This window comes from Triticum aestivum, chromosome 7D (genome assembly GCF_018294505.1).
Source record: "Triticum aestivum cultivar Chinese Spring chromosome 7D, IWGSC CS RefSeq v2.1, whole genome shotgun sequence".
Taxonomy (NCBI): domain Eukaryota; kingdom Viridiplantae; phylum Streptophyta; class Magnoliopsida; order Poales; family Poaceae; genus Triticum; species Triticum aestivum.
Window position 1 is genome coordinate 345,144,426 of NC_057814.1, and position 144,179 is coordinate 345,288,604.

Sequence of the window (144,179 nt, forward strand, 5' to 3'; positions counted from 1 at the left end):
ACTCAGTTCCTGAGGACGGTTTCAATGAGACAACCACCCTGTACTCCTAAATGGCCTCTCATCGCTACCTTTACCAAATCGTGTTCACACACTTAGCTCTCAACACTAGGACATGTTCACACCATTCTAATCCATCCCAGATGAATCAGACCCGATACAACTCTAAGCATAGCAAGCATAACAAGCAAGCATGAATGAGTAGGAACAATGTGGCTCAAACAACTCCTACTCATGCTAGTGGGTTTTTACTAATTACTGTGCCAAAGACAGGTCATGCAGAGGAATGGGTTCAACTACCACAACACATAACAGTTGAATCGTTGTTGTCCTAATGCAGTAAAAGAGAGCAGGAGCGAGAGAGTGGGATTGTATAGGAATGCTCAAAGGGGGTTTGCTTGCCTGGCAGGGTGGTGGAAGGGTATTGCCCTTCGGTTGGATACTCGCGGATATCCTCGGGTGCAGGACCTACCACGGAGATCACACCAGTAGCACAATCAATACATGGCAATATGCAACAATATGATGCATGCACATGACATGTAAAAATGAGTGTGTTGAGCTAATGCAACTAAAACCAGAAGGGTTCGAGTCAATTTGAACCAAGGGTTCAAATTCAAACTCAAGTTATGAATTTACAAAGTGCATTATCATGTTTTGTTCTAAACAGCAAGGCTAAGTTGCTTTTTCATGCATGAAACCTTTACCAATGGATAGATTGGATTTTTCTGATCATTTTTCATATATAAATCTTTTCATTTTGAGCTATAGATTATTTTCTATGATTTTTTGAAGTTTAAACATTTTTTTGGATTTTCTGATTAATTAGAATTAAACTAATTCCAGAAAAGGAATTACTGTGTCAGCACTACGTCAGGGTGACGTCAGCGAGTCAACGGGTCAGCCGAGGTCAAACACACCAGTGGGGCCCGCGTTTCATTGGCAAACTAAGCTAACCTAGTTTAATTTGCACTAACCTAGGTTATACTAATTAACGTTAACCTAAACTAGGTTAATTAGCCGGATAGGGCCCGCATGTCATAGACCCAGGGGAGGTCAAACCCCTGGTCAACATGGTCTAAACCACCGGCGTTTAGCCGCCCGCGGAAGCAGACGCGGCGGAGGGGCTCGGGCTCTCTCCTCCGGCGTCCAAATGGACGGCGAAGAGCGGCTATGGGGAGCTGGAGCTCGCCCGCATGCAGCGCAGTGATACGTCCATTTTGCATCATGTTTTCTTACTGTTATTTATAATTTTTTATCCATAATAATGCTTTTTTGAGTAATTCTAATGCCTTTTCTCTCATAATATGCAAGGTATACACAAAGAGGGAGAATTCCGGAAGCTGGAAATCTGGACCTGGAAAAGCTACGTCAGGTCACCTATTCTGCACAACTCCAAACAAGCTGAATCTTCAAGGAGATTTTTTATGGAATATTTGAAGAATATTGGAGCAAATAACTACCAGAGGGGGCCCACCAGGTGGGCACAACCCACCTGGGCGCACCAGGGAGCCCAAGCGCACCCTAGTGGGTTGTGCTCACCCATGCCCACCTTCGGTGCCCATCTTCTGGTATATATGTCGTTTTGACCTAGAAAAAAATAAGGAGAGAACTTTCGGGACGGAGCGACACCGTCTCGAGGCGGAACTTGGGCAGGAGCACTTTTTCCCTCCGGCGGAGCGATTCCGTGGGGGGAACTTCCCTCCCGGAGGGGGAAATCATCATCATCATTGTCGGTGTACAAAAGTAGGGGCCATCCTTTTGACCCCTTTACTTGTGCACGGGCAGTCAGAACCGCGCGCCAGGGCCACACTTAGCAGGGCAGAGGAGAGAAGCCGAAGCACAAGACAAACAAGACAACGCCAAGACCAGAAACACAAGAGAGCGAGAGGGCGAGGTGGACCCCCCCAGCAAGACCCTTGCCGGGGCAACTTGCCCGACGCCAACTGAGCGCACCTTCCTTGAGCCCAAGGCTTCCGACACCGTCAATCACATTGGGACCAGGGCTCGGGAGGCGCCTCCGTGGTGGCATGCAGATCTTTATGAAGATCATAAATACACAGAATCAGATGAGGACCAGAAGACGGCGACCCTCGGCTGGGTCCTAGCCGAGGAAACCCACAAGACCCCCGGCAAGCGCCTTGCCGGGGACGACTGCAACGCCACGGCAAGACCCTTGCCGAGGGCATCAGCGGGGCCACAGCCAGGCCCGCACCTGCCAAGACTCCACCGCCGTACCCAAGCAGCTGCTACCTCAACCAGCTGGGCAGGCACCTGCGTGCCGACGGGCGGCCTCTACATTGACTCAGCAAGCACCTACGTGGTGGCATGCGACCCTTCATGAAGGCTCCACCACCGCGCTAGCCCAGCAGCCAGCCAACGTGGCACGGCGATGCTTCATCAGCTCGGACGCGTGTCGAGGCCAGGCGAGGCGGCGATGGCTGGGACATGCTTCCCTGGCGTCCCCGATAAAGCAAGGGGCACGTCGGCAGCGCATTAAATGCATTTGTCCGGCGGTCCCAGAGGATAGGCTTATCGACTGTAAACCTTTCCACCTCCTGTGTGCCACTTTGGCAACCCCTTTTCATATAAAAGGAGGCCCGAGGCGACCAGGTGAGGGATTCAGCCTTTTTGGACAAGTTGCACCCCGTAGCTAGCTCAAGAACACAAGAACACTAAAATACATCCACCAAAGCAGGACTAGGGTATTACGCATCTTCGCGGCCCGAACCTGGGTAAACAATCCGTGTGCTTCCTGTCAGACCCGCTCTTTGCACAACCTCGCGCTCGCCGACCGTAGAAGGGATCCCAGTGACCCCATGGGTGTCGTTTCCACCGACATCTTTGGCGCACTAGGTAGGGGGCGCTGTTGTGAAAATGCGGTCTGGCAGTTAGCCTAGCAGTTCTTCATCGTCATGGCTCCCAAGAAGAAGGCCACGACGGTCGGTTCATCAGGAGCTGGACGGCCCGTACCGGTGCGGGCGAGCAGCAGGCCAGTCGCGGACAGGACCCGAGGCGCGGCCCACGAGCACCAACATCGCTCTGGCGGTCAGATCCTGGCGAGCGGCGTCGTTCGTGCGCAAGACGACGGGCCGCACGCCGCAAAATCCAGAGACGAAGCTGGGCCCCCCGCAGGCGGCGCGGGGCCCTCCGGGGGCATCGCCGTGCCACCCACGGGCGGCGCGGCGACCTCCCAGACGCCCACCCCAGCGCCCACAGCGCGCTCTTCCCAGGGTGTGCGCGACGAGCAGCATCACCACGCCGGTGACCCTGGACACCACCGTGGGAAGAGTCATGTGCGTCATTTGCGGGACGAAGGAGGCTACCATGCCCGCCGAAGTGCTGGCGAGAATGGCACACAGCCGCCGGGCCATGACAGAGCTCCTTCTAACGTGGTTAGAAGTCGAAGCGCGCCACGGTCCATGCAGCTTTCGCCGCCACCCACGCCAGCATAAGCTTTGGCGCGCGCGCAACTGCTCCTCGAGTTCCCTCCTGCTGCAGAGAAGCCCGACGAGTGGACAACCACTATCTGGAGCCTTGTCGGCGTCGCCAACAAAGACGAGCCACGGCTGGCGGGGCCATCAGGCTCGTGCTCCATCGAACCACGGTACGACAGCGATGGAGGGGCCGGAGGCGACGCGGCCACGGTGCACTCTCCTCCTCCACACCAGCCACCGCAGATGTCGGTCCGTCGTGATGACGCTTGTGATAACATTTCCATAGCATCGTCCGACCCACGGACACACCACGACCAACGCCAGGTTCTTCGGGAGCGAGCCCATGAAGACGCTCGAACCACCATCGAGCGCCGGCGAGATACACGCCACCAGTCAGATAGGCGGGCGGGGCCCGCTATGGACCACCCAGCGCCGGGAGGCTCCAGCGGCTTACCTTACAAGGTGGGATGCCCCGCCTGTACCCGTGAGCTGCGGCAGTTCCAGTGGTCGTCCCACCGCACGTTCAAGCCCGACGTCAGCGAGAAGTACAATGGCAAGACCCACATGTCGGAGTTCCTCAGCATCTACACCATCGCGATGCAAGCCGCTGGGACTCGCGACGATAAGGTGCTTGCCAATTACTTCCCGTTGGCCTTGAAACCCAATGTCATGTCTTGGTTGATGCACTTGCCGGCGCATTCCATTTCTTCTTGGTCGGACCTGTGTCATGAGTTCGTTGGTGCCTTCACTTGAGGCCACCAAGCTCATGGCCAGGCGATTGATTTGCATATCATTCCCCAGAAGGAAGGTGAAAACCTACGCAAGTACATACAGAGGTTCAGACGAGTGCAATACAACATCCCAGATGTTCACCCTGCTGCCGTGATCAGCACATTCCATTAGAATGTGCGCAACCGCAAGATGCGTGAAGAGCTGGCAATGAACAAGGTCAAGGATGTGGCCGAACTTTACGTTCTGGCCGATAGATGCGCTCGGGCAGAAGAGGGGAGGAAGTACCCCGGCGAAGACGCCGGCGTGGAAACCGACTCTACCAACGAAGACACCGACGCCCCGACGAAGAAGGCTCGGCGTCGCAACAGGAAGCGCAAGGGCAAGACCGTGCTTGCTGTCGAGGGATCCGACGACACCGACGCCGCCAAGAAGGCCAAGGCAGATGACCCTGGCAAGGAGATTGCCGGGTGCGCCGCTTGTCGGGACTTGGCGGCTGCCGACAAGCCAGGGGGCTCCAACAAGCAGTACTGCAAGATCCATCGCACCAAAGGCCATGACCTCCAGAACTGCCGACAAGTCGAGCTGCTTGCTGAAAAGCAAAAAGCCGAATATGAGAGGTGGGACAAGGAGAAGGGCCAAGATAAGCGTGGCGGCCAAGGAGGTCGCCGCGGCAAGGATAACCAGCAAGAGAGGCCCGCTCGGGGCCGCGACAAGAAGCAGGAAGACGATGATCATGACAAGGGCGACGAGTCCGGCGAGCATGAGTTCCAGAAGGCTACGGAGGCCATCTGCGTCGATGGTGGCGCCTCGCTGCATACTTCTCACCGCCAACCCAAATAGTGGGTGCGTGAGATCACAGCAGCAGAGCCCTCGTTCGATGCTCAGAAGCCACTGAAGTGGTCCAGCACGCCCCTCATCTTTGACGCCGAGGACCACCCTGACAGCACAACTGCGGTCGGGTGTTTGCCGTTGTTGGTCTCACCAACGATATGCAAGCTCAAGGTGAACAAGATGCTGGTTGACGGCGGGGCCGGTCTGAACTTGATCTCACCCGTCCTGATGGGGACCTCGAGGAAACGGGCACATTTCAAGGGGTCAACCCGGGAAGGAGCCAGCCGAAGGGGAAGGTCACATTGCCTGTGACATTCGGAGGCGAGTTCATGGCGGCGTCGCACTACACCTACAACACGCTGAAGATGCCTGGGCCGATGACCATCATCACCGTCCCCTCCGACAAGAAGGACGCGCTGATCTGCGCTGACCAACTCTACCGAGAAGCAGTTGCAGCAGCTGCCACCAAGGCACTTGCTCCTGCCGTTGAAGCCCCGGGAGGGAAGAAGAAGACCGGCAAGACCTCTCGCACCCGCTCCGGCAAGCGCACCTCTTCGGAGTGTTGTGCTCCCGTCGAGGACATGCCAAAGAGCTCCACCGGCAAGAGCAAGAAATCCAGAGCTGCACCACCAGAGACCAAGAGGGTGTCCGTCAAGGAGGATGGTACGGGAGGGGCTTTCACCATAAGCTCCACCCTCGACAGCAAATAGGAAAGCACGCTCGTCACTTTCCTGCGGGCGAATGTCGATGTGTTTGCATGGCAAGCATCCGACATCCCCGGCATTCCCAGGGAAGTGATTGAGCACCATCTTGTTGTCTATCCCCATGCGCGACCCATCAAGCAGAAGGTCAGGAAGCAAGCTTTGGAATGGCAGGAATTCATCACAGAGGAGATCATGAAGTTGGAAGCGGCAGGCTTGGTGAGAGGAGTGCTCCATCCAACGTGGTTGGCCAATCCGGTGGCGGCGCGCAAGGCGAACGGGAAGTGGAGGCTGTGTATCGATTACACAAATATCAATAAGGCTTGTCCTAAGGACCCCTTCCCGTTGCCGCGCATTGACCAGATTGTTGACTCCACGGCTGGGTGTGATCTTTTACCATTCCTCGACGCCTACTCGGGCTACCACCAGATCTTCATGGCAAAGGAAGACGAAGAGAAGACATCATTCATCACCCCATGTGGTACGTATTGCTTTTTACGGATGCCTTTCGGATTGAAGAGTGCTGGCTCAACATTCACAAGGGCGGTCCAAATTGGTTTTGAGGCCCAGCTACATAGAAATATGGAAGCTTATATGGATGACATAGTGTTCAAAACCAAGGACAAGGCAACCATTGTAGAAGACTTAGAAGAGACGTTTGCCAACCTACGCAAGATCAACCTCAAGTTGAACCCTGAGAAGTGTGTCTTCGGCGTTCCGTCCGGCAAACTTCTCGGGTTCTTTGTGTCACAGCGTGGGATCGAGGCAAACCCGGACAAGATCAAGGCTATTGAGCAGATTGAGGCACCCAAGCGGATCAAGGATGTGCGTCGGCTCACTGGCTGCATTGCTGCCATGAGCAGATTCATCTCCAAGTCCGCTGAGTGTGCCCTTCCCTTTTTCAAGATCTTGAAGAAGGCGGGCCCAATGGAGTGGACCCCAGAGGCCGAGCCAGCGTTGCAAGATGTGAAGAAATACCTTTCCTCTACACCAATACTGGTTGCGCCTAAACAAACAAGAGCCGTTGCTGCTGTATCTGGCGGCGACGAATCAAGTGGTCAGTGCCGCGCTAGTGGCGCAGAGGGAGGTCGGTGAAGAGGCAGTGGCGACGGCGGGACTGGTGGATGGCAAGCCAGAGATTCCCCCGGCAGGGCCCCCGGCGGAATCTGACGCCATCAGGACAGGGCCTATGCAATCAAATGAGGTGGTGCAGAAGAAGAAGATGATGCAGCACCCGGTTTACTTTGTCAGCTCCCTCCTGCAGGGGGCTAGGTCAAGGTACTCTGGTGTGCAAAAATTGCTCTTCGGCCTCCTTATGGCCTCGTGGAAGCTGCGTCACTACTTCTAAGCACACAAAATCACCGTCGTCAACCGCCTCCCGTTACAATGGATACTGCACAACCCAGACGCAACCGGAAGGATTGTGGAGTGGGCCTTGGAGCTTTCGAGCTTTGGTTTGAAGTTTGAAAGTACTTCGACAATCCAGAGCAGAGTCTTGGCAGAGTTCATTGCGGAATGGACCTCAACGCCTGACGAGGAAATCCAGGAGAACACCCTCCCCGGCAAGGAAGCAAGTCACAACTGGATCATGTACTTTGACGGGGCTTTCTCGCTGCAAGGCGCCGGTGCTGGTGTGCTGCTCGTCGCACCCACCGGAGAGCACCTCGAGTATGTAATTCATATGCACTTTACTAGGGAGATGTCCACCAACAACACTGCTAAGTATGAGGGGTTGCTCGCCGGCCTCAGGATCGCGGCAGACCTCGGGGTCAAGAAGCTCATCGTCAGGGGTGATTCACAGCTTGTCGTCAGACAAGTTAACAAAGATTATCAGAGCCCGTTGATGGAGGCCTACGTAGATGAGGTGAGGAAGCTGAAGAAGCGCTTTGACGGTATACAAGCGGAGCACGTTCCCCGAGCGGAGAACGACATCGGCGATTACCTGTCAAAGCGCGCTGCATTCAAGCTACCCATGGAACCAGGTACTTTTTTGCTTCGGTTAACTCAACCATCTGTCGAACCATCAACGGAGCAGAACAAACGGAGGAAATCAGGCCCCGGCAAGTACTTTCCCGCCGAGCCCCCAGGGGCCGCCGGCAAGGGTGTTGCCGCGGATTCTGAGCCTACCGAGGAGCGACTGATTCCGGCGGGCCGTCAAGCCCTGGCCGTAGAGACGGCCGCTCCCATGGCAGAAGAAATTCCTTTTGTCCTTGCCGTCAAACCCCAAGCTCCGGCATGGGCATAGCATACCGTCCGATTCCTCCAAACAGGGGAGCTTCCTGAGGAGCAGGAAGAAGCGCAGAAAGTAGCCCGTCTGACATGTATCAGTTCGTCGACGATGTCCTATACAGGAAGAGACCAAATGGTGTGAAATTGAAGTGCATTCCCTGGGAGGAAGGACTGGAGCTGTTGGCGGAGATACACGGAGGCATATGTGGCTCCCACATAGGGTCGATGGCCCTTGCCGGCAAGGCATTCCGGCAGGGTTTCTTCTGGCCCACTGCCCTCCAGGATGCAACGGCACTAGTAACCAAGTGTGAAGCGTGTCAGTTCCATTCAAAGAAGCTTCATCAACCAGCTCAAGCCCTTCAAACAATTCCTCTTTCCTGGCCATTCTCGGTCTCGGGGCTCGACATCCTGGGCCCTTTCCCCCGCGCTGTCGGGGGCTTTGAGTACTTGTACGTTGCGATCGACAAGTTCACAAAGTGGCCAGAGGTAGAAGCAGTGAGGAAGGTGACAGCACAGTCAGCCGTCAAGTTCTTAAGGGGCTAGTGTGCCGTTTTGGTGTGCCAAACAGAGTCATCACCGACAACGGCACGCAGTTCACAAGCCACACCTTCATGCAATATATCCAACACCTCGGCAGCAGGGTCTGTTTCGCTTCCGTGGCACACCCACGGAGCAACGGCCAGACGGAGAGGGCAAATGCTGTAGTGTTGCGAGGCCTGAGGACAAAGACTTTTGACAGGCTGCACAAGAGCGGAAAGCGCTGGATTGATAAGTTGCCGGCGGTTCTTTGGTCGATCAGAACGGCGCCAAATCGAGCCACCGGCCAGACACCCTTTGCCCTAGTATACGGGGCAGAAGCAGTTCTCCCCGCGGAACTCATATACGGGTCACCTTGAGTGCTCGCTTATGACGAGCTTGAGCAAGAGCAATTGCGGCAAGATGACGCAACGCTCCTTGAGGAAGATCATCTTCGGGCGGCTGTGAGAGCGGCACGCTACCTGCAAGCTTTGCGTCGCTACCATAGCCGCAAGGTTCATGCCCGAAGCTTTGAGGAAGGCGACCTTGTTCTTCGGCGCGTTCAGTCGTCCAAGAATTCCGACAAGTTGACGCCGAAGTGGGAAGGCCCTTATCGGGTAATACGAGTCACCAGGCCTGGCGCAGTCCGCCTGGAGACCGAAGATGCTATTCCACTGAGCAACTCCTGGAACATTGAACATCTTCACAAGTTTTACCCATAAGGCGCAGTTGCCGCCCCCCTGGCAACCCACCTTTTGTACAAGCCTTGCCGGCAAGGCATGTAACCCTCTGTACAAAGCCAGGCGCAGACCCTGAGCATAAATAAATGAAGCGCTGGTGCCGTAAGTTTTAGCATGCATGCTAGGTGAAGTCTCTCCCTCAGTTAGGGTTGATAGTGCATAGCGGCGACTAACCCCTAGCCTAGAGGTCGAGTATGCATCTTTCTGTCTTCTTTGGTTCGCAGGGCACGTGGACACTTCTGCTGAGCCGCTTGGGAGAAAGAGAACGAACCGGCGCTCCGGCCCCGGCAAGACAAGACTGTCGGGGGCTGAAGACACAAGGATCTAACCAGGGCAAGCCAAAGTTACCGGGGGCTGCGGATTAAGATAAGTCCTTCATCCCCTGTTGTCCATCTCCGTATGGAACTGGGACAAATGAAACCTTGTTTTGCTCCAAGACCACCGTGCTCCCTCTTCTTCTTGTACCCAAGTCCCTGGGATAGAACCGGGTCATAGACGCGGTGGAAAGGAAATAAACGAAGGGCCTAACTCTACTTCGTTCCTGCATCCACCAAAAGCGTGAGAATGGTCGACTGAAGTCAAGGGACGGCAAGGCCTGTTGCCAGGCGACAATGTTTATCTTAAAAATAACAATGATTCGTGCCTTGGCATGGGCCTCGCTCACGCACAAAGAACCGGGCAAGCACCCTTTTTCATTAAAAACATCCCATACAGGTACAGTCCATACAGAATTAAAAACATGAGCAAGGGGATTACAAGTCTTAAAATTAACAAGTGCCCACAGGCTTACAAACTAAAAAGAGATAAGATGCTCGTAATCCCTTTCTTGTCCCTCTCCTCAGAAAGCGGAACAAGGTGGCGGGAGGGCAAAAAGAGCGCCTAGGCAAGGTACAAGGAGCAGAAGGCACCAAGAGAACGTCTTGGTGCCAGGAAAGGAGCTGGAAGATGAGGCAGCGGGCCGGCAATACTCCGACTTGACGGCCGCCACCCACCTTCTTCGCCTTCTCCGGCCCTCCTACCCCAGCCGCCCAAGGAGACGACGGGGGGCGCCCTGATGGAGAGCTTGACGAGGAAGGCCCTCGGCAGGGCGCGTGGCCGAGGGAGGGGCAGCGCGGTCAGTCGGGGTCGGCATCCCGCCGCTCGACTCCCTCGTCATCACTGTCGCTGTCCTCCTCGTCACTCCCACTCGAGGAGGAATCTTCATCGTCGGAGGAGCTCTCCATGCAGCACTTTAGGCGAGTTCCAGGATCTCCAAAGACCTTGACGGAGAGCAGGCCGCCCTCCATTAACTTGAAGTAGAGGACGAGCCCCGCCGTCAGGCTGTGGATGCGAGAAAACGTCTTCCATCCGCGACAGAGGTACATGACGTGAGGAGTGGGGAAGTCGACGTCAGCCTGCATGCCGCCATTCCCGCAGCCCCTCATGTGCAGCCTGAGGGTCTGGGGCGGATCGAGATCCATCTCTCGAGCAAATGGGGTGGGGAGGCGGAGACGACGACGTGGTGGCCGGCGCAGCCTGATGAAGAACTCGCGAGGCTGGTCCCCGACATGGCCCTCCATCGCGGGAGGCATCGCTAGCGGAGGCACGGCCATTGCGCCGCCTCGTCCCCCTCTTCCCCGAGCGCCATAGCGACCTCGGCCTCGCCCCTCCCCCTTCCTCACGTAGCCGGCTCCGCCGCCACGGGCTCTTGGGAAGGGGGAACGCGCTGTCGAGCGGCGACCCTCGCCGCCACCGTCGAAGGGCCATCACCCCCTCTCGCCATGGCGGGTTGAAGAAAGGAGCGAAGGTGGAAGAGGATGGATGCTGAGAGAATGTGGGATGACATCCCCTCCCCCTCCTTATAAAGGGGCGGGGTCGAGGCTCGGCCGCCCCACTCAACCAATCCAGCCACCAGAGGCACAGGGAATCAGGACCGACCCGCTGCCCCAATCAGCGACGGCCCAGTTTCCCGCCTCCACCCCCTTCCACCAGCATGGGGAACGTGTGGCGACCGAGCATGATCGAGGGGATGGGTGAGGCGACCGTTCCCCACTCCGTGATCGTGGGGCATGGGCGCCTTGAAGACCGCGACCCAAGTCCACTCAATAAATGAGCCGCGCCTGTGCACCTCCCTCCTTTTTTATGGGGAAGGCGCGAGCCACCTCTTTACCATGATGTGACGCGTGCATGCGGGAATCGCCCCACGCACGACCCCCACGTCACGCACGACCCTCCACGTCGCGCGTTCAACGCGGGTTGTGGGGAAGCGCAGCGGACGAAAAGTTACTGCGGTAAAATCCGCCCTACCTGCCCGCGCACCGTTTTGGGCCTAGCCCAACAACGCGTCGCGCTTATGTGTGGCCTAGGCCCGGGGGCTCCTGTCGGTGTACAAAAGTAGGGGCCCTCCTTTTGACCCCTTTACTCGTGCACGGGCAGTCAGAGCCGCGCGCCACGGCCACACTTAGCAGGCCAGAGGAGGGAAGCCGGAGAGAAGCCGAAGCACAAGACAAACAAGACAATGCCAAGACCAGAAACACAAGAGAGCGAGAGGGCGAGGTGGACCCTCCCAGCAAGACCCTTGCCGGGGTGGCCTCCGCGGCCCCGGCAAGACCCTTGCCGGGGCAACTTGCCTAACGCCAACTGAGCGCACCTTCCTTGAGCCCAAGGCTTCCGACACCGTCAATCACATTGGGACCAGGGCTCGGGAGGCGCCTCCGTGGTGGCATGCAGATCTTTGTGAAGATCATAAATACACAGGAGCGGATGAGGACCAGAAGACAACGACCCTCGGCGGGGTCCTAGCCGAGGAAACCCACAATTGCCGGGGACGACTGCAATGCCACGGCAAGACCCTTGTCGGGCCCCCGGCAAGACCCTTGCCGAGGGCATCAGCAGGGCCACAGCCAGGCCTGCACCTACCAAGACTCCACCGCCGTCCCCAAGTAGCTGCTAGCTCAACTAGCTGGGCAGGCACCTGCGTGGCGACGGGCGGCCTCTACACTGACTCAGCAAGCACCTACGTGGCGGCATGCGACCCTTCATGAAGGCTCCACCACCGCGCCAGCCCAGCAGCCAGCCAACGTGGCACCGCGATGCTTCATCAGCTCGGACGTGTGTCGAGGCCAGGCGAGGCGGCGATGGCTGGGACATGCTTCCCTGGCGTCCCCGATAAAACAACGGGGGCACGTCGGCAACGCCTCAAATGCGTTTGTCCGGCGGTCCCAGAGGATAGGCTTATCGACTGTAAACCTTTCCACCTCCTGTGTGCCACTGTGGCAACCCCTTTTTCCTATAAAAGGAGGCCCGAGGTGACCAGGAGAGGGATTCAGCCTTTTTGGGCAAGTTGCACCCCGTAGCTAGCTCAACAACACAAGAACACACAAATACATCCATGAAAGCAGTACTGGGGTATTACGCATCTTCGCGGCGCGAACCTGGGTAATCTTCCGTGTGCTTCCTGTCAGACCCACTCTTTGCACAACCTCGCGCTCGCCGACGGTAGAAGGGATCCCAGTGACCCCATAGGTGTCGTTTCCAGCGACAATCATCATCACCAACAACTCTCCCATCTTAGGGAGGGCAATCTCCATCAACATATTGTAGTTGATTACTATATGGTTTATTTGGTGGAAGATTATATGTTCAGATCCAATATGATATTTAATACCCCTCTGATCTTGAGCATGATTATCATTTGTGAGTTGTTACTTTCATTCTTGAGGTCACGGGCGAAATCATGTTGCAAGTAATCACGTGAACTTGATATGTGTTCGATATTTTGATAGTATGTATGTTTTGATTCCCTTAGTGGTGTCATGTGAACGTTCACTACATGACACTTCACCATATTTGGGCCTAAGGGAATGCATTGTGGAGTAGCAATTAGATGATGGGTTGCGAGAGTGACAGAAGCTTAAACCACAGTTTATGCGCTATTCCGTAAGGGACCGATTGGATCCAAAAGTTTAATGCTATGGTTAGAATTTATTCTTAATACTTTTCTCGTAGTTGTGGATGCTTGCAGTAGGGTTAATCATAAGTAGGAGGTTTGTTCAAGTAAGAACAACACCTAAGCACCGGTCCACCCACATATCAAATTATCAAAGTACCGAACACAAATCAAACCAACATGGTGAAACTGACTAGATGAAATTCCCGCGTACCCTCAAGAACGCTTTGCTTATCATAAGAGACCATTTTGGCCTGTCGTTTGCCTCAAAAGGATTGGGCTATCATGCTGCACTTTTGTTACTATTATCATTACTTACTCGTTACAAATTATCTTGCTATCAAACTACTCTGCTACTTCCAATTTCAGCACTTGCAGACATTACTTTGCTGGAAACCACTTGTCGTTTCCTTCTGCTCCTCGTTGGGTTCGACACTCTTACTTATTGAAAAGAGCTACAATTGATCCCCTATACTTGTGGGTCATCAAGGCTATTTTCTGGCGCCGTTGTCGGGGAGTGAAGCGCCTTTGGTAAGTGGAATTTGGTGAGGAAACATTTATATAGTGTGCTGAAATTTGTTGTCACTTGTTACTATGGAAAACAATCCTTTGAGGGGTTTGTTTGGGGTATCGTCACCTCGACCAGAACCACAATTAGCTACCCCTCAACCTACTACACCTACTGAAAATATTGAATATGAAATCCCTTCGGGTATGATAGAACAACTGCTAGGTAATCCCTATGCAGGAGATGGAACCGAACATCCTGATATGCACTTGATATATGTAGAACAAATTTGTGGATTGTTCAAGCTTGCAGGTTTACCCATGGATGAAGTTATGAAAAAGGTTTTCCCTTTATCTTTGAAGGGAAAAGCATTGGCATGGTATAGGCTATGCGATGATATTGGATCTTGGAATTGGAATCGATTGAAATTGGAGTTCCATCAAAAAAATTATCCTATGCATCTAGTTCATCGTGATCGGAATTATATATATAATTTTTGGCCTCGTGAAGGAGAAAGTATCCTCTATCTTGGGGGAGGCTTAAGTCAATGTTATATTCATGCCCAAATCATGAGCTCTCAAGAGAAATTATTATCCAGAACTTTTATGCTTGGCTTTCTCGTAATGATCAAACTATGCTTGATACTTCTTGTGCTGGTTCTTTTATGAAGACTATTGAATTCCGGTGGGAATCTTTTGGAAAGAATTAAACGCAACTCTGAAGATTGGGAAATCGATGAAGGTAAAGATTCAGGTATTGAGCTTAAGTATGATTGTGTTAAATCTTTTATGAATACCGATGCTTTTCAAAAGTTTAGCACTAAATATGGACTTGACTATAAGATAGTAGCTTCCTTCTGTGAATCATTTGCTACTCATGTTGATCTCCCTAAAGAGAAGTGGTTTAAATATCACTCACCTATTAAAGAAGAAATTAAAGAACCGGTACCAGTTAAAGAAGAAACTATACTTTACAATGTTGATCCAGTTGTTCCTTCTGCTTATATTGAGAAACCACCATTCTGTGTTAGGATAAAGGAACATGCTAAAGTTTCAACTGTGGTTAACAAAAGCTATATTAGAACACCTAAACCTGATGAACAAATAAATTAGAACCTAGTATTGCTATGGTTAAAGATCTCTTGGAAGAAGATATGGATGGGCATGTTATTTACTTTTGTGAAGAAGCTGCTAGAATTGCCAAACCTGCTAAAAAAGTGATGAGGACATCAATAAAATTATTACACCCACAACCCCTACTACTACATATACTAGACCAATTACTAGAGCTCGCGCACGCCAATTAAATTATCAAGTACTTCCGTTTCTTGGTAATGATTCTAATGTTCATGAGAATATGATGCCGCCTAAATTGGATACATTCGTTTTGCTTACAAATGAAGGGCCTGTCATGGATAAGAGGGATGAACACTGGAGCAAGACAAAGCATGGAGATGATGGCATGCGCAAGGGGAACAAGAACGGAGTTACAAGTGATGATTTCAGGACTTTGAAGCCACCATAATGAGTACATGAAGCCTTGGACGAAATATACAAGATGCCACTTCATAAATTTCGTCCCGAGGCTATTCTAGGTGCTGCGTCACCTTATTATTGGGCCAGGCCAATGTAATTTCGAAATACATAAGTATAGGCTGTTTATAGAGTCCGTATGTGTGGGGAAATGTGGGATATGGTTGGTTTCGGACCCCTCCCCCAAGGGCCACGAAATTCCCCCCTCTTCCTCCATATATATAGCCCTTAGGTCACTGTTTAGACTTTGGGTTTTGTTTAGATTAAAGTTCGCCATAGCTGCAACTTCGCGTACTTCGTTTGTGTTCAACGACCAGACAAAGGCATCACAGAACCCCACCTTGATCAATAAAGCTTTCCTCTTATATTTGCAATAGTCAGATTGCAATCTTAGTTTCTTGCTTGTTCTTCGTTTGCCTGTAGGAAACAGACCTTCGTGGTCAGGTTGATCATTCTTCGGCGTGGTCAATAACCTCTCGGAGTTGGTTTAGCGATTGCTAAGGCACGACGTCCTTGCACGTTCGTAGTCGGATCGTCAAAGTCGACTTCCTCCAAAACGACAGCCACCATCTCATCGAAAGACGGGACACCTTTGCCTCTATCAAGTGGTATCAGATTTCCAGGTTGCTCGGTGAGATTTTACAGTTTTTCGTAGTTTAGATCGAGTCTGTTCTTCATACCTACAGTCCACGAAAAAGCCATAAAAAATTAGGGTTAGTTCATCATATCCGAACCAATCTGAGCCTTTGCATAATCTTTTTAGGGTTTTTGCTTTGTTGAATTTTCGGTTGCATCGTCTTGTCTACTTGCTGGTCTTAGAGTCTAGTCTTTTAGAGTTTTGAGTTCTAGTCATAAGTTTTCATGCCGCCGCCGCACCATCATCATCACCCCTGCCATCTACCACCACCGCTTATCCGCCACCGCTCTGAATCCGTATCCATATACCACCACCGCTGCCATATCCTACCACCATATATCCACCACCAATCCGAGTTCTTTTCATATTAGGTTTGTTTTGGATATCCATCTACTTTCTGATTTCGTGTTTCCTTGCCTGAGTAGGTTTCGAAAAAAAAGAGTCTGGAGACCCCCGGGCAGTTTTTAGGCCAAAATTTTGGCGACCGAAAATATTTTTTCCCTATCCTATTTTTAGGTGTTTCTGAGTCTTTTGAGCCACGTGCCATCATAGTGATTTTTGTCATCGCTGCCCTGATTTCCGAAAAAAGTCAGAAAAATATATTTCATGCCCATCCTATCATTTTGACCTGGGAAGAGTTTTGAGACAGTCGCCATTATAGTGATTTTTCGCAAAAAAAGAGGAGCGCAAAAAAAAGAGTGCAAAAAAAACAGAGCGAAATTTTTTCCAAAGTGTGCTTTTGCCTTGTTTACATGCAGCGCCGTGATTTTGTTAATGTTCTAGGCTCGCGTCTCTAGCACGGTCTAGCCTAGGACCAGCACAGTACCGTCGTTGAGCGTTTATTCAACTTTGCATCTCTGAATTGATTATTGTTGACCATTTTTGCTACCATATTATAAGCCTTCCTAGCCCCACATAAATCAATGTCGTGCGTTTGACTCTCCCTGGTAATCGTTCTATCCAAGCTTTGAGAGTTTTGACTACAACGGTTGCCGTTCACCACCTGCTGTTGGGTAAGAACTGGTAAGAATTTGAGATTTGCTTGACGGATTTGTGACACGCCACCACCGCCATTTTCTAGTAGTCTGTAGGATCATATTCTTGTGTGTTTCTATTGCTGCTAACCATGGCAGGATCACGAGCCGACGAGACTGACTGGGAGAACATGACGAACAAAGAGTTACATGATAAGTTTCAGCAAATGATGAGTGGACAGGTGGAAGATGTGCTAAACAGATTTGAAGAGGCCATGGAGAAGATAGATGGCATTGAGAAGGCGTTCGAAACAAAGCTCGATAACAAGTTTAATGAATTGCTCGCGCGTCTTCCACAACCACCGGCCACTGCACCTCTCGCACCTCTACAACAAAAACAACAACAACAACAACAACAACAACAACATCGCCTTCCAAATCGAGTGGGACGAGCACAGCGCGTTCCCCTTGAGCCTGGTCAAACTTCTGGTGCCGCTGTTGATGCTTCTGTAGCTCCTGCTGCTACTGCAGAGGTGGATGACCATTACGATGATGAGGTTGACCAAAATCAGAACTACGTGCAATCACCAGCACCACCACCACCAAGTCGTCCTGATGCATATCATCGCAAGGTAGGGCTGCACCACCACCTCAGGTACATGACCATCTTCCTAAACTAAAATTGAATATTCCACCATTTGAGGGTAGATATGTTCCTGATATATATCTTACTTGGGAGTTAGAAACTGAACAACGATTTACATGTTTACAATATCCTGAGGAAAGACGTGTTCCTGCTGTTGTTTGTGCTTTCACTAGCTTTGCATGTGTTTGGTGGTCTGAACATTGTAGATTATATCCTATTCCAGCCACCTGGCCTGCTCTGAAAACTGCTATGCGTACTCGTTGGGTTCCACCATATTATCAACGTGAATTACTTCAGAAATTTTGTAGAAGAATATTACCAGGAATTACAAACTGGCATGATTAGATGTGGTATTGTTGAGGAGAATGAAGCTATCCTTGCACGTTTTATGGGTGGATTAAATAGAGAGATTCAGACCATTCTAGAGTATAAGGAGTGTAACAATATCACTTGTTTATTCCATCTTGCTTGTAAAGCTGAACATGAAGTGCAGGATCGACAGGCATTGGCGCGAATAACTTTTCTGCAGGTCGACCTTCATCATGGACACCACGTGCATCCTCTACTTCCACTGCACCAGCACCTCCATCAGCTGCCACCTCCAGCCGTGATACAAGAAAGCAGGCACAACCACCACTATCTGCCAAGAGCACACCTGCCGGGCCTGCACAGAGCTCTTCTTCTTCGATGGCATCAACAGGGCACACAAGTGATATTATTTGTCGTCGTTGTAAGGGAAGAGGTCATTATGCAAGAGAATGCAAATCTCAGCGTGTGATGATTACTGCTGGGATGGTGGTTATGAGTCTGCTAGTGACTATGATGAGGATACTTTGGCTCTTATTACACGTTAAGAACGCGGTAGAGATGGTTCTGAAAATGAGACGCAATACATGGCTCCTGAAGACGCTGACAGGTATGAATAGTTTCTCAATGTGTTTTGAGTGTGCAGGTCACACAAGCAAAGCAAAATCAGAGGCATAATTTGTTCCCTAAAAGGGAGTTGTGAAGGAACATTCTGTTCGTGTCATCATAGATGGAGGGAGCTGCAACAACTTGGCTAGCATGGAGATGGTGGAGAAGCTATCTCTCACCACAAGACCACATCCACATCCTTACTATATTCAATGGTTCAATAACAGCGACAAGGTTAAGGTAACACATACTGTTCGTGTGCATTTTAGTATCTCTACATATGTTGATTATGTTTATTGTGATGTGGTACCCATGCAAGCATGTTCCTTATTACTTGGTAGAACATGGCAATTTGATAAAAATTCTGTACACCATGGTAGAAACAATCAGTATACTCTTGTTCATAAAAATAAACATATTACTTTGCTTCCTATGACTCCTGATTCCATTTTGAAAGATGATATTAATAGAGCTAATAAAGCAAAACAGGAGCACAACAAGAGTGAAAATCAGATTGTGGCAAAAGAATCTGAGCAACAAATGACGCCTAATAATAATCCATCTAGTGTTTCTTATGAAATTAAATTGAAAAGTGCATGTTTACTTGCCACCAAATCTGACATTGATGATCTAGACTTCAGCAAATCTGTTTGCTACGCTTTTGTGTGCAAAGAGGCATTATTTTCATTCGAGGACGTGCCTTCCTCTTTGCCTCCTTCCGCTTTTGTGGGCGGTCGCGAGTGCCTTGGAAGTTGGCAACGAAGCGCTCGCGCATCTCTCCCCAGGAGGAGATCGATCCCGCGGGCAGGTTCAAGAGCCACGAGCGCGCGCCGTCTTTGAGAGCCATGGGAAACCAATTCGCCATAAATTTCTCGTCGCCGTTGGGTTCCTCGATGCTCAGCTCGTAGAGCTGCACGAACTCAGCGGGGTCGGGGGTGCCGTCGTAGCGTGGAGATAGGTCGGGCTTGAACTTCCTGGGCCAGACGACGCTGCGCAGCTCGGGAGTGAAGGCACGACAGCCTGCTGTAGTCAATGGAGCCCGTCATGGGGGTGGAGCCTAGTCTTGGTACCCACGCGCCGCCACCACGGGCGTCGCACGGTCTTGACGTGGTGGTGCTGGGAGTGCGGGAGCGTCTTCTTGCGGCAGCGGGATTACATGGCAACTTCCTTCTTCACGCGCGGGCGCCCTGCGTGCTAGGTCGCGTTGTGGGGCCGCGCGTCTTGGTGCGAGGGCGACGTCTTGATGCGGAGGTGGTGGAGGAACTCCATGGGAGACGTCGCCCGCAGCGGGAGGTGGATGAGGCAGCGAGAGAGACAGTGCGAGAGAGCCCCCAGCGGCGCTGACGAGCTTGGCGATGCGGTCAAGCCAGTCCTCGTAGAGGTCGTCGACTGGGCAGTAGCATAGGAGCTCACGCGCCATGAGCACCGCAGCCTGCGCGTCCATGGGCCCGCGCCGAGCGTGGGATGACAAACTGGCCGGAGTCAGCGTCGGGGTGGCGGTGCGTCCGTCCCGCCGCACAGAGGGGTGTAGCGACGAAGCCTGCTGCTTGTTCCGTGCCAGGCCGGTGGCGGCGTTGGCAGCAGATGATGAAGAGCGACGGGGAGGTCCGCCGATGGGCGCGGTCTGGGCGATGCGGGTGTTTAGAGCGGCCCGACGCTCAGCGCGGGCTAGGCGATCATCAGCCATGGAACTGGTGGAGCGGTGGAGCATGGATCGACGGAGGAAAAGCTTCGGCGCACCCCTACCTGGCGCGCCAAATGTCGGATTACGGGTTCCGGCAATCCCTTGTGAGGTTCAAAGTCTGGGGTGCGCACGAAGGACTCTCTCTCCCTAGCTCGCTTGCTCAACGATTCCACGGCCTAGATCGATGAACCAAAAGAACACGAGACACAGAGGTTTATACTGGATCGGGCCACCGCGTGGTGTAATACCCTACTCCGGTGTGGTGCTGGATTGCCTCGAGGGCTGAGGATGAACTAGTACAGTGGTTGAACAGCCTCAGGAGGTGAGGTGTCCTTGAGCTCGACGAGCTGGTGGGTGTGAGGATGTAATGGATCCGATCCAAGATGTGTTGGTTCCTATGGTGGTGGCTAGTCCTATTTATAGAGGCCCTGGTCCTCTTCCCAAATGTTAGGCCGGAAGGGATCCCACAACGGCCAATTTTGAAGGGAGACAACTAGTACAAGCTATCTTGACAAAAGTTGGTCTTCGCCTGCCAAAGGCTCTGGTGGTGATGCTGCTGTGGGCTCCGCCATGACCTCCGTCCTGCCGTCCTGGCGGTCTTGGTCTTGTTGCACCGATATGGAAACCTTTGCCTGATGCCTCGGGACCGTGCGCCTACGCTTGGCTCCTTAGCACCAAAGAGGAAAATGGTACACTGTGCCCGCTGGCGCCCGCCTCGCCTTGGTCGTCATGGCTCACATCACGTGAACCTCGCGAGGTGCCCCTTGCATAGATATCTTCGGTCCTCGGGAGCCGGCCTAGCGAGGCCGCCCCTAGGGAGGTCTTGGTGTCGTCCGCCTCGCGAGGCTTGGCCCCTCATGAGGGTCTTGGTGGTTGCTGCTGAAGCTGGGCCGTACCAGGCTGTTGGTGGAGCCACACCGTGGGCCGCAGGCAGGCAAGTCTGGGCACCCCCAGTCCCAGAACGCCGACAGCGGCCGGGCATGGTGTGCCAACTAGCCGGTCCATCTCCCGTGTTCTACTCTTCCTCGCCGGAGACCGCACCTTCACTTCACGGGTCTTGAACCCCGCCCCCGTACATGGAGATCGCAGATGGAGGACGTCGGTCGCCGCCGTTGAATAGGTTTAGGGTCGGGTTTTTATTTTTTTGTCCTATAAAAGTTCGAAATGTAATGAAAATCTGGCATGTTTGCATTAATCTCGGCCGGTGTATATGAAGTTTCACAATAATATAGTATATTGTAGGAGTACTAGCAAGATGCCCGTGCGTTGCACGGAATATCAACATCTTGTGGGAGAAAAGGATGAACGAGGGAAGGCCTTATCTGCAAATGTGGAGAGGAGTGCGGGTAAATTATCATAGTTTCCTTCCTATCCGTCAGATATAGATCGGACGGCCTATATTGCAGGATGGCAGACACACCATCATCACCAACTATTCTTTTTATTGAACCGAGACAAAGCTAACATGCAAAGTAAATAAACACATAGGGTCTACATACACAATTTATCTTAGGCACTCCCATAGTACGTCCACTACACATTCACGCATTTCACATCTTTCTACATCTACGAGAACTTACGAAAGGGTTAACGTAAATTGCCTCTCTCTCTCCTCCCTGATTTTCATGGTGGTGGGCCCCTCTGTCCGTGTCAAAACCGGCGGATCTCGGGTAGGGGGTCCCGAACTGTGCGTCCAAGGTTGATGGTAACGGGAGACAGGGGACACGATGTTTACTCAGGTTTAGGCCCTCTCTGTGGAGGTAATACCCTACTTCCTGCTTGATTGACCTTGATGAATATGAGTATTCCAAGAGTTGATCTACCTCGAGATCATGATGGCTAGAACCCTAAAAGTCTAGCCTGTATGACTATGATTCTTCATGTCTCTACGGAATAACCCCTCCGGCTTATATAGACACCAGAGGGGACTAGGGTTATACAAAGTCGGTTACAGAGAAAGGAATCTTCATATCTGGACGCCAAGCTTGCCTTCCACGCCAAGGAGAGTCCCATCCGGACATGGTTGAGAGTCTTCGGTCTTGTATCTTCACAGCCCATCAGTCCGGCCCACGTCCAACAGGCCAGACGCCGAAGGACCCCTTAGTCCAGGATTCCCTCAGTAGCCCCCGAACCAGGCTTTCAATGACGATGTGTCCGGCGCGTAGATTGTCTTCGGCATTGCAAGGCGGGTTCCTGCTCTGACGACTTCAAAGTACCTGATTTAAAGAGCAGTATTCGGCTTTCCATTTAATATCATGCCCATCGGCTTCCACGCCTTCATTACATCAGCTTCCACGTGCCGAGCGAATACGAGAGGTCGGGGCTTTTTTGCACATATCAACCTGATCACATAAGAAAGGCGTCTATTTAAAGAGATCGGCATCTTCAGATCCATTCCACACCACGCGGAAAATCCTCAGAGCTCGCTAGGAGGAACCACTCTAACATGGCTAGCGCTCCCAGTTCTTCCTCCCGTCCCCCCCGGCTCCGAAAAAGGCGATTGGGAGAGATGTTCTGTATCCCATGGTCAGCTAGTGAAGCTGCAAACACAGGGATTTCTTCCCGCCGCGGATCTGCTCCCCGTTCGAGCAGGATTGAGTTCCTTCAACGGTGAGACCCAGGCGGAGAATTTCCCAATCCATCCAGGGAGAACGAGTGTGCTTCATTCCCTACTTGTTGAGAGGTGTTGGATTTCCAATCCACCCGTTCCTCCGAGGACTTCTGGAGTATTATGGCCTCCAACTGCACAATTTCACTCCTGCCTCCATCCTGCAGGTCGCGGGTTACGTCGCTCTTTGTGAGCTATTCCTGGGTTGTGAGGCCCATTTTGAATTGTGGAGGAAGCTATTCTGCCTCGTCCCTAGTAACCAAGAGGGATCAAGGGCGGAGCCGAGGTATGGCGCATCGCCGGGACCGGATATCTGTCTGGCACGCCGAAGAAGGCGTCCGAAGAGTGGCCTTCCGAGTGGTTCTACATTGAGGACGTTTGATGAGGACATCCATACCATTGTTACACCCACAGCCCCTACTGATACATATACTGGACCAATTTACTAGAGCTCGTGCACGCCAATTAAATTTTCAGGTACTTTCGTTTCTTGGTAATGATTCTAATGTTCATGAGAATATGATGCTGCCTAAATTGGATACATTTGTTTTGCTTACAAATGAAGGGCCTGGCATGGATAAGAGGGATGAACACTGGAGCAAGACCAAGCATGGAGAGGTTGGCATGCGCAAGGGGAACAAGAACGGAGTTACAAGTGATGATTTCAGGACTTTGAAGCCACCATAATGAGTGCATGAAGCCTTGGACGAAATATACAAGATGCTACTTCATAAAAAATTTCCAAAGGCCATTCTAGGTGCTAGGTCACCTTATTATTGGGCCAGGCCCATGTAATTTCGAAATACATAAGTATAGGCTGTTTTTAGAGTCCGTATGTGTGGGGAAACAAGAGATAGGGTTGGTTTCGGACCCCTTCCCCAAGGGCCAGAAAATTCCCCCCTCTACCTCCATATATACAGCCCTTAGGGCACCGTTTAGACTTTGGGTTTTGTCTAGATTAAAAGTTCACCATAGCTGCAACTTCGCGTACTTCGTTTGTGTTCAACGACCAGACCAAGGCGTCACAGAACCCCACCTTCATTAATAAAGCTTTCCTCTTATATTCGCAATATCCACATTGCAATCTTAGCTTCTTGCTTGTTCTTCGTTTGCTCGCAGGAAACAGGCCCTCGTGGTCAGGTTGATCGAGCTCCGGCGTGGTCAATAACCCTCGGAAGTTGGTTTAGCGATTGCTAAGGTGCGACGTCTCGCACGTTCGTCATCGGATCATCAAGGTCGACTCCCACAGAAAACGATAGCCACCATCTCATCGAAACATCGGGACACCTTCGCCTCTATCAAGTGGTATCAGATTTCCAGGTTGCTCGGTGAGATTTTACAGTTTTTCGTAAGTTAGATCGAGTATGTTCTTCATACCTACAGTCCACAAAAAAAGCCACAAAAAATTAGGGTTAGTTCATCATATCCGAACCAGTCTGTGCCTTTGCATAGTCTTTTCAGTATTTTGCTTTGTTGAATTTGTGGTTGCATCATCGTGTCAAGTTGCTGGTCTTAGCGTCTAGTTTCCCTTAGAATTTCGAGTTCTGTTCAGAAGTTGTCACGCCGCCGCCGCACCATCGTCATCGCTCCTGCCATCTACCACCACCGCTTATCCGCCACCGATCTGTATCCATATACCACCACCACCACCACCGCTACCATATACCACCACCGCTGCCATATCTTACCATCATATATCCACCACCAATATGAGTTCTTCTCATATTAGGTTTGTTTTTGAGATTCATCTTTTTTCCGATTCGTGTTTCCTTGCATGAGTAGGTTCGAAAAAAAAGAGTCCGGAGACCCCCGGGCAGTTTTTAGGCCAAAATTTTAGCCGGATTTTTTCCCTATCCTGTTTTTAGGCTTTTCTGAGTCTTTTGAGACACTCGCCATCATAGTGATTTTTTGTCGCACTTTTTCGTCGTCGCTACCCTGATTTCAGAAAAAAAATAGTCAATTTTTTTTGTGTCCATCCTGTCATTGTGACCTGGGAAGAGTTTTGAGACACTCGCCATTATAGTGTTTTTTTGCAAAAAAAAGAGGAGCGCAAAAAAACAGAGCGAGAAAAAAACTTCCAGAGTGTGCTTTTCCCTTGTTTACGTGCAGCGCCCTGATTTTGTTAGTGTTCTAGGCTCGCGTCTCTAGCACGGTCTAGCTAGGACCAGCACAGTACCATCGTTGAGCGTTTATTCAACTTTGCATCTCTGAATTGATTATTGCTGACCCATTTTGCTACCATATTATAAGCCTTCCCAGCTCCACATACATCTACATCGTGCGTTTGACTCTCCCTGGTAATCGCTCTATCCAAGCTTTGAGAGTTTTGACTACATCGGTTGCCGATCACCGCCTGCTGTTGGGTAAGAACTGGTACGAATTTGCGATTTGCTTGACGGATTTGTGACACCCACCACCACCACCACTTGTTAGTAGTCTATAGGATCATATTCTTTTCTGTTTCTATTGGTGCTAACCATGCCAGGATCACAAGCCGACGAGATTGACTGGGAGAACATGACGAATAAGGAGTTGCATGATAAATTTGAGCAAATGATGATTGAACAGGTGCAAGATGTGCTGAACAATTTTGAAGAGGCCATGGATACGATAACTGGCTTTGAGAAGACGTTCGAAACAAAGCTCGATAACAAATTTAATGAAGTGCTTCCGCGTCTTCCACAACCACCACCGGCTGCACCTGTCGCACTCTGCCACAACAACAACAACAATAACAACAACAACAACAACAACAACAACAACAACAACAACAACAACAACAACAACAACAACGACGACGACGACTACCTCCACGTCGCGAAACAGCCCTCCGCCGAGCGAGCCGTGCCCCTCTTGAGCCTGGCGAACCTATTGGTGTTGCTGTTGATACTTCTGTGGCTCCTGCTGCTGATGAGGAGGAGGATGATTATGCGGGAGATTACGAGGATGAAGTTGATCAAAATCAGAACTACGTGCAACCACCAGCACCCGATCGTCCACATGCAAATAATCGCAATGGTACGGCTGCATTACCAGCTCAGGTATGAGATCATGACCATCTTCCTAAACTAAAACTGAATATTCCACCATTTGAGGGTAGATATGTTCCTGATATATATGTTACTTGGGAGTTAGAAACCGAACAACATTTTACATGTTTAAAATATCCCGAGGAGAGACGTGTTGCTGCTGCACTTTGTGCTTTCACTAGTTTTTCTTGTGTGTGGTGGTCTGAACATCGTAGATTATATCCGAATAATATTCCAACTACTTGGGTTGCTTTGAAAACTGCTATGCTTGCTCGTTTGGTTCGACCATATTATCAACGTGAATTACTTCAAAAATTACAGCGTTTAAGACAAGGAAAAAATTCTGTAGAGGAATATTATGAGGAATTACAAACTAACATGATTAGATGTGGTATTGTTGAGGATAATGAAGCTATGCTTGCATGTTTTATGGGTGGATTAAATAGAGAGATTCAGACCATTCTAGAGTATAAGGAGTATAATAATATCACTCGTTTATTCCATCTTGCTTGTAAAGCTGAACGTGAAGTGCAGGATCGACAGGCATTGGCGCGAACTAACTTTTCTGTAGGTCGACGTTCATCATGGACACCACATGCATCCTCTACTTCCACTGCACCATCACCTCCATCAGGTGCCACCTCCAACCGTGATACAAGAAAGCAGGCACAACCACCACTATCTGCCAAGAGCACACCTGCCGGGCCTGCACAGAGCTCTTCTTCTTCCATGGCATCAACATGGCACACAAGTGATATTATTTGTCGTCGTTGTAAGGGAAAAGGTCATTATGCGAGAGAATGCAAATCTCAGCGTGTGATGATTGCTACTGAGGATGGTGGGTATGAGTCCGCTAGTGACTATGATGAGGAGACTTTGGCTCTTATTACACGTGAAGAACACGGTGGAGATGATTCTGATCATGAGACGCAATACATGGCTCCTGAAGATGCTGACAGGTATGAATGTCGGCAAGGTTAAGGTAACACGTATTGTTCGTGTGCATTTTAGTATCCCTACATATGCTGATTATGTTGATTGTGATGTGGTACCTATGCAAGCATGTTCCTTATTACTTGGTAGACCATGGCAATTTGATAAAAATTCTGTACACCATGGTAGAAACAATCAGTATACTCTTGTTCATAAGGATAAAAATATTACTTTGCTTCCTATGACTCCTGATTCCATTTTGAAAGATGGTATTAATAGAGCTAATAAATCAAAACAGGAGAAAAATAAGAGTGAAAATCAGATTGTGGCAAAAGAATTTGAGCAACAAATGAAGCCTAATAATAAACCATCTAGTGTTGCTTCTGAAATTAAATTGAAAAGTGCATGTTTACTTGCCACCAAATCTGATATTGATGGGCTAGATTTTAGAAAATCTGTTTGCTATGCTTTTGTGTGCAAAGAGGCATTATTTTCACTCGAGGACGTGCCTTCCTCTTTGCCCCCTGCTGTCACTAACATTTTTCAAGAGTTCGCTGATGTCTTCCCACAAGACGTGCCACCGGGATTACCACCTATTCGAGGGATTGAGCATCAAATTGACTTAATTCCTGGTGCATCGCTACCCAACCGTGCACCATACCGTACCAATCCACAGAAGACGAAGGAGATTATGCGTCAAGTACAGGAGCTGCTTGACAAAGGTTATATACGCGAATCTCTTAGTCCTTATGCTATTCCTATTATACTAGTTCCTAAAAAGGATGGTACGTCGCGTATGTGTGTTGATTGTAGAGGCATTAATAATATTACTATTCATTATCGTCATCCTATTCCTAGGCTAGATGATATGCTTGATGAATTTGAGTGGCTCTACAATATTCTCCAAAGTTGATTTGCGTAGTGGATACCATCAAATTCGTATAAATTGGGAGATGAATGGAAAACAACATTTAAAACTAAGTTTGGTTTATATGAGTGGTTAGTCATGCCTTTTGGGTTAACTTATGCACCTAGTACTTTCATGAGACTAATGAACGAAGTTTTACGTGCTTTCATTGGACGATTTGTGGTAGTCTATTTTGATGATATACTGATTTATAGCAAATCTTTGGAAGAACATTTGGAACATTTACGTGCTATTTTGATTGCTCTACGTGATGCAAGTTCGTTTGGTAACCCTGGGAAGTGCACCTTTTGCACCGACCGAGTATCTTTTCTTGGCTATGTTGTTACTCAACAGGGAATCGAAGTTGATAAAGCCAAGATTGAAGCTATTGATAGTTGGCCGCAGCCCAAAACGGTCACACAAGTGAGGAGTTTTCTTGGACTCGCTGGTTTCTATAGGCGTTTTGTGAGAGATTTTAGCACCATTGCTGCACCTCTCAATGAGCTTACAAAGAATGATGTGCCTTTTGTTTGGGGTACCGCACAGGAAGAAGCCTTGACGGTATTGAAAGATAAGTTGACGCATGCTCCTTTACTCCAACTTCCTGATTTTAATAAGACTTTTGAGCTTGAATGTGATGCTAGTGGAATTGGATTAGGAGGTGTGTTATTACATGATGGCAAACCTGTTGCATACTTTTCTGAAAAATTGAGTGGGCCTAGACTGAATTATTCTACTTATGATAAGGAATTATATGCTCTTGTTCGGACTTTAGAGACATGGCAACATTATTTATGGCCCAAAGAATTTGTTATACATTCTGGTCATGAATCTTTGAAACATATTAAAAGTCAAGCTAAACTGAATCGTAGACATGCTAAATGGGTTGAATTCATTGAGACTTTCCCTTATGTCATTAAACACAAGAAGGGTAAAGAAAATGTTATTGCCGATGCATTGTCTCGTCGTTATACTATGCTTTCACAACTTGACTTCAAAATATTTCGTTTGGAGACCATGAAAGATCTGTATGTGCATGATGCTGATTTTAAAGATGTATTGCAGAATTGTAAAGAAGGATGAACATGGAACAAGTTCATTTTTAATGATGGCTTTGTGTCCCGTGCTAACAATCTATGCATTCCAGCTAGCTCTGTTCGTCTTTTGTTGTTGCAGGAGGCGCATGAAGGAGGATTAATGGGACACTTTGGCGTGAAGAAGACGGAGGACGTACTTGCTACACATTTCTTTTTGCCAAAGATGAGACATGATGTTGAGCGTTTTGTTGCTCGCTGCACTACATGTCAAATAGCTAAGTCACGACTCAATCCTCATGGGTTATATATGGCTTTGCCTGTACCTAGTGTTCCTTGGGAGGATATATCTATGGTCTTTGTTTTAGGTTTACCTCGAACAAAGAAAGGGAGGGATAGCATATTTGTTTTCGTGGATAGATTCTCGAAAATGGCACACTTTATACCATGTCATAAAAGCGATGATGCTGTTAATGTTGCTGATTTGTTCTTTCGTGAAATTATTCGCTTACATGGTGTGCCAAATACTATTGTTTCAGATCGTGATACTAAATTTCTTAGCCACTTTTGGAGATGTTTATGGGCTAAGTTGGGGACTAAACTGCTTTTTAGTACTACTTGTCACCCCCAAACTGATGGTCAAACTAAAGTAGTCAATAGAACATTGTCTACTATGCTTAGGGCTGTTTTGAAGAATAACAAGAAAATGTGGAAAGAATGCTTGCCTCGTATTGAATTTGCTTATAATCGTGCGTTGCATTCTACTACTAAGGTGTGCCATTTTGAAATTGTGTATGGTTTCCTACCTCATGCACCCATTGATTTGTTGCCTCTTCCATCTTCAGAGAAGGTTAATTTTGATGCTAAACAACGTGCTGAATTGATCTTAAATATGCATGAGTTAACTAAGGAAAACATTGAGCGTATGAATGCTAAATATAAACTTGCTGGAGATAAGGGTAGAAAACGTGTTGTCTTTGCACCTTGAGATCTTGTTTGGTTACATTTGCGTAAGGATAGATTTCCAGATTTGCGCAAATCAAAGCTAATGCCACGTGCTGATGGTCCATTTAAGGTGTTAGAGAAAATAAATGATAATGCATATAAACTTGAGCTGTCTGCATATTTTGGGGTTAGTCCCACTTTTAACATTGCAGATTTGAAGCGCTATTTGGGTGAGCAAGATGAGCTTCCGTCGAGGACGACTTCATTTCAACAAGAGGAGGATTATGAGGACATCAATACTATTGTTACACCCACAGCCCCTACTGATACATATACTAGACCAATTACTAGAGCTCGTGCACGCCAATTAAATTTTCTGGTACTTTCATTTCTTGGTAATGATTCTAATGTTCATGAGAATATGATGCTGCCTAGATTGGATACATTTGTTTTGCTTACAAATGAAGGGCCTGGCATGGATAAGAGGGATGAACACTGGAGCAAGACCAAGCATGGAGAGGTTGGCATGCGCAAGGGGAACAAGAACGAAGTTACAACTGATGATTTCAGGACTTTGAAGCCACCATAATGAGTGCATGAAGCCTTGGACGAAATATGCAAGATGCCACTTCATAAATTTCGTCCAAAGGCTATTCTAGGTGCTGCGTCGCCTTATTATTGGGCCAGGTCCATGTAATTTCGAAATACATAAGTATAGGGTGTTTTTAGAGTCCATATCTGTGGGGAAACAAGAGATAGGGTTGGTTTCCGACCCCTTCCCCAAGGGCCATGAAATCCCCCCCTCTTCCTCCATATATATAGCCCTTAGGGCACCGTTTAGACTTTGGGTTTTGTTTAGATTAAAAGTTCGCCATAGCTGCAACTTCGCGTACTTCGTTTGTGTTCAACGACCAGACCAAGGCATCACAGAACCCCACCTTCATTAATAAAACTTTCCTCTTATATTCGCAATATCCAGATTGCAATCTTAGCTTCTTGCTTGTTCTTCGTTTGCTCGCAGGAAACAGGCCCTCGTGGTTACATTGATCGAGCTCCGGCGTGGTCAATAACCCCCGGAAGTTGTTTTAGCGATTGCTAAGGCGCGACGTCTCGCACGTTCGTAGTTGGATCGGCAAGGTCGACTCCCACAGAAAATGATAGCCACCATCTCATCGAAACATCGGGACACCTTCGCCTCTATCAACGTTGCCCCTCCTGACCCAGTCCGAATAGGTCTGCCCGAATTTTCAAGCACTCCATTGAAGAAATGCCACAGCTGGCGCCCTCGAAGCCTCGAGGAGGAAGACAGCGCGGAATTACGTCAATTGATGGGCAAGATAAATACGCTCACCCAGTCTGGATTATCAATAGTCGAGGTAATGGCTACTTCCATAGCATGGGGGGTTCAGCCACTCCATTACAGAGGGCTTCCCATGTGGCACTATAATGGGGAACATGACGCCTCCCGCTGCGGTCGGAAGGGTCCGGACACCCCTGCCGCTTTGGCCAAGATATTGGCCGAACTATTCAAAGGAGAGAAAGAGAAATTCACTCGTATCAAGCGCCGAGACAGATTTTCCATGTACAATCCTCCTAGCTGGGTGAGTTGCAATCCCGCTACTCTACTCAATCTACTCCCTCAGTTACTTTTAATGAACATTAATCCATCCATTTGTAACAGGAATGGCGGAAGGTTACCGAGGGGATCCATAGCCCCGCCCCTTAGCTAGAGGATCACAATCGGGACCTTGACCCCGGATTCGAAGAGGATCCGGACATATTTGTGGAGCTCGAGAAGGGATTATTTTACCAGGCGAGCTATGATGGCACATAAGTGGCCATTATAGCCGACTATCCCGGCCTCCTTCCTGCTTCACATGTAAGTAATCAGGAGACATCTCCTCCGAAAGAGCTTCCTCATTCTGCCTAGCCCACCGCACTGTCTCGTGCTCCAAAGGGGAGACGCTCGGCGCGCCGAGCTGCACCGGAGGCGACTCCACAGAGAGCGGCGGCCACACCGAGCAATCCTTCAAAGAGGAAGGTATACGAAGACATGACCGAGCCCTCATCAAAGAGTTATGGCTTTGTAAACATGCTCGGTGGCAGTCACATCCAACTGTGACATTGTCCGTTGTGTCTTATCAGGAAGAGCGTTCGCCGGACTATGTCCGGGGATCCTGCCGGTCACGTTCCCAATAATCAGGGTCCAGACCATGCCGTAAAGACAAGGACAAATACGGGAGTGACGCCGGATTGTCCTGTGACCGAGGATTCGAATGATGTATCCATCACAAACTCGGAAGTGGAGAGCGCCATGGATCATCGGCGCCGGAGGGCCGCTCTTTGCGACCCCGGCTGTACAAAAGAAGCATTCAATGCCTTCAGCTCGGCGGATCCAAGCCGCTCGAGACGGGTATCCAGAGCCGCAGACCAGCATTTGCAAGATATGCGGGTAAGTTCATATTATACAAATCTGATAATTATATACCAGTAGCCCCCGAGACTTGAAGCAGTTGATACAACTGATTTAATGATCATTGTATAATCAGGTGCTTGCGGAGAAGAACAACCTATTGTCTCAAGAATTATAAAAGTGTTGGACCCAGCTAACTGCTGCTGCCGCCGAACTGGAGAAATCCAAGAAGGCGTCCCCTAGTAATGTTCCCTCCATGGAGAAAATATAATTATAACCCAGCAATGCTAATAGGGATGTATACCTCATGGCATGAGCGTCAGATAAGCTGGAGGAGGCATTGGGAGTCGCGCAAGTGGGTGAACAAGAAGCCAAAAGGCAACGGGCCGTGGGCGAACGTATACTGACACGGATTAGGGCGAAAAACAAACTCCAGCATACCAATACCCAGCTGGGCGAAGAACTGAAAGATGTGCGGGCCCAGCTGGCTGACTCCATGAAGGAAAATAAGAAGCTACGAGGCGGCATATTTAGCATGTGTTCAAACTTTCTTTCGTGTAATTAAACGAGGAAAGGAACTGACAGAGTTATGTCTGTAGGTATGCTGACTGGCCGTCCCGAGGAGGAGATGTCTGGATCACCGGGCGATCTGCTACAAGAGCTGTCGCAAATGCGCGAGCGAGCTCGGCAGGTGATGCGAAGTGTTGCCAAGGCCTTATGGCCATCTGCCTCCCCTCCAGGAAGTATGGAGGAGCTTGTACATCTATTCAAGGGAGCGCGGCGGCGTTTCCGATTACGAAAGATATCGGCCTGCCGGGAAGGTGCGCGAGAGGCCTGGGCCATGGTGAAAACACGGTACCAAGCTTGATCCAAATCATATGGCCCGGGTCGGACCTCGAGGGTTAGATGGGAAAGAAATTCCCGTTAATTTGGTATATGACCAAGTAGAAGTAGCCGCGAAGTATTCCCAACAGGATTGTAAGTTATACAGCATGTTGGATGGTATAGAGGAGGGAATTTTTGAGTCCAAGTGACTATGTACTTTCCTTGACATATTTGTCCCTAGCCGGATTGTAAAACGATTGTCATGGCAGACCTTTTTGCTTCAACCTCTGGACTCGAAGGCGCGGAGTGTTTCCGAATACCTGAACGGCAAAATAGACCGGTGTATGCGTAGAAACCAGGCGTAGGGGTCATAGTTGCTTGAATAGACAAGTTGTATCTGGCTAGCTATGTTATATTACATTGTGATTGTAAGAAACATCTTCCAGGGAGAATAGCTCCGTTAAGGGTTCCTTTCCCTGGGTGTACATGTGTTAATGTGCATGTCCGGACTGTGATTGAAAAAATCGCAGCATACGCAACATCTGGGGGTTCATATTGTAATAAGTGAAAAAACATCTTTAGTTCGCCGACCGAATATTCCCTTAAGAACGCTAGCTTTCGGCTTCACACAGTCTGACGTACACATCCCGATGACCCGGCGGTAACAATCACAGAGGTGCTCCCTTTATGCTCTAGCCAAACTAACAGGAATGTAGGGCATAAGCACAGGAGCCAGGCAACCCAGCTTGGCCAAAACTTAAGTCATATTGATGCATATAATGGCGAAGAAAAGGTACACGTGAGGAAAAGACACATATGTGATGAGCTTGATGCTTGGAAAATAATAATAGCAAGCTTCTGTACGAGAAGCCCCCAGGTATAATGGACGTACATATTTAAGGATGTGTACGTCATGGGTGCGTTTAACCGCACAAGAGCTTAAAGCTAAAAATAAATAATAAAAAACAAAAGAGAGGAGAAAGTAATGGAAGCAAAAGGGACAAGGAGACGAACGAAGAGTTCGGCGCTAGGCATAGAATCTTCGGAGTCTGGTCGCGTTCCATGGGTTCGGCTCTAGGCGATTGTCTGATGCATCACGCAGGCAGTACGCTCCTCTAGTGAGAACTTCATCAATGATGAAGGGACCCTCCCATTTAGGCTTGAGTTTGTTCTTCTTCTTCTCCGGCAAGCGTAGAACGAGTTCGCCAACATTATAAGTCTTGGCCCGCACTTCTCTGCTTTGATATCTGCGAACCTGCTGTTGATAAAATGCAGAACGGGCTCTTGCGACATCGCGCTCCTCCTCGAGGGCATCTAAGCTGTCTTGCCGATAAAGCTCGGCCTCTCTCTCTTCATACATGCGCACTCGAGGTGAGTCGTGTATAATGTCGCAGGGTAACATAGCCTCTGCGCCGTACACCATGAAAAAGGGTGTATATCCAGTAGTGCGATTGGGCGTGGTCCGCAGCCCCATGAGTACGGAGTCCAGCTCCTCAACCCAGTGCTTGTCTGATTCTTTCAAAGACCGCACTAGTCTGGGCTTGATGCCGCTCATGATAAGACCATTGGCTCGTTCGACTTGACCGTTTGTTTGCGGGTGATAGATGGAGGCGTAATCGAGCTTAATGCCTAGATTAGCGTACCAGTTTTTCACCTCATCGGCTGTGAAATTGGAGTCGTTATTGGTGATGATGCTGTGTGGGAGACCATAACGGTGCACAACACCGGATATGAAGTCTATCACTGGTCCAGCTTCGGCCGTTTTAACTGGTTTGGCCTCAATCCACTTAGTGAATTTATCCACCATGACCAGTAGATATTTTTTCTTATGGCTTCCTCCTTTAAGGGGTCCAACCATATCAAGCCCCCAGACCGCAAAAGGCCAAGTGATGGCGATTGTTTGTAGAGCGATGGGTGGCATATGGCTCTGGTTGGCGAAAAGCTGGCATCCGACGCAACATTGGACAAGGTCCTGTGCATCTGCTTGGGCCGTCGGCCAATAGAAACCTGTACGGAAGGCCTTACTTACAAGGGCCCAAGCCGTGGCGTGGTGACCGCTGAGACCGGCATGAATTTCAGCCAAGAGCTGCCATCCCTCCTCTTCGGAGATACATCTTTGGAGTACTCCGGTGGCGCCTTTCTTGTAGAGCTCTCCGTCATGAACCTTGTAGGCTTTCGAGCGCCGAACAATGCGGCGAGCCTCATTCTGATCCTCAAGGAGTTCTCGCCTATTAAGGTAGGCCAAGAAGGGTTCGGTCCATGGGGCAATGACTGCCATGATAAGATGGGCCGACGGTGTTATTTCAGTGGCTGAGCCCCCGATGATATCGGTGTGTTCGAAATCTGGGGTTATGGTCGGATCCGGACTGGTGTTGCCGCTCTCCCCTTGCCACACCACGGATGGCTTAAAAAGCCTTTCCAGGAAGATGTTAGGTGGGACGGGGTCGCGCTTAGCGCCGATGCGAGCAAGGACATCCGCCGCTTCATTACTTTCTAGAGCCACATGATGAAACTCGAGCCCCTCGAACCGAGCCGACATTTCGAGAACGGCGTTACGATAAGCCGCCATCTTTGGATCTTTCGCATCGAAATCTCCATTTATTTGAGATATTGCGAGATTTGGATCCCCGCGCACTTCCAGGCGTTGTATGCCCATGGAGACAGCCATCCGAAGACCATGCAACAAGGCCTCGTATTCGGCTGCATTGTTGGAGTCTGTGTATAATATTTGGAGTACGTACTGAACTGCATCTCCAGTGGGGGATGTTAACACAACGCCGGCTCCTAGGCCCGCCAGCATTTTGGAGCCATCGTAGTACGTGATCCAGTTGGAATATGTGTCGTACTCTTTAGGGAGTTTGGCCTCTGTCCATTCGACGACGAAGTCGGCCAGTACTTGGGATTTGATGGCCCGGTGCGGTTTGTATGTTATGTCAAATAGAAGGAGCTCAATGGCCCACTTAGCAATCCGGCTTGTCACATCACGGTTGTTTATTCTTTCATTGAGTGGTACTTCGGAGGCCACCGTGATTGAGCACTCTTGAAAGTAGTGTCGTAGCTTCCGGGATGCCATGAAGACCGCATATGGTATTTTTTAGTAATGAGGGTACCGGGATTTGCATGGTGTGAGGACGGTGGATACATAGTATACCGGTTTCTGGAGTGGGAACTTGTGTCCGTCCTGCTCTCGCTCGACGACGAGCACGGCACTTTCCACCTGGTGTGTTGCCAATATGTATAATAACATGGGTACTCCGACGTTCGGCGCGGCCAGGATTGGGTTGCTCGCTAAAAGGGCCTTTATTTCTTCTAGTCCGGCCGTTGCCGCGTCCGTCCACTCAAAGTGGTCGGTGCGTCGGAGAAGTCGATAAAGTGGCAATGCCTTTTCTACTAATCTGGAGATAAAGCGGCTTAAAGCTGCCACACATCCGGCTAGGTTTTGGACCTGTTTAAGGTCAGTTGGTATAGCCAATTGTGACAAAGCCCGGATTTTTGCTGGATTGGCCTCAATTCCTCTGTTGGAAACGATGAAGCCCAGCAGTTTTCCAGCGGGAACGCCGCAAACACACTTTTCCGGATTGAGCTTGATGTCATATGTACGGAGGTTGTCGAATGTGAGACGTAAGTCGTCTATTAGCGACTCGAGGTGCCTACTCTTGATGACTACGTCATCCACATATGCTTCAACTGTCTTGCCAATTTGTTTCTCCACACATGTTTGGATCATGCGTTAGTAGGTGGCGCCAGCATTTTTGAGCCCGAAAGGCATAGTGTTGAAGCAGAAAGGCCCGTATGGGGTAATGAATGCTGTTGCGGCTTGATCGGACTCCTTCATCTTCATTTGATGGTATCAGGAGTATGCATCGAGGAAACACAGTGAGTCGTGTCCTGCGGCTGCATCAATAATCTGATCGATGCGAGGGAGGGGGAAGGGATCCTTAGGGCAGGCCTTGTTGAGGTCTTTGAAATCGACGCATAGGCGCCAGGATTTATCCTTCTTTGGTGCCATCACCAGGTTTGCTAACCAGTTCGGGTGTTTTATTTCCCATAGCTTGTTGTTTGGGTTCAGAAAAACGCCGCAGTGTTTTCTTGACCGTTTATATCCCTTTAATATATTGAGGCTGTGTTCAGCCAAACTGCGTGGGATTCCTGGCATATCAGAAGGGTGCCAGGCGAATATATCCCAGTTCTCACGCATGAACTCTCGTAGCGCGGCGTCGACCGTTGGGTCGAGTTGTGCCCCAATAGATGTTGTCTTCTTGGGGTCCGTCGAGTGGACTTGAAGTTTGACTATTTCATCTGCTGGTTTAAAGGAGGTGGATTTGGCTCGCTTGCCCAGGATTACGTCATCCCTATCCACAGTGGAGTGCAGCGTGGTTAGCTTGTCGGCCGCGAGGGCTTCAGACAATGCCTCAAGGGCCAGGGATGCGGCTTTATTTTCGGCGCGCAGTGCTATGTTCGGATCACTAGCAAGAGTGATGATGCCGTTGGGCCCGGGCATCTTGAGCTTCATGTACCCATAATGGGGTATAGCTTGGAAGCGTGTGAATGCGCCTCGCCCCAATAGGGCGTGATATCGGCTGTTGAAAGAGGCCACTTGGAAGGTTATCTCTTCGGACCGATAATTCCCCGGCGTGCCGAATACCACGTCGAGCGTGATTTTTCCCGCGCATCACGCCTCCCGACTGGGAATGATTCCCCGGAAGGTCGTGCTACTTGCTCAATCCGGCTCCTATCTATTTCCATTTTGATGAGTGTGTCCTCGTAGATGAGGTTTAGTCCGCTACCGCCGTCCATAAGAACTTTGGTGAGTCGAAAGCCGTCCACAATTGGACTGAGGACCAAGGCGGCTGGTGCCCGGACTGTCCTGAATTTTGGTTCGTCACCGGCATTGAAAGTTATGGCCGTGTCGTTCCAGGGGTTTATTGCTGCGACTTGGCAGACTTCGGCGAGATCGCGGAGTGCCCTTTTGCGCTGATTTTTTGAAGCGAAGGTCGAAGACCATCAATACTCTGAGGTCGTCGTCTTCCGGGGGGTGTTATTTTGGGGTATTTTTGGTGAGGAGATCCTCGCCGCTCTTGGCCACTTGCCGGAGTATCCAACATGCTCTAAGGCTATGGGTTGGTGTGGTATCCGGTGTTGTATGTATTTTGCATGGCCTATCGAGCCATCCCTCCAGAACAGTTCCGCGTCCCATAATGGGCTTAGATTTCTTTATTATTGGGTCGGGCGCCCCACGAGGGTGCGTCCTTTTTGCTCAGACGAGGGGCTGAGTTGAAACCGGTGGTTCCTAGCGAGCTGCCTGAGTTTTCCAGGCGCTTTCCATTGTGCAGTACTTCTATACTATGGTTGCCAAGTCAGCGAAGTGTGATACGCGATAGCGGTTGATGGCGTTGAGGATTCCTTCGTCCTGCAATTGTTGCAGAATATTGAGATCGCATCTTCATCGTGGAAATCTTTAATCTTGTCTTTGACAAGGAGGAAACTGGATCAAAAGTGATGGACCGTTTCCTGAGACTGCTGTCGTATGTACATAAGATTGCGTATAGCTGGGTGGGTGGGTGGCTTTAAATCTGAACCCTGACCTAATTTGGGATCCGGAGTTTGATGGTTCGGACTCCGGGATATCAACTGATGTTCTAGGCCCGTCGTCCGATTCTAGGTTCGGAGGGCAGGGTACGTCGTTCCACGGACAGGTATCCGGCTCTACGAGCTCGGAAATCCGAACATAGTTCGTCCTCAATATAGAGGAAGAGTTATTGTTTTGCTCCTCTACTACCGCAATCTGATGGGTGATCGGCGGAGATTTGATTTCTCTCTTGTCGGGTCTAAGCCCAATCCGATCGTAGTCTGTGGCGACCCCCAAGGCGGCGATGCGATCTGGGAGTTCGTTTAAAGACGACAACTCCGTCGGATCCATCCATTTGGAGTATTCGGAGTCAACGCGGAGGCGATTTTCGATGACTCGACAGGTCATCGTCGGCTTAACGGCCGAACGGGCGGTCATGGTAAAGCCGCCAAGCCGGAGGGTTTGGCCTGGGGCCAGGGCTCCTCCGGAGGTGATATTATTTTTGACAACAAGGCGAGCCATCAATCCTGTTTTTGACGTCACAGCGGAACTCTCAATGAAAGCACCAATGTCGGTGTCAAAACTGGCGGATCTCGGGTAGGGGGTCCTGAACTGTGCGTCTAAGGTTGATGGTAACAGGAGACAGGGGACACGATGTTTACCCAGGTTCGGGCCCTCCTTGTGGAGGTAATACCCTACTTCCTGCTTGATTGATCTTGATGAATATGAGTATTACAAGAGTTGATCTACCTCGAGATCGTGATGGCTAAAACCCTAAAAGGCTAGCCTGTATGACTATGATTCTTCATGTCTCTATGGACTAACCCCTCCGGCTTATATAGACACCAGAGGGGACTAGGGTTATACAAAGTCGGTTACAGAGAAAGAAATCTTCATATCTGGACGCCAACCTTGCCTTCCACGCCAAGGAGAGTCCCATTAGGACACGGGTGAGAGTCTTCGGTGTATCTTCACAGCCCATCAGTCCGGCCCACGTCCAACAGACCGGACGCCCAAGGACCCCTTAGTCCAGGATTCCCTCACCCTCCCTCCCCCCAATCTACAATCAACAGCTCACACGTTTCACATTACGTTAATTACGTAACTGGGATTACGTAGGTGTAGCATTACTCGTCCTAACTAAGCCAACCTCCCAGCATATCGTGCGGGAAAAGACCCGGCCGCGCCATTTTAGTCAGGATTACCAGATTACTAGTAGTAGTATTGATGGATCGAAGCACCAAGTGTTTTTTAGGGGGCGAAGCACCTAGTTTAAAAGGAAAAAAGGCGGTACACTCACAACACCCCTGTCGCTGTCGCATTGCACCCCACACACGTTCGGTCCTGCACATGGCTCACGCAAACGGAACGCGCTTCGGCTTGCCTCTTCACTGACACGTGGGACTACACTTGGAGAAACCGACTATGCGCCAAACTCCCCCCGCCCACCGCGCGAAATCCCCCCCCCCCCCAAAAAAATTCCCCCCAAATCCCAAATTCAACCGCCCTTCGGCCAACTAGCCAATAATATTCCCAAACCCCCTCCCCCCGTCCCCCTCCACTCCATTCGCTCCGCCAAAGCCGCCCTCCCCGCCGCTCCGATACGTCGGCGCCGCGGTTCGTCGAGGGGATGCACGGCGATCCGCACAGTACGCTCTCATAGACTGTCGTCCTCAAGCCGCGCCGCCACCTCTGGCGACTTCTTGTGGAGGCGCACGACGGTCAGCGCCGCCACCGCTGGCGACGTTCGTGTGGAGACGCACGGCAGTCAGCTTCTCCCACGGTACGCGCATTCTAGACTGAGGCCCAGTGCATGTCGGTGTAGCGCTGAATGTTAGTTGATAGACGATGTTATTCTCACTGTTTGCCGAAGTAGTTTACAGTCAATATGCTCTTCTTAAGAAGCTTCCTTGCCCTGTTCTGCACTCAATCTGCTTAGTTGAGATGGCATGCCAAGCCCGATTAGTTGCTAAAATATCCTGCCATATATTTATTGTGACGTAGATTGCCATGGTCTAGTAGCCAATCTGTTAGGTGAAATAGCTCTACACCATCTTATACTCGATCTTTGTTGCTGCGATGGCCTTCGATAGTTGGATGGCTGTGTGCTCGGCCTCATTGACTGCTGAAATAGCCTGCCATAATTTAGCACTCAAATTTGTTTGCTTAATTAGCTTTACATATATTTTGTTACTTAGATCTGCTCGTCCAAATATCTTGCCATAGCTTTAGACATCGACCTAGGTATTTTTTTCTGGACTTCATAAAAAAGCATATATGTTTTTCCTGTAATATCTAGTAGAAGGCCTAATTTGCATGTCTATCAGATGGACAAGACTTGGATAACTTCTGCTCGAAGATTCTCCGCTGCATATGTCGAGGGGGTTGAAAACTTCATGAACTTTATCAGAGCTGAGTACGGTGGTCCGAAATCAGATGTGCTCTGCCCGTGTAGCAGTTGTATGAATTTAGTTACAAGACCCCAGTCAACTATGCAAAATCATCTACACTTGTATGGGATGTTGGTCACATATACTAGGTGGATTCATCATGGTGAAGCTGTGAACATCAATGTTACTGACTACGTGGAAGCAGCAGATCACCATCTTGATCTGCCTGATGCTCAGGTGGAAGACGAGGAGGAGGTGGTGGTGGCGGAGCCAGTGAGTTTGACCAACATTGAAACAATGCTACGAAATGCTCGTGCATTTCATGAACTTTCACCTGCAGAAGAAAAACGGTGGGCCCGCATGTTGGAACAATGCAACGTGGCTGTCACCCCAAGAAATAAGCTGCTAGTATTCTCAGCTATGGTCACCTTTCTTCAGGTGAAGACATCTGAGCGGATGACCAACAAATCATTCGATGCGATGTTGGCTGCTTTCCGCAAATCTTTGCCATATGCGTCTGAGCTGCCACACACGTACAGTAAAACAAAGAATTTCCTTCGTGCAGTTGGAATTGGATATGATATGATCCATGTTTGTAAGAATAATTGTGCTCTGTTCCAAAAAGATTATGCCAACTTAAGTGAATGCCCGAAATGCAAATCATCAAGATGGAAAGATGGCGATGATGTGAAGAGGATTCCTCATAATGTTCTGAGAAATTTTCCATTTATACCAAGATTGCAGAGGTTGTTTCATGATGCTGAAACAAGAGAGGATGTACTGTGGCATTCTAGGAACCAGGTGTACAGAGATCAGAATGTAATGAGCCATCCATCTCATGGTAGTGAGTGGAAAAGCTTCAGGAAACACAAAAAGTTTGCTGCTGACCCGAGAAACATTAGACTTGGCTTAGCTTCAATGGATTAAACCCATTTGGCCACCAGATCGCCGCATATATCATGTGGCCAGTGCTTGTTATCCCTTACAACATGCCTCCAAATGTCTGCACCAAAGAATCAAACTACATGATGGCCTTGCTCATCCCAGGTCCAAAAAGTCTTGGAAAGGATTTTGATTTATTCATGGAGCCTCTTGTGGAGGAACTTCAACAGCTATGGAGGGGTGTTCTCACTTGAGACCTATATAGCAGCCCACCAGCTGATTTCTTTCTGCATGCTATTATAATTTGGTGCATCCATGATTATCCGGCTTGGGGCACTATGTCAGTGCGATCGACACATGGTTACAAAGCATGTGTTCGCTGTGTCAGGAATCCGCTGTCATACGCAATATTTAGCAAGATCTGTTACCTTGGATACCGCTGTCTCCTTGCCAAGGACAAGTCGGGACCTACAAAATACTGAAGACATGTGTTCAATGCGAAGCATGAAAACCGTGATGCGCCAAAGAGGCTCACCGCCGATGAGTTGCAAGTGGAATTAGAGAAGGTCAGGCATATTACACCAGGAAACCATCCTGGTAATGGTAGCGGGAAAAGTAAGCGTGGCAGGGCAGAAGAGAGATTATTGTTTACCCGTAGGTCCACTTTGTGGGACTTGGAGTATTGGAAAGATTTGGATCTGCGGCATAATCTTGATGTGATGCACATCGAGAAAAATATATGTCACAGCATTATCGGCACACTTCTTAATATTTATGGCAAGACGAAAGATACCTTAAAATCTAGGATTGATTTGACACACCTGGGTATCAGAATGGATTTGCAGGTGGAAGATGAAGGTAAACCACGGGATATGGCACCAGCTGTGTACGTCTTGGACAAGGTAAAAAGAAAAGAATTCTGTGAGGTCCTGTAACGTGTGAGATTCCCACATGGATTTGCTTCCAACCCTGAAAGGAGAGTCAGTGTAGATGGAAACAAGGTACAAGGGTTGAAAACTCATGACTGCCACGTCCTACTTCAAAGGGTTTTACCTGTTATCCTTAGAGGATTGGGCCTCCCTGACTTATACAGTGCAGTTGCAGAGTTGGGACAATTCTTCAGGGAACTCTGCAGTAGAAATATCAGGATAGATGCTTTGGAGCGTCTTAGAGACAAGATACCAACTATCCTATGCAACCTTGAGAAGATATATCCTCCAGCCTTCTTTGATGTGATGGTGCATTTGGCTATTCATCTACCTGATGAGGCACTACTTTGAGGTCCAGTACAGTATGGCTGGATGTACCCTATTGAAAGGCGGCTAGGCACTTTCAAGGGCTATGTTAAGAACAGAGCTAGACCCGAGGGTTCCATTGCAGAGGCCTACATTGCTACAGAAGCGTCTACATTCTGCTCAAAATACATTGAAACAGCTGATCAGCTTAGCAAAGAGGAGGGTGAAGACAATCCCGGGCTCAAAGTTTTCGATTATTCTGTTCAAGTTATAGGGAAGAGTCGACAAGAGGACAACCTAAAGATTTGGACAAAATGGTTTGGTAAGTGTTGAATAACTGTCCTGAGATACTACCTGATGAGGACATGACTACCTTGGATACGACCAAAAATATTGCATACATGCATATTTGTCAGGTGATTTCTAGTGCAAACTATTCAATAATCTATTTATGTTATCCAGAACAAAAATACTTCACACACTTTTGTGTTTTGTCTAATTGCAGGTGTATGGGACATTTGTACAATCCACATATGAAGATAAGGCAAAAGGAGAAGTTTAGGTTCTGTTCAAAAAGTCCTCTCACGTCACTTTTGGGCCAAGAGAAGATAGAGTCCAAGTCTCTCACGTTCTGGATTCAGATTCGGACTGCACATACATACCTGACTCAAAACGCCAACAACTTTTTCATACGGACTCCGAATTGGGTGATTCTTTTTTTGTTGGAAACTAGATTTCGTGCTCTTTCCAACCCAATTGGATTCACCTTTAAATTCGTCCGGAGCATTGAGTTATGGTCGAAACAATCTGACGTTGCACCAGAATCCGAGTCAAACTACAAGTCCAAAGGTGTTGCATCACCTCCACTTGGGCCCATGAGCCTTGTACGACCTAGGGTTGGTTTTAGGCTGCCTTGGGACGTCCTCCCACCTCCTTGGCCGCCACCCCTTGCTCCTATATAAGTAGATCCATCTAGTAGCTTTTTCCTTGGGATTTGTTTAGTTAAAAGTTAGCCATTGCAACTTCGTGTACTTCGTTCGTGTCCAACGACCAGACCAAGACCGCTTACGGATCCCCACCATTATCAATACTTCATATATATTCGCAATATTCAGATTGCTTTATCATATTCTTGCTTGTTCTTCGATTGCTTGCAGGAATAGACCTTCGTGGTCAGGCTGATCGTGCTTCCGGCATCGTCAGTAACCTCAGGAGATTGGTTTAGCGATTGCTAAGGCGCAACGTCGTGCACGTTTGTAGTCGGATCGTCAAAGTCGACTCCACCAAATCGATAGTTATCATCTCATCGAAAGATCGGGACACCTTTGCCTCTATCAAGTGGTATCAGTTTTCAGGTTGCTCGGTGAGAATTTCCAGTTTCCCCTAGATTAGATTTATTTTCTTACCTATTATCCAAGAAAAAGCCACAAAAAAGTTAGATCTATTCATCCTTTTGTCCAAGCCAGTATGAGCCTTTGCAATTTTCTATTCATTGTTTGCATTATTGAATTATCGGTTGCATCGTCGTGTCGAGTTGCTGGTCTTAGGGTCTAGTTCGTTTAGAGTTTCGAGTTCTGTTCACATTAGTCACGTCGCCGCTGCATCGTTATCCCTTCTGCTGTCCACCACACCATCCATCAAATTCCACCACGTGCTACCCATAGTTCATTGTCACAATCATAGTTGAGGTCGTTCACATCTTCGCTTGATCCAATCTGCATCTTATCTAGTTTGTCTTGGAAAGAGGGAGAGAAAAAAAAAGATAGAGAAAAAAAAGAAAAAGAAGTCAGAAAAAAAGAGAAAGAAAAAAAGTGTGAGAAAAAAAAAGAGAGAAGAAAAAAAACAAAATTCGGATCTATCTAGACTCAATCTCGTAGTTGAATTCGGATTGGAATCTGTTTTGTGCACTGTTTAGTAAAACAGGCATACCTTCCTCATACGAAGTCCGTTTTGACTCCGAGAGTACTCAAATGAAAGCTAGCGACGAGCCGCATCTAAATAGTTGCAGAGACTAGTTCAATATTTGACACCTCAAAATCGTCTTCTAAATAGGTCTTTTTGCCCTCCGAAATTCGCGGACACAGCTTATTCCAGTTTTTCAAGCCAGTTTCAGAATTCTTTCACTCCTCATATCAACTCGGAATTGAGTGATTCTTTTTGCATTGGAAAGCTTGAGTTAGTAGCATTCTTTGAAAAAATTATCAGAAAATTGGCACAAACTTTTCAAGAGGAAAGTTGGAGAGAGTTGTTGTATATCCTGCTTGGCAGTTGTTTTTCATCATTATCTTTACTGCCGTTGTGATCTTCACTTATATCTTGCTATCCAGAGCTACTTAGTATCCTTCATTGATGCTAGTTGTGCTACGCCGTGACCTCATTAGTGTTCTAGGCTCGCGTCTCTAGTCCGGTCTAGCCTAGGACCAGCACAGTACCGTCGTTGAGCGTTTATTCAACATTGCATCTCTGAATTGATTATTGCTAATATTTTGCTACCATATATAGCCAACCCAGCTCCACATATTTCTACACCGTGTATACGTACGTTCCCCTGGCAATCGCTTTACTCAATCTTTGGAGTTATTTGACACCGCTGGTTGCCTGTCACCACCTGCTGCTTGGTAAGAACTTGTAAGATATTGATATTTGCTTTACTGTGAGCGCTTTACCACCACATCCTAGTAGTTCATAGGAACATTATTCTTGAATTTTGTTTCTTGTTTCTACTAATCATGACAGGATCTAGAGTCAATTCATGGGGTTTGTCGATCGTGGGAGATGTGCCATCACCTATGCAAATACCACAACCGTCACGAGAGGTGCACAAACATCCAAATGCACATGATCAGGTTAATGTTTCTATACCACCATTTAATGGCCGTTTTAGACCTGCTTTATATATTGAATGGGAGTTTGACCTAAATAATATATTTGCTTCCAATAATTTTGATGTACGTAAAAAAGTTAAGGTTGCGGTTGGTTCTTTCACTGGTTATGCTGTAGTTTGGTGGAGTGAATATTGTCGGTTACACCCTAATGATATACCTACTACTTGGGATGATTTGAAACTTGCCATGCGACATACATTCGTTCCCGCTTATTATACTCGTGACATGATTACAAAGTTGCAACATTTAAAACAAGGTAGTGACACCGTAACGAAATATTATGATACTTTACAAACTACCTTGCTGCATTCCTCTTTAGAAGAAAGTGAAGAAGATTTTATGGATAGATTTTGGGGAGGATTAAATCGTGACATTCAGGAGATACTAATACATGAAGAGTGTTATCCTATGGACCATTTGTTTCATCTTGCTTGCAAAGCTGAACAGGAAATAAAACGACGTGTTGCGCACAAGGAGAACAAGCGCGAGATGCACATTCCAAGAGTTGATACGGTTGTCCCTTCAACTACTAAGCATACTATGACAACCACATCCGTTGTTGTGAGGACTACATCACCTCCACCATGTGACACATCATCACCGAGAGTGCCTACCTCATCTGAGTTGATCATAAGAGGTAATGACAAAGGTACTAATCTTCCACTTCCACATGAGTATGATGAATGTCTTGTCAATTTAAGTGCACCATGCGGTGAGCTACCCACTACTTTGATCAAACCAGCTACCTTAGAGGACTATGTTAATGATTTGACTTTGCCATGTGATCAAACAATTTTGAGTGAGCCCATTGAATTAACTATCGATGCAAAAGAATCAAGTGAATCAGGGAATAAATCAGATTTGGATCAAATATGTTTGAAAATAATTGTGCCAATGTTTAATCATTTTGATATGACCTCTAATCTTGGTGATGGTTCATCAATGTTGGGATGGTTTAATGATGAATATTGTCAATCTTTTCATATGAATAAGAGCTTCACTTATATGTGCAAACTGAGTTGCAATACTTTCATGCCTTCTACTTCTTGTGATAATATTTTGGCTTTATATTTTATTAACTATGAAAGTTACTCATGTATACATGTGTCATATGTGCAAAATCCACGGGAAGTAAAAATGGATGACATATACATATACAACATGTACACCTTGTCTCTTTTGTTAGCCACATTTCAGATTAAGCAACGCCGAGGACGGCTTTGTTTTCAAGAAGGGGAGGATGATGAGGACATGACTACCTTGGATACGACCAAAAATATTGCATACATGCATATTTGTCAGGTGATTTCTAGTGCAAACTATTCAATAATCTATTTATGTTATCCAGAACAAAAATACTTCACACACTTTTGTGTTTTGTCTAATTGCAGGTGTATGGGACATTTGTACAATCCACATATGAAGATAAGGCAAAAGGAGAAGTTTAGGTTCTGTTCAAAAAGTCCTCTCACGTCACTTTTGGGCCAAGAGAAGATAGAGTCCAAGTCTCTCACGTTCTGGATTCAGATTCGGACTGCACATACATACCTGACTCAAAACGCCAACAACTTTTTCATACGGACTCCGAATTGGGTGATTCTTTTTTTGTTGGAAACTAGATTTCGTGCTCTTTCCAACCCAATTGGATTCACCTTTAAATTCGTCCGGAGCATTGAGTTATGGTCGAAACAATCTGACGTTGCACCAGAATCCGAGTCAAACTACAAGTCCAAAGGTGTTGCATCACCTCCACTTGGGCCCATGAGCCTTGTACGACCTAGGGTTGGTTTTAGGCTGCCTTGGGACGTCCTCCCACCTCCTTGGCCGCCACCCCTTGCTCCTATATAAGTAGATCCATCTAGTAGCTTTTTCCTTGGGATTTGTTTAGTTAAAAGTTAGCCATTGCAACTTCGTGTACTTCGTTCGTGTCCAACGACCAGACCAAGACCGCTTACGGATCCCCACCATTATCAATACTTCATATATATTCGCAATATTCAGATTGCTTTATCATATTCTTGCTCGTTCTTCGATTGCTTGCAGGAATAGACCTTCGTGGTCAGGCTGATCGTGCTTCCGGCATCGTCAGTAACCTCAGGAGATTGGTTTAGCGATTGCTAAGGCGCAACGTCGTGCACGTTTGTAGTCGGATCGTCAAAGTCGACTCCACCAAATCGATAGTTATCATCTCATCGAAAGATCGGGACACCTTTGCCTCTATCACTACCTTATATCAAGTAAGTGCTAAGTACTGCAACTTATACATCGTAATCTACTAAACTTGCAGCACATTCTTCTATATTTAGATGTTTGACGCGGTCACTATGTTGTGCAGCATCTACAAAAAGGAGTTACTGCCGCAAAATCCAAGAAACATTGACAAACTGGTTATGGCAGGATTTACGAAATGGTTCAAGAGCCATGTAAGCTTTTGAATTGCACTGTTAATTTTTTTAATATATTGAGTACATAAGATGATCAGCTTGTCTATTTTCTAACCATAGGTTAAGAAGATGCGGGAGGATGGGCAGGCAGTTGTTGATGCCCTTTACGCACTAGCAATGGGTCCTAATACTCGGGTAGGACATTATGAATCTTGCGTTGTTGGAGATGTGCGCTACAACACCCTTGCACGCGACGAAGGCGGGAAGACTCAAAACAGTGCCATCATGAGCACGGATATGTACGATAGAGAGACAACTGAAATGTATGCTAACATAAACGACATTGTTCAGTTGCAGTATATCTCCAGTTTCGAGGATCATCGGTGTGTGGTTCTGTTGTGCTGTCGTTGGTATAACCTGTTTTCCAGGATCGCAAAACCCAAAGCTAATGATTATTTCAAATCCATCAATGTCAAGGCGGCGTACCAGACCAACGAGCCTTTTATTTTGGCAAATCAAGAAACACATTTATTTTTCTTTGAAGACACATTTGCACGTAGTGATGATTGGAAAGTATTGCAAAGGTTTGAGTAGAGGAATTCGTTTAATGAAGTTGCACAACAAGATGATGCTTACACTGCTCCTGATGTACAAGATTCCATAGATGTTCCTGATATCTTTGAGAACCATCACGTCAATAACGCTGGCGAAAAGATTGCCTGTCATGCTGTGGACATACAAGAGTTGATCAAGAAGAAGCCAACGTTCGAGCACATTGAGGGTGAAGAAGAAGATGACACTCTGGGGAATTACGATTCAGACTGATACACATGGCGAAGATGTTGATGCTGCTGCTGCGGATGATGATTAGATTGCTTTTGTCGTATTTTCCTGTCAGAAGACGTTTTTTTTATCTACTATGTGAAATTATGTTTGCTATGACAACTGAAACCTGATGAACGTGTTGTTTAGTATTTTGCTATGAGAACATCAGTTGTCATGTATGTTGATTTGCGTTTGGTGATTGTATGACGACTAAAACATGATGACATTGTTGTTTAGTTGTACTCATATTTTGCTGTGAAACATGAATTTGATGACATAGTTTGTTGTTGGACTGCAATTTGCTCGACGTCTTCGAATGGGAACAAAGCTAACCCGACAGGGCCTTTTCTCATTTATTTATTTATTACCAAAAGGGCCTCTGGTATTTATTTATTTATGAGCAAAAGGGGATACCCCCCCGATTTCCGTTAATAGAAATCATTAGATGTTCACAACACTACGCCCAACCTGCTACACAGGTTTCATTCATTACTAGTTTTAGCAAAGTGCTCATGTCATAGCCACTGAATACATCACGAGTGCTACATACACTGCAAATAAAGAGACAATCATCCTACAGAGCACATCAATTTTGCCCATTATCTTCACAAGCTCTGTCATCTCCTCATTGCTGTCAAGGACGTTCAGCAGCTGTTGCTTGGCCATGATCAAAGGAACTGCATCTTTAACCTTCTGCTCTGCATCTTCCTCTTCTGCCGTTCCTTCAGTTACTTGTCCAACACCCCAACCTGTTGGTATCGGGATTCCTTGGCTAACCAAATAATCAGCATAGTTGCATTCCCCCACATCAGCAACTTCCCAGAAATACAAAGCACACGAATCTTCCCTTTTCTGCACGAATCAAATTGCAAGATCATCAACCAAACTATTAAAAACATTAGCAACTGAAAGCAGCAGAACAACACTTAAACATATTATTACCCTATGAATCGGGCATTCGTAGAAGACTCGGCCAGGGTTGAGGATTGTGGTTGACACACGACGGATGACTCTGCGTGATTTGCAGCAATGGCACCACACCAACGGCAGCGGGTTGCGATGAGCAACAGGCTGCGGTGCGTGTGCCGGCGGGGGGGTGATGAGACCCACAGGCGATGGTATGGGTGGCGACTTGGCGCATATCTGGTTGTTGCCTGCTGAAGAGCAGGTGGACGAGCAGCCAGCGGACATGGTTGCCGTGGCCAGAGCTTCTGATGCTAGGCAGAGTAAGTAGAGAAGAGGAGAAGCGAACGTTGGATATGTCAGTTTCATTACTTGCAGAGTAGCATAGCACCATATATAGTCATAGTCTAGGTTTGGATTCGAACCAGCTACAGGAGCACATCTCTCTTTTTTCTAAAACTCAGCAACGTCTCTTTACTAGTACACTAGCTTGTTCTGTACGCCTTCTCAAGTCTTTAATTACTTGTTTTGCAAGGAAGGAAGGAGGACAAAATTGAGAGTTCCTAGGACTCCAACCCAAGACCTCTCGGCTGAAAACCAAGGGTGCTAGTCACTTATGTGGCGAACGTTCCCTGGGACGAGGACGGCAGACGAACACATTTTCCTCGCGGTTTTAGTTGCGACGCAAGATCGAACAGTCGTAGTTTCGGGAATGTTATCAGGCGAACGAGCCCAGTTTTTCTTTTCTTCCTATATATAAAAAAGTTCCATTATCCATTCGGTACACCCGGAGACATAGTCCTGCAGAAGAATTAGGCTTTCTTAACCACACACATCTTTGCACGTGGCTTCAAAACAGTGGAGCGAGCAGGATATGATTTCTTTCGGTAAGCATATTTGTTACTCGGGGCAGAACGAGCATAATCGAAAGAATAAGCATTGAAATTACTTCCAGACGAGTGAGCATAGTGATTGTATAAGTATGCATATACTCATTCCGTCGAACCTTTTCAAGTAAGTATAGAGCATTTTGAGCCTGCATGGTTAGTAATGTGGTAACATGTAATGCATCGATAGTTTTCATAGGCACCCAAATAGCTTTGTTTGGGGGCCATTTTCTGTTGTTTGGTCCAACATAGCGAGCAACAGCCTCACCATGTTGATTTTTAAACAACTTATTGTTGTCCAGAGAATCATCAGCAGGATATTCAAGTATGGGAGAGTTATATCCTGAAAGTAGTGATGGATCGAGTGTTTTGCTCTTTGCAGGTTGATACGTCCATTTTGCATCATGTTTTCCTACTATTATTTATGATGTTTTTATGCATAATAATGCTTTTTGGAGTAATTCTAATGCCTTTTCTCTCATCATATGCAAGGTACACACAAAGAGGGAAAATTCCGGCAGCTGGAAATCTGGACTTGGAAAAGCTACGATAGGCTACCTATTCTACACAACTCCAAATAGGCTGAAACTTTACGGAGAATTTTTATGGAATATATGAAGAATATTGGAGCAAATAAGTACCAGAGGAGGCCCACCAGGTGGGCACAACCCACCTGGCCGCGCCAGGGAGCCCAGGCGTGCCCTGGTGGGTTGTGCTCACCTAGGCCCACCTCCGGTGCCCATCTTCTGGTATAGAAGTCATTTTGACATAGAAAGAATATGGCGAGGACTTTAGAGACGGAGCATCGCCGTTTCGAGGCGGAACTTGGGCAGGAGCACTTTTGCCCTCCGGCGGAGCGATTCCGTCGGGGAACTTTCCTCCCAGAGGGGGAAATCATGGTCATCATTGTCAGTGTCAGAATCGGCTGATCTCGGGTAGGGGGTCCCGAATTGTGCGTCTGAGGATCGAAAGTAACATGAGGCGGGGGACATGATGTGTACCCAGGTTTGGGCCCTCTTAATGGAGGTAACACCCTACTTCCTGCTTGATTGGCTTTAATGAGTATAGGGTAATAAGATTTTATCTACCTCGAGATCGTAATGGCTAAACCCTAGATGTCTAGCCTGTATGATTTGTCTTAGCCTCTACGAACGAAACCCTCCGGTTTATATAGACACGGGAGGGACTAGGTTTGTATAGAGTCAGTTTACAGAGAAAGGAAACTATACATCCGAACGCCAAACTTGCCATCCACGCAAAGGAGAGTCCATCTGGACACGGGGAAAGGCCTTCTATCTTGTATCTTCATGGCCCACCAGTCCGGCCCATTTTACATAGCCCGGACGCCCGGGGACCCCCTAATCCAGGACTCCCTCATTAGCCCCTGAACCAGGCTTCAATGACGATGTTTCTGGCACGCAGATTGTCTTCGGCATTGCAAGGCGGGTTCCTCCTCCGAATACTCCAAAGCAGCTAAACAAGAGAACTATATTCGGCTCTGTATAACACTTACAACCCTGAACCACAAGGGCAAAATACTTAAACAAAATAAGTCATGTCTACTGATAGCTTTTTCGGCAAGACGTTATGTCTGGCCTTATTGTTAATATTTCAAACCGTTTTTTAGCCTCCCGCTTCACATTCCGAGGCGCTGTCTTCATTGACACATCTTGTCAAAGCAGAGATCGTGTCCCCTTATTGCGGGATTCTCAGCAATACGGGTGTGGGTAATCCAACCGTAACGTTTGCACGACCCCTTGGGAATAGGAGAGTTTTAAGGCTCGTGAGGGGGCCACCTGATATTCACTGCCTTTATAAGAGGATAAGGATCCATCTTTTTACCCCACGCCTTCTTCTTCCTCAGCCCATCCACCCTCGAGCTCCAGCGCCCAAGTTTCGATCTTTTCCGTCCCCCCCAAACACTCCAGCCATGTCCGGATCTTGGCGCAGGGCAAGTGGATGGCTTCCTCCGTCACGGACGGGAACGTCAATGAACTCCGGGAAGCGGGGTACTTGGCCGCGGACATCGCCCACCGGCTCCCTGCCAAAAAGCAGATCATCCCCACTCTAGAGCCTAATGAGAGGGTAGTGTTTATCCCCCACTTTCTCCGCGGGCTAGGGTTCCCCCTCCACCCTTTCGTATGTGGCCTCATGTTCTATTATGGGCTAGATTTCCACGATCTAGCCCCAAATTCCTTCCTCAACATTTCGGCATTCATCGTGGTGTGTGAGGCATTCCTCCGCATTTCCCCCCACTTTGGCCTATGGCTCAAGGTCTTCAACGTAAAGCCGAAAGTGGTCGATGGTCAACATGCGGAGTGTGGCAGCACCATGGTGAGCAAGCTCACCAACGTCACCTGGCCCAAGGGGGCCTTCGTGGAGACCGTGAAGGGATGGCAACAGGAGTGGTTCTACATCACGGAACCTCGCGACGCTAAATGGGCCGCCACTCCTGAGTTCGAATCTGGGCCTCCAATGTGGCTTACGTCGTGGATTAACAATGTCCTGGATTGGGAATCGTCCGACGAGGTGATGACACTGCAGAAGCGTGTCAAGAGTATGATAGAGAAGAACACCAGTCTTGCTGATGTGATCCAGGTGATGCTTTTTCGCCGGATTCTCCCCTGCCAGTGCCGAACTCTCCATCTGTGGCAGTTCAATGCGGCCGACCCTCGGACCCTGCAGCGATTCTTCGGCACGACGCACGAAGAGATCTGGAAGCTGCTTTTTAAGGCAGAAGTCATGGCCAGAAACGACCGAAGACCTCAGCCTCGATTGCGCTCATCCGACCACTCTAGTAAGTTTTCTGATTTCCAAACATAACCTCAACTAGTAAATCCAAGGAGTATGTTGAGCCTCCATTCTTTCCTCAAGGCTGGACAAAGAAGGCGGAGCGGATCCAATGTCCGGCTCCGTTACCCGAAGACCCAGCCATTCCTCTACTAACGAGGATGATGGTCCCGGCGCCATACTAGGCGCCGGAGAAGAAGGCCAAGAAGAAGGGCAAGGAGGCCAGAAGCGGCCTCCGCCATAAAGGTACTTCGGACGCTGTGTCCAGAAATACCGAAGCTTTTTCCTCCCACGAGGGAGACGAAGGCGAAGAAGAGGAGGAGCAAGAGAGCAATTCTCCCCTCAAGGAGAAGAAGAAGAGGGCGGCCTCCGCTGATCCAGAAGGGGAGGCGTCCATAAGGGGGAAGATATCCCTTTCGGATGGCTCGAACTCGTATGCCGAAGCCATCCCCCAGTGGCGTCCCAGGGCGAAGCCCCTGGCCGAATCGTAAGTATTCGAAGATACTATACATATGTCTGGCTTTTTACAAATTGTAGGATAACATATCATTTATGTATTTTAGTCCGGCCCATGATCTCCCCCAACAATCATCATCTTCGCGGAACTCTTTGGCGCCGGAGATGATGGAGAGCGAGATGCCTCCGCGAGCCTCTCTGCCACATGCCGCAGATGACACTGAGGTGTTGTCCCAAAGGACCTCTCTGGGCCAGGGAGAGGTGCGGAAGGCCGCTGAAACAGCGCTAGAGCGTAATGCCTCGGCTGCCGAAAACATGGGGGGCACAACCCTCATGGAAACTGATGTCGGGGGCCCGGACCAGTCCGACCCCCAGCCGAATACAACTCCGGAGACCCACATGGCTCCGGAATCGAGCGAGTGGCCCCTTGTAAGGGAGGGGGAGCGCCGAATCCACCGGCGACCTCCATCAATCCGGAGGCGCCGGACGCATTGAGGGAAGCACTTCAACGTGCTTCCATCGTGGAAGAGCACCGTACCCTGATGGGTATGGTGGTTGAGAAAGTTCAGTCCGCAAAAAGTCGGCTGAACGAAGCTTTCACCAGCCTGCTAAATGGCTTTGAACTATGTGATGTAATATTCTTAGCCGCCTTTGCATGAGTAAAAAATATGCCTGTGTATAGATAGTAGCCCCTGAGTGTTGTAGGGTGAAACCCTAGAGGGGATCTATTCATACTTGGAGGGGGAAAAGAGGAAGAACACTCAAGAACACAAGGAACAAATCACTCAAACAAACCCAAATATCACATCCACTAGAGTAGCATACATGAGATCCACAAGATTACAAGAACAATTCAAGGAAAATAGCACTAGGTAAGTTCTTCCCACTAGGTGAGGTCTTCATGTTGATATTCTCCAAGAGGAGGACTTGATAATCCAAAGGATTCTTCCCTAGATGGGGGCTTGATCTCCAAGAGGAGGGGATACAAGGAGCAAAGCTCTCTCTCTTTGTGTTCTAAATACTTTGCTATCCTTCCAAAAGACCTAGGGGATGAGTACTTAAAGGCTAGGGACAAGGGTCAAGGGACCAAGGGTCAAGGGACCAAGGCTAGCAACAAGAGGGAGAGAGGGGTACAAGGGTCAAGGGACAAAAAACACGCGGGCTGTTCCGGAGGGGTCCGGGCACCCGGGGCCGGTTGGCCGGGCACCCGGGGTTGGCTGGGCGAGGCCCATGTGGGGGCGGGCGCATGGGGCCGGCTGGGGCGCAGCCCAGGCAGTGGCCGGGCACCCGGGGCCGAGATGGCCGGGCACCCGGGGTATCCAGGGGGTTTGGTCCTCCCCTCGTCTTCGAGTCCGGGCACCCGGGGTCCTTCCGTTCAGGTACCCGGGTTGTCCAGGGGGTTTGGTCCTCCCCTCGTCTTCGAGTCCGGGCACCAGGGGTCCTTCCGTTCAGGTACCCAGGGTGTCTAGGAGCTTCTCTCCTTCGTTCTCCTCGACCTCTCCTTCCTTCTCTTGCTCTGTGGATGCTTGGGTGTCCCTCCTTGCTTCCTCATGATGATCTCCGATGTACCTAAGAATGCATAGCCTATCTCTTTGAGGTAGAATCTCATTCTCATGTGAAACCGAACGAAATTCGAAGAGGAAAGAAGTGACCTCGTTCTCGATGTTGCTTGCATGTGCTCTTGTCATTGGTCCTCTCGGTGCTTGTGGTGGTGATGGAGTGTCGTTGTGGATGAGCTCGGGATGCTCCGCATCATCTCCCCCCTTGGGAGAGATCCGTCCACGGATCGTGCTCTTCATCACCATGGTACTTGGCCTACTCTTGGACGTTGAAGATGTCGCTTACGTTGTACTTGTCATGTCGGATGTCGACCTTGTAGGCGTTGTCGTTGTAGCGTGCGAGCACCTTGAATGGTCCATCGGCTCTCGGGAGTAGGTTGGACTTGCGTTCCTTGGGGAAGTGGTCCTTGCGGAGATGTATCCATACTTGATCACCCGGTTGGAACACCATCGGTGACTTGTGGATGTTGAGCTTGGAGGCGAGTCATTGTACTTGGTGCTCGATCGTGGAACGTGTTTCTTCATGCATCTTCTTGAGGTAGGCGGCTCTTGCACTAGCGTCCATGTTTGCTCGTTCTTGAAGCGGTAGAGGAAGGATGTCCAACGGCGACAATGGGTTGAAACCGTAGACAACCTCGAAGGGGGACTTGCCGGTGGTAGAGTGTCTTGCACAGTTGTAGGCGTACTCGGCGATGCGTAGGCACTCCTCCCACTCCTTGATGTTCTTATTTATCAACATGCGGAGGAGAGTGGCAAGCGCCCGGTTGGTGACTTCCGTTTGGCCATCGGTTTGCGGATGATACATCATGGTGAAGAGTAGCTTGATTCCGAGCTTGGCGCATAGCGTCTTCGAAAAGTAGCTTAAGAACTTGACGTGCAAGCTCAAGATTTCCCTACAAAAGAGATTTGCAACATGTGAAGCATCATCTATCTTATTGCATGGGATAAAATGAGCCATTTTAGAGAAGCGGTCCACTACAACAAATACGGAGTCCTTGCCATTTTGAGTCCTAGGTAATCCAAGCACAAAATCCATGCTAATAACTTCCCAAGGTTGATGTGGAATAGGTAGTCGCATATGTAAACCGGTTGGTGAAGCGGGCGACATCGCGAAACATCTTGGGCCAAAAATAGTTCTTGGAGATCGTGGCAAATGTCTTGTCGGGTCCAAAGTGTCCCATGAGTCCACCTCCATGAGCCTCTTGCAAAATTAACAAACGAAGAGAAGACTCGGGAATGCATAATTTGTTAGTTCTCATTAGATAACCATCTTTGATATAGTATCGTTCCCAAGAAGTATGCATCACACACTTAGAGTAAGGAGTAGCGAAAGTCACGTCATGCTCATACAAATCTTTTATATGATCAAATCCAACAACATTCAATTCAAGTTGAGTAAGTAACATGCATTTGCGGGAAAGGGCATCCACCACAACATTCTCTTTGCCCTTAATGTACTTGATCACATAGGGGAAAGATTCAATAAATTCACTCCATTTAGCATGTCGTTTATTCAACTTGGTTTGACCTTTAAGGTACTTAAGCGTCTCATGATCGGTATGTATGACAAACTCATCCGGTCTAAGATAATGCTCCCAAATGTGCAATACACGCACTAAAGCATACAATTCTTTGTCATAGATGGGATAGTTAAGTTGAGCAGTGGAGAGTTTTGCACTGAAATAACAATAGCTCACTTTTCTTGCATCCAAACTCCACCAATTCCATTACCACTAGCATTGCAATGAACCTCAAAAGTTTTGTCAAAGTTGGGCAAAGCAAGAATTGGAGCATGAGTAAGCAAAGATTTCAGCTCATCAAAAGCGGTAGATTGCAAAGGTCCCCCCAAAAAGGAGCATTTTACTTACTCAAGGCATGCAACGGTGCGACAATAGTGCTAAAATCTTCCACAAAGCAACGATAGAAACCCGCAAGGCCAAGAAAACTACGCATTTGTTGCAAATTAGTGGGTTGTGGCCAAGTTTTAATTGCTTCAATTTTAGACTCATCAACATGGACACCCTTTGAGGAAACAACGAAACCCAAGAAAACAAGCTTGTCAACTCCAAAAGTGCACTTTGGCATAAAGACGTTCCTTGCGAAGAGTTTGCAAAACGGTGCTAACATGATTTACATGATCTTTGATGGATTTGCTAAAAACAAGTATGTCATCGAAGTAGACCACAACAAACACTCCAATGTAAGGACGAAGCACAAAATGCATAAGACGCATGAAAGTACCAGGAGCTTCTGATAAATCCATAGGCATAACCAACCACTCATACAAGCCAAATTTAGTTTTGAAAGCTGTTTTCCATTCTCCACCTTCTTGTATGCGGATTTGATAATAACCACTTTTAGGATCAATTTTTTAGAAAATGGTGGCAACACTAAGCTCATCTAGCATATCATCAAGGCGAGGAATGGTATGCCTATAACGAACGGTGATAGCATTGACGGGTCTACAATCGGAGCACGTGCGAAAACTACCATCTTGCTTTGGCACAAGTATAACCGGAACGGCACAAGGGCTTAAGCTTTCACGTAGTTTCTTCGGGGTTGACGCGGTAGGGAGCCTTGTTCAGAACATGATAGAGGCGAAGGTGTCCCGATGTTTCGATGAGATGTTGGCTATCGTTTTCTGTGGGAGTCGACCTTGATGATCCGACTACGAACGTGCGAGACGTCACGCCTTAGGAATAGCTAAACCAACTTCCGAGGGTTATTGACCACGCCGGAGCACGATCAACCTGACCACGAAGGTCTATTTTCCTGCGAGCTAATGAAGAACAAGCAAAAAACTAAGATTGCAATCTGGGTATTGCGAATATAAGAGGAAAGCTTTATTGATGAAGGTGGGGTTCTGTGACGCCTTTGTCTGGTCATTGAACACAAACGAAGTACGCCAAGTTGCAGCTATGGCGAACTTTTAATCTAAACAAAACCCAAAGTCTAAACGGTGCCCTAAGGGCTGTATATATGGAGGAAGAGGGGGGAATTTCGTGGCCCTTGGGGAAGGGGTCCGAAACCAACCCTATCTCTTGTTTCCCCACACATACGGACTCTAAAAACAGCCTATGCTTATGTATTTCAAAATTACATGGGCCTGGCCCAATAATAAGGTGACCCAGCACCTAGAATAGCCTCTGGGCGAAATTTATGAAGTAGCTTCTTGTATATTTCGTCCAAGGCTTCATGCACTCCTTATGGTGGCTTCAAAGTCCTGAAATCATCACTTGTAACTCCGTTCTTGTTCCCCTTGCGCATGCCATCAACTCCATGATTGTTCTTGCTCCAATGTTCATCCTTCTCCAAGCTAGGCCCTTCATTTGTAAGCAAAACAAATGTATCCAATTTAGGCAGCATCATATTCTCCTGAACATTAGAATCATTACCTAGAAATGAAAGTACCTGGTAATTTAATTGGCGTGCGCGAGCTCTAGTAATTGGTCCAGTATATGTAGCAGTAGGGGCTGTGGCTGTAACAATGGTATTGATGTCCTCATTATCCTCCCCTTCTTGAAATGAATTCGTCCTCGACGGAACCTCATCTTCCTCACCCAAATAAGGCTTCAAATCTGCAATGCTAAAAGTGGGACTAACCCCAAAATCTGCAGGTAGCTCACGTTTATATGCATTATCATTTATTTTCTCTAACACCTTAAAAGGAGCATCATCACATGGCATTAGCTTTGATTTGCGCAAATCAGGAAATCTATCCTTACGCAAATGTAACCAAACAAGATCTCCAGGTGCAAACACAACATGTTTTCTACCCTTATCTCCCGCAAGTTTATATTTAGCATTCATACGCTCAATGTTTTCCTTAGTTAACTCATGCATTTTTAAGATCAATCAGCATGTTGTTTAGCATCAAAATTAACCTTCTCCAAAGATGGAAGAGGCAACAAATCAATAGGTGCACGAGGTAGGAAACCATACACAATTTCAAAAGGGCACATCTTAGTAGTAGAATGCAACGAACGATTATAATCAAATTCAATATGAGGCAAGCATTCTTCCCACATTTTCTTATTATTCTTCAAAGTAGCCCTAAGCATAGTAGACAATGTTCTATTGACTACTTCAGTTTGTCCATCAGTTTGGGGGTGACAAGTAGTACTAAAAAGCAGTTTAGTTCCCAACTTAGCCGATAAACATCTCCAAAAGTGGCTAAGAAATTTAGTATCACGATCTGAAACAATAGTATTTGGCACACCATGCAAGCGAATAATTTCACGAAAGAACCAATCAGCAACATTAACAGCATCATCGCTTTTATGACATGGTATAAAGTGTTCCATTTTTTAGAATCTATCCACGACAACAAATATGCTATCCCTCCCCTTCTTTGTTCGAGGTAAACCTAAAACAAAGTCCATAGATATATCCTCCCAAGGAACACTAGGTACATGCAAAGGCATATATAAACCATGAGGATTGAGTCGTGACTTAGCTTTTTTACATGTAGTGCAGCAAGCAACAAAACGCTCAACATCCCATCTCATCTTTGGCCAAAAGAAATGTGTAGCAAGTACATCCTCCGTCTTCTTCACGCCAAAGTGTCCCATTAATCCTCCTCCATGCGCCTCCTGCAACAACAAAAGACGAATAGAGCTAGCTAGAAAGCATAGCTTGTTAGCGCGGAACACAAAGCTATCATTAATAACGAACTTGTTCCATGTTCTTCCTTCTTTACAATTCTGCATTACATCTTTAAAATTAGCATCATGCACATATTGATCTTTGATGGTCTCCAAACCAAATATTTTGAAGTCAAATATATCGACGAGACAATGCATCAGCAACAACATTTTCTTTACCCTTCTTGTCTTTAATGACATAAGGAAAAGTCTCAATGAATTCAACCCATTTAGCATGTCTACGATTCAGTTTAGCTTGACTTTTAATATGTTTCAAAGATTCATGATCAGAATGTATAACAAATTCTTTGGGCCATAACTAATGTTGCCATGTCTCTAAAGTCCGAATAAGAGCATATAATTCTTTATCATAAGTAGAATAATTCAGACTAGCCCACTCAATTTTTCAGAAAAGTATGCAACAGGTTTGCCATCTTGTAATAACACACCTCCTAATCCAATTCCACTAGCATCACATTCAAGCTCAAAAGTCTTATTAAAATCAGGAAGTTGGAGTAAAGGAGCATGTGTCAACTTATCTTTCAATACCGTGAAGGCTTCTTCCTGTGTGGTACCCCAAACAAAAGGCATATCCTTCTTTGTAAGCTAATTGAGAGGTGCAGCAATGGTGCTAAAATCTCTCACAAAACGCCTATAGAAACCAGCGAGTCCAAGAAAACTCCTCACTTGTGTGACCGTTTTGGGCTGCGGCCAACTATCAATAGCTTCAATCTTGGCTTTATCAACTTCGATTCCCTGTTGAGTAACAACATAGCCAAGAAAAGATACTCGGTCGGTGCAAAAGGCGCACTTCCCAAGGTTACCCTGGAGGAGGAGCGCGACGTCGCAAGAGCCCGTTCTGCATTTTATCAATAGTGATATCAAAGCAGAGAAGTGCTGGCCAAGACTTATAATGTTGGCGAACTCGTTCTACGCTTGCCGGAGAAGAAAAAGAACAAACTCAAGCCCAAATGGGAGGGTCCCTTCATCATTGATGAAGTTCTCACTGGAGGAGCGTACTGCCTGCTTGATGCATCAGACAATCGCCTAGAGCCGAACCCATGGAACGCGGCCAGACTCCGAAGATTCTATGCCTAGCTCCGAACTCTTCGTTCGTCTCCTTCTCCCTTTTGCTTCCATTACTTTCTCCTCTCTTTTGTTTTATTATTATTTATTTTTAGCTTTAAGCTCCTGTGCGGTTAAACGCACCCATGACGTACACATCCTTAAATATGTACATCCATTATACCTGGGGGCTTCTCGTACAGAAGCTTGCTATTATTATTTTCCAAGCATCAAGCTCATCACATATGTGTCTTTTCCTCACGTGTACCTTTTCTTCGCCATTATATGCATCGATATGAATTAAGTTTTGGCCAAGCTGGGTTGCCTGGCTCCTGTGCTTATGCCCTACATTCCTGTTAGTTTGGCTAGAGCATAAAGGGAGCACCTCTGCGATTGTTACCGCCGGGTCATCGGGATGTGTACCTCAGACTGGGTGAAGCCGAAAGCTAGCGTTCTTAAGGGAATATTCGGTCGGCGGACTAAAGATGTTTTTTCACTTATTACAATATGAACCCCCAGATGTTACGTATGCTGCGATTTTTTCAATCACAGTCCGGACATGCACATTAACACATGTACACCCAGGGAAAGCAACCCTTGACGGAACTATTCTCCCTGGAAGATGTTTCTTACAATCACAATGTAATATAACATAGCTAGCCAGATACAACTTGTCTATTCAAGCAACTATGACCCCTACGCCTGGTTTCTACGCATACCCCGGTCTATTTTGCCGTTCAAGTATTCAGAAACACTTCGCGCCTTCGGGTCCAGAGGTTGAAGCGAAAAGGTCTGCCATGACAATCGTTTTACAATCCGGCTAGGGACAAATATGTCAAGGAAAGTACATAGTCACTTGGACTCAAAAATTTCCTCCTCTATACCATCCAACATGCTGTATAACTTACAATCCTGCTGGGAATACTTGGCGGCTACTTCTACTTGGTCATATACCAAATTAACGGGAATTTCTTTCCCATCTAACCCTCGAGGTCCAACCCGGGCCATATGATTTGGATCAAGCTTGGTATACCGTGTTTTCACCATGGCCCAGGCCTCTCGCGCACCTTCCCGGCAGGCCGATATCTTCCGTAATCGGAAACGCCGCCATGCTCCCTTGAATAGATGTACAAGCTCCTCCATTCTTCCTGGAGGGGAGGCAGATGGCCATAAGGCCTTGGCAACACTTCGCATCACCTGCCGAGCTCGCTCGTGCATTTGCGACAGCTCTTGTAGCAGATCGCCCGGTGATCCGGACATCTCCTCCTCGGGACGGCCAGTCAGCATACCTACAGACATAACTCTGTCAGTTCCTTTCCTCATTTAATTACACGAAAGAAAGTTTGAACACATACTAAATATGCCGCCTCATAGCTTCTTATTTTCCTTCATGGAGTCAGCCAGCTGGGCCCGCACATCTCTCAGTTCTTCGCCCAGCTGGGTATTGGTATGCTGGAGTTTGTTTTTCTCCTCCCTGATCCGTGTCAGTATACGTTCGCCCGCGGCCCGTTGCCTTTTGGCTTCTTGTTCACCCGCTTGCGCGACTTCCAGTGCCTCCTCCAGCTTATCTGATGCTCATGCCATGAGGTATACATCCCTATTAGCATTGCTGGGTTATAATTATATTTTCTCCATGGAGGGAACATTACCAGGGGACGCCTTCTTGGATTTCTCCAGTTCGGCGGCAGCAGCAGTTAGCTGGGTCCGACACTTTTCTAATTCTTGAGACAACAGGTTGTTCTTCTCCGCAAGCACCTGATTATACAATGATCCTTAAATCAGTTCTATCAACTGCTTCAAGTCTCGGGGGCTACTGGTATATAATTATCAGATTTGTATAATATGAACTTACCCGCATATCTTGCAAATGCTGGTCTGTGGCTCTGGTAAGCCCGTCTCGAGCGGCTTGGATGTATGCATCCGCCGACCTGAAGGCATTGAATGCTTCTTTTGTAAAGCCGGGGTCGCAAAGAGCGGCCCTCCGGCGCCGATGATCCATGGCGCTCTCCACTTCCGAGTTTGTGATGGATACATCATCCGAATCCTCGGCCACAGGACAATCCGGCGTCACTCCCGTATCTGTCCTTGTCATTACGGCATGGTCTGGAACCTGATTATTGGGAACGTGACCGGCAGGATCCCCGGACATAGTCCGGCGAACGCTCTTCCTGATAAGACACAATGGACAATGTCACAGTTGGATGTGACTGCCACTGAGCATGTTTACAAAGCCATAACTCTTTGATGAGGGCTCGGTCATGTCTTCGTTTACCTTCCTCTTCGAAGGATTGCTCGGTGTGGGCGCCGCTCTCTATGGAGTCGCCTCCGGTGCAGCTCCGCGCGCCGAGCGTCTCCCCTTTGGAGAACGAGACAGTGCGGTGGGCTAGGCAGAATGAGGAAGCTCTTTCGGAGGAGATGTCCCCTGATTACTTACATGTGAAGCAGGAAGGAGGACGGGATAGTCGGCTATAATGGCCATTTATGTGCCATCATAGCTTGCCTGGTAAAAGAATCCCTTCTCGAGCTCCACAAATATGTCCGGATCCTCTTCGAATCCGGGGTCAAGGTCCCGGTTGTGATCCTCTAGCTAAGGGGCGGGGCTATGGATCCCCTCGGTAACCTTCCGCCATTCCTGTTACAAATGGATGGATTAATGTTCATTAAAAGTAACTGAGGGAGTAGATTGAGTAGAGTAGTGGGATTGCAACTCACCCAGCTAGGAGGATGGTACATGGAAAATCTGTCTCGGCGCTTGATACGAGTGAATTCCTCTTTCTCTCCTTTGAATAGTTCGGCCAATATCTTGGCCAAAGCGGCGGGGGTGTCCGGACCCTTCCGACCGCAGCGGGAGGCGTCATTTTCCCCATTATAGTGCCACATGGGAAGCCCTCTGTATTGGAGTGGATGAACCCCCCGCGCTATGGAAGTAACCATTACCTCGACTATTGATAATCCAGACTGGGTGAGCGTATTTATCTTGCCCATCAATTGACGAAATTCCGCGTTGTCTTCCTCCTCGAGGCTCTGAGGGCGCCAGCTGTGGCGTTTCTTCAACGGAGCGCTTGAAAATTCGGGCAGACCTATTCAGACTGGGTCAGGAAGGGCAACGTTGATAGAGGCGAAGGTGTCCTGATGTTTCGATGAGATGGTGGCTATCATTTTCTGTGGGAGTCGACCTTGACGATCCGACTACGAACGTGCGAGACGTCGCGCCTTAGCAATCGCTAAACCAACTTCCGAGGGTTATTGACCACGCCGGAGCTCGATCAATCTAACCACGAGGGCCTGTTTCCTACGAGCAAACGAAGAACAAGAAAGAAGCTAAGATTGCAATCTGGATATTGCGAATATAAGAGGAAAGCTTTATTAATGAAGGTGGGGTTCTGTGACGCCTTGGTCTGGTCGTTGAACACAAACGAAGTACGCGAAGTTGCAGCTATGGCGAACTTTTAATCTAAACAAAACCCAAAGTCTAAACGGTGCCCTAAGGGCTATATATATGGAGGAAGAGGGGGGAATTTCATGGCCCTTGGGGAAGGGGTCCGAAACCAACCCTATCTCTTGTTTGCCCACACATATGGACTCTAAAAACAGCCTATACTTATGTATTTCCAAAATTACATGGGCCTGGCCCAATAATAAGGTGACGTAGCACCTAGAATAGCCTTTGGACGAAATTTATGAAGTGGCATCTTGCATATTTCGTCCAAGGCTTCATGCACTCATTATGGTGTCTTCAAAGTCCTGAAATCATCAGTTGTAACTTCGTTCTTGTTCCCCATGCGCATGCCAACCTCTCCATGCTTGGTCTTGCTCTAGTGTTCATCCCTCTTATCCATGCCAGGCCCTTCATTTGTAAGCAAAACAAATGTATCCAATCTAGGCAGCATCATATTCTCATGAACATTAGAATCATTACCAAGAAATGAAAGTACCAGAAAATTTAATTGGCGTGCACGAGCTCTAGTAATTGGTCCAGTATATGTATCAGTAGGGGCTGTGGGTGTAACAATGGTATTGATGTCCTCCTAATCCTCCTCTTCTTGAAAGGAAGTCGTCCTCGACGGAAGCTCATCTTGCTCACCCAAATAGGGCTTCAAATCTGCAATGTTAAAAGTGGGACTAACCCCAAAATATGCAGACAGCTCAAGTTTATATGCATTATCATTTATTTTCTCTAACACCTTAAATGGACCATCAGCACGTGTCATTAGCTTTGATTTGCGCAAATCAGGAAATCTATCCTTACGCAAATGTAACCAAACAAGATCTCCAGGTGCAAAGACAACACGTTTTCTACCCTTATCTCCAGCAAGTTTATATTTAGCATTCATATGCTCAATGTTTTCCTTAGTAACTCATGCATATTTAAGATCAATTCAGCACGTTGTTTAGCATCAAAATTAACCTTCTCTGAAGATGGAAGAGGCAACAAATCAATGGGTGCACGAGGTAGGAAACCACACACAATTTCAAAAGGGCACACCTTAGTAGTAGAATGCAACGGACGATTATAAGCAAATTCAATATGAGGCAAGCCTTCTTTCCACATTTTCTTGTTATTCTTCAAAACAGCCCTAAGCATTGTAGACAATGTTCTATTGACTACTTTAGTTTGACCATCAGTTTGGGGGTGACAAGTAGTACTAAAAAGCAGTTTAGTCCCCAACTTAGCCCATAAACATCTCCAAAAGTGGCTAAGAAATTTAGTATCACGATCTGAAACAATAGTATTTGGCACACCATGCAAGCGAATAATTTCACAAAAGAACAAATCAGCAACATTAATAGCATCATCGCTTTTATGACATGGTATAAAGTGTGCCATTTTCGAGAATCTATCCACGAAAACAAATATGCTACCCCTCACCTTCTTTGTTCGAGGTAAACCTAAAACAAAGTCCATAGATATATCCTCAAAAGGAACACTAGGTACACGCAAAGGCATATATAACCCATGAGGATTGAGTCGTGACTTAGCTTTTTGACATGTAGTGCAGCGAGCAACAAAACGCTCAACATCACGTCTCATCTTTGGCAAAAAGAAATGTGTAGCAAGTACGTCCTCCGTCTTCTTCACGCCAAAGTGTCCCATTAATCCTCCTCCATGCGCCTCCTGCAACAACAAAAGACGAACAGAGCTAGCTGGAATGCATAGCTTGTTAGCACGAAACACAAAGCCATCATTAATAATGAACTTGTTCCATGTTCTTCCTTCTTTACAATTCTGCATTACATCTTTAAAATCAGCATCATGCACATACAGATCTTTGATGGTCTCCAAACCAAATATTTTGAAGTCAAGTTGTGAAAGCATAGTATAACGACGAGACAATGCATCGGCAATAACATTTTCTTTACCCTTCTTGTGTTTAATGACATAAGGGAAAGTCTCAATGAATTCAACCCATTTAGCATGTCTACGATTCAGTTTAGCTTGACTTTTAATATATTTCAGAGATTCATGATCAGAATGTATAACAAATTCTTTGGGCCATAAATAATGTTGCCATGTCTCTAAAGTCCGAACAAGAGCATATAATTCTTTATCATAAGTAGAATAATTCAGACTAGGCCCACTCAATTTTTCAGAAAAGTATGCAACAGGTTTGCCATCTTGTAATAACACACCTCCTAATCCAATTCCACTAGCATCACATTCAAGCTCAAAAGTCTTATTAAAATCAGGAAGTTGGAGTACGGAGGATGTGTCAACTTATCTTTCAATACCATGAAGGCTTCTTCCTGTGCGGTACCCCAAACAAAAGGCACATCCTTCTTGGTAAGCTCATTGAGAGGTGTAACACCCAAAATTTTCAATTTGGAATGTTATACATTAGATCATCATGCATAACATATTTTATTGCATTTTGTTTTGCGATCCTAGAAATTCTACGCAACTCGAGGACCCACGGAGAGAGTTGGGGATTTTGTTATTTTCATATTTTGGGGTTTCTCAAATTTTGAAAATAGGATCATTTGTTTTAATTATTTTTCTCTTTGAAAATATTTCATATCAAAATATATGAGAGGGGATAAAATGACTTCTCCACAAATAATGAAATATTGGAGGAAAATATTTAAAACAAATATTTGATTTTATTTGGATTTTATTTGATTATTATTTGAATTAGGAAAAAATATGCGTTTTCCAAATTTGCATTTTGGCCCTAAATAAATGTTCATCTTGTCCGGCTAGATTTTAGAAGTTGGGGAAAATTTATTCGGGATTTTTGGAGTCAATTTTGTATTTCTTTTATTTGTTTTTCTGTGCGAAATTATTTATAAAAAAACGCGAACCGACCTTGGGCCGTATTCGGCCCGGACTCCGCCCGACCAGGCCTTTATAAGGCGCGCCCCCAAGGCCCCGTCAGCCCAACTCGCCCCCGCCGCCGAAAACCCTAACCCTAGCCCGATCCGCCGCCGCCGCCGCTGCGTGCCGCCACAGTCGCCGGAGCCCCGCCGCCGACCCCGCCGCCGGCCGGAGCCCCGGCGCCGACCCCGCAGCCCCGCCAGAGCCCCGCCGCCGACCCCGCCGCCCTGCTGGAGCCGCCCGTCGCCCCGCCGAGGTTGACCACTGCCCCGCCGCCGGCGGTTTTCCTCGAGATCTGTTTTTTCGGTTTAGTTTATTTAGCGAACACTCGCTCGTTTGTTCGTTTTAACGAACGCTTTTCGTTTTTTTCGCAGACAGCGAACGTTCGTTCGTTAGCCTGCTCGTCCGTTTTCTTTTTCTCGGATTTTCCGCGATTATTTCTGATCGCGATTTCCGATCTGTTTTTCGTTATAGTATAACTTTTCGCTCGTTTATCGGAATCAGGCGATTCAAGCGCCTAGAGTTTCGTCTCGAAACCCTCTTTCTGTTTAACCTACTCAAACAAGTTTTTGCTACTGTAAAATTTGACTTAGGTCCAGATTAGTAAACGAAGATTGTTTCTTTCGCCATTTGACTTTTGTTGCTTCGTTTGATTTGATTCTTTTTGCAAACCGGAGTTCTTAAGTTGAACTTTCTGGTTAGATCTTTTATTTGAGTTTTACCTATGCATTAGATGAGTGCTTATCGTATGCTTGTTTGTTTGCGATAGAGTACCCGGAGTGCGCAGCGTGCTACTTCGAATCTCTAGGTTTCATGGATCATCAGCACGGCAAGTAACACTTTGATCATACCTCTTTTCATACCTAGTTTTATTGCATTATATCAATCCTCAAACAATTGCATGATTAGGATCTAATTAAATTGTGGGTATCGGGAAGTAGATGAGGTAGTACCTATTACCTGTTTTATTATCAACCTTTGGGAGTTACTTCTACGTTTGCTTATTGCTATGCTATGCTAGTAGACGTGGATTGGGTGAGTGTATCCATGACAGATGTGAGATTGTTAATTAATGGTTTACTTAAGGTGGCAACTTAAACACACATCTGGGTGGATTGAGGCACCTGGGTATTCCAGTGATTGCCTGTTTTTTATGGACGCCACCCAGGCTCAAAGGGATCATGAGATTATTCATGCTAGAAACTTCCGTGTGCAGCCACATGCTATTATGGGCTCTAGCATAGTTGATTAAGTCGTGTGAACTCTTACAGTGGTAGACTAGCAGATGTAGGGGAAAGTAGGTGTAACTGTCTACCCATCGTAAGGTGCTAACGCTTCTGAAAGACTGTGTCTCGGTCATCCGTTTCTCAAACACCATGTAGTGCGAGAAATCCAACGGAGGAGATCGAGTCTTGTGGGGAAAAGTGCACAAACCTCTGCAGAGTGTACAATCTAATCATGGTTAGCCGTGTCCCCGGTTATGGACATCTTGAGTATCTAGTTCTTGGATTATCATGTGAATCTCATCATCTTATACTTAACTAATTTTGTTGGGTTGTTAATGATTACTTTTAATTGGGATTGAGAGGGGGTTTACCTTCTCAATATTTTTCAACCAACTTTGTAGTTAAATAAAAATATATTCCTTTGCAGTAGGGAAAAATTGGCTTTTCGCAAAACTGTAACCATAGAGCTTTCCACCAGCCAAATATGCATGTAGTGATAGCATTATTCTGTTCATTACTCTCTATGTGTTACTTTGCCAGCATATTCCATGTGCTGACCCGTTTTCGGGCTGCAACGTATCATGTTGCAGACTTTTCAGACGACGAGTAAGGAGCCTTAGGTCGTGGTCTTATACTCAGTGATGCCGTTGGAGTTGATGGACTCACTTTATCTTCCAAGCCTTCCGCTGTTATCGTTATTAGATGGCCTTAAGCCATATTTATTGTAATAAGTTCTCTCTTGAGACTATTCGATGTAATAAGTGTGTGATTGCTACTCTGTTATAAATCCTTCAAGTACTGTGCGTGTCAGCATTACCGATCCAGGGATGACACTGATGCACAGAGACTAGACTGTTTGAGGTCTGGTCGCTACAAAGATGGTATCAGAGCACACGCTGACTGTAGGACACGACCACTAAGCTAAAGCCCTAGATCACTACTCTCTTCTCATTTCTGACTCCTCTCCTTTCTTCCACTCTTTTAGGATGGCGGATGCAAGGAACAAGTTCACGCAACCGGATGAGGATACACCTTTTGCACGACACTTGAAGGAAGTTACTAGGTACCTGAACATCGGAATACCAAGCTTCACCGGGACCTACAACGCCACACTACCAGAAGAGGAGCGCTGGATGATTCAAGTTCAAGTTCCAGGAAGGACGTTCATGCCAGTCACTGAACCCATAGAGTTTTCCTTTGATGCACCAACCTGGAGTCTAGGAAAGAGTATGGCAGCTCACATTACCATGGGACGCATTGGCGAAGTGTACCACAATGATCTCAAGGATACTATCTACCAGATTTGTGGGCGCCGAGACGAGCAATGGGAGATGATCAGCACCAGGAAGGATAGATCTATTGCAGCTTTCATTCAGGAGTTAAACCAGCACATTCGTCGCCAGCAAAACCAGATGTGCGCAGACATGATAGATCTGAAGAAGGCAAAGACTGGGATCACGGAGCTGGAGGAAGAACTCAAGTCTACACGCGATGGATATGAGGAGGAAATCGCAACATTGTTGGAGAAGAATGATGACCTGATAAAGAAGATCGGAGTTTTCATGGGAGACCCAGCACCAGGAGGAGAAGATGACGATTCTACTTGCCCGGAGAACTACCTCATCATCGACGACACCGACTCGGACCCCAGTGAGGAGAAGCCGGAGCAGATATCATGGAGTCTTCGACTGAGCAATTTTTCTAGTAGACCACCAAATTAGTAGTAGTATTCCACCATGTATATAGTATAGTCCAAGCACTTTGTAACGATAGTTAGATCGATTGTATGCCTTGTTTGAATTGATTGGAGTGATATGATTGTGTTTGTCTCATGTGCATATGGGTAGTGTTTTCCCTCTAGACTTCATTCTATTCTATTTTCTCATCTTTTCTAAAAAAAACGATCAGATGCCTCCGAGACGCGACACCGGATTTGTTTTCCCACCGGAGATCACTCAGTTGATTCAGCAGCAGAATGCCCTGATGCAAGTGCTAGTTCAGAACCAGGGGAACAACAACAACAACAACAACAACAACCCACCACCACCTGTGGACCACTTAGCCCGCTTTCTTAGGCTGAATCCGCCGATGTTCTCCAACAGCACCGAGCCGATTGTGGCAGATGATTGGCTCCTCAAGGTTGGAAGGGAGCTGACCACTGCAGGATGCACAGATGCGGAGAGAGTGCGTTTTGCCGCACCTCAGCTTGATGGACCTGCAGCATCATGGTGGGAGAATTACACAGCCACACACCCTATTGACACTGTCACATGGGACCAGTTTCAGCAAGCTTTTCGTACTGCCCATGTTTCAGCAGGAGCTATGGCCATGAAGAAGCGTGAGTTTCGCAACTTACGCCAAGGAGGACGCACCGTAGGCCAGTATGTGGAGGACTTTAGTAAACTAGCACGTTATGCCCCAGGTGACGTTGCTACAGATGCAGCCAAGCAGGAGAAGTTTCTGGAAGGATTGAATGATGAGCTGAGCATGCAGTTGATGGTAGCAACCTTCAACAACTACCAGGAGTTGGTAGATAGAGCTCTCATGATTGAAGGGAAGCAGCAGCAGATTGAAAGCCGCAAGAGGAAGTATGGACAAGGGAAGTACAATTCTGGAGCTCATCAGAAGCCACGTTTTACCCCAAATTCGGGAGGACCTTTTCAGCATACCCATGGAGGAGGAGGTTCGCACAACCATAGTGGACCCAAGAATGGTAATGGGAATGGAGGAAGCAACGGACAGAACCGTACCAACCCATCGACCCCAGCCAAGAGGGATCTAAGCCAAGTCACTTGCTACAAATGCCAGAAGACTGGACATTATGCAAATGAATGTCCCGAAGCTAAGAATGGAAATGGCAATGGAAGCTCTGGGAAGAAGCCCAACCCTTTCAACAAAGGACATGTGAACCACGTGAATGTGGAGGAGGTTGAAGCACAGCCCGATGCAGTAATAGGTAAGTTTTTGGTTAAGTCATTTACTGCAATCGTTCTTTTTGATACTGGTGCATCGCATTCATACATATCAAGGGGATTTGTGGATAAGTTTAAGTTGCCCACCAAAGTTCTTAGAACACCTATGTTAGTAACCTCGCCAGGAGCAGAGTATATGGCAAGCCAAGGATGTTTTCAGATGCCATTGGCCATAGGTAGGCATGTTTTCCCCTCAGACCTAATAGTTTTGGAGTCGCAAGGTTTGGATGTGATTTTGGGAATGGATTGGCTATCGATGTATGGAGGAAACATCGATTGCGCCAGTAAGACGATCCTGCTTACTACCCCAGAAGGAAGAAGGATTAAGTATGTATCCCGGCATGTGCCGAAGAGGACTCAAGTGAATTCCTTATCAGGAGTTGTACAGGAGGAAGTGCCAGTGGTGAAGGATTTCCCTGACGTATTTCCAGAGGAGTTGCCAGGCATGCCACCGGATAGAGACATTGAGTTTTTGATTGAGCTTTTGCCAGGCACAGGGCCAATATCTAAGAGACCGTACAGGATGCCCGCTAAGGATTTGGAGGAAATTAAGAAGCAGATTAAGGAGTTACTGGATAAAGGATATATTCGCCCAAGTTCGTCACCTTGGGGATCACCAGTACTTCTAGTGGAGAAGAAAGATGGATTGTTAAGGATGGTTGTTGATTATCATGGTTTGAATGAAGTAACCATCAAGAACAAGTACCCACTGCCGATGATCAATGATTTGTTTGACCGACTACAAGGAGCTAAAGTATTTTCCAAGATTGATTTGCGATCAGGATACCACCAGTTGAAGATTCGAGAGCAGGATATACCCAAGACAGCTTTTACCACAAGGTATGGGCTATATGAGTACACCGTTATGTCATTCGGTCTGACTAACGCACCTGCCTATTTTATGAACATGATGAACAAAGTGTTTATGGAGTTTTTGGGTAAGTTCATCGTAGTGTTCATTGATGATATTCTGGTCTATTCAAAGAATGAAGAAGAGCATAAGGAGCATTTGCGTTTGGTACTTGAGAAGCTCAGAGAACATCAGTTATATGCCAAGTTCAGCAAGTGCGAGTTTTGGTTAAAGGAAGTTGGATTCCTTGGACATGTTATTTCCGGAGAAGGAATAGCAGTTGATCCCACCAAGGTTAACACTGTGACAAATTGGGAAGCACCCACGACAGTTGGAGAAATCCGGAGTTTTCTTGGACTCGCAGGATACTACCGGAGATTCATTGAGAATTTCTCGAAGATTGCAAAGCCTATGACGGAGTTGTTGAAGAAAGACACCAAATTCAATTGGACTGAGGAATGTGAGGCTAGTTTCCAGGAGTTGAAGAAACGTTTGGTTACATCGCCAGTATTGATTCTGCCAGATCAACGCAAGGATTATGAAGTATATTGCGACGCTTCTCGTCGAGGACTTGGAGCAGTGCTAATGCAGGAGGGAAGAGTTGTTTCATATGCCTCACGACAACTTAAACCCCATGAGTTGAATTATGCTACACATGATTTGGAGCTAGCAGCCGTAGTGCATGCGTTGAAGACATGGAGACATTTTCTCATCGGAAACCATTGTGAGGTGTACACGGATCACAAGAGTTTGAAGTACATTTTCACGCAGAAGGAGTTGAATCTCAGGCAAAGGAGATGGTTGGAGCTCATTAAGGATTATGATATGAGATTGCATTATCACCCAGGGAAGGCTAACGTAGTAGCTGATGCGTTGAGCCGCAAGAGCCATGTCAACACACTCATGACTGGAGAGTTACCCAAGGAGTTAGCAGAGGATCTTCGCGAACTATGTTTGGAAATAGTTCCGAGAGGCTATGTAGCAGCATTGGAGATTCAGTCTACTTTGATGGATAAGATCAGAGAAGCTCAGAAGACAGACAAGGAGATTGCTGAGATAAAGGAAAGGTTGAGTAAAGGAAAAGCCAAGGGATTTCGTGAGGATGAGCACGATACCTTATGGTTTGAGGACCGCGTTTATGTGCCCAATGATCCGGAGATTAGGAAGTTGATTTTGCAAGAGGCCCATGATTCACCATATTCGATTCACCCAGGAAATACCAAGATGTATCTGGATTTGAAGGACAGTTTCTGGTGGACCGGAATGAAGAAGGATATTGCGGAGTATGTAGCAGTTTGTGATGTATGTCAGAGAGTGAAGGCAGAGCATCAGAAGCCAGCAGGATTGCTACAACCATTGCCGATACCCGAATGGAAGTGGGATAAGCTAGGCATGGATTTTATCACGGGATTGCCCAGGACTCGTTCAGGCTATGACTCGATATGGGTTGTAGTCGATCGTTTGACGAAGGTAGCTCATTTCATCCCAGTAAAGACCACTTATACCAGTGCTAAGTTGGCAAAGATATACATGACCAGGATCGTATGTCTGCATGGAGTTCCGAGGACCATTGTATCAGATAGAGGAACCCAGTTTACTTCAAAGTTTTGGAATCAGTTGCACGAAACTTTGGGTACCAGGCTAGAGTTCAGTACCGCTTTTCATCCACAGACAGACGGACAGACCGAGAGAGTCAATCAGATTTTGGAGGACATGCTGAGAGCTTGTGCGCTAGATTATGGATCCAGTTGGGACGACAATTTGCCATATGCAGAGTTTTCTTACAACAATAGCTACCAATCCAGTTTGAAGATGGCCCCTTTCGAAGCTCTGTACGGAAGGAGGTGCAGGACACCGTTGTTGTGGGACGAAGTTGGAGACCGTCAGTTGTTTGGACCAGATTTGATTAAAGAGTCTGAACAGAAGGTGAAGTTGATTCGCGATAGGCTCAAGGTAGCCCAGTCCAGGCAGAAGAGTTATGCGGATTCTAAACGCAAGGAGACAGTTTACGAAGTCGGAGACAGAGTTTATCTTCGAGTATCACCACTTCGAGGAGTGAAGCGCTTTGGAGTTAAGGGAAAGTTAGCGCCACGTTTTGTAGGACCATACAAAGTTTTGGAGCGTATGGGAGAAGTTGCTTACAAGTTGGAATTGCCCGAAGGATTGTCGGGAGTTCACGATGTGTTCCACGTATCCCAGTTGAAGAAGTGCCACGCGGAGATGGCTAAGATACCACTGAAAGATACAGTGCCCCTGGAAGCGATTCAGTTGGATAGTAATTTGACCTACGAGGAGAAACCAGTTAAGATTCTCGAATATGCCAGCCGAGTCACCCGCAGCAAGGTTATCAAGTTTTGCAAAGTTCTGTGGAGTCACCATACCGAGGATGAAGCCACCTGGGAGCGAGAGGAAGATCTACGGAAGGACCACTCTCACCTATTTTCTAGCCAACCCGAATCTCGAGGGCGAGATTCATCTTAAGGGGGGTAGGTTTGTAACATCCCAAATTTTCAATTTGGAATGTTATACATTAGATCATCATGCATAACATATTTTATTGCATTTTGTTTTGCGATCCTAGAAATTCTACGCAACTCGAGGACCCACGGAGAGAGTTGGGGATTTCGTTATTTTCATATTTTGGGTTTTCTCAAATTTTGAAAATAGGATCATTTGTTTTAATTATTTTTCTCTCCGAAAATATTTCATATCAAAATATATGAGAGGGGATAAAATGACTTCTCCACAAATAATGAAATATTGGAGGAAAAATATTAAAAACAAATATTTGATTTTATTTGATTATTATTTGAATTAGGAAAAATACGCGTTTTTCAAAATTGCATTTAGGCCCCAAATAAATGTTCTTCTTGTCCGGCTTGATTTTAGAAGTCGGGGAAAATTTATTTCGGGATTTTTGGAGTCCGTTTAGTATTTCTTTTATTTGTTTTTCTGTGCGAAATTATAAAAAAAAGGCAAACCGACCTTGGGCCGTATTCAGCCAGGACTCCGCCCGGCCAGGCCTTTATAAGGCACGCCCCCGAGGCCCCGTCAGCCCAAGTCGCCCCCGCCGCCGAAAACCCTAACCCTACCCGATCCGCCGCCGCTGCCGCCGCCGCCCGCCGTCCCGCCGCCTGACGCCGGAGCCCCGCCGCCGACCCCGCCGCCCCGCCGGAGCCGCCCGTCGCCCCGCCGAGGTTGACCCCCGCCCCGCCGCCGGCGGTTTTCCTCGAGAAAACCGTTCGGTTTTCCGTCCGGTTTTTCGTTCGGTTTTTTTTAAATCTAGATCTGTTTTTTTCAGTTTAGTTTATTTAGCGAACACTCGTTCGTTCGTTTTAACGAACGGTTTTCATTTTTTTCGCAGACAGCGAACGTTCGTTTGCTTGTTCGTCCGTTTTCCTTTTCTCGGATTTTCTGCGATTATTTCTGATCGCGATTTCCGATCTGTTTTTCGTTCTAGTATAACTTTTCGCTCGTTTATCGGAATCAGGCGATTCAAGCGCCTAGATTTCGTCTCGAAACCCTCTTTCCGTTTAACCAACTCAAACAAGTTTTTTCTACTGTAAAATTTGACTAAGGTCCAGATTAGTAAACGAAGATTGTTTCTTTCGCCATTTGACTTTCGTTGCTTCGTTTGATTTGATTCTTTTTGCAAACCGGAGTTCTTAAGTTGAACTTTCTGGTTAGATCTTTTATTTGAGTTTTACCTATGCATTAGATGAGTGCTTATCGTATGCTTGTTTGTTTGCGATAGAGTACCCGGAGTGCGCAGCGTGCTACTTCGAATCTCTAGGTTTCATGGATCATCAGCACGGCAAGTAACACTTTGATCATACCTCTTTTCATACCCAGTTTTATTGCATTAGATCAATCCTCAAACAATTGCATGATTAGGATCTAATTAAATTGTGGGTATCGGGAAGTAGATGAGGTAGTACCTATTACCTGTTTTATTATCAACCTTTGGGAGTTACTTCTACGTTTGCTTATTGCTATGCTATGCTAGTAGACGTGGATTGGGTGAGTGTATCCATGACAGATGTGAGATTGTTAATTAATGGTTTACTTAAGGTGGCAACTTAAACACACATCTGGGTGGATTGAGGCACCTGGGTATTCCAGTGATTGCCTGTTTTTTTATGGACCGCCACCCAGGCTCAAAGGGATCATGAGATTATTCATGCTAGAAACTTCCGTGTGCAGCCACATGCTATTATGGGCTCTAGCATAGTTGATTAAGTCGTGTGAACTCTTACAGTGGTAGACTAGCAGATGTAGGGGAAAGTAGGTGTAACTGTCTACCCATCGTAAGGTGCTAACGCTTCTGAAAGACTGTGTCTCGGTCATCCGTTTCTCAAACACCATGTAGTGCGAGAAATCCAACGGAGGAGATCGAGTCTTGTGGGGAAAAGTGCACAAACCTCTGCAGAGTGTACAATCTAATCATGGTTAGCCGTGTCCCCGGTTATGGACATCTTGAGTATCTAGTTCTTGGATTATCATGTGAATCTCATCATCTTATACTTAACTAATTTTGTTGGGTTGTTAATGATTACTTTTAATTGGGATTGAGAGGGGGTTTACCTTCTCAATATTTTTCAACCAACTTTGTAGTTAAATAAAAATATATTCCTTTGCAGTAGGGAAAAATTTGGCTTTTCGCAAAACTGTAACCATAGAGCTTTCCACCAGCCAAATATGCATGTAGTGATAGCATTATTCTGTTCATTACTCTCTATGTGTTACTTTGCCAGCATATTCCATGTGCTGACCCATTTTTGGGCTGCAACGTATCATGTTGCAGACTTTTCAGACGACGAGTAAGGAGCCTTAGGTCGTGGTCTTATACTCAGTGATGCCGTTGGAGTTGATGGACTCACTTTATCTTCCAAGCCTTCCGCTGTCATCGTTATTAGATGGCCTTAAGCCATATTTATTGTATTAAGTTCTCTCTTGAGACTATTCGATGTAATAATTGTGTGATTGCTACTCTGTTATAAATCCTTCAAGTACTGTGCGTGTCAGCATTACCGATCCAGGGATGACACTGATGCACAGAGACTAGACTGTTTGAGGTCTGGTCGCTACAAGAGGTGTAGCAATGGTGCTAAAATCTCTCACAAAACGCCTATAGAAAACAGCGAGTCCAAGAAAACTCCTCACTTGTGTGACCGTTTTGGGCTGCGGCCAACTCTCAATAGCTTCGATCTTGGCTTTATCAACTTCCATTCCCGGTGGAGTAACAACATAGCCAAGAAAAGATACTCTGTCGGTGCAAAAGGTGCACTTCCCAAGGTTACCAAACAAACGTGCATCACGTAGAGCAATAAAAATAGCACGTAAATGTTCCAAATGTTCCTCCAAAGATTTGCTATAAATCAGTATATCATCAAAATAGACTACCACAAATCGTCCAATGAAAGCACGTAAAACTTCGTTCATTAGTCTCATGAAAGTACTAGGTGCATTAGTTAACCCAAAAGGCATGACTAACCACTCATATAAACCAAACTTAGTTTAAATGCTATTTTCCATTCATCTCCGAATTTCATACGAATTTGATGGTATCCACTACGCGAATCAACTTTGGAGAATATTGTAGAGCCACTCAATTCACCAAGCATATCATCTAGCCTAGGAATAGGATGATGATAACGAGTAGTAATATTATTAATGCCTCTACAATCAACACACATACGCGACGTACCATCCTTTTTAGGCACTAGTATAATAGGAACAGCACAAGGACTAAGAGATTCGCGTATATAACCTTTGTCGAGCAGCTCCTGTACTTGACGCATAATCTCCTTCGTCTCCTCTGGATTGGTATGGTATGGTGCACGGTTGGGTAGCGATGCACCGGGAATTAAGTCAATTTGACGCTCAATCCCTCGAATAGGTGGTAATCCCGGTGGCACGTCTTGTGGGAAGACGTCAGTGAACTCCTGCAAAATGTTAGTGACAGCAGGGGGCAAAGAGGAAGGCACGTCCTCGAATGAAAATAATGCCTCTTTGCACACAAAAGCATAGCAAACAGATTTGCTAAAATATAGCTCATCAATATCAGATTTGGTGGAAAGTAAACATGCACTTTCAATTTAATTTCAGAAGTAACACTAGATGGTTTATTATTAGGCTTCATTTGTTGCTCAAATTCTTTTGCCACAATCTGATTATCACTCTTATTTTCTCCTGTTTTGCTTTATTAGCTCTATTAATATCATCTTTCATAATGGAATCATGAGTCATAGGAAGCAAAGTAATATTGTTATCCTTATGAACAAGAGTATACTGATTGTTTCTACCATGGTGTAGAGAATTTTTATCAAATTGCCATGGTCTACCAAGTAATAAGGAACATGCTTGCATAGGTACCACATCACAATCAACATAATCAGTATATGTAGAGATACTAAAATGCACACGAACAGTACGTGTTACCTTAACCTTGCCGCTGTTGTTGAACCATTGGATGTAGTGAGGATGTGGATGTGGTCTTGTGGTGAGAGATAGCTTCTCCACCATCTCCATGCTAGCCAAGTTGTTGCAGCTCCCTCCATCTATGATGACGCGAATAGAACGTTCCTTCACAACTCCCTTTGTATGGAACAAATTATGCCTCTGATTTTGCTCCGCTTGTGTAACCTGCACACTCAAAACACGTTGAGCAACTAAGCATTCATACCTGTCAGCATCTTCAGGAGCCATGTATTGCGCCTCATGATCAGAATCATCTCCACCGTGTTCTTCACTTGTAATAAGAGCCAAAGTCTCCTCATCATAGTCACTAGCGGACTCATACCCACCATCCTCAGTAGCAATCATCACATGCTTAGATTTGCATTCTCTCGCATAATGACCTCTTCCCTTACAACGACGACAAATAATATCACTTGTGTGCCCTGTTGATGCCATGGAAGAAGAAGAGCTCTGTGCAGGTCCGCTAGGTGTGCTCTTGGCAGATAGTGGTGGTTGTGCCTGCTTTCTTGTATCACGGTTGGAGGTGGCACCTGATGGAGGTGATGGTGCAGTGGAATTAGAGGATGCACGTGGTGTCCATGATGAAGGTCGACCTACAGAGAAGTTAGTTCGTGCCAATGCCTGTCGATCCTGCACTTCACGTTCAGCTTTACAAGCAAGATGGAATAAACAAGTGATATTATTATACTCCTTATACTCTAGAATGGTCTGAATCTCTCTATTTAATCCACCCATAAAACGTGCAAGCATAGCTTCATTATCCTCAGCAATACCACATCTAATCATGCCAGTATGTAATTCCTGATAATATTCCTCTATAGAATTTTTTCCTTGTCTTAAACGCTGCAATTTTTGAAGTAATTCACGTTGATAATATGGTGGAACCCAACGAGTACGCATAGCAGTTTTCAAAGCAGCCCAAGTAGTTGGAATATTATTTGGATATGATCTACGATGTTCAGACCACCATACACAAGCAAAACTAGTGAAAGCACAAAGTGCAGCAGCAACACGTCTTTCCTCGGGATATTCTAAACATGTAAAACGTTGTTCGGTTTCTAACTCCCAAGCAAGATATATATCAGGAACATATCTACCCTCAAATGGTGGAATATTCAATTTCAGTTTAGGAAGATGATCATGATCTCGTACCTGAGCTGGTAATGCAGCCCTACCATTGTGATTATTTGCATCTGGACGACCGGGTGCTGGTGGTTGCACGTAGTTCTGATTTTGATCAACCTCATCCTCATAATCTCCCGCATAATCATCCTCCTCCTCATCAGCAGCAGGAGCCACAGAAGTATCAACAGCAGCACCAACAGGTTGGCCAGGCTCAAGAGGGACACGGCTCGCTCGGCGGAGGGCTGTTTCACGACGTGGAGGTAGTTGTTGTTGTTGTTGTTGCTGCAGAGGTGCGGCAGGTGTAGTCGGTGGTGGAAGACGTGCAAGCAGTTCATTAAATCTGTTATCGAGCTTTGTTTCGAACGTCTTCTCAAGGCGAGTGATCTTATCCATGGCCTCTTCAAAATTGTTTAGCACATCTTGCACCTGTTCAGTCATCATTTGCTGAAACTTATCATGAAGCTCCTTATTCATTAAGTTCTCCTAGTCAATCTCGTCGGCTTGTGATCCTGGCATGGCTAGCAGCAATAGAAACACACAAGAATATGATCCTACAGACTACTAACAAGTGGTGGTGGTGGTGGGTGTCACAAATCCGTCAAGCAAATCTCCAATTCTTACCAGTTCTTACCCAGCAGCAGGCGGTGATCGGCAACCGATGTAGTCAAAACTCTCAAAGCTTGGATAGAGCGATTACCAGGGAGAGTCAAACGCACGATGTAGATGTATGTGGAGCTGGGAAGGCTTATAATATGGTAGCAAAAAGGGTCAGCAATAATGAATTCAGAGATGCAAAGTTGAATAAACGCTCAACGACGGTACTGTGCTGGTCCTAGGCTAGACCGTGCTAGAGACGCGAGCCTAGAACACTAACAAAATCACGGCGCTGCACATAAACAAGGGAAAAGCACACTCTGGAAAAAAACCTGCTCTATTTTTTTTTGGCGCTCCTCTTTTTCTTGCGAAAAATCACTATAATGGCAAGTGTCTCAAAACTCTTCCCAGGTCAAACTGACAGGATGGTCACGAAAATTTTTTTACTATTTTTTCTCGAAAATCAGGGCAGCGACGACGAAAAAGTGCAACAAAAAATCACTATGATGGCGAGTGTCTCAAAAGACTCAGAAAAGCCTAAAAATAGGATAGTGAAAGAATATTTTCGGTCGCCGAAATTTTGGCCTAAAAACTGCCCGGGGGTCTCCAGACTCTTCTTGTTTTTTCTGAAATCTACTCAGGCAAGGAAACACGAATCGGAAACTAGATGGATCTTGAAAACAAACCTAATATGAAAGGAACGCAGATTGGTGGTGGATATATGCTAGTGGTATAGGGCAGCGGTTGTCGTAGCGGTGGTAGTATATGGATATGGATCGGTGGTGGTATATGGATACGGATTGGTGGTGGTATATGGATATGGATTCCGAGCGGTGGTGGTAGGTGGGAGGGGCGATGATGATGGTGCGGTAGCGGCGTGACAACTTATGACCGGAACTCGAAACTCTAAAAGACTAGACGCTAAGACCAGCAACTTGACACGACGATGCAACCGCAAATTCAACAAAGCAAAATACTGAAAAGACTATGCAAAGGCTCAGACTGGTTCGGATAGGATGAACTAACCCTAAATTTTTTTTTGGCTTTTTCGTGGACTATAGGTATGAAGAACAGACTCGATCTAAACTACGAAACACTGTAAAATCTCACTGAGCAACCTGGAAATCTGATACCACTTGATAGAGGCGAAGGTGTCCCTATGTTTCGATGAGATGTTGGCTATCGTTTTCTATGGGAGTCGACCTTGACGATCTGAGTACGAACGTGCGAGACTTCGCGCCTTAGCAATCACTAAACCAACTTTCGAGGGTTATTGACCACGCCGGAGCACGATCAATCTGACCACGAAGGTCTATTTCCTACGAGCAAACAAAGAACAAGCAAGAAACTAAGATTGCAATTTGGATATTGTGAATATAAGAGGAAAGCTTTATTGATGAAGGCGGAGTTCTGTGACGCCTTTTTCTAGTCGTTGAACACAAACGAAGTACGCGAAGTTGCAGCTATGGCGAACTTTTAATCTAAACAAAACCCAAAGTCTAAACTGTGCCCTAAGGGCTGTATATATGGAGGGAGAGAGGGGAATTTCGTGGCCCTTGAGGATGGGGTCCGAAACCAACCCTATCTCTTGTTTCCCCACACATACGGACTCTAAAAACAGCCTATACTTATGTATTTCGAAATTACATGGGCCTGGCCCAATAATAAGGTGACGCAGCACCTAGAATAGCCTCTGGACGAAATTTATGAAGTAGCATCTTGTATATTTCGTCCAAGGCTTCATGCACTCCTTATGATGGCTTCAAAGTCCTGAAATCATCACTTGTAACTCAGTTCTTGTTCCCCTTGCTTGTGCCATCAACTCCATGCTTGTTCTTGCTCCAATGTACATCATTCTCCAAGCTAGGCCCTTCATTTGTAAGCAAAACAAATGTATCCAATTTAGGCAGCATCATATTCTCATGAACATTAGAATCATAACAAGAAACGAAAGTACCTGGTAATTTAATTGGCGTGCGCGAGCTCTAGTAATTGGTCCAGTATATGTAGCAGTAGGGGTTGTGGGTGTAACAATGGTATTGATGTCCTCATCAGAAGAGGTGCTCTAGGGATGAGGTCGATCCTATGTTCAATGCCACGTAGAGGAGGAAGACCGAGAGGTAGCTCATCAGGGAAGACATCCTCGAATTCCTGCAACAAGTTAGAGAACACTAGAGGACGAGGATTAGGAGTGTTAGTTTTTGCAACCTCATCTTTGCAAAGTAGGACAAAGTGGATGACACTTGATGGGTTCTCACACACTTCTCTCATCTCTCTTTTTGTGGCTAGACGTACTAAGTTTTTCTCTCTTGCGGAAGAGTCGCTCAATTTTGGCTTGTGGCGCTCACTTTCTTTTTGGTGGTTCACTCTCTCACTAGTATCTCCACGATGGGTGGATGCTTGCTTGTCGGTGATCACTTGGCTTGGTGACATTGGTCGAAGCACATACTCTTTGCCCTTCATCTTGAAGCTATAGTGGTTGGTTCTTCCGTTGTGGATGACTCCGCGGTCGAATTGCCAAGGTCGTCCCAAGAGAAGATGGCACACGGACATAGGAACTACGTCACACTCCAAGGTTTCCTCGTAGGCGCCGATCTTGAAAGAAACTTGCACCATATGCTCCACTTGAATAGTGCTGGAGTCGCTTAGCCATTGCACCTTGTAGGGACGAGGGTGCTTCTTCTTGACCAATTGCAGCTTGGAACATAGATCTTCACTTGCCAAGTTGTGACAACTTCCTCCGTCGATGATGACCTTCACGGAACGCCCGTTGATGCTGGCCTTGGTGTGGAAGATGTGGCACCGTTGGTCTTCTTCTTGGTGGTGTTGTAGCGTCAAGACCTTGGAGACCACTGAGGGAGTCCTGGACTAAGGGGTCCTCGGGCGTCCGGCCTGTTAGCCCTAGGCCGGACTGATGGGCTACGAAGACCGAAGACTGCACCCGTGTCCGGATGGGACTCTCCTTGGCGTGGAAGGCAAGCTTTGCGATCAAATATGTAGATTCCTTTCTTTGTAACCGACCTTGTGTAACCCTAGATCCTCCCGGTGTCTATATAAACCGGAGGACTTAGTCCGGAGGAGAGCGGTATTCATTACCATAGTCATACATGCTAGACTTCTAGGGTTTAGCCATTACGATCTCGAGGTAATCAACTCTTGTAATACTCATATTCATCAAGATCAATCAAGCAGGAAGTAGGGTATTACCTCCATAGAGAGGGCCCGAACCTGGATAATCATTGTGTCCCCTGTCTCCTGTTACCATCGACCTTAGACGCACAGTTCGGGACCCCCTACACGAGATCCCACGGTTTTGACACCGACATTGGTGCTTTCATTGAGAGTTCCACGGTGTCGTCCCCAAAAGGTTCGATGGCCCCTTCAATCGTCAACGATGATGCTGTCCAAGGAGAAACCTACCTCCCTGGATAGATCTTCGTGTTCGGCGGCTTCGCACTGCGGGCTAACTCGCTTGGCCATCTGGAGCAGATCGATAGCTACGCCCCTGATCATCAGGTCAGATTTGGAAGCTTGAACTACATCGCGGACATCCGTGGAGACTTAATCTTCGACAGATATGAGACCGCGGCGACCGCTCCTTGTCGCCCCGATGAACATGACTTAAATCTGTCATCGGACCGCATCCAGGAGATAGCTTCCATAACTGCTCTGGCTCTAGATCCGGAGCAGACCGCGCCATCCGAGGACGGGAAGCTTAGCCCCACTACAGAGGCTACAGATTCCGCGGTGTTGGAGCCGCACATAGCCTTAACCTCACACGATATCTGTGTCACCGGAACTCCGGACTCATCTCCGGCTATAAGTTCCGACCCATGTGAGTCCGTGGACGCCGAACTTGATCGATTATCAATCTTCGAATTCAACACCGCAGACATCTTCCAGCATTCGCACTTGGGCGATTTGCTAAAATCATTAAAGAACCTATCCTTGGCGGGGGATTCACAGCCGAACTATGTCTGGTTCGAACTAGGGGCTGAGGATAGAAAATTTTGCCTCCCACTCGCCACCCACTCCATAGCCACTGTCGAGGACCTAACCGACATGCTTGAGTACGGCTCCGAAGACATCGATGGTATGGACGACGATGCCAATGAGGAGTAGGGCCAAAACCCGCCGTTTACCGGATGCTGGATGGCCACTTCTTCGTACGACGTATACATGGTGGATACACCTAAAGAAACTAACAACGATGACAAAGAGGATCCAGTTGAGGATAAACCTCCGGAAACACAGCCAAGACGCCGGCGTCAATGGTGCCGCTCTAAGTCATGTCGTAACACCGGTACCAGAGAAAACAATACTCCGGACAATGCCGAAGACAATGAAGACCCTGTTGGGGCAATCTCCGAACAGGATGAACGGCAAGACGGGCATGTTAGCCCTGATGAACAGGCCATACATGAAGACTCGGAGGACAATAATTATCTTCCACTCTCCGAGGAAGAGGAGAGCCTCGGCAATGAGGATTTCATCGTGCCTGGGGAACCTCTTGAGCAGGAGTGCTTTAAACGCCGGCTAATAGACACTGCAAGGAGCTTGAGAAAGAAGCAGCTGCAGCTTCAAGCTGACCAAGATCTGCTCAATGATAGATGGACCGAAGTCTTGGCCGCCGAGAAATGCGGCCTTAGTGGCCTAGCCAAAAATTACCCGAAGCACAAATTGCTACCTCATTTCGATGATGAGGCGCTGGAGCCCGTACCATCACCGGGCAACGCGGCCGACCGACCGCCACGCGGTCGGGATAAAGCGGCAACTCAAGCCAAACACCAGACCGCCCCACCTTGCCGTAAAGGCGGGAATAAAACAACTCGGGTTATACATACGACCTTCGGCAGGACCTGGACAGTAGAGCATGACATACAAGATCGATCTACGGATAACGAGAACGTGCCTCGACACGCGACGCCGGCTACCTATTCGGACGTGACAAACCTAGCCATGCCCTGGCCGAAAACCGCAAACAGACTCCATCGGAGGTACGTCGCAGTGTGGCCCAATATAGAGGCGCCACACACCCTCTTTGCTTCACAGACGAATTAATGGAGCACGAATTCCTAGACGGGTTTAAACCCATGAATATCGAATCATACGACGGAACAACGGATCCCGCGGTATGGATCGAGGACTTCCTCCTCCATATTCGCATGGCCTGCAAAGATGACCTTCATGCCATTAAACACCTACCACTAAAACTCAAACGACCAGCTAGGTACTGGTTAAACATTCTACCGGAAAACTCTATTGGTAGCTGGGAAGACTTGGAAGACGCCTTCCGCGGCAACTTCCAAGGAACATATGTCCGGCCACCGGATGCCGATGACTTAAGTCACATTGTCCAGTAGCCCAGAGAGTCAGCCAGGAAGCTCTAGACTAGGTTCTTAGTTAAAAAGAACCAAATTGTCGACTGTCCAGACGCGGAAGCCCTTACGGCCTTCAAACACAGCGTCCGGGATGAATGGCTCGCCCGTCACCTCGGTCAAGAAAAAACCAAAATCCATGACAGCCCTTACCGCTCTAATGACCCGCTTTTGCGCGGGAGAAGACAGCTGGCTCGCTCGTAGAAGCAACAGCGCCAGCGACCCGGGCACTTCCGAAATCCGAGACGGCAATGGAAAGCCAAGACGCAGCAAGCACAAACGTCGCAATGATAATGAAAGAACGCGCGACACGGCGGTCAACGCCGGATTCAGCGGTCCCAAACCTGGTCCACGAAAAAAGCTATTCAAGGCGAACAGAGACGGACTATCCAATTTAGGCAGGATATTGGATCGACCCTACCAGATTCACGGCCACCCCGACAAACCAGCTAATCATACCAACAGAAACTGTTGGGTCTTCAAGCAGGCCGGCAAGCTCAACGCCGAACACAAGGGGAGAAGGCCGCCCGGCGATAGCGACGACTAAAAGACTCAGCAACCAAATACCGGGGGTCAGAAGCAATTTCCCCCCGAAGTAAAAACAGTGAACATGGTATACACGATACACAACTCCACAAGGGAACAGGAGAAGCACTCCCTCCGGACTAAAGATCATACTGCGGCAACTTCAATACAAAGCGGTCTTATTAAACCGCATACCTTGTCGGCCATTAAGCCACCGGTCTCCATGCAATAGAATCAACCAATTCCGCAGCGGAAATAGCAGTTCGGCTTCCGCCACCCACCTCATATATCTACGAAATCTGTACCGCGCATACATAACTATGCACTTAAGATACCCTGGGCATCGGCGGAAGCATAATACGGACGAGTCTGCAAGCACTCCCGTAACCTTTTTCTCTAATTACTCTTTCTTTCTTCATTATCCTTTACTATAGGTGACGCAAAGGCTAAACATCTAATGGACTCTAGCGGAGTTCGGATCCGTACACTCATCTAGGGGGCTACTTCTGTCAAAGAGTACCCTAACCGAGGACAGGCGACGCAGACGTGCGACAGGAGGTCCAAAATAACTTTTTGTAGACCATGCTCAGTACTTCAAGCCTGTAAAGTGCCTTTATCCTCAGCCTTCGATCCTTGGCATGTAAAATAGCCAGGGTGTGGCTTTGTTATCTATATAAATGATTGGCACATCACTCAGATCCCAGTAAAAATAATCCACTCTTTTCTACAGAACCGAGTTTTGCCCCCACGGTTGTTTCAAACATACACCTAGGCATAACTTGCCAGGGGCTCGGTATGGGAACAAACGAGTTGCTGACAAGTCCGAACAGCTCTATAGCGTACTTCGGCGTCGCGAGTTTGGCCTTATATGCATCAGCTCCGAATCATGTCTTGGGTCAATAGTTGGGTTGCCCGGCTCCTGTGCTTGCTACCCTACGTTCCGCTCTGTCGGTTAGGGTAGTAAAGGGAGAATTACTGCGATTGTGCTTCCGGTTAACCTGGTTAAGCACCTGAATAGAGAAAGCCAAAAACAGACTGTCATGATGCGGCGAGAGCTGGTCAACCACTCGATGACTTATTGGAATCTTTCGCGATTCCCTCCGGGTCACACGAAGGACCTCTTTCAGGTCAAATATGTAAACGCATCGTATTAGAATAAGCCGTGTACATACCAGGGGCTATATCATAGACCCACCATAAAACTCCTATGGCTAAGTGAAAGTGTTAACGCCCTATAGTCCGGTTGCCTGGTTCGCCGCATTGACACCTCCTTCATGGACCAAGACGTTGGGTCAAGAGTGATAAGATGCTTTTCTGAACACCCGTGTATTTCCTACGAGGGGGCTGAAGCCGACGACTGGAAAACTTTCAGATCATATACAAATGGCCGCACAGGAGGAACAAAAGCCTTTAGGCAAAACTAAAATATAGACTAATTATAAAATTTGTCTTTACAATTCGCATACACTTCACTCGAATATTATGCCTTTCAAACATTGACCCTCTATCAAGCGGGCAGCCTCTAAGACGTCCTCAAAATAATGCTCTAGTGCGTGATGGTCCTTGCCCTTGGGTGGACCCTTCGCTACAACATCGATGGCATTCATCTTCCCCCAGTATGTCTTGACACAGGCAAAGGCCCTCCGTGCACCTTCAATGCACGCCGACCGCTTAACGGCGTCGATACGTGGCACCGCATTAGCAAGCCGCTGCACCAAGCCGAAGTAGCTATTCGGAAGGCTCAGTCGACCACAGCTGGATTATGACGTTCTTCATGGCAGCACCGGATATCCTGTGAAGTTTGGCCCATTGGGACATCTGTTCATTCAGCAGTAGAGGGCGTTTTGATGCACCAAACTGTGACCAGAAAAGCTTCTCCATTGCATATCCCTCTTGCGCTTGGTAAAACTGCGCCGCATCGGAAGAACTCTTCGGCAAGTCCAAAAACACGTCTGGAGAGCTCCAGACTTGGTTAAGCTGAGCATAATTCGGGTCGCCGAAGTTAGTCTGTAATAAAAAGGGCTTACCAGCCGCAATCTCCCCGGCTTGCCGGATCTCCTCACGGGCCGCTCTCGATTCGGACCGCACTTCTTTCGCCCCTCGCAAGGCCTTGTCAAGATCAGCCATTTTGGCTTTATGCTCCTTCTCAAGGAATTCACAGCGGCTAGCAGCATTTTTTAGTTCGAGCGCCATCGTGGCTATTTTCTCGTCGACTTGGTGCCGAGCAGCTTGTTCGGCCTTTAAATCGGCCGATGCCTTTCGGCAGCCGCATTACTAAACCGGGCCTGCTCCTTGGCCCGGGCTAGCTCCGCCCGAAGAATCTCAACGGCGGCGGCACCATCTGTAGCCATGTATATCTCAGTATGCAATCTTCAGCATCACGCTTATATTACAAACACGCATGTGTAAGGACTGCTCCGAATACATACCTTGCGACTCGTCAAGATGCCTATTGATTAACGCAATGTCATCCCCTACCACATCAAGCTTCCGCTGCAGCTCGGCCATATCCGTAGTCCGGGCAGTCGTCAGGGGAGAAACAGCCCGTGTTCCAATTACCCAAATTATTCCTTGAGCATTTCTTCTCGATCCTGTGATCGCCTCCCATGGGAAGCCAATCCGAGTCTTAGGGGCTACTACCTATACACAGGTGCATTTGCAAATAAAATATAGTTGAAAATATTACATCACAAACCTCGAAGCCTCTTAGCCGGCTCATGAAGGGTTCATTCAATCCGCTTTTCGCGGACAGGATCCTCTCAACCACCGTACCCATCAAGGTACGTTGTTCCTCCGAGACAGATGCTTTTCGCAGCATATCCCTCAACATATCCGGCGCCGCCGGGTCTCCGGAAGCCGCTATAGGAGTATGGCCTTCCTTTGAAGGAACCTGTTCGCCCGTCTCCAGAATCATCGCTGGCTGAAAACCGGATAGTCCGGGGCCTTCACTGTTGGCCCCCGAACCCCGGGCGACGGGGGGTCCACCTTCGGGTAATGCCTTCTTCATCCCTCGCGCCGCTTGTTGATCAAGAAAAACCCTCCGAGACGACACTTCAGAGTCGTCCGCCTTATTGGGAAAGGAGGCCGGGGGAGGCGTCTCACTTTCCATCATCTCTGGGAGAAGATCTCCCGAGGAAGAGGATTGCTGAGGAAAACTGTGCGCCGAACTGTGAAGATACATACATATATATTACATGTCACTTCGGTAACAGGAAAGGAACGGGATGTGATTAAAGCACCCTGGGTCCACTTACGATTTGGTCGAAGGCTTGTCCTCGCGGCGGAGCTGTGCAACGGCGTCGCCTTCCAATCCCGAACCGCCCGATGATGGCATCTTGCCCCTCTTGGGAGCCTGTTCCTCCCATCCTTCGGAGGCGGCCCTTTTCTTCCTATATGGAGAAGGGATGCTCGCTTCTCCTTCGCCTTTGTCTTTGGGCAAAGAAACGTCAATTTCTCCGGGCTCGGTGTCTAATTTACCTTTGGAACGAAGGCCACCCCTGGTCTTCCCGCTCTCCACCTTGCCCTCCTCCACCGGCGCCTGGAACGGTGTCGGTGCCAGCATCCTTGTTAGCACGGGGTCCGCTGAGTCTTCGGGAAGAGGGGCCGAACACCTAATCCGTTCCGCTTTCTTTATCCAGCCCTGGAAAGAGAGGGTTTGCTCAGTATCTTACTACAGGATACCTGACTAAGAGGTGTTCGGCGGACGGGTGCTTACCGCGGTATCCGGATGGTTGCAGTCGAGGCTGATGTCTTCGGTGGTATCCGGCCACTGTTTTCGTTTCCCGAAAAATAATTTCCACATCCCTTTGTGCGTAGTGGCGAAGAAGTGTTGAAGTGTCCGCGACCCTTCTGGATTAAACTCCCACATACGGAGAGGTCGTCTCTGGCACGGCAAGGTCCAACGGACCAACATTACTTGAATAACGTTGATGCGATCAATGTCCCTCTCGAGGAGGCTCCGTATGCGGCTCTACAGAGTCTGCACCTCATCAACTGATCCCCAATCCAACCCTTTATTAATACACGATGCGAGCTGAATCGGAGGACTGGATCAAAACGTAGGCGCAGCCGCCCACTTGAAACCACGGGGCTCGGTGATATAGAACCACTCCCGCTGCCATAAGTCGGAGGATTCGGTGAAGGATGCTTTCAGCCAAGGAGCACTGTTAAGTTTGCTCACAGTGGCACCACCGCACTCCGCTTGCTTCCCCTCCATCATCAGCGGCTTCACATTGAAGGTCTTGAGCCACAAGCCGAAGTGTGGAGGGATCCGGAGGAAGGCCTCACACTTGACGATAAACGCCGAGATGAGAAGAACAGAGTTCCGGGACGGATCGTGAAAATCCAGCCCGTAATAGAACATGAGCCCAGGAACAAAGGGATTAAGGGCGAAGCCTAACCCTCGGAGGAAGTGGGAGACAAACACGACCCTCGCGCCGGATCTGGGGGTAGGGATAACCTGCCCCTCAGCAGGGAGCCGATGGAGGATTTCTGCGGTCAGACATCTTGCCTCCCTAAGCTTCGCAATATCCTCCTCTATAACAGAATAAGCCACCCACCGGCCGGGAAGGCTGGATCCGTACATGGCTGAGGCTTGTGGCGGTTGAAACTTGGGTGTTAGAACTCGAGGTAGCAAGGGTGAGGAATAAGCAAGCGTCGAAGAGAGAGAGACGGGTCTGTGCCCCTTTATAAAGGCTGTGAGTATCTAACGCCTACCCCTGGGCCTTGAAACTTGCCTGTTCCCAAGGAGTTGTACCCCAGAGACGGTTGGGTTACCCACGTCCGTGTTGATGAGAATCCCTTAATAAGGGGACACGATCTTGGCGTGGATAAGGCGTGCCAATGAAGTCGTGCCTCAAAACTCGGAGCGGCAGGCTAGCAAACGGTTTAAAATAATGACCCAACTGTGACGTGGCGTCACGCCAGGAAAGGTTGTTGGTGTATTGGATTTATAAATTATTGTGCCCTCCGTTGAAATATACAAAACTCATGTTACAGAGCCAGACACATTCGTCCGAAGACCATCGTGGAGTATTCGAAGAAAGGAACCCGCCTTGCAATGCCGAAGACAAAACTGTGCGCCGGACTCCTCATCATTGAAGCCAGGTTCAGGGGCTACTGAGGGAGTCCTGGACTAAGGGGTCCTCGGGCGTCCGGCCTGTTAGCCCTGGGCCGGACTGATGGGCTATGAAGACCGAAGACTGCACCCGTGTCCGGATGGGACTCTCCTTGGCGTGGAAAGCAAGCTTGGCGATCAAATATGTATATTCCTTTCTTTGTAACCGACCTTGTGTAACCCTAGATCCTCCCGATGTCTATATAAACCGGAGGACTTAGTCCGGAGGAGAGAGATATTCATTACCATAGTCATATAGGCTAGACTTCTAGGGTTTAGCCATTACGATCTCGAGGTAGATCAACTCTTGTAATACTCATATTCATCAAGATCAATCAAGCAGGAAGTAGGGTATTACCTCCATAGAGAGGGCCCGTACCTGGGTAAACATTGTGTCCCCTGTCTCCTGTTACCATCGACCTTAGACGCACAGTTCGGGACCCCCTACCCGAGATCCGCCGGTTCTGACACCGACAACCACGAGAGAGGGACTTGAATCATTGTCGCAAAACACTTGGTCATCTTCATCTTTGTTCACGCGCCGGTGCATGGCCACGTGCTCAAGGGCTTCCATTTCTTCTTCACTCATCGAGTCATATGTGCCATCATCGTTGAAGATCATGCTTCGCTTGTTGGTGCATTCGAAGGACATGTGTCCTCGGCCACCACATGTGAAGCACTTGAAAGAACTTGTCTTGACGGGGTCAATCGGTGGCGCCGAAGATGAGAGAGTCTTGGATTTGTAGGTGCTTGCCGGAGGACGAGTCGAGGAAAGCGTAGCTTGTTTGGAACTTGACTTGTCACCGGTACTTGGTGATGCTCTATTTGAAGTAGGAGTTGCCGAAGTCGCGGGAGCTTGAGAGTAGGAGCCGTAGGTCTTGGACGAGTACTTGGCGTATTTGAAGTCATCTAGCACTTGTCGCTTGGCCCTGGCCGCTTGGTGAACTAGCTCGAGAAGGTTTTACTATGGTTGGAAGTCGGCAATACGCTTGATTGGGTGGTTGAGGTTGTTCAAGAAGCGTGCCCTCGTTTGCTCGTCGTCTTCCTTGACATTGGCTCGTATTATGGCAATCTCCATTTCTTGGTAGTATTCTTCCACCGTCTTCGTGCCCTGCTTAAGGATTTGCAACTTCTTGAAGAGATCACGATTGTAGTGTGTAGGCATGAAGCGAGCTCTCATGACATCCTTCATTTCCGTCCAAGTTGTGATTTGTGGTTCGCCTCTTCTTTGTCGTCGCTCAAACACTTGTTCCCACCAAATGAGGACGTAGTCTTGGAACTCGAGGGAGGCCATGGCAATCTTGTTTTCCTCATCGTAGTTGTGAAGACGGAATATCTTGTCCACCTTCAAGGCCCATGAGAGATATTCTTCGGGATCATTGCTTCCGGAGAACTTGGGCATGGTGAACTTGAGCTTGTCGTAGCAGAGTTCTTCATCATAGTAGCTGTTTTGATGTCGCTCTTGCCGTGGAGGAAGGTCTTCAAGTGCTCGTCCCTCAAGATATCGCTCTTGGCGTGGGGGAGGGTCTTGAAGCACTTGTTCCACTTGTTGTCGTTCTTGTCCTGGAGGAGGACGAGGAATATGCACTTGGTTGCGCCTCTCTTGTTGTTCTTCGCGATGTGTGTCTTCTTCTTGTATCTCCCGACGAAGAGCTTCCTCTTGTTCTCGCACTTGGCGGTTGCGCTCTTCAACGACTCTAGTGGACTCGCGTAGGGCGTGTTGTGCTTCGAGTGCTTTTGCTTGATGGATGGCGTCATCATTTCGAGCTTCTTGACGTGGCACTTGCAAAGGTATTTGTTGTTGCTCCATTTCTTCTTGTGCTTGTTGTCGCGCCCTTTCACGTGCTCGGACTCGGTCTTGTAGCCATTGCCATGGTAATGATTTTCTTGAGCTTGGCGATCTTTAGGATCATCACGTCGAGGGACTCGAGCTCGTGGAGGACTTGCATCATAAGAGGAGTAGTCCGAAGATTGCCGACTTGAGCGGCGGCTTGAGTCGCGCCGTCTTGATGAAGAGGACGAGGAAGATGGGCATCGCACGATCATGTTGCGGAGTTCTTCCATTTGGGTGGTGAACTTGGCGTCGATGTAGTCACGGTTCCTTGTTTCTGATTGACAAAGGTCGGAGGGGAGTTGCTCCATGCGTTCACCCAATGCTTCACTTTCTTGATGTAGAGCTCGTTGTGCCATGAAGAAGTGGTTCTTCGTGACGTAGCTGTGATCACCATCTTGCTCCTCGAAAAGCGGGTTTGCCGACGAACTTGGCCTATCCATCATAACCAAGTGGGGTGAGTAGGAAAATGAGTTAATAATACCGAAGTTACCTTTTCCGAGGATTGAGGATGTAACAAGTCTCACTCAATGTAATGTCACAATAGGAGAATTGGAACCGGGTTTGTTCCTCATACCTACAAGTAAAAGGCTTATGGAGTAGCTCGGTTAGGATGGTGGCAAAAATTTCAAGCAAATGTTAGTCAAGATATCGATAAGGTTGAGAAGGTTCACAAAAATGCAAGTTAAGCAAATAGATCAAACCCAAGGATATCACGAGGAACACACACACGGAAGATAGATGGGATCCGCACAACGAAGGGGTGAGCTCAAAATGTGCAACCACGGAAAATGCTCTTGTTGTGCGAATGCTAGGGAGACGCTAGCTCGATTGCTCAAATGGGCGAGATACGCTTGTGCACCAACCTATGAGAGAAATGTGTCGTCTTCAATCCCAACTATGCTATGTATGCGGTGACCAAGATTATATGACTATGCAAAATGGCTCAATTCTATTGCTTACAAGCTCTTTGTTTCTCCTATTTTGCTTAAAAGCTTTCCTTTCTTTCACTTTTTTCACTATGCTTGATGCTCGAGCCAAGTATGATATGAGACAAGTATGTAAGATATGCACAAGAGAGACTTATGGCACTAAGATGATAACAAGATCACTACGGTCTACAATAGCGTGGCCCGGCAATTCTCAACTTGCTAGTCTCGATGGGTAAGCGACGCAAAATGGCTTGGGTTATCAATGCAAAAGCAAAGGTAAGTGTCGTCGAGGTTACCGTCCTTTCTTACGGTTAGCGGTGGCAAGGTGATGATCGTTGGCGAAGATGACTCCGAGGCCATGATGAATGGCGGTGATGTCGATGTCATACATTCCTAAGTAGTTGAAACACCTTAGGAAACGGAAACCGCAACTATAAATCAGTCAAATGCGGAAGGTGGGTACTATGATGTTGAATTTTTGGGTGGAGGCTAATGGTGGTGGTAATGATATATGTGGATGGGGGATGTCAAGAGCTTCCAAACGAGCTAAAGAACACGAAAACGGACTTGGGAGGTGGCAGTTATGGTCAAAATGGTGTTGTTGGTGGGCTGATTTGGGGGGGAGTGGGCACCCGGGGGTGGAGGGTAAGGGTGCCCGGGGTGGTCAGTGAGAATTGGCCCGGAGGTGCGGGCACCCGGTGGTGGCCGATTTGGGCGGAAAATTTTGGGGAAAGGAAAAATTTCGTGGATTTGGTGGTGGGAAGGGTGGGGATTGTTGGGTAGGGGCTAGATCCACTTGCCAAACATCAAATACATGGACGAAAAAAACCAAATCTCACAAGATCCAACAAATTGAAAGAAAAAATTTGGGGCTATTTTTGTGGGGAATTTTCAAAACTGGACGAAAAAACCAACAAAATCAAGCTAGCAAATGGGGGGATGGGACTCCAAGATGTGAATCAACCTTGCTCATGATACCAAGATGTTGTAGGGTGAAACCCTAGAGGGGATCTTTTCACACTTGGAGGGGGGAAAGTGGAAGAACGCTCAAGAACACAAGGAACAAATCACTCAAACAAACCCAAATATCACATCCACTAGAGTAGCATACATGAGATCCACATGATTACAAGAAAAATTCAAGGAAAATAGCACTAGGTAAGTTCTTCCCACTAGGTGAGGTCTTGATGTTGATCTTCTCCAAGAGGGGGGCTCGATAATACAAAGGATTCTTCCCTAGATGGTGGCTTGATCTCCAGGAGGAGGGGATACAAGGATCAAAGCTCTCTCTTTGTGTTCTAAATACTTTGCTATCCTTCCAAAAGACCTAGCAGATGAGTACTTAAAGGCTAGGGACGCAACAAGAGGGAGAGAGGGGTACAAGGGTCAAGGGACCAAAAACACGCGGGCTGTTCTGGAGGGGTCCGGGCACCCGGGGTAAAACCGGCGGGCACCCGGACCGGTCAGGGCCACCGGGCGAAGGAGTACCGGGCACCCGGGGGTCCTAGGCCCGGGCACCCGGGGTAGCCACAGGTGGCTGGGGTGGTGCAGGCCGGGCACCCGAGGTTGGCTGGGCGAGGCCCATGTGGGGGGCCGGGCACCCGGGGCCGGCTGGGGCGTAGCCCAGGCAGTGGCCGGGTACCCAGGGTATCCAGGGGGTTTGGTCCTACCCTCGTCTTCGAGTCCGGGCACTCGGGGTCCTTTCGTCCAGGTACCCGGGGTGTCCAGGAGCTTCTCTCCTTCGTTCTTCTCGGCCTATCTTTCCTTCTCTTGCTCCGTGGATGCTTGGGTCTCCCTCCTTGCTTCCTCACGATGATCTGCGATGTACCTAAGAATGCATAGCGTATCTCTTTGAGGTAGAATCTCATTCTCATGTGAAACCGAACGAAATTCAGAGAGGAAAGAAGTGACCTCGTTCTCGATGTTGCGTGCACGAGCTCTTGTCATTGGTCCTCTCGGTGCGTGTGGTGGTGATGGAGTGTCGTTGTGGAAGAGCTCGGGATGCTCCGCATCACTTAAACTCTTTTCGGCTTTTTGAAAAAGAGGCCGGACAGAGGATCAAATATTCCGGAGGTAACATACTTGTCTATTTTGATAAACAGGCTTCTTTGCTAGCAGCTTCAGCCAAGGACACAGAAGTTGCCGAACTCCAGCAGAAACTAACGCTAGCTGATGATGAGATCGACCGTATTAACAAGCGGTTCGATGAGGCCCAAGGTATGCTTTTACAAAGACCCCTTACAAGCCTGAATTGTAATGCAAACTCCGAGTTTAAGCTCATGTGCTGCTATGTGTATGATTCTAGGCACCGTGACCGAGGTCAAGACCCTCAAGAGTGCTCTTGCCAAAGCCAAGGAGGAGGAAAGGGCGAGCAAAGCGGCCGCAGACAAAGCGGCTGCGGATTCAAAGGCCGAACAGGATGCCCGCCGCCAGTATGAGGAGAGGGTGACCGAGGTGGAGCAAGCGCTCCAGGATGCCGCCAACAAGTGTGAGTCCTTGGAGGAGAGTAATAAGGCCCAAGCGACCAAACTGGCCAAGGCTCTTCAAGAGGCAAAGGAGGCGCGGACCGAGTCTCGAGCGGCTCGCGGGGAGATCAAGCAAGCCGAACAGATAGCGGCTGGTAAGCCTTTTCTTTTACAGAGTATATTTGGCGGTCGAAGATATGTTTTGCTAAATCGACTATGGAGTACTCCAGACGCCTTTGTGGATCTCCCGAGGAGTGATGCCGATGCCACCCAGTATTTCCGGGCCCAAGAAGGGAACGCGGTGGAGAAGCTCTTCTGGTCGTAGTATCTGGCACCGGAGCGGCCAGAGCTGCTAAACAACCAGATGGTGCAGCTGGCAGAGCTGCATAAGATGTCCAGTTTGGCCATGAAGGACATCATAGTCCGGCTATGGCTAGCCGGACCCATTCCCAGCAGCTACTTCGGCCTGGTCAAGCGGCTTGGCGACGCCTTGCCCCGAGTAGAGGCTGTGAAGCACTCGGCATGCATAGAAGGTGCGCGGATGGCCATTGCCCGTGTCAAGATGCACTTAGCATCGCAATATCAAGGTTCTGAGATCAACTGTCAACACAAAGAAGTAGTAAGAACTGAACTGAGGCTTGAATCCGTCAATCCTATGAGTCTACACATTAGTAACACGTGAACCTGATAGAAAGATGAGAAGCCTAGTTCTTAACCCCCGTAGAAAGAAGAGGTGACTCAGATCAGAAGGACATAAGGTATAAGGAGTAAAAAGAGCCTTACGTTCGCTTCCACAATCAATTCCCTTATATCACTAAAGCATATCTAGACTCAACTTCGACTAGTTTGGCTTGGTAATCCTACAAGCAGTCAAGCTCTGATACCAAAGCTGTCAGGACCCCGATCCTAAGTCACACCGATCTAGCATGTAACACATCATATCACTTTGCGGCCTCACGCACGGTATTCCCACGGGTGCCACCTTACCTGGCCCGGGACCGTTTGCGCCTTTTGACTCATGTATATGATAGTGTCGCTAGCATCCATATGACAGAGAACCCGGGCCGACATGACTAGTCGTGAATCCAAAGTGGCACTAACTTAAAGAGACAGGCATACATGACCCAGCAACGAACGTGTCGGTCATCAACGTATGAACCCAAGTCGTAGCAAGCTACAAAGACTTAAAGGAACAACGCGTGACATTTCCCCAAAGGGACAGACACAGGAATGAAGAAGGACACATGCCGGCCAGCCTAAGTGTTCCAGAGCAGTAGCAAGCTACTATTTATTAGTGGAAGCACTAGGAGACATTTCCCTGTAAGAGAGGCTACCAAGAATAAACAACTAGGTTATCGGATCCCACACATACCAAGCATTTCATTAACATACACACAATATGCTCGATATGTGCAAATACAACATGACATCACAATAAAACTCTACGACTCAAAGTATTTATTCATTAGGCTCTGAGGAGCCAGATATTACAAACATGGGTCTGATGAACCAGCATTCAAGTCATACAAGCCATAAGCACATGCGGAAGCTTAACCTGTCTGAGTACAAACAACTAGAAATGAAAAAGGCTGAGAAGCCTGACTATCTACAAGACCCTGCCGAGGGCACAAGATCGTAACTGAGGTAACAAGCTAAACGTCGAAATCCACGCGGAACTACTAGTGAGACTGAAGTCTCTCTGCAAAAACATAAATTAAGCAAACGTGAGTACAAATGTACCAAGCAAGACTTACATCAGAACTAGCTACATATGCATTAGTATCAACAAAGGGGGTGGTGAAGCTTAACTACAGCAAGCCAGCTTTGACTCGGTGGCTATCCTAAACTACGACTTCAAGTAACTCTTTTGAGGTGGCGCACATGAGTCCACATATTCACCATATCAATACACCGCTATGGATCCGCTCCTGTCTCCCTACGAAAACGCAATCCATAGCACTCACGCTTATCTTGCACATTTTAGAGTATCCACTTTCAGTTGTCTATGAACTGTATAGGCAACCCACAGGTCCTTTACCGCGGACGCGGCTATTCGAATAGATGATGTTAACCCTGCAGGGGTGTACTTCTTCACACACGCTCTCGCCAATGACCGCTGTGTACACGTTATGTATCTCGGCAACCTTCAAGCGGAAGCCTGGCGAGGGTGTCGGCCACGACCTGACTAACCACACAAGTCCCTAGTCCAGGTTTATCGCCTATTCAGTTTCCATCCACAGGGAGTCCGGCCGAGGTTTCCACATACGGCCCCGAACGTTGTGTGCAGGGTTCCCGAGGCACCAAACGGGCGTAGCGGTACACCGTGCCACGTGCCTACCGCATCACAGCCCACCCCTTGGGTCAGCGTTGCGCACGGCCTCCAGCATACAACAAACACCAGAAACTACTTGCAACTCCCAGACAGAGGATAGGGGCGGTTAATCAGTCGAAAGGGTCCATTTGTTTCGGGCCCAACGCGTGGTAGTAGTTGTTCATGGATCACAAACACAGAACTCAGTTCCTGAGGACGGTTTCAATGAGACAACCCACCATGTACTCCTACATGGCCTCTCACCACTACCTTTATCAAATCATGTTCACACACTTAGCTCACACACAGTAGGACATGTTCATCACCATTCCAATTCATCCCCGATGAATCAGACCTGACTCAACTCTAAGCGGTAGCAGGCATGACAAACAAGCATCAATGAGTAGGCACATCAGGGCTCAAACAACTCCTACTCATGCTAGTGGGTTTCATCTATTTACTGTGGCAATGACAGGTCATGCAAAGGAAAAGGGGTTCAACTACCGCAACATGTAACAGATGAATCGTTGATGTTCTAATGCAATAAAACAGAGGAGGAGCGAGAGAGTGGGATTGTATCGGAATGAACAAGGGAGTTTTGCTTGCCTGGCACTTCTGAATATAGTATAGTTCTTCATCGGTGTCATCGATCTCATCGTCGGAACACGTCTATCGAGAGGGAACAATGATCGGCAACAAAGAAGGAACACAATCAATGCAATGCACAATATGATGCATGATCATGAGATGTCAATATGTTGTGATTTGAGCTAATGCAACTAGCAATAGGTTAAATGGAGTTGGTTTGAATCCAAGATTCAAATTCAAACTCCATATGTGGATATTCAAATGCCATTTATATGATTGGTCCTAAACAGCAGCTATAAGTTGTTCTAACATGCATGAAAATGGTAAAGATGGATAGATTGGATTTTCCTGATCATTTTTCATGTATAAATCTTTTCATTTGGAGTTACTGATTAATTTCTATGATTTTTTGAAGTTTACACTATTTTCTGGAATTTTTTGAATTATTTTAAATCTAGAAATGTTTATCTGCGTCAGCGTTGTGAAAGCATGACATCAGCGACTCAACAGAGGCCGACCTGGTCAAACCTGACTAGTGGGTCTCACTGGTCAGTGACACAGTGCTGGTCAGGGTCATTGACAGGTGGGACCGGCCAACGGCCACGTCAGCAAAGTCAATGCTAACGCGTGGGTCCAGTCGAATTAGATTAGTTCTAACTAATTTTGTTAGCTGGTTTATTAAACCAGTGGGGCCTGTCTATCAGTGTCACTAGGGATTAATTAGCGTGGCTGTTAGCAGCTAAAGACAACGCCACGTCAGCTCGCCGAGGCTAACCGGCGACGTCCACGGCCGACGGCGGAGGTGCACCGTGCGCTTGCAACGGAGCACCATTCGATGCACGGTTTGCTCCTACGAGTTCCTGGGAGTGAGGCGCATCCAAATCAACAAGCGGCAACAGCTGGGGTGGCCGGAGCTGACGGCGACGAGCTCTTTTGCGGCCACCGGAGTTCGGGCATGCGTGGCCGCGTGGTTCTAGTGCACGGGGAAGCTAGCTAGGGGCTGCGTTGGACTCGTCGTTGCTCCAGGAGCACGCCAGAGGAACAAGCTCGAGCGGAGGTGCACGGCGGCTGGCACGTCTAGAAGACAGGAACGAGCTCGGGGAGGAGGGGGAAAGGCGGCGGAGCTCACAGCGAGTGCAGGGGACGCCGAAACGGGCTCGGGGAAGGCCTGGAGCAGGCGGGGCGTCAGCGGCGATCTTCGGCATCCGAGAAGGGGAACAACGATGAGCGACTCGTCTTAGGGCAGATCTGCTTGGTTCCTTCGGCTGGGCAGACGAAAACGATGACGACGGAGCCACTAGACACGCTGGATGGACGAGGGAGGCCCGGTGGCCGCGGTGAACGTTGTCGGCGGTGACGAGCTCCACTCGGTGGTGCTCGGGAGAGTGGGCAGACAAGGGAGAGACACGGGAGAGAGGGGGAGAGTGGCCAGGGGGTAGCGTGTCCTGTCCAGGGCCGTCCAGGGCGAAGGGGAGGCAACCAGGCAGGGTGGAGGTGGCCGGCGTGCGGCAACCACGCGCTGGGCATGCACGCTCATCCTCCTGGCAAGGAAGAAGACGACAGGAGGGGGTGGGTCAGGTGGGCTGGGCTGCCAGGTAAGGTCCAGGTGGGTTTGTCTCTCTCTCTGCTTTCTGTCTTTTATTTCTCTTTTCTATTTCTCTGTATTTTGTTTTGATTTTATTTAAAACATCAAATCATTTTTTAACTTTTGTAGATTGTTATGTGAGCTCAGAAACTAGTCCAAGGTCACAGGCAACTTACAAAAATATTTGAACTTTATTTCTTATATAACAAAAATAAATCCAACTCAAATATGTCATTGATTTAATTCAAAGGCCCAAAATAAATATTTCTGTGATTCCAAATATTGGTTTGAATTTTACCTCTTACCAATATTTTCACAGAGTAACAGGAACATTTCCTTGGACTCATTTGATGAGAATTAAATGTTGATTATTTTTGAACTGATTTCTCAGGGTTTCAACAGACCTCAATTCAACTTTCAGAAATTTTAGACATGATGCACGAGTGCAGATGCAACTATTTCACTCAGGTATTCTAGGGCTGTGACACTGACGTAAAGGGGGAAAACAGATTAAGAAATAAGCCAATACCGAACAAGGTTGGGTGAAACTGTTTCCATTATAGTCTGATTGGTACATCAAAACGTATTTTTACAGAGTATGCGATAAGCATCGAGGCTATTTTACATGCCGAGCACAAGGGAAAGTTGTATACAGGTCCTAAAAAGGAAAAGATGATCTTGAAGATCCTTTGGATATTCTGCCGCACGTCTGCGCCGCTTTTTGCCTTGGTGTATGATCCATTCAAAGGATAAATGATCAAATATACATAAGGGGCCTAGAAAAGGGCCCTTGGTACCATCGAAAGGGGATGTGGGTTGTAAAGAACCTGAAAAAATAAGAAGAAAAAGAAGAATATGAGGGTCCGGATAGGGTCGAACCGTATTGTGGACCTTATGTTTAGTAAGCCTCCATCCTTGCCCATGGTATCTTCAGTGCGTAGTTATGTACACGCGGTACGTATGCCGCTATCAGGTTTGGGCTTTCACGGAGGCTGAATTGCTAAACTAGCTTTGGACGAGACGGACTGCCATTCTGCAGGGTAGACCGGACTCGTTTGACAGTGTTCGGGGGCTTGACTACCGATGTAGTATTCGGATTCATGAGGCCACCCTATACTTCGGCTATGAGGGCCGCAGTATGCTCCTCGGTACAGAGGGGGTGCTCCGTGTTTCCATTGACTGTTATAACGCCGCGTGGTCCAGGCATCTTGAGTTTGAAATACGCGTAGTGTGGGACTGCATTGAAATGGGTGAAGGCGGTTCGTCCGAGCAGTGCATGATAGCCACTGCGGAAGGGGACGATGTCGAAGATCAAGTCTTCGCTTCAAAAGTTGTCTGGTGGGCCGAAGACGACTTCCAGCGTTATGGATCCTGTCCAACATGCCTCTACGCCGGGTATCACTCCTTTGAAGGTGGTTTTGGTGGGCTTGATTCTTGACGGATCGATGCCCATTTTGCGGACGGTGTCCTGATAAAGCAAGTTAAGGCCGCTACCGCCGTCCATAAGGACTCGCGTGAGATGGAATCCATCGATAATTGGGTCAAGGACCAATTCTGCCGAACCTCCATGACAGATACTGGTCGGGTGGTCTCTGCGATCGAAAGTGATCGGGCAGGCTGACCATGGGTTGAATTATGGGGCGACTGGCTCTATGGCATAGACGTCCCGTAGTGCGCGCTTGCGCTCCCTCTTGGGGATATGTGTAGCGTATATCATATGCACCGTTTTTACCTCGGGGGGAATTTGTTCTGTCCCCCTGTGTTCGGTGGGTGAGGCTCTTCATCGTCATCCCCACTAGGTGGCCCTTTCCCCTTATGTCTGGTGTTTAGCTTACTGGCCTGTTTAAAGACCCAACAATTTCTGTTTGCATGATTGGCAGGCTTGTCGGGGGTGCCATGGATCTGGCAAGGCCGATCGAGTATTCTGTCCAAACTAGATGGACCATCTTTATTTCCTTTGAATGGCTTCTTCCGCTGACCGGTCTTAGAGCCACTGAATCCGGTGTTGACCGTTGTGTCTTCGGTATCTTCATTGTTGTTTCGACGCTTGTGTTTTTTGCGTCGTGGATTGCCGTTGCCATCTCTGGCTTCGGAGGTGCCAGGGTCACTGGTGTTGTTGCTTCTACGAGCTAACCAGCTATCTTCTCCCATGCAAAAACGGGTCATGAGTGCGGTGAGAGCTGCCATAGACTTCGGCTTTTCTTGGTCGAGGTGTCGGGCGAGCCACTCGTCAGGGACGTTGTGCTTAATGGCCGCAAGGGCTTCGGTGTCCGGATAATCGACAATTTGGTTCTTTTTAATTAAAAACCTGGTCCAGAGTTTCTGGGCTGACTCTCTGGGTTGCTGGACTATGTGACGGAGGTCATCGACATCTGGGGGCCGAACATAGGTACCTTGGAAGTTGTCTCTAAAGGCATCTTCTAAATCTTCCCAGCTACCAATGGAGTTTTCTGGGAGGCTGTTTAGCCAGTGCCGAGCTGGTCCCTTTAATTCTAGCGGGAGGTACTTGATGGCATGGAGATCATCACCGCGAGCCATGTGGATATGGAGAAGAAAATCTTCAATCCATACTGCGGGATCTGTCGTTCCATCATATAATTCAATGTTCACGGGTTTAAACCCTTTTGGGAATTGGTGCTCCATTACCTTGTCAGTGAAGCATAAGGGGTGTGCGGCGCCTCTCTATCGGGTGATGTCACGACGCAGTTCGGATGAAGTCCGTATGCGGTTTTCGGCCTGGGTGAGGTTGTGGTTGTCACGCTAGGCCTGGTGACCGTCTTCTCGCGTTTGAGCACGCCCCCTTGATCCATAGATTGATCTGGTCTGACCGGATCTATTGTCCAGGTCCTTATGGAGGTCATTGGTGTAGCCCGTAGCTGCTACCTCCTTGCCTCTACGGCGAGGAGGTGCAGGTTGTTGTTCAGCGTGAGTGGCCGCTCTATCCTACCCACGTGATGGTCGGTCAGGTTCGTCAGCCGCTTTATACTTTGGCGGTATTGGCTCAAGAGCCTCGTCATCAAATTGTGGTAGTAGCTTGCGCTTCGGGTAGCTCTTTGTGGGGCGTTCGAGGCTGTATTCTTCGGCTGCCAGGACTTTAGTCTATCTTTCATTGAGCGTTTCCTGTTCGGCTTGGAGCTGTTGCTGCTTCTTTTTAGGCTTCTCGCAGTAGCGATTAGCTGGCGCTTAAAGTGCTCCTGCTCGAGGGGTTCCTCTGGCACGATGAAATCTTTGTCGCCAAGGCTCACATCATCCTCGGAGATCGGTAGATAGTTACTATCCTTCGAGTCCTTGTTCCCGACCGGATCATCGGGGTTAACTTGCCCCTCCTCCCAATCATCCTGTTCGGATATTGTTTCGACGGGGACTTCGAGGTCTTCGGCGTTCTTCGGAGTGTCATTGTCTCTGGTGCCGGTGTTGCTGTCTTTTCCGCGACGCGATTTTGAGCGGCGTCGCTGACGTCGACGCTTTGGAGGTGCCTCAACAGGCTTGTCCTCAACCGGATCCTTCCTGCCGACGCCGTCATCCTCTTTGGATGTGTCCACCATATACACGTCATATGTGGAGGTGGTCGTCCAACATCCGGTAAACGGCGGGTCTTGGCCTTGTTCGTCTCCAGCATCGTCGTCCATGCCGTCGATGTCTTCAGAGGCGTAGTCCAGCATGTCGGTTAAATCTTCGACAGTGGCTATGAAGTGGGTGGTGGGTGGGACATAAAATTCCCTGCTTTCAGCCCCTAGTCCGGGCTGAGCAAAGTTCGGAGGCGATTTCTCTGTAATGGCGAGGGATCGCATTAGGTCCAAAGCCTCGTTCAAAAGCGAGGTTTGGACGGGGGAGCAAGAGTCCATGGAGCTGGGCGAGGCAGGGGCCTCCTGGCTATGCTCACTTGACGTGTACCTCGAGAGTTCGGAGCTGTAGTCCGGGGGCGAGTCCGGCTTTTCAGTGAGAAGGGGAGCTCGGTTCAACTCCGGGTTCGCCGATGACGCAGTCCCCTTCGGATATCTGATAGTGTGCTCCATAATTGCAGATAGTCCGGCAGGCTCTAAACTCCCATCTTCGGACCTGGTAGTCTACTCTAGATCTAGGGCCGGAGCGGTGATTGGGGCCGCGAATCCTTCGAAGATCAAGTCTCCTCGGATATCAGCGACATAGTTCAGATTTCCAAAACTGATCCGATGACCAGGGGCGTAGCTGTCGATCTACTCAAGGTGGCCAATCGAGTTGGCGCACAGTGCAAAGCACCAATTTGGCCGGGCAGGAAAATCTCCCCCGAAACGGCATCATTGTAGATGATCGATTGAGCCATTGAACCTTCTATCGATGGCACAGTGGAACTCTCAATGAAAGCACCAATGTCGGTGTGAAAACCGGCTGATCTCGGGTAGGGGGTCGCGAACTCTGCGTCTGAGGATCGAAGATAACAGGAGGCGGGGGACAAGATGTTTACCTAGGTTCGGGCCCTCTTAATGGTGGTAACACCCTACTTCCTTCTTGGTTGACTTTAATGAGTATAGGGGTTACAAGAGTTGATCTACCCCGAGATCGTAATGGCTAAACCCTAGATGTCTAGCCTGTATGATTTGTCTTAGCCTCTATGAACTAAACCATCCAGTTTATATAGACACCAGAGGGGCCTAGGGTTGTACAGAGTCGGTTTACAGAGAAAGGAAACTATACATCCAAACGCCAAACTTGCCATCCACGCAAAGAAGAGTCCCATCCAGACACGGGGAAAGGCCTTCTATCTTGTATCTTCACGGCCCACCAGTCCGGCCCATGTTACATAGCCCGGACGCCCGGGACCCCTAATCCAGGACTCCCTCAGTAATCATCACCAACAACTCTCCCATCTTGGGGAGGGCAATCTCCATCAACATCTTCAAAAGCACCATCTCCTCTCAAACCCTAGTCTCTTGTGTTCAATCTTTTTACCGGAACTATAGATTGGTGCTTGTGGGTGACTAGTAGTGTTGATTACATCGTGTAGTTGATTACTATATGGTTTATTTGGTGGAAGATTGTATGTTTAGATCCAATAAGCTATTTAATACCCCTCTGATTTTGAGCATGATTATCATTTGTGAGTAGTTACTTTTTTTCTTGAGGTCACGGGAGAAATCATGTTGCAAGTAATCATGTGAACTTGATATGTGTTCGATATTTTGATAGTATGTATGTTGCGATTCCCTTAGTGGTGTCATGTGAACATCGACTACATGACACTTCACCATATTTGGGCCTAAGGGAATGCATTGTGGAGTATTTATTAGATGATGGGTTGCGAGAGTGACAGAAGCTTAAACCCTATTTTATGCGCTATTCCGTAAGGGACCGATTGGACCCGAAAGTTTAATGTTATGGTTAGAATTTATTCTTAATACTTTTCTCGTAGTTGAAGATGCTTGCGAGGGGGTTAATCATAAGTAGGAGGTTTGTTCAAGTAAGAACAACACCTAAGCACCGGTCCACCCACATATCTAATTATCAAAGTGGCGAACACAAATCAAATCAACATGGTGAAAGTGACTAGATGAAATTCCCGTGTACCCTCAAGAACGCTTTGCTTACTATAAGAGACCATTTTTGCCTGTCCTTTGCCTCAAAAGGATTGGGCTACCTTGCTGCACTTTTGTTACTGTTGTCGTTACTTGCTCGTTACAAATTATCTTGCTACCAAACTACTCTGTTACTTACAATTTCAGCACTTGCAGACATTACCTTGCTGAAAACCACTCATCATTTCCTTCTGCTCCTCATTGGGTTCGACACTCTTACTTATCAAAAAGAGCTACAATTGATCCTCTATACTTGTGGATCATAAAGGCTATTTTTTGGCACCGTTGCTGGGGAGTGAAGCGCCTTTGGTAAGTGGAATTTGGTAAGGAAACATTTATATAGTGTGCTGAAATTTATTGTCACTTGTCACTATGTAAAATAATCCATTGAGGGGTTTGTTCAGGGTATCTTCACCTCGACCGGAACCACAATTAGCTACCCCTCAACCTACTGCACCTACTGAAAATATTGAATATGAAATTCCTTCGGGTATGATAGAACAACTACTAGCTAATCCTTATGCAGGAGACGGAACCGAACATCCTGATATGCACTTGATATATGTGGAACAAATTTGTGGATTGTTTAATCTTGCAGGTTTACCCGGAGATGAAGTTAAGAAGAAGGCTTTCCCTTTCTCTTTGAATGGAAAAGCATTGGCATGGTATAGGCTATGCGATAATATTGGAGCTTGGAATTGGAATGGATTGAAATTGGAGTTTCACCAAGAAAATTATCCTATGCATCTAGTTCATCATGATCGAAATTACATATATAATTTTTGTCCTCATGATGGAGAAAGTATCGGTCTAGCTTGGGGGAGGCTTAAATCAATGTTATATTCATGCCCCGATCATGAGCTCTCAAGAGAAATTATTATCTAGAATTTTTATTCTCAGCTTTCTCATAATGATCGATCCATGCTTGATACTTCTTGTGTTTGTTTTATGAAGAAGACTATTGAATTCCGGTGGGATCTTTTGGAAAGAAATAAACAAAACTCTGAAGATTGGGAACTCGACGAAGGTAAAGAGTCAGGAATTAAGCTTAAGTATGATTGTGTTAAATCTTTTATGAATACCGATGCTTTTCAAAAGTTTAGCACTAAATATGGACATGACTCTGAGATAGGAGCTTCCTTTTGTGAATCATTTGCTACTCATGTTGATCTCCCTAAAGAGAAGTGGTTTAAATATCACCCACCTATTAAAGAAGAAATTAAAGAACCGTAACCAGCTAAAGAGGAAACTATGCTTTATAATGTTGATCTAGTTGTTCCTACTGCTTATGTTGAGAAACCACCTTTCCCTGTTAGGATAAAGGAAGATGCTAAAGTTTCGATCAACAAAATTTATATTAGAACACCTAAACCTGATGAACAAATTAAAGTAGAGCCTAGTGTTACTATGGTTAAAGATCTCTTGGAAGAAGATATAGATGGGCATGTTATTTATTTCTGTAATGAAGCTACTAGAATTGTGAAACCCGATAAAACAAATAATCATAGACACGTTGTTGGCATGCCCGTTGTCTCAGTTAAAATAGGAGATCACCGTTATCATGGTTTATGCGACATAGGTGCTAGCGTAAGTGCTATTCCTTACACCATATATCAATAAATTATGAATGACATAGCACCCGCAAAGATAGAAGACATAGATGTCACTATTAAACTTGCTAATAGAGATACTATTCACCAATTGGGATTAGTTAGAGATGTTGAAGTCTTGTGTGGGAAAATAAAATATCCTACTGATTTTCTTGTTCTTGGTTCCCCACAAGATGATTTCTGTCCCAATATCTTTGGTAGACCTTTCTTGAACACCGTTAATGGTCAAATAGATTGTAAGAAACAAACTGTCGGTGTCAGTTTTGGTGATGAGTCTCATGAGTTTAATTTTTCCAAGTTTAGTAGAAAGCTTCATGAAAAAGAATTGCCTAGTAAGGATGAAACAATTCATCTTTCTTCTATTGTTGTACCACCTACTGATCCTTTAGAACAATATTTGCTAGACCATGAAAATGATTTACATATGCATGAAAGAAATGAAATAGATAAAATTTTCTTTGAACAACGTTCTCTGCTTAAACACAATTTGCCTATTGAAACTCTAGAAGGTCCTCCTCTACCTAAAGGTGATCCTGTGTTTGAATTAAAACAATTGCCAGACACTTTGAAATATGCTTATCTTGATGAAAAGAAGATATATCATGTTATTATTAGTGCTAACCTTCAGAACATGAAGATGAAAGATTATTGAAAGTTCTAAGGAAGTACCAAGCTACTATTGGATATACCCTTGATGATTTAAAGGGCATTAGTCCCACTCTATGTCAGCAAAAAAATTAATATGGAACCTGATGCTAAACCCGTTGTTGATCACCAACGTCGGTTAAATCCGAAGATGAAAGAAGTGGTAAGAACGGAGATATTAAAACTTCTCGAAGCAGGTATAATCTATTCTATAGCTGATAGTAGATGGGTAAGTCCTACTCATTGTGTCCCTAAGAAAGGAGGTATTACTATTGTTCCTAATGATAAGAATGAACTTATTCCACAAAGAATTGTTACAGGCTATAGATTGGTAATTAATTTTAGAAAATTAAACAAAGCAACTAGAAAAGATCATTACCCTCTGCCTTTTATTGATCAAATGCTAGAAAGATTATCTAAGCACACACACTTTTGCTTCCTTGATGGATATTCTGGTTTTTCACAAATACCTGTTTCTCAACCTAATCAAGAAAAGACCACTTTCACTTGTCCCTTTGGAAGTTATGCTGGTAGACGTATGCCTTTCGGTTTATGCAATGCACCTGCTACCTTTCAAAGATGTATGACTGCTATATTCTCTGACTTTTGTGAAAAGATTGTTAAGGTTTTCATGGATGACTTCTCTGTATATGGGAAGTCTTTTGATGATTGTTTAAGAAATCTTGATCGAATTTTGTAGAGATGCGAGCAAACAAATCTTATCTTGAATTGGGAGAAGTGCCCCTTTATGGTTAATGAAGGTATTGTTTTGGGCCATAAAATTTCTGAATGAGGTATTGAAGTGGACAAAGCTAAGGTTGATGCAATTGAGAAAATGCCATGTCCTAAAGATATCAAAGGTATTCGTAGTTTCCTAGGTCATGTCGGTTTCTATAGGAGATTTATCAAAGACTTTTCTGAAATTTCTAGGCCTCTTACAAATCTTTTGCAAAAGGATGTTCCTTTTGTTGAAGCCTTTGAAACACTCAAGAAAGCCTTAATTTCTGCACCTATTGTTCAACCACCTGATTGGAACTTGCCTTTTGAAATTATGTGTGATGCTAGTGATTATGTTGTTGGTGCTGTTGTAGGACAAAGAGTTGATAAGAAACTGAATGTTCTTCATTATGCTAGTAAAACTCTAGACAGTGCACAAGGAATTATGTAGCTACTGAAAAAGAATTTCTAGCAGTGGTGTTTGCTAGTGATAAATTTAGATATTACATTGTTGACTCTAAAGTTATCGTTCACACTGACCATGCTGCTATTAAATATCTTATGGAAAAGAAAGATGCTAAACCTAGACTTATTCGATGGGTTCTCTTGCTACAAGAATTTGATTTACATATTACTGATAGGAAAGGAGTTGAGAACCCGGTAGCTGATAACTTGCCTAGACTTGAAAATGTGCTTGATGACCCACTACCTATTGATGATATTTCCCTGATGAGCAATTAGCTGCAATAAATGTTTCTAATAATACTCCTTGGTATGCTGATTATGCTAATTACATTGCTGCTAAATATTTACCACCTAGCTTTACTTACCAACAAAAGAAAAAAATCTTCTATGACTTAAGACATTACTTTTGGGATGACCCACATCTTTATAAAGGAGTAGATGGTATTATTAGACGTTGTGTACCTGAGCATGAACAGGGACAAATCCTACGGAAATGTCACGCCAAAGCTTATGGAGGGCATCATGCTGGAGACAGAACTGCTCACAAGCTATTGCGATCTGGATTTTATTGGCCTACTCTCTTCAAGGATGTCCGTAAGTTCGTCTTATCTTGTGATGAATGCCAAAGAATAGGTAATATTGGCAAGAGTCAAGAAATGCCTATGAATTATTCACTTGCTGTTAAACCATTTGATGTTTCGGGATTTGATTACATGGGACCTTTTCCTTCCTCTAATGGGTATACACATATTTTGGTTGCTGTTGATTATGTTACTAAACGGGTAGAAGCTATTCCAACCAGTAGTGCTGATCACAACACCTCTATTAAAATGCTTAAGGAAGTTATTTTCCCAAGGTTTGGAGTCTCTAGATATTTAATGACTTATGGTGGTTCACACATTCTTCATGGAGCTTTCGCAAAATGCTTGCGATGTATGATGTTAACCATAGAATTGCATCACCTTATCATCCTCGGTCTAGTGGTCAAGTTGAACTTAGTAATAGAGAAATAAAATTAATTTTGCAAAAGACTGTCAATAGGTCCCGGAAGAATTGGTCTAAGAAATTAGATGATGCACTTTGGGCTTATAGAACAGCATATAAAAATCCTGTGAATATGTCTCCTTATAAAATGGTTTTTGGAAAAGCTTGTCATTTACCTCTTGATTTAGAACATAAATCATATTGGGCAGTCAAAGAACTCAATTATGATTTCAAACTTGCCGGTGAAAAGAGGTTATTTGATATTAGCTCTTTAGATGAATGGACAACCCAAGCTTATGAAAATGCCAAGTTGTTTAAAGAAAAGGTTAAAAGATGGCATGATAAAAGAATCCAAAAGCGTGAGTTTAAAGTTGGAGAATATGTTCTTTTGTACAACTCTCATTTTAGATTCTTTGCTGGAAAACTCCCCTCAAAATGGGAAGGACCCTATGTTATCGAGGAGGTTTATCGGTCTGGAGCTGTCAAAATAAATAATGCCGAAGGTACTAACCCAAAGGTTGTTAATGGGCAACAAATAAAACATTATATCTCAGGTACGCCATTTAATGTTGAAAGTAATATTATCGAAACTTTGACACCAGAAGAACACATAAAAGAGTCCTTGCGGAACACCCCAGAATCGTGAAAATAAGGAGGTACGTGATACAGTATGTAAACAGACTCCAAAAAATTCACAAAAATATTTTTTGTCAGTTTTGGAATATTTAGAAAATTAGGAAAATAAGAAACTACAGGGAAAGTGATCCTAGTAGGCACAAGACACCAGGGCGCGCCTGGCTTGCCAGGCATGCCCACGTGGGTTATGCTCACCTGGGGCACCTTTCGGACTCCGTTTTTCTTCCGTTTGCTTGTTTCCCAAGATAAAAATCTTTATATACCCCCCAAACCTATTGACTACCGTATCACGGAGAAATCTAATTTTTTTTTTATTGCTGTATTCTGACAGATTCGGTAAGGCCAGCGTCATGTCTTCCTCACCCTCCAACAACGGAGAAGAAGACGCAGGGGTGTTTCAAGAGGATCTAAGGAGAAAGGAGGCTGAAGAAGTTGCTATGGAGGAAGAAGAGGAAAATCCTTTTGGGGTTCACTCTCCGGCATCCGAGAGAGGCACATTGGCTGGCATCTCTACTCATCTGAATACTCATAAAGCTAGGAGATCATCAAATAATCAAGAGGGCCTCGAAGTGCAAGAAGAAAGCCCACCAAGAAGGCCTTTACACAGGTTACATCGTAACAATTTTTGCAATTTGATTCAAAATTACGGGTTCGAGAATACTCCTCATAGGCAAATACCGTCCAATTGGGACATATCTCTTCCAAGAGAAAACTGTGCAGGAACAAATCCCTGGGGCCCGGAAAATAAAGACATAATGGCCGAAGTGAAGAAAAATAGTGAGTTACTTCATCAAGCCCTTCGGGAGATTCAAGGTTTGAAGGATCTACTCATGGTTATATTGGAGAATACCAGCACATCATCACCACCACCTTCTTCATCACCAAAAGGAAATTGAGTATCGGGTATGGGCACTCCCCTTGGCTTCTGCGAAGCTTGGGGAGGTGCCCCGGTATCGTATCACCCCACTATCTTTGCCTTTACATATTTCAGTTCGATCCATAGTTATCTTTTGCTTTAGATGAATAAAAGTTTAGTTCGACCCTTTCTTTTCGAGAGCTTGCTTAGTGATCTATCCTTGTAATCGTGTGCGAGATATATAATAAAGTTTAGTTTGAATTTTTGCTTTCTTTACTTTCATGTTGCAATAAAAAGAAAGGAAATAAATTAAAAGATCATATGCTAATCTTATGGTAGGTGATGACACCACATAAGGAAAAGTATAAGTAGAAAATTTTGTTAGAGATTGACAAACATAGCATTATTCAATGATGCAATTCATGAAAGAATTAATAAGGGAAGAGAAGATTCACATATAAATACACTATCCTAAAAATCTTTTGTGATTGTGAGCCCCCATCAAAATATTATATGCCAAAATTGTTGACGTTGGACAAGGAAGACAACTTAATGATTTATGTTTGTTCATATTCACATAGAAGTTATATTGTCATAGATCCTTTAACATGTGGTGCTTGCCCCCTAACTTTGCTAGGCAAAAATTCCGCACTAAGTAGAGATACTACTTATGCATCCAAAAACCCTTAAACCCAAATCTAATTTTCAAGAGTCCACCATACCTACCTAGGGATTGAGCAAGATCCCTCAAGTAAGTTGTCATCGGTGAAATAAGGCAATAAAAATTGCTTCTAAAAGTGTGAGATCATTTAGTGTAAGAGAAAATTGAGTGTTGTATGAACTTGTGATGGTGAAGAATAAAAGCGACAGACTGCATAATAAAGGTTGCTATCACAAGGGGCAATACAACGTGATGTTCTTTTGCACTAAGGGGTTGAGCATACAAACAAATAAGCACATGGCAACCTCTACTTCCCTGTGCGAAGGACCTATCTTTTACTTTTGTGTATTTACTTTTATGCAAGAGTCAAAGTTTCTTCTCTCTACTCCTTTTTATTTTTCTCCTTTGGCAAGCATCATGTGGTCGGAAAGATCTAGGCACATATGTCCAGTTGAATATGGGTGGCATGAGTTATTATTGTTGACATCGCCCTTGAGGTGAATACGTTGGGAGGCGAAACTAGGAGCCCCCATCTTTCTATGTGTTCGGTTGAAACGTTTTGCTCATATGTATGCGGTGAGTGTTAGCAATCTTAGAAGATTATATGATGATTGAGTATGTGGACTTGACTAAAGGCTCCGATACGTGACCCTTCCTGAAAAGATGATGAATTGTAGTTGCAAAGTTGACTGAGAACATAGTTTGTTGGTTTCTAATAGAGCTTATGCTTTATACTTTAATTGTGTGATGAATTTTCACTTATTCATGAGAAGTATATGATAAAATTTCTATGATAGAAGTCTTATGTTTAAATTTGTTGCTGTTATAATAATCAACATGATGCTTCTATGTCCGTATTTTGTTTTTATCGACACCTCTCTCTCTCTCTCTCTCTAAGCATGTGGACATGTTTTTCTATTTCAGTTTTCGCTTGAGGACAAGCGAGGTCTAAGCTTGGGGGAGTTGATACGTCCATTTTGCATCATGTTTTCCTACTGTTATTTATGATATTTTATGCATAATAATGCTTTTTGGAGTAATTATAATGCCTTTTCTCTCATATTATGCAAGGTACACGCAAAGAGGGAGAATTCCAGTAGCTGGAAATCTGGACCTGGAAAAGCTACACCAGGCTACCTATTCTACACAACTCCAAATAGGCTAAAACTTTACAGAGAATTTTTATGGAATATATGACGAATATTAGAGCAAATAAGTACTAGAGGAGGCCCACCAGGTGGGCACAACCCACCAGGGCACGCGAGGGAGCCCAGGCGCGCCCTGGTGGGTTGTGCTCACCCAGGCCCACACCTTCGGTGCCCATCTTCTGGTATATAAGTCATTTTGACCTAGAAAAAATAAGGAGAGGACTTTCAGAATGGAGTGCCGCCATCTCGAGGTGGAACTTGGGCATGAGCACTTTTGCCCTCCGGTGGAGCGATTCCGCCGGGGGAACTTCCCTCCCGGAGGGGGAAATCATCGTCATCATCATCACCAACAACTCTCCCATCTTGGGGAGGGCAATCTCCATCAACATCTTCAACAGCACCATCTCCTCTCAAACCCTAGTTCATCTCTTGTGTTCAATCTTTTTACCGGAACTATAGATTGGTGCTTGTGGGTGACTAGTAGTGTTGATTACATCGTGTAGTTGATTACTATATGGTTTATTTGGTGGAAGATTGTATGTTTAGATCCAATAAGCTATTTAATACCCCTCTGATTTTGAGCATGATTATCATTTGTGAGTAGTTACTTTTTTTCTTGAGGTCACGGGAGAAATCATGTTGCAAGTAATCATGTGAACTTGATATGTGTTCGATATTTTGATAGTATGTATGTTGTGATTCCCTTAGTGGTGTCATGTGAACATCGACTACATGACACTTCACCATATTTGGGCCTAAGGGAATGCATTGTGGAGTATTTATTAGATGATGGGTTGCGAGAGTGACAGAAGCTTAAACCCTATTTTATGCGCTATTCCGTAAGGGACCGATTGGACCCGAAAGTTTAATGCTATGGTTAGAATTTATTCTTAATACTTTTCTCGTAGTTGAAGATGCTTGCGAGGGGGTTAATCCTAAGTAGGAGGTTTGTTCAAGTAAGAACAACACCTAAGCACCGGTCCACCCACATATCTAATTATCAAAGTGGCGAAAACAAATCAAATCAACATGGTGAAAGTGACTAGATGAAATTCCCGTGTACCCTCAAGAACGCTTTGCTTACTATAAGAGACCATTTTTGCCTGTCCTTTGCCTCAAAAGGATTGGGCTACCTTGCTGCACTTTTGTTACTGTTGTCATTACTTGCTCGTTACAAATTATCTTGCTACCAAACTACTCTGTTACTTACAATTTCAGCACTTGCAGACATTACCTTGCTGAAAACCACTCATCATTTCCTTCTGCTCCTCATTGGGTTCGACACTCTTACTTATCAAAAAGAGCTACAATTGATCCTCTATACTTGTGGATCATAAAGGCTATTTTTTGGCACCGTTGCTGGGGAGTGAAGCGCCTTTGGTAAGTGGAATTTGGTAAGGAAACATTTATATAGTGTGCTGAAATTTATTGTCACTTGTCACTATGTAAAACAATCCATTGAGGGGTTTGTTCAGGGTATCTTCACCTCGACCGGAACCACAATTAGCTACCCCTCAACCTACTGCACCTACTGAAAATATTGAATATGAAATTCCTTCGGGTATGATAGAACAACTACTAGCTAATCCTTATGCAGGAGACGGAACCGAACATCCTGATATGCACTTGATATATGTGGAACAAATTTGTGGATTGTTTAATCTTGCAGGTTTACCCGGAGATGAAGTTAAGAAGAAGGCTTTCCCTTTCTCTTTGAATGGAAAAGCATTGGCATGGTATAGGCTATGCAATAATATTGGAGCTTGGAATTGGAATGGATTGAAATTGGAGTTTCACCAAGAAAATTATCCTATGCATCTAGTTCATCATGATCGAAATTACATATATAATTTTTGTCCTCATGATGGAGAAAGTATCGGTCTAGCTTGGGGGAGGCTTAAATCAATGTTATATTCATGCCCCGATCATGAGCTCTCAAGAGAAATTATTATCTAGAATTTTTATTCTCAGCTTTCTCATAATGATCGATCCATGCTTGATACTTCTTGTGTTTGTTTTATGAAGAAGACTATTGAATTCCGGTGGGATCTTTTGGAAAGAAATAAACAAAACTCTGAAGATTGGGAACTCGACGAAGGTAAAGAGTCAGGAATTAAGCTTAAGTATGATTGTGTTAAATCTTTTATGAATACCGATGCTTTTCAAAAGTTTAGCACTAAATATGGACATGACTCTGAGATAGGAGCTTCCTTTTGTGAATCATTTGCTACTCATGTTGATCTCCCTAAAGAGAAGTGGTTTAAATATCACCCACCTATTAAAGAAGAAATTAAAGAACCGTAACCAGCTAAAGAGGAAACTATGCTTTATAATGTTGATCTAGTTGTTCCTACTGCTTATGTTGAGAAACCACCTTTCCCTGTTAGGATAAAGGAAGATGCTAAAGTTTCGATCAACAAAATTTATATTAGAACACCTAAACCTGATGAACAAATTAAAGTAGAGCCTAGTGTTGCTATGGTTAAAGATCTCTTGGAAGAAGATATAGATGGGCATGTTATTTATTTCTGTAATGAAGCTACTAGAATTGTGAAACCCGATAAAACAAATAATCATAGACACGTTGTTGGCATGCCCGTTGTCTCAGTTAAAATAGGAGATCACCGTTATCATGGTTTATGCGACATAGGTGCTAGCGTAAGTGCTATTCCTTACACCATATATCAATAAATTATGAATGACATAGCACCCGCAAAGATAGAAGACATAGATGTCACTATTAAACTTGCTAATAGAGATACTATTCACCAATTGGGATAGTTAGAGATGTTGAAGTCTTGTGTGGGAAAATAAAATATCCTACTGATTTTCTTGTTCTTGGTTCCCCACAAGATGATTTCTGTCCCAATATCTTTGGTAGACCTTTCTTGAACACCGTTAATGGTCAAATAGATTGTAAGAAACAAACTGTCGGTGTCAGTTTTGGTGATGAGTCTCATGAGTTTAATTTTTCCAAGTTTAGTAGAAAGCTTCATGAAAAAGAATTGCCTAGTAAGGATGAAACAATTCATATTTCTTCTATTGTTGTACCACCTACTGATCCTTTAGAACAATATTTGCTAGACCATGAAAATGATTTACATATGCATGAAAGAAATGAAATAGATAAAATTTTCTTTGAACAACGTTCTCTGCTTAAACACAATTTGCCTATTGAAACTCTAGAAGGTCCTCCTCTACCTAAAGGTGATCCTGTGTTTGAATTAAAACAATTGCCAGACACTTTGAAATATGCTTATCTTGATGAAAAGAAGATATATCATGTTATTATTAGTGCTAACCTTCAGAACATGAAGATGAAAGATTATTGAAAGTTCTAAGGAAGTACCAAGCTACTATTGGATATACCCTTGATGATTTAAAGGGCATTAGTCCCACTCTATGTCAGCAAAAAAATTAATATGGAACCTGATGCTAAACCCGTTGTTGATCACCAACGTCGGTTAAATCCGAAGATGAAAGAAGTGGTAAGAACGGAGATATTAAAACTTCTCGAAGCAGGTATAATCTATTCTATAGCTGATAGTAGATGGGTAAGTCCTACTCATTGTGTCCCTAAGAAAGGAGGTATTACTATTGTTCCTAATGATAAGAATGAACTTATTCCACAAAGAATTGTTACAGGCTATAGATTGGTAATTAATTTTAGAAAATTAAACAAAGCAACTAGAAAAGATCATTACCCTCTGCCTTTTATTGATCAAATGCTAGAAAGATTATCTAAGCACACACACTTTTGCTTCCTTGATGGATATTCTGGTTTTTCACAAATACCTGTTTCTCAACCTAATCAAGAAAAGACCACTTTCACTTGTCCCTTTGGAAGTTATGCTGGTAGACGTATGCCTTTCGGTTTATGCAATGCACCTGCTACCTTTCAAAGATGTATGACTGCTATATTCTCTGACTTTTGTGAAAAGATTGTTAAGGTTTTCATGGATGACTTCTCTGTATATGGGAAGTCTTTTGATGATTGTTTAAGAAATCTTGATCGAATTTTGTAGAGATGCGAGCAAACAAATCTTATCTTGAATTGGGAGAAGTGCCCCTTTATGGTTAATGAAGGTATTGTTTTGGGCCATAAAATTTCTGAATGAGGTATTGAAGTGGACAAAGCTAAGGTTGATGCAATTGAGAAAATGCCATGTCCTAAAGATATCAAAGGTATTCGTAGTTTCCTAGGTCATGTCGGTTTCTATAGGAGATTTATCAAAGACTTTTCTGAAATTTCTAGGCCTCTTACAAATCTTTTGCAAAAGGATGTTCCTTTTGTTGAAGCCTTTGAAACAGTCAAGAAAGCCTTAATTTCTGCACCTATTGTTCAACCACCTGATTGGAACTTGCCTTTTGAAATTATGTGTGATGCTAGTGATTATGTTGTTGGTGCTGTTGTAGGACAAAGAGTTGATAAGAAACTGAATGTTCTTCATTATGCTAGTAAAACTCTAGACAGTGCACAAGGAATTATGTAGCTACTGAAAAAGAATTTCTAGCAGTGGTGTTTGCTAGTGATAAATTTAGATATTACATTGTTGACTCTAAAGTTATCGTTCACACTGACCATGCTGCTATTAAATATCTTATGGAAAAGAAAGATGCTAAACCTAGACTTATTCGATGGGTTCTCTTGCTACAAGAATTTGATTTACATATTACTGATAGGAAAGGAGTTGAGAACCCGGTAGCTGATAACTTGCCTAGACTTGAAAATGTGCTTGATGACCCACTACCTATTGATGATATTTCCCTGATGAGCAATTAGCTGCAATAAATGTTTCTAATAATACTCCTTGGTATGCTGATTATGCTAATTACATTGCTGCTAAATATTTACCACCTAGCTTTACTTACCAACAAAAGAAAAAAATCTTCTATGACTTAAGACATTACTTTTGGGATGACCCACATCTTTATAAAGGAGTAGATGGTATTATTAGACGTTGTGTACCTGAGCATGAACAGGGACAAATCCTACGGAAATGTCACGCCAAAGCTTATGGAGGGCATCATGCTGGAGACAGAACTGCTCACAAGCTATTGCGATCTGGATTTTATTGGCCTACTCTCTTCAAGGATGTCCGTAAGTTCGTCTTATCTTGTGATGAATGCTAAAGAATAGGTAATATTGGCAAGAGTCAAGAAATGCCTATGAATTATTCACTTGCTGTTAAACCATTTGATGTTTCGGGATTTGATTACATGGGACCTTTTCCTTCCTCTAATGGGTATACACATATTTTGGTTGCTGTTGATTATGTTACTAAACGGGTAGAAGCTATTCCAACCAGTAGTGCTGATCACAACACCTCTATTAAAATGCTTAAGGAAGTTATTTTCCCAAGGTTTGGAGTCTCTAGATATTTAATGACTTATGGTGGTTCACACATTCTTCATGGAGCTTTCGCAAAATGCTTGCGATGTATGATGTTAACCATAGAATTGCATCACCTTATCATCCTCAGTCTAGTGGTCAAGTTGAACTTAGTAATAGAGAAATAAAATTAATTTTGCAAAAGACTGTCAATAGGTCCCGGAAGAATTGGTCTAAGAAATTAGATGATGCACTTTGGGCTTATAGAACAGCATATAAAAATCCTGTGAATATGTCTCCTTATAAAATGGTTTTTGGAAAAGCTTGTCATTTACCTCTTGATTTAGAACATAAATCATATTGGGCAGTCAAAGAACTCAATTATGATTTCAAACTTGCCGGTGAAAAGAGGTTATTTGATATTAGCTCTTTAGATGAATGGACAACCCAAGCTTATGAAAATGCCAAGTTGTTTAAAGAAAAGGTTAAAAGATGGCATGATAAAAGAATCCAAAAGCGTGAGTTTAAAGTTGGAGAATATGTTCTTTTGTACAACTCTCATTTTAGATTCTTTGCTGGAAAACTCCCCTCAAAATGGGAAGGACCCTATGTTATCGAGGAGGTTTATCGGTCTGGAGCTGTCAAAATAAATAATGCCGAAGGTACTAACCCAAAGGTTGTTAATGGGCAACAAATAAAACATTATATCTCAGGTACGCCATTTAATGTTGAAAGTAATATTATCGAAACTTTGACACCAGAAGAACACATAAAAGAGTCCTTGCGGAACACCCCAAAATCGTGAAAATAAGGAGGTACGTGATACAATATGTAAACAGACTCCAAAAAATTCACAAAAATATTTTTTGTCAGTTTTGGAATATTTAGAAAATTAGGAAAATAAGAAACTACAGGGAAAGTGATCCTAGTAGGCAAAAGACACCAGGGCGCTCCTGGCTTGCCAGGCATGCCCACGTGGGTTATGCTCACCTGGGGCACCTTCCGGACTCTGTTTTTCTTCCGTTTGCTTGTTTCCCAAGATAAAAATCTTTATATACCCCCCAAACCTATTGACTACCGTATCGCGGAGAAATCTTATGTTTTTTTCTTGCTGTATTCTGACAGATTCGGTAAGGCCAGCGTCATGTCTTCCTCACCCTCCAACAACGGAGAAGAAGACGCAGGGGTGTTTCAAGAGGATCTAAGGAGAAAGGAGGCTGAAGAAGTTGCTATGGAGGAAGAAGAGGAAAATCCTTTTGGGGTTCACTCTCCGGCATCCGAGAGAGGCACATTGGCTGGCATCTCTACTCATCTGAATACTCATAAAGCTAGGAGATCATCAAATAATCAAGAGGGCCTCGAACTGCAAGAAGAAAGCCCACCAAGAAGGCCTTTACACAGGTTACATCGTAACAATTTTTGCAATTTGATTCAAAATTATGGGTTCGAGAATACTCCTCATAGGCAAATACCGTCCAATTGGGACATATCTCTTCCAAGAGAAAACTGTGCAGGAACAAATCCCTGGGGCCCGGAAAATAAAGACATAATGGCCGAAGTGAAGAAAAATAGTGAGTTACTTCATCAAGCCCTTCGGGAGATTCAAGGTTTGAAGGATCTACTCATGGTTATATTGGAGAATACCAGCACATCATCACCACCACCTTCTTCATCACCAAAAGGAAATTGAGTATCGGGTATGGGCACTCCCCTTGGCTTCTGCGAAGCTTGGGGAGGTGCCCCGGTATCGTATCACCCCACTATCTTTGCCTTTACATATTTCAGTTCGATCCATAGTTATCTTTTGCTTTAGATGAATAAAAGTTTAGTTCGACCCTTTCTTTTCGAGAGCTTGCTTAGTGATCTATCCTTGTAATCGTGTGCGAGATATATAATAAAGTTTAGTTTGAATTTTTGCTTTCTTTACTTTCATGTTGCAATAAAAAGAAAGGAAATAAATTAAAAGATCATATGCTAATCTTATGGTAGGTGATGACACCACATAAGGAAAAGTATAAGTAGAAAATTTTGTTAGAGATTGACAAACATAGCATTATTCAATGATGCAATTCATGAAAGAATTAATAAGGGAAGAGAAGATTCACATATAAATACACTATCCTAAAAATCTTTTGTGATTGTGAGCCCCCATCAAAATATTATATGCCAAAATTGTTGACGTTGGACAAGGAAGACAACTTAATGATTTATGTTTGTTCATATTCACATAGAAGTTATATTGTCATAGATCCTTTAACATGTGGTGCTTGCCCCCTAACTTTGCTAGGCAAAAATTCCGCACTAAGTAGAGATACTACTTATGCATCCAAAAACCCTTAAACCCAAATCTAATTTTCAAGAGTCCACCATACCTACCTAGGGATTGAGCAAGATCCCTCAAGTAAGTTGTCATCGGTGAAATAAGGCAATAAAAATTGCTTCTAGAAGTGTGAGATCATTTAGTGTAAGAGAAAATTGAGTGTTGTATGAACTTGTGATGGTGAAGAATAAAAGCGACAGACTGCATAATAAAGGTTGCTATCACAAGGGGCAATACAACGTGATGTTCTTTTGCACTAAGGGGTTGAGCATACAAACAAATAAGCACATGGCAACCTCTACTTCCCTGTGCGAAGGACCTATCTTTTACTTTTCTGTATTTACTTTTATGCAAGAGTCAAAGTTTCTTCTCTCTACTCCTTTTTATTTTTCTCCTTTGGCAAGCATCATGTGGTGGGAAAGATCTAGGCACATATGTCCAGTTGAATATGGGTGGCATGAGTTATTATTGTTGACATCGCCCTTGAGGTGAATACGTTGGGAGGTGAAACTACGAGCCCCCATCTTTCTATGTGTTCGGTTGAAACGTTTTGCTCATATGTATGCGGTGAGTGTTAGCAATCTTAGAAGATTATATGATGATTGAGTATGTGGACTTGACTAAAGGCTCCGATACGTGACCCTTCCTGAAAAGATGATGAATTGTAGTTGCAAAGTTGACTGAGAACATAGTTTGTTGGTTTCTAATAGAGCTTATGCTTTATACTTTAATTGTGTGATGAATTTTCACTTATTCATGAGAAGTATATGATAAAATTTCTATGATAGAAGTCTTATGTTTAAATTTGTTGCTGTTATAATAATCAACATGATGCTTCTATGTCCGTATTTTGTTTTTATCGACACCTCTCTCTCTCTCTCTAAGCATGTGGACATGTTTTTCTATTTCAGTTTTCGCTTGAGGACAAGCGAGGTCTAAGCTTGGGGGAGTTGATACGTCCATTTTGCATCATGTTTTCCTACTGTTATTTATGATATTTTATGCATAATAATGCTTTTTGGAGTAATTATAATGCCTTTTCTCTCATATTATGCAAGGTACACGCAAAGAGGGAGAATTCCAGTAGCTGGAAATCTGGACCTGGAAAAGCTACGCCAGGCTACCTATTCTACACAACTCCAAATAGGCTAAAACTTTACAGAGAATTTTTATGGAATATATGACGAATATTAGAGCAAATAAGTACTAGAGGAGGCCCACCAGGTGGGCACAACCCGCCAGGGCACGCGAGGGAACCCAGGCGCGCCCTGGTGGGTTGTGCTCACCCAGGCCCACACCTTCGGTGCCCATCTTCTGGTATATAAGTCATTTTGACCTAAAAAAATAAGGAGAGGACTTTCAGAATGGAGTGCCGCCATCTCGAGGCGGAACTTGGGCATGAGCACTTTTGCCCTTCGGTGGAGCGATTCCGCCGGGGGAACTTCCCTCCCGTAGGGGGAAATCATCGTCATCATCATCACCAACAACTCTCCCATCTTGGGGAGGGCAATCTCCATCAACATCTTCAACAACACCATCTCCTCTCAAACCCTAGTTCATCTCTTGTGTTAAATCTTTGTACCGGAACTATAGATTGGTGCTTGTGGGTGACTAGTAGTGTTGATTACATCTTGTAGTTGACTACTATATGGTTTATTTGGTGGAAGATTATATGTTCAGATCCAATATGCTATTTAATACCTCTCTGATCTTGAGCATGATTATCATTTGTAAGTAGCTACTTTTGTTCTTGAGGTCACGGGAGAGATCATGTTGCAAGTAATCATGTGAACTTGATATGTGTTCGATATTTTGATAGTATGTATGTTGTGATTCCCTTAGTGGTGTCATGTGAACGTTGACTACATGACACTTCACCATATTTGGGCATAAGGGAATGCATTGTGGAGTAGTTATTAGATGATGGGTTGCGAGAGTGACAGAAGCTTAAACCCTAGTTTATGCGCTATTCCGTAAGGGACCGATTGGACCCAAAAGTTTAATTCTATGGTTAGAATTTATTCTTAATACTTTTCTCGTAGTTGCGGATGCTTGTGAGGGGGTTAATCATAAGTAGGAGGTTTGTTCAAGTAAGAACAGCACCTAAGCACCGGTCCACCCACATACCAAATTATCAAAGTAGCGAACACAAATCGAAACAATATGGTGAAAGTGGCTAGATGAAATTCCCGTGTACCCTCAAGAACGCTTTGCTTACTATAAGAGACAGTTTTGGCCTATCCTTTGCCTCAAAAGGATTGGGCTACCTTGCTGCACTTTTTTTACTATTATCGTTACTTGCTCGTTACAAATTATCTTGCTACCAAACTACTCTGTTACTTACAATTTCAGCACTTGCAGACATTACCTTGCTAAAAACCGCTTGTCATTTCCTTCTGCTCCATGTTGGGTTCGACACTCTTACTTATCGAAAACAGCTACAATTGATCCCCTATACTTGTGGGTCATCACAGGTATCTATATAGTGCAAGGATAGTGATGAGGTTCCCAGTATGAGCCATTTTCATTCAGTAGCCTTTCGAAACCGATACCTTCCTTCCTGGGATTTTTGTGAAGAATAGATTTCTTCAGAACGTCACAAAGGGTTTGGTGAGTTTTGAACATTCCAGTCTGAAGAAGATCCTTCAACCTAGCATTTTCATCAGAAATAGAACCATTTTCCTCGACCGAGGGGTTAGCATTCACAGATGATTCATCATTTGATTTAGCATTGGTTCGCTCAAGGCATTTTAAGCAAGGTGGAACAAACACTCTAGGTTTCTCTTTAAGTTGTTGGGTGAGAAGAGAGTTTTCTCTGATCAAATCCTCATGTGCCTATCTCAATGCCTCGAGTTCCTGTTTCCTTTTCAGGTAAACGTAGGTCAATCTTTCGTGGTCGGTTGAGAGAAAATCATGACTATTTGACAGTTCTTCCATTTGTGGCTGTAGAGTAGAATACTCTTCGGTCAATGACTAATTTCTTTCCGTCTCCTCAACCAACAACCCTTCAGATTTCCTGGGGGTTTTCTCAGTTTTCTCAAGAGAGTTTTGTTGAATCTTTGCAATTTTGATCAACGTAGCATGGTCATCCTCATTAGAAGAATATTGATCACTAGAGGGAACCTTGTGATGTTTGGAGGATACCTTTTCTTTCGAGGCCTTGTCCATGAAGAAGTAGGCAGGAGATTCATCATCGCTTGACGGATTCCCGAAAAAGTTTGTCATAGAAGACGAATGCTATGCCAGCCATGCTAGAGTCGGAATGCTCATCGAAATCAACAACTTCTTCGGAGTCTGATGATTCTTCTTCTTCAGAGTCCATTTCCTTGCCGATGTACACCTTGGCCTTGCGAGAGTTATTCTTGTGGTTGGAGGAGCACTTGGAAGGATTCCTTGAAGAAGATCTTGTCAAAGATTTTGAGGTGGAGCTGTCCTTCTTCTTGAAGAATTCCTTCATTTTCTTCTCATCATCTGAGTCGTAGTTCTTGCTCTTGTTTTTGTTTAGATAGTTGCCAGAATCATATCTTTCACTGGCATGAATTTTAGCTTCCCAGAGAGGGCAGTCTGAAATGAAGTGTCCAGGCTTTTTGCACTTGAAACAAGTGTATTCTCCAGCAGGTTTGGATGAAGATTTTGAACCGCCAGAGTTGCTTGAACCGTTCTTCTGGAACTGGCTCTTTCTATTGAGATGTTGGAATCTTTTTGTGATTAATGCTAGATTTTGCTTAGCCTCTCTGGGTCATATGAATCTTCTTAGGCATTTCCACCGGAGTAAGAATCAGCTACAACCTTGAGAGCATGATTTTTGCGCTGAATGGAGCCATAGAGATATATTTTCTCTTCTTCTTGTTCCTCGTGAGTGTTTTGTCTTTCCATGATATCAGCGGAGTCGAGGGATTTGAAATCAGAACGCCCACGAATCATCAAGACAAGAGTGTCGAATGAGCTGTCTAGAGATCGGAGCAGTTTCTTCACAACTTCATGGTCAGTGATGTCTTTGGCGCCAAGACTTTGAAGCTCATTTGTTATGTCACTCAGACGCTCAAAGTTTTGCAAACAGCTTTCATTTCCAATGCGCTTGAAGCGATTGAATTTCACCTAAAGAGTATCGATTCGAGCTTCTTTCTGAGTTGAAACTCCTTCATTTATCTTCTCGAGGACACCCACATATCCTTCACAGTTTCACACTGGCGAGACCGAAGAAATTGTGTCCGAGAGAGATGGCCACCAATTTCATCTTTGGCTTGAGCATCCATCTGAATGAGTTTCTTCTCCTTGTCGGTGGGGGCTTGAGGTATAGCAATCGTGAACCCCAACTGTACCACATTCCACATGTCATCATCTACTGCTCAGAGACGGATCTTCATCTTCTCCTTCTAGAAGGGATAGTCCGTCCCATCAAAGATGGGGATCTTGAGATGCGAGTTGTAGCTCACTGAAGACATACTTAATCTCCGAAGTCATTAGACTAAAATGAGCAGAGTCAAGGAGTACCTCGCTCTGATACCAATTGTAGGAATGAAGTACGTCTACCAGAGGGGGTGAATGGGAGTTATAAATTTTCTTCGGAAAAATCAAAACTCTCATAACCCAGCAGCGGAAATGAAAGAAAACCAAACTACATCGAGCTAAAACTCAGTACTGAATGGAAACTAAACATGCATCAAAACAAATCACATGATGGAAAACATATCAAATGGAAACATGAGTAACAGAGATAACCAGTGGTGCTCGATGGCGACAGGGAATTTGTTCGACCAGTTCGTCGTTCTGCACAAGTACTACGTCTAGTTGGAGGGGTTGTGACTTAACACGGTAGATAAACTCTCTTCACCCTATACTCCTTGACAATCGATTTGTCAACTGATGCCGATTACTCGTTGTAGATACTTGAAGGCGATCTCTGAACCTTTACAAACTTCTTCTTCAAGAACCACAATCACTCTTGTCTCCGAAGAAATTGACACCTAACCGTCTAGAGAGTTTGTAGCTCTCAAGAGTAATAGGAGGAGCATAATAGACTTAGATTCAAGTGATGCTGAACCACTATCTAATTCTTTGGCTCTTGGCATTTTTTCTTGGTGGACTTTAAACTCAAATCGCTCAGAGAGTGGGTTGCTCAACAATCTTCTCAGAATCAAACGGAGCAGCTACCGGACAAAGCCGGCGCGGGGTGGCTATTTATAGCCGCAACCTTCCGAGATGGGAAATGACCATTTTGGACACGCGGTCCAACCAATGGCCAAATGACACATTTTCAATGATCGGATTTTGGAGCAACGGTAACATTACTTGAGGAACAAGTAATGCTAACTCCTCGGTCCGAGACAAATCTCTCGCAGCGAAGAAGATCACAGTCTCTTGGTGGAAAGTATTTGCTCGGAACACAAAGAGATTTCTCTCACAACTTTTATAGGATTTGGGTTTAGCATCAGAGAATCAAAGTTTCAAATGCTACACCCCTCTCAATAGTATGGTGGTCCTATGACTCAATGAAAGAAGAAGAACAACGAAATAAATGCTACGTCTTCACTCCATCTTCATTCTTCCTCGAGGGCAGTCATTTTCAACAGACACCGAACCAATTGCTTGAGCTTCAGTAATTTTTAGGGCTTACTCTTGTTAAAATCATCTTCGGTAATAACCTTCGCTGCAATGCAGGGAGATTATCTTCGTTGTTTGCATAAAATTCCTAGATATCTCAGGGACCTGTTACTCTGTGTGCACTAGCAAACACATAATTCCCATACTGTTTATGTCAACAAACTCCAAAACATAATGGGCCTATCATTGCACCAACATCACCCTAGCTTCGTGAACGGCGTCATGTCCAAACGTTGTATGCCTATGCGAGTTCGGACATCATCTCGCGAAATAGGGTCATGGTGGAACATCTTGTTCTGTTAGATGACTTCTTTCATGATGATCATTGCAATGTCCTTCTAGATGCGAAAGAAGTCATCTCTGAGTATATAATCCGGTTCAGCTCCTAAGGGTTCTGCCCATTTGCAGATATGTTCATCATTTCTGGTTGTCAACAAAGTTGTTGGTCATCCCTTCTGAACTGCATCATGAGATGGAGGACGTAGAATCCATCGTACTTGCTTGCTGTCGGTTGACGGATGCAGCAGAAGGTAGTTTTACGCGAGAAACCCGACTTGCTCTTCCTTTGTTTCCTGATCTCGATGTGGCCACCCCTCATGCTGAAGCAGTGGAGTGCATCATGCAGAACATTCATTATGTGGGTATAGTACTTCTTCTCGTAGTTTCTGTATGAGTCAAAATACATAGCATGGGAGACTGGCAGGAAATGAATAATAAGGACGGCGCGCCCGTTGCTGCGGGAAAAAACACCTCAAATTAGTCTCCATATCAGCGAGGGAATGATTGAAATGTATGAAAGGGTTGTCTGGCAATGACTTACTTCGGATGATAAGGAAGGAGAACCGTTTCCTTATCCTTATTCATTATCATGAAGTTTTCGATGTACTCCCTAGCAACTTTATGTTCAAAGTCGTCGACACTCAAGGACTCATGCATGAAGTATGGATCCGCCACCGAGATTTGCGAGATTTGATCTCTCGTGATGAAGAAGTTCATATGTAGCGCAAAAATGCAGACGATCGTAAAATTGAGCCGCCTCGTGAGAAACACTTCAAAGATGTGATTAAACCATAGGAAGAACACCTCTGCGGGAAGTCTGTCGACGTAGCAGTTGCCCTCAGGCACACGAACCACATAAAGCGGGTATCCTGGATCCTTCAAGGCGAGAAGCCTTTTCTCTGTCGACAACACATGGTCGTGCAGTCTCCCGAGATCCCCTGATATGCCCTCTAGTGGTTTCGGCGGTAGGATCGGCTCGCCCTCGACATGGAACATCACCGCACCTTTGACCGGTACACGGTCTGCAAAATTTGTCGGCAGAGCTGACTGGCTGCTAGAAGCTTTGGCCGCAGCAGAGCCTCTCTTCGGCGGTCTCTTCCTCTCCTTTTTCATATGTTGACCTTCAAGATCCTTCCTTAACCCCGCCACTAGTGTTGCCGGGTAAGCACTGTATGACCCTCGGCTAGTTGACTTTGTGTTGGGGCAACATCTGGAGGCGTGTCCTACGAGGACTGCATGAAGAGAGACTTCTTACAATCAACCCTAGGATATTCCTGCCCGGGCACCTCATCCATCTCCTCGTCGGCATGCTCATAGCCCGAGTCATATGGCTGAATTATCCCGTCGTCATAGGCGCCGGTATTGAGGAACCGAAGAGGGTCCTCCTCCTCTATCTCATCATCCATTCCTTGTTCCATGGGGGGGATATATCATCCACTATTGGACCCCCTTCCTTGTGCCGTCCGCTGCTCTCACCTGGCACGAGATCAGGCGCTGGTAATTGCGTAGGTGGGGTAGTGTTCATAACTTGACGTGTGCTCTCGGCCGCCTCCATACGAAGAAGATTGTTCGGCCACAGCAACATCCAACCCTTGCATTCTCCCAGCCGCGTCGGGTTCTCGTCGTTCTCTCCCCTGAGCCGTAATGGAGGAGCCAAATCCTCGTCGCCCGCTTTGACACTCGAAACGGTAACCTGAAGGTGCCAATGGGGATCGACTGGCCGTGGAACATGCATTCCAAGGGCTTTGTTATCACTGCCTTTCCCACATCCACCTTCTGGAAGACATGTCTACGACGTAAGACATCCGGAAGGCAACGAAAATGAATTATAGATATGTTGGTGCGACGTGTAATTCCCGTGAGGGTGTCGAGGTCAGCCAAAGTCGAAGGCCTGCCTAGCATGCCAGAGACATAGGACGATCTGCTATGAGTGGTTGTGGGAGCAGGCGCGTGTGCGGGTGCGGGTGCAGGAGCAGGTGCGGTTGCGAGAGCAGGTGATGGTGTAATGTTCACCGTGTTGCTCCCGACGAAGCTGTGCATGGGATAATCCTATGTCGTCTTGTCTGGATTTTCCTTCATCCTGTCTATAATAGCTGTACTCAAGGTATTAACTGAAGCTACAAAATCATTTCTACAGGCAGCTAAAGCTGCATTGACTGCCTGCTGGACCAACTCATTTCTGGTCGCTTCTGAGGTGTCAGCTACTTTTTTCTCGACCGCAAGCTTCACATTCACGTCGATGTTCACCTGACTGAACTTCTTTTTCTACCTTTTGGCCTCTGGGCCCTCATTGTAGTATTACTTCCATGTGGCGCCGTCTCCGACGCCGTGCACACATCCATATTGCGGCCGCTGGTCCAAAGGGAGTCCCTTCAGTATGTTCAAGGCTCGGTTGAGAGGTGTGTCCCACTTGGACCTCGTCAACGACTGAGATGACGAGTCACTTTCGGCCGCAAGCCTATGTTGCTCCTTCTGTAAAAGGAACGTTAACCATTACAAATTTTCAGTGCAACAAACCTTGGCATATGTTATCCGGACTGTACACAGACGCAAGGGGCAAGGCTGCGGCAACAAGACAAGACCAAGCTGAAGAGATAGCTCTTTGAGGAATCAAAGGGTGGATCAAGAAGACCAAGACAAGCCAAATAAGCAAGACATCACTAAGGAAAAACCTCCCTTACTGGGCAGGCGAGCCATGTCAGGTTGAGGCTACACCGAAGACAAGTATCAAGACTTCCCCGGCAGGCTTGCCGGGGATGCCGAGGGTGGATCGCCCCGCCAAGGCACTACCGCTCCACCGCACAGTGACTCAAGTCACTTATCAGTGTGGTGTCGAGCCCCCAAGTGATTAAGTGGCTGTGATTTGGCACGTGGCAGCCATTTGGGAAGAAAATTCACCCTGCATGACACCCGTCCAGAGGCGTGTCATGCAGACAGACAAGATGGTGGTTGAGCGGCGCGGCATGCTTGCCGAGGCTACACCGAAGACAAGTATCAAGACTTCCCCGGCAGGCTTGCCGGGGATGCCGAGGGCGGATCGCCCCGCCAAGGCACTACCGCTCCACCGCACAGTGACTCAAGTCACTTATCAGTGCGGTGTCGAGCCCCCAAGTGATTAAGTGGCTGTGATTTGGCACGTGGCAGCCATTTGGGAAGAAGATTCACCCTGCATGACACCCGTCCAGAGGCGTGTCATGCAGACAGACAAGATGGTGGTTGAGCGGTGCGGCATGCTTGCCGGGTTTCATCCTAAGCGTGACACCTCGCAGTGCATTTAATGCACTTTGTCCTAACTGCCAGAGTTAGGTATGATAGCACTGTTGGCTATCTAATTAGTGTATTGTCACAACCCTAGTCAGTGCATGCATTAGAGTGTTTGCATCATGTTTAAATTCCTCAGAAACTTGGAAATGGGGATGACAGAAACCCCCAGCACCACTGAATCCAACTAGGGTTACTAAAATACTTTTTCAATGAACCTGAAATGCCCTTCAAAAATGTTCATCATCTTTGCCTTGGTCTAGAACCTCTGACAAAAATGGTTCACATCTTTCTTGGACAACATTGGGTCACTGAATTAAATCGTATGCTATTTGCATTTGGGCATTTAAATGCTATATAATATTTTAAATGTCCAAATATTCATGAACTGAAATGTTTGCTGTTGGAAATAATCCAAACAGTGGCCGCAAGCAGTCTCATGATTTTTGAAAATGCTCTGGCATTTTTAATTAATCCAAAACAATTACAGATAATAGAAAACAGAAAGAATTAGGAAAGAGAGAGAGAGAGAGAGATAAGCACTTACCTGACTTACCTATCGCAGCCCAGCTGGCCAGCCCACCTGGCGGCTCAGCCCACTGGCCTCTGCCAGTCATCACTTACCTCCCACCAGGAGGACAACGCGTGTGGCCGCCGCGCGCGAGCATGCGCCTCGCCACCTCCTGCTTGCCGTCGAGCCCCTGGACGCGTGGATGAACGCCCCGGTGTCGTCCCGATCCGCCCGACCTCTCTCACTCTCCCCCTACTCTCTCACTCACTGTTCCCCACCTCACAGAACGCGCCCACCACCGCTGACGAGCACCACCGCGGCCATCGCCACTCCCTCGTCCCCTCGAGCAGTCCAGAAGTTCCGCCCCGTCGCCCTAGCCCTCTCCGCCGAGCCACGCGGCACCGGAAGCCCCCGAACGACCTCACCGAGCTCGTCTTCAACCTCTCGATGTCGAGATCGTGATGCGGAGCATCCCTCGACTACCCGCACCGACACTCCAGCACCACCACAAGCACCAAGAGGGCCAATGACAAGAGCACGTGCACGCAACATCGAGAACGAGGTCACTTCCTTCCTATTCGAGTCTCGTTTGGGTTCGTGTGAGAATTGAATTCTACCATCATCGGAAACATTGTTCATTCTTAGGTACCAAGAAGATGATAGTGAGCAGGAGAGGACGGAGACTCAAGCGACCACGAAGCAAGGGAAAGAAGAGAAGAAGGAGAAGAAGCAAGGGCCACAGCCCCTGGACACCCCGGGTGCCCGGCCTCCTTGGCCCCGGGTGCCCGGCCTCTGCCTGGGAGGCGCCCCAGCCGGCCCCGGGTGCCCGGCCCTCTCCCCCGGGCCTCAGCCAGCCCACCTCGGGTGCTCGGCCAACTTGCCCCGGGTGCCCGGCCGGACTTGGGCCGCTCCAGCACCACCACCGGGTGCCCAGGCCCTCAACCACGGGTGCCCGGCCTGCCCCGCCCAGCCGCATGCAGGCACCCCAGGTGCCCGGGCCTTGGACCCCCGTGTGCCCGGTCCTTCCCCCTCCGGAGCCCCTGACCGGTCTGGGTGCCCGGCCGGTTCCACCCCGGGTGCCCGGACTCCTCCTCCGTGGCCACACGTTTTAGGGACTTTTTGGTCCTTTGTACCCCTCTTTCTCGTAGTTTCGTCCCTAGCCTTTATATACTCTCTACCTAGCATATTTGGAGGGTTAGCAAAGTATTTTAGAACACCAAAGAGAGCTTTGCTCCTTGTATCCTCCTCCTCTTGGAGAACAAGACCCCTCTTTGGGAAGAATCCCTGTGGATTGCAAGACCTCCCAAGGGAGTAGATCATCATCAAGACCTCACCTCCTCTAGGAGTGGGAAGAACTTTACCTTTGTGCTTGTTTCCTTCGATTGATCTTGTAATCTTGTGGATCTCATGTACGCTACTCTAGTGGATGTGATATTTGGGTTTGTTTGAGTGAGTTGTATCTTGTGTTCTTGAGTGTTCTTCCTCTTTTCCCCCTCCAAGTGTGAAAAGATCCCCTCTAGGGTTTCACCCTACAACATCTTGGTATCATGAGTAAGGTTGATTCAAATCTTGGAGTCCCATCCCCCCATTTGCTAGCTTGATTTTGTTGTTTTTCGTCCAAATTCGAAAATTCCCCACAAAAATAGTCCTAAAAAAATTTCTTGCAATTTGTTGGATCTTGTGAGATTTGGTTGTTTTGGTCCATGGATTTGATGTTTGGCAAGTGGATCTAGCCCCTCCCCAACAATCCCCACCCTTCCCACCACGAAATCCTCCGAATTTTGCATTTCCCCCTAATTTTCCGCCCAAATCGGAGACCACCGGGTGCCCGCACCTCGAACCACCGGGCACCCGCACCCCCGGGCTGTTTGCCCCGGATCACCTTGGGCACCCGCACCCTCCACCCCCGGGTGCCCGCCCCCCCCCCCCCCCGAATCAGCCCAACTACAACACCAATTTGACCATAACTTCCACCTCCCAAGTCTGTTTTTTGTGTTCTTTAGCTCGTTTGGAAGCTCTTGACACCCCCATCCACTTATATCATTACCACCACCTTTAGCCTCCATCCAAAAATCATCACAAAAACACCCACCTTCCGCATTTGACCGATTTTGATTTGCGATTTTCGTTTCCTAAGGTGTTTTGGCTACTTAGGAACGTGTGACATCGACATCACCGCCATTCATCATCACCTCCGAGTCATCTTCATCACTAACCATAAGAAAGGACGGTACCCCGACGACACTTACTCCTTACCTTGCTTTTGCAGTGATAGCCCAAGCCACTTTGCGTTGCTTACCCATCGAGACTAGCGAGTTGAGAATTGTCGGGCCATGTTTTGTGCACCGTACCGATCTTGTTATCATCTTAGTTCCATAAGTCTCTCCCATGCATATCTTACATACTTGTCTCATATCATACTTGGCTCGAGCATCAAGCATAGAAAAAAAAGAAAGAAAAGCTTTTAAGAAAAAGAGGAGAAACAGAGAGCTTATAAGCTATAGCATTGAGCCATTTTGCATATCATCTTGGTCACCGCATACATATCATAGTTGGGATTGAAGACGAGACGTTTCTCTCATAGGTTGGTGCACAAGCGTATCTTGCCCATTTGAGCAATCGAGCTAGCGTCTCTCGAGCATTCGCACAACAAGAGCATTTTCCGTGGTCACACATTTTGAGCTCACCCCTTGGTTGTGCGGATCCCATCTATCTTCCGTGTGTGTGTTCCTAGTGATATCCTTGGGTTTGATCTATTTGCTTTACTTGCATTTTTGTGAACCTTCTCAACCTTATCAATATCTTGACTAACACTTTGCTTGAAATTTTTGCCACCATCCTAACCGAGCTACTCCATAAGCCTTTTACTTGTAGGTGTGAGAAACAAACCCGGTTCCAATTCTCCTATTGTGGCATTACATTGAGTGACACTTGTTACATCCTCAATCCTCGGAAAAGGTAACTTCGGTATTGTTCTCTTACTTTCCTACTGACCCCACTTGGTTATGATGGATAGGCCAAGTTCGTCGGCGAACCCGCTTTTCGTGGAGCAAGATGATGATAACGGCTACGTCACCAAGAACCACTTCTTCATCGCGCAAAGAGCTCTCCATCAAGAAAGTGAGGACTTGGGTGAACGCCTTGACCGAGTCACCACCAACGTTCGTCAATCGGAAGCACGGAACCGCGACTACATTGACGACAAGTTCAGTACACAAATGAAAGAGCTCCGCAACATGATCGTGCGACGCCCGCCTTCCTCGTCTACTTCAACAAGACGGCGCCACTCAAGCCACCGCTCAAGTCGACACTCTTCGTACTACTCCGCCTATGATACAAGTCCTCCCCGAGCTCAAGTCCCTCGACGTCAAGCACCTCAAGATCGCCAAGCTCAAGAAAATCGATTCCATGACAATGGCTTACAAGACCGAGTCCGAGCACGTGAAAGAGTGTGACAACAAGCGCAAGAAGCAATGGAGCAAGAGCAAATACCTCCACAAGTGCCTCGTCAAGAACCTCAAACCGATGATGCAATCCGTCAAGCTCAAGAACGCCGTGAAGCTCAAGCACTCGAAGCACAACGCGCACTCCGCGATGCCACTAGAGCCGTTGAAGAGCGCAACCAGCAAGTGCGAGAACAAGAGGAAGCTCTTCGTCGAGAGATACAAGAAGAAGCCGCGAGACGCGAAGAGCAACAAGAAAGGCGCAACCAAGCGCATATCCCTCGTCCTCCTCCAAGACAAGAACGACACCAAGCGGAACAAGTGCTTCAAGACCCTCCTCCATGCAAAGAGCGACATCTCGAGGAACGAGCATTTGAGGACCTTCCTCCACGTCAAGAACGATATCAAAACCGCTACTACGATGAAGAACTCCGCTACGGCAAGCTCAAGTTCACCATGCCCAAGTTCTCCGGAAGCAATGATCCCGAAGAATATCTTTCATGGGCCTTGAAGTTGGATAAGATATTCCGTCTTCACAACTACGACAAGGAAAAGAAGATCGCCATGGCCTCCCTCGAGTTCCAAGACTACGTCCACATTTGGTGGGAACAAGTGATCGAGCGACGACATACAAGAGGCGAACCACCAATCTCAACTTGGACGGAAATGAAGGATGTCATGAGAGCTCGCTTCGTGCCTACACACTACACCCATGATCTCTTCAAGAAGTTGCAACTCCTCAAACAAGGCACGAAGACGGTGGAAGAATACTACCAAGAAATGGAGATTGCCATGATACGAGCCAATGTGAAGGAAGATGACGAGCAAACAATGGCACGCTTCTTGAACGGCCTCAACCACCCAATCAAGCGGATTGCCGACTTCCAACCATACTCAAACCTTCTCGAGCTAGTTCATCAAGCGATCAAGGCCGAGCGACAAGTCCAAGATGACTTCAAATACGCCAAGTACTCGTCCAAGACTTACGGCTCCTACTCTCAAGCTCCCGTGACTTCGGCAACTCCTACCTCAACTAGAGCATCACCAAGTCCCGACGACAAGTCAAGTTCCAAGCAAGCTACGCCCTCCTCGAATCGTCCCCCGGCAAGCACCTACAAATCCAAGACTCCTTCATCTTCGGCACCACCAAATGACACCGTCAAGACAAGTTCATACAAGTGTTTCACATGTGGTGGCTGAGGCCACAAGTCCTTCGACTGCACCAACAAGCGAACCATGATCTTCAACGATGATGGCACATATGACTCGATGAGTGAAGAAGAAATGGAAGCCCTTGAGCACGTGGCCATGCACCGGCGCGTCAACAAAGATGAACATGATCAAGTGTTTTGTGACAATGATTTAAGTCCCTCTCTCGTGGTCTCCAAGGTCTTGACGCTCCAACACCATCAAGATGAAGACCAACGGTGCCACATCTTCCACACAAAGGCCGACATCAATGGGCGTTCCGTGAAAGTCATCATCTACGGAGGAAGATGTCACAACTTGGCAAGCGAAGAGCTATGTTCCAAGCTCCAATTGGTCAAGAAGAAGCACCCTCGTCCATACAAGGTGCAATGGCTCAGCGACTCCGGCACTATTCAAGTGGAGCATACGGTGCATGTTTCTTTCAAGATCGGCGCCTACGAGGACACCTTGGAGTGCGACGTGGTTCCGATGTCCGTGTGCCATCTTCTCTTGGGGAGACCTTGGCAATTTGACCGCGGAGTCATCCACAACGGACGAACCAACCACTATAGCTTCAAGATGAAGGGCAAAGAGTATGTGCTTCGACCAATGTCACCAAGCCAAGTGATCGCCGACAAGCAAGCATCCACTCATCATGGAGATCCTAGTGAGAAAGTGACCCACCAAAAAGAAAGTGAGTGCCACAAGCAAAAAATGAGCGACTCTTCGCCAAGAGAGAAAAACTTAGTCCTCCTAGCCACAAAAAGAGAGATGAGAGAAGTGTGTGAGAACCCATCGAGTGTCATACACTTTATCCTCCTACGCAAAGATGAGGTGGGAAAAACTAACAGTCCTAATCCTCTTCCTCTAGTGTTTTCTAACTTGTTGTAGGAATTCGAGGATGTCTTCCCTGATGAGCTACCTCCCGGTTGTGGCACCCCGGCTCAGAGAAACCGGAACGCCCCGTATTCCTGCCCAGAGATCGAGGAGAAGTCTTTGGAATACGGCACTACTTGACATAGAACAAATCAGCTCTTATTACAAGAATAATAATACAAGGGTCTGATGTTACAAAGAAGCACATCAGCACGGCGACACTACGCCTGCGATACTATACTTGCTCTATGCTAGCAGCGGAACAACTCGTAGCAGCGGAACAACGACGAAGGTGGTGAACTCCACTCCACAGGGACTCTGGCTAGGACACGATCTAGCTCGCACGCACGGCAACCTCGACAAGCAAGCAAGCAATCATAGCATCACCTGCAATCTGGCATGACACGCCAGGTCAGTACATTGAATCTACTTGCAAGCTCACAACAACCATAAACATCAAGGCAAGGCAATAACATAGCATTAATAGGTTAATTAATTAAAAACTACCATGATGAAGCAACTACTAAGCATGGTATGAAGCTGATACAATACTGATAAACCACCATCTCATATCTCCATAACCATATCTCTCTTGGCTAACTGGCCAAGCAATATACCATCTCGATCACCTCATGATCAAAACCAAACGGTGATCTTTCCGGCGATCACTACCATGACCAACACTTGGTCTCAAACTGTGATCTTTCCGGCGATCACAACCATGACCAACACTTGGTCTCCAACATCATCATCAACATCCTGCCAATCTGTACTGCTCAAAATATCAACATATACGTCACCTATAAGTCATTCCGTCATGTGAGTGTTGATCGAACGGTGGCTATCGATAGTTTAAACAAATACACTCTGCAGAGGTAGCGCACTGTACCCACACCATGGAACCCATGGCCTCGCACTCCCATTCGGGTGGACCAACGGCGTTTCGACAAAACCGATCTACTGCCATGACACTCTCCCGACCACTCCGACTCACTCCCCACTGGGCTAGTCCTGGGTGGCCCCATGTCTACCGAAGACACCAACGGCCACCGTCGTGGCCAAAACAATAAACCGTCCCAAACGGGGACATGTGCACATAACCAAACTCGGGCTCACAAGGCTTATGTCCGCCTACCTGATCAGGGTAGCGCGCGCCCATAACCTTCCCTAGTTGGAGGCACCGGCGAGAGGCACGACAATAGCATCGCATTAGGGCCTTCCCATAAAGGCAAATGTGGTTGCACTGGAGAAAGCCCGGTTCGGTGGCACCTGACCAACTTAATGACGGAATTTATCCCGAAAAAATATAACTGTGATAACTGATACTCTGATATCAACTATCGAACTATAATCCAAGCCATAGCAATATCCAACAAATAGTCTGAACATAATATCATCATACCAAAATACTCCGAGGACAACATAACACTACTATCATGATGAATCCAATAACAATAAAACTACTACTCAAATATCAAGAACCAATTATCCAACTATGATCCAGATGCAAGCATCACCTCCAACATCATACTCCAAAACATAATATCATCTAGCACCATGATGAAAATAACTCTAGCCACTAATAATCCAAAGGCAACATGATATCCGAAGTAATACTCCAAAATAATACCAGATACCATCATGAAAATAATCATGATAGCCACTAAGAATCCAAAGGCACATGTCATCCACATAATCATCAAAATATAAGTCCTAGAACTCCAAGCAATATCATGGCAATATCAAGATCAAAACAATACTCCAAGAAATGCCATGAACAAATCATACATAGCTAATGCAATATTTTAAGCAAGTTCAAATAAATAAACCATTTCACTGCATTACAATCATGCAAATGGAGGGTGTGGCTTGCCTGGGAATGGAGAATACTCCGGGAAGAAGTGCGAAACGATCGCGGAAAGATTCGCCGGAAAACGTTCTCTCTCGGAGGGGCTGTTTACGGGCAAGGGCAAAGTGGTCATTTTCAGTATGTCAAACCATAGTGAAAATGATACCAACAGAACGGGCTCGACGAAACGAAGACGTGGGCTTTGGATTCACCTCATTCGGAGTTACGGTCGCGGAGTTATGAGGTGTAGAAGATCAGGGACTAATCTGTGAAAATTTTCATCACCAACGGGTCCCTGAGTGGATAAGACAGAAACGGATTTCACAAAATAAGCTTTCGGAAAAGTGAAAGCGCATTCTTGGCCGCAGTAGAGGAAAATACGTTTTCCGGAAGGGAAAGCGCATTCTTGCCAAAGAAGGAAAGTAATACGCTTTCAGAGTTATGAAAGCGCATTTCAAAAAACCGTCTCCACTTAACGTACCTGGGCCCGGGGCAGGAGAGGCTTACAGGTGGGACCCGGGGGCCAGGGGCCAGGCTGGCGCTCGTCTTCTTCCCCGCTCGCTCTGCCCCGAGCGAGCAGAGATGAGGCGAGGCAGGGCGGGAGGAGGCGATGGGGCCGGCCGGCTTCGGCCAGCTCTGGCCGAGCCGAGGCCACCGGTGGGCGTAGGGCGACGTGGCGGCCCGGTTCAGAGACAGCAGGGGCGTCTTGGCGGCCTGGGGAGGTGGCAAACGGCGGCGCCCGGAGGAGACAGAAGGCGGGCGGGAGGTGGTGGTTGCCGGCGATGCGGGCTGCTCCGTCCAGGGCTGAGGGGGTGGGGAGGTTCACCGGGACGTGGGGAAGACGATGAGGTGGTTGGTAGGGCGCGAGGGAGCTCAGGGAGGCCGGGTGAGGTGACGGCCGAGAGGCGGAGACGACGGCCGTGCGTGAGGCACGCGGCCAGGGTGGACTCCGGCGAGGGAAAAGGGGGTGGAGCGAACCGCGGGGATGAGGGGGGCCTCGGTGGACAGCTCGGGAGAAGGCGAGGTGGACTAGGCGCACCGGGGAGGAGCAAACTCCGGCGATGGCCGAGGCGAGAACGACGCACTCCGGCGAGATGTGGCGACTCCAGAGGGCAAATGAGGCGAGGGAGTGAGCGATGAGGAGAGGGGGACGTCGGGCATGCCTTACATAGCCGAGGGGAGGGCTCTGGAGCTCACAAGCGAGCTTGAGCAGTGCTCAAATGGTGGACAGAGGCTGGGCATGGCACGGGCACTGTTCTAGCGGCGCATTGATGGAGAACCACGACGACGCACCGATGCAGAGCGATGCAGTCGAGCACGGGCGAGCTACTAGACATGAATGGAGGTCGAGACGAGGAGGGAGGAGACGAGCACAGTGGCCGGACCGAGCCAGAGCTTGCACTATGCGTGACGCCAGCGTGATCACCACGAGCACTGGTGCAAACGGCGCGTTCTGGCCGGGCCGACCATGTCCAGTAGATAGACCGTCGTGTCCTCAGTCAAAAAGAAGAAAGAATTGGGTCCAGGGGCAAAGAAGAGATTTGCAGATGGCCCCAAAGTAAATCAACAGGAAGGTGTTTGTAACTTGCTGGGGTTAAACCAGCTTGGTAAAGTGGTAAATAGTTTGTCTGGCGATGATCACACACTAAGGTGATTTTGATCACCAAAACTCATACTAAGAGGAGGAGTTTAGATGAGGGTTACTGTGGAAACCACTATAATGGCCAGAATTAGAGATTTGGATGATGCACTCACACGAAGCATCAACTTGAGCCCAAATTTGGCATAGGATGATGATTTGGTCATACAATGATGCTGTAGAAATTTCATACCAATTGAATTTACCAAAATGGTACTTCCTTCACAGCTATTTTCACTGACCAGAAACTTGCAAGAATTCTAGAGAAATATTGGCTAGGTCAAATGGTGCCAAATTTGGTGGAGAGATGTTATATAGGAAGGAGAAGAATCTGGTATTTTCTCAGAATTAATGAAGCAATATAAAATGCACTTGCTTCACAACCTGAAAATATTGCGAGAATCCAAGATTTGGTCCTGTGCTCACATAGATGATTCGATGGGTCTGAAATTTGGAGGAGACTAATTATATGAGCACATGAAGAGGCATGCAAAATTTCAAATCATTTGGATAACCCTCGCTAACACTTCCTTCACAATGCCTTCTGACTGACAGAAAGTTTCAAAAATGGCCGAGGAAGATTGGCTAGGCAAATAAAGTTGAATTTTGGCGTGAGGCAATTATTTGGACATAATATAATGCCCAACAAGTTTGGGAGCAATCAGGAAAGGATAGGTGACACTTCCTTCACAGAAAGCCACACTGGACAGAAATGAAGAATAACTATTCGGGAATTATTCTTGGGCTAGAACAGGAAAGTTTGGGCATATTTGAGCAATATATGACCCAAAGAAATTATTAGAATTATTTGGGAATTTTTGGATTGACAGAAATATAGGTTGCCTCACAACCTAGGGCAGATAGGGTTATTCCTTTAATAGAAAAAGGAATATTCCTGAGAAAAAGAAATTAAGGTTTGTTCAAGCAGTGAAGTGACATGATCTTTGCAGGGTTTTGAGAATGATGAGCCACTTGGGAGGGAAAAAGAGGATGATTTCCCAGGTGACAAGGCCACAGAACCACTCCAAAAGAAAAAACAGAGCAAAAACCAATAAATCAAAAGAAAAAGAAAAGGGCCAAAATTTCAGGCTGTTACACCGGTCTCCCTCCTCTATGTGGCATTGAACATAGGATCGACCTCATCCCAGGAGCACCTCTTCCGAACCAGGCTCCCTACCGCGTCAACCCCGAAGAAACTAAGGAGATCCAACGGCAAGTACAACAACTCATCGACAACGGCCATGTACGTGAAAGTTTAAGCCCTCGTGTCGTTCCGGTTATCATTGTGCCCAAGCAAGATGGTAGTTTTCGCATGTGCTCCGATTGTAGACCCATCAATGCTATCACCGTTCGTTATAGGGACCCCATTCCTCGCCTAGATGATATGCTAGATGAGCTTAGCGGTGCCACGATTTTCTCAAAATTGATCTTAAAAGTGGCTATTATCAAATCCGCATACAAGAAGGTGATGAATGGAAAACCGCTTTCAAAACCAAATTTGGCTTGTATGAGTGGTTGGTTATGCCTATGGGTTTATCGGAAGCTCCAGGTACTTTCATGCGTCTTATGCATTTTGTGCTTCGTCCTTACATTGGAGTGTTTGTTGTGGTCTACTTCGATGACATACTTGTTTTTAGCAAATCCATCAAAGATCATCTAAAACATGTTAGGGCTGTTTTGCAAACTCTTCGCAAGGAACGTCTCTATGCAAACATGAAAAAGTGCACGTTTGGTGTTTACAAGCTTGTTTTCTTGGGTTTCGTTGTTTCTTCCAAGGGTGTCCATGTTGATGAATCTAAAATTGAAGCAATTAAAACTTGGCCACAACCCACTAATTTGCAACAAGTGCGTAGTTTTCTTGGCCTTGCGGGTTTCTATCGTTGCTTTGTGAAAGATTTTAGCACTATTGCCGCACCTTTGCATGCCCTGAGTAAGAAAAATGCTCCTTTTGTTTGGGGACCTTTGCCATCAACCGCTTTTGATGAGCTCAAATCCTTGCTTACTCATGCTCGGATTCTTGCATTGCCCAACTTTGACAAAACTTTTGAGGTTCATTGTGATGCGAGTGGTAATGGAATTGGTGGAGTTTTGATGCAAGAAAAGCGAGCTATTGCATATTTTAGTGAAAAACTCTCTGGTGCTCAACTTAACTACCCCATCTATGATAAAGATTTGTATGCTTTAGTGCGTGTGTTGCATACTTGGGAACATTATCTTAGACCGCATGAGTTTGTCATACATACCGATCATGAGACACTAAAGTACCTTAAAGGTCAAACAAAGTTGAATAAACAGCATGCTAAATGGAGTGAATTTATTGAATCTTTCCCTTATGTGATCAAGTACATTAAGGGCAAAGAGAATGTTGTGGCGGATGCCCTTTCCCGCAAATGCATGTTACTTACTCAACTTGAATTGAATGTTGTTGGATTTGATCATATCAAAGATTTATATGAGCATGATGTGACTTTTGCTATGCCTTATGCTAAGTGTGTGACGCATACTTCTTGGGAATGATACTATATCAAAGATGGTTATCTTATGAGAGCTAGCAAACTACGCATTCCCGAGGCTTCTCTTCGTTTGTTACTTTTGCAAGAGGCTCATGGAGGTGGACTCATGGGACACATTGGACGCGACAAGACTTTTGCCACGCTCTCCAAGAACTATTTTTGGCCCAAGATGTTTCGCGATGTCGCTCCCTTCACCAACCGGTGCTCTACATGTTGCAAAGCTAAGTCACAATCTCAATCCCATGGTTTACATATGCCACTTCCTATTCCTCATCAACCTGGGAAGATATTAGCATGGATTTTGTGCTTGGATTACCTAGAACTCAAAATGGAAAGGACTCTGTATTTGTTGTTGTGGACCGGTTCTCCAAAATGGCTCATTTTATCCCATGCAATAAGATAGACGATGCTTCACATGTTGCCAATCTCTTTTGTAGGGAAATCTTGAGGTTGCACGGTGTGCCAAAGACAATTGTGTCGGATCGAGACGTCAAGTTCTTAAGCTACTTTTGGAAGACGCTATGCGCCAAGCTCGGAATCAAGGTACTCTTTTCCACGGCATACCATCCTCAAACCGATGGCCAAACGGAAGTCACCAACCGGACGCTTGCAACTCTCCTACGCA